We start from the raw sequence: 144,179 nt of genomic DNA on the forward strand, positions 1-144,179 counted from the left end.
TTGTGCTGCTTCTGCATGGGTTTTCATACACACATCCAAAGGGGGGCAACAATCTGCAGCCAGCAGAAATGTAGTAAACCCAAAATAACATGTGAACTTTTTCCCTCCTTAATTGTCTTCCAACTTTTCATGCTCACTAGGACCCTGAGGCAACCTCGGATCGGCCAAGTGTGGCTGGGCTGGATGGGAGGGTGGTTGTGTGGGTGGTTTTTTGGGGGGTGGGGGGGGGTAACGGAGGGGCTTGATGAGCAGAATACCCTTCTCAAGATCTTAAATAAGTGGCTGGGAGCTGGAAATTTCCGCACGTGACAAGCGACGCGCCGCTATATGAGGAAACCGGCTGAGAGCATCCAGACCATTCAGCCAGCTGCGCGCAAGACGCACACTCCAACTCCAGTAGAGTTTAAAGGGTAGCTGCACGCCGCGATCAGAGCAGACTGATAGAGAGTGAAAAGTCCAGGTTAAAGCGAGTCTAAGACATAAAGAGAACTGCAAGAAAAAAAAAGCAACCTTCCCCTCCCATTCACCACTTTTTTTTCATCCCTCCTTCTCGGACCTCCACTCTCAAGACGCCAGATCTTCCCAGTCACTCAGAGAGAGGGATGCTGCATACTGCTGAGCCGCACTTGCACTCAGACGGAACATAGAAGCGGGATTACACTTCATCTTTTCTGGAGAAGTGACCTAGAGCTGATTCTGGCTGCTTTTACGCACCGTTTCCTACTCAAGTGTTGAAAAAAAAGGGGGGGAAATCTGGACATTACCACACAGAAGAATCTCTTCTTTCTTCTTTTACGATCACAGGAAGGTGTTGATTTCGTTATTCTTATCACACCTTTGTTTTCTTCTCAAGCACGGACACTTTTTTCCCCTCTTAACTATTAACAGGAGAACCATCAGCGCGCTTTTTAAAGATGCTTCCACCCGAGGACGTGATACCGTATCGCGTCTTATCTGACGTTTGACACATTAAGGATCAGATAAAGGAAACTGGAGGAATTGGACAAAAGCAAAGTCAGAGAACTTCTTTTAAGCCAGGCTGTTTGGCTTTTTTTCTTCTTCTTTTTCTTTATTGGAATCCAAGCAAACCAGACCGCCGTCCAGATGCAGTTTCGACTATTCTCATTTGCCCTGATCGTCTTGAACTGTATGGAGTACAGCAACTGTCAGGCGCCGTCGCACCGCTGGAGGAGAAACAAGAGAGGTAATATGGAGTTCAAATCTTTGTGTTTTAGATCTATATAGAATAGAGTGACACCCTATAGATTGTCCCTGTAAAAAAGACAATTTCTGTCATAATCTGTCTGATGGAGGTTCTCCTGAGCGGTGCGCCAGCGGAAGGAAAACCAATCCAAAATGTTATAGGAGAACTCCCGATCTAGAACTCTCCAGAATTTCTCCCTCTTGGAAAACGAATGTAAAGTTCCAGGCTTCTAGCATCTCGTTAAAAATCAAAATTTTTTTTGTTTGTGTTGTCAAACGTTGACTTTTTCACGTCGCTTTACAATGTTTGAGCCAATTAATGGTGCGTAAAATTGCGCGCAGGTTTACGCGCGTTCTCCAAAATAAAGAAAACATGTTCAGTCTTTAATTGAGCAATTAAAAAAACACACCACTGGCTTAATTTATTTGATCAATATATGGTTTGGTTTCGTAATTTCCATATAAAACGTTAAATGTGTCGATCGGATGTATCCAAAATGGGTTGGAGAGGCTATAGAACCCAAAATCCAAGGTTTATGAATTGCGCATCTCCCATCCAGCTTTCCTCCTAAGCTGCTTTTAATTGATCTCATAACCACTTTGAACAGTTGGTCGAAAACCTGCATAACAATCGCTCAGCGGAGGCGCTGGAGTCGAGCCTGGGGGATCAGCCCCTCTGTAAACACCAGTCTTTACTCTGAATGAATGAGGAGACAGTCGGATTAGGAAAACTGGCCCCCTCCCCAAACTCATGTCCGTGACATAACCCATCACCGGGATCAGGGAAGCATACAGATTTGGGACAGAGGTAAAGTGACCGGATAGGGGAGGAGGAGGGGACCTGTAAATATTGAGACAATCACCAATTTAATCATATGCCAGAGGGGAACCTCCACACTCTGCGAGCCCTCCGCTGCCCATCTGCAAATAATCAGGGCAATCACTGCGGGGTACTGGCACACATGCGGTTCTCAGCTCTTCTGTGTGTTTCTTTCTCTGTGCGCTGTGTGATCTGGCGTGCAGGAGACGCCGTGTCACGGTCCGATCCGCTTTTCTTTTCTCCAAAGAGCTGTTCTGAAAGAAACCAAACGAAAAACAGTTTATGGTCAAGCCTATTTATGATTTGGAGAGTCTATCTGCGTGGGGTGTGTGAAGTAAAGGGCAGATGGAAGGAGTAGGGATGAGATCAAGAGGTTAACTTTCACAGTTGACCTCAAGAGCTTTACTTTGAGAGCAGCAATCTTAGAAAAAAAAGGGATGCTACACTTGTCAATTCACCAGTCAGGCCAAGCAGAAGGTCTCTCCAGTGAAGAAAACTAACCTACTATTTACTAAATGTGATGAATTTTTGTTGGTGTTGATCAAAAGCCAAATTCAAGCCTGACTTTAAATAACTTTGATTACACCAAATGTGTTGCTTTAATGTATAAGTATTTTTTTCTTGGATAAATGAAAAATACACCCTGGCCAACCTTGAATTTATGGTACAACATTTATTTACAGAACCGTTTCATGTTGTTGCTCAATAAAAAAAACTAAATAAACTTACTGCTGGTTAAAACACAGGCAACCTGAATAAAAGAAACTCAAAAGCAGCAACAGATCTATTGAATGTTGAGTGTTAGCTCCTGTTTAACTGGTCCTTTTGGAAGTTCTTTTGGGACACCCGGGCCAGCAGGGGGCTTTAAGGAGCAAAGTCCACAGAAATACAACCCAGATGTGTAGCTTTAGTCAAAGCAGGGACCTAGTGTGACCTCCGACCTCATTACAGAATACTATAACAGAAAGGGGGTTATTTAAATTGAGATGTTTCAACAGAATCTTGAAAGGTAGGAGTGTTGTTTAAGCCAGCAGACCAACAGTGTGCAGCAAAAGGAGGCAGAGTGCGTTGGTGCTCTATCTATATGGGTCTATGCAGCTGTCGCAGCACAGTATGATGACCTCCATTATTTTAAAGATAAAGTTTCATGTATGACATTGAATTACTTTTATTCCCAACATAAAATAAAAGCAAATATTCCAGCAATGATGACATCATTTTGGTTGCTGGTGAAGATTCTCAGTCATCCAGGTCATAGTCGTTCCAAAAAAGTAGAAAAACAAAACAAAACAATGCACTCGACTTTGTTTCCAAGCTATTAAGTTTCCAAGTCTTTAAACTTGGAAACCAAGTCCAGGGACTTGTTTTTTAACTTCTTGGAATAATTTTGGTTAAAACGATGTCGTCTAGAACATTAATCAATTCAAGTAAAAGTGTGAAAGAAAAGGGAGGGTGTAGTAGATCTCTTTCAGCCGGTTGACTGGCAGTGTGCAGCAGGGGTAATATGGAGCTACTTAATGCCGGGAACAGCTGTGTCTAAAAGGTCATTGTTTAGAAATGCTTGAATGTTCAGCCTCTAAGGTCTTCATATGCAGGATGTGTGTTGTGCACGGTGAACCGATGCAGCACGCCTCGCACTCAGGATGGGCACACTCCTCTCCCCAGGCTTGACTGTCTCAAGTTTGCAAATTACATCCTGCACAACTTATCAAATGTCTTCTTTCATTTGCATGGAGGAGAGCGTTTTGCCAGTGATATGCTTTGCTCGTGTCGCCACACTACTCTGATAGAGATGCCAGCGTAATTAGGCGGGAGGGGGGAGGTCGAGGCGTAAAATAGACAGTGTATGACTTCAGAGCAGACAAGATTGGGATCTTTCTGTGGTTTCTTGGCTGTCGTTGTCTTTCTCTCACACACACACATTGCATGGCATGACCCAACAACCCATTTGGCTGCGGTTACCATACACATTCATCTTTTTTAAATGTAAACCAGATGACGAAACATATTAAATTTACACCTCCTAAGCTCTTATCCTGCCCACTAGAAACAGGAAAGCGATGCCAATGAGCCTTACTATGATATCATAGCAAGACACAGGGGGATTACTTTTCATTTTTATTCTCAGGCTAATGATGCCACCTGCTGACTACATAAAATCAGGCTGAGTACCAGGCCGCCCTGCCTGAAGGAACAGAGGAACACAGCGGGGCCCTAAGAGGTTTAAACAGGTTATGAATAGGTAACAGCAGCAGTCATGTGTGATAAAAAAAGTTGCCATGTGAAAGAGTTAACCCTTACATGTCTACAAGGAAACCCAAGCAGGCTCTGGTGTGTTTACAGATCATATTCAGCTGTGTAATCTGTTACTCTGCTGCGTTTCCAGAGGTTTGTGAAGGACAAAAGAGACGGGATGAAACCAGGGGTTGAGGGATTGAGCCAAGAGAGACACGACAGCTTATCAGGCTGTGTGTGGTGCTTTTTGATGCAAAAAAAAAGAAGAAATGGGAGAAAGTTGTTTTCAATTAGAAGCTCACAAATCCTTACTGAGAAAAGCAAAAACATTTCCAATATTCGACTCTTAGTGATCTGATTTTGGCGAAGCGACTTGAATATGAAACAAAAAAGAAAGGCTATTGGAGTAATGCAAATATGCAGAGCAGCAGTTTATAGTACTGTTCTGGAGTTTTTATGAGAGACTTTTTAAATAATTATTGGAATGATCTCAAACAAAACAAAAATAAAGCTCAAAATATGAGAATTATATCTACAAACATTTCCAATAAAATATACACTTAATATAATAAAACAATCTGAGACATTGGCTATCTAAATTAATTAGTAAATAGCTACTAAAAAGTAGCTATTTGCCTTTGCTAAGCTGCTATATTGCTTAGTCATTAATGCAGTCATTAAGAATTGAATATCGTACCACAATAGGTGGTTTGTTCAGCATAAATCCAATAATTTTCCCTCAGATGTTGGAGCTATCTATCAGTATGAATCTTTAAACCACAGAGATCCTTTCATCAGGTGGCTCATTATGCAGAAGCCAATGATTTTTTAGTTGATGATATCTCGTAGCACATGTAAAGGACTTCAGACCCATTAGATGAGGTGATTCAAACATAATATTGAGTTAATGAATAAGGATTTTATAAGATTTTTCAAAAAAAAAATAACTACATATCTGTTTCTTTTTAGTTTTCAGGTTTTACAGACAAAGCTGAGTTTAAAGAATAACAGTGTACAACAGTTTGGTCAAGGTTAATTGACATCTGAATCCTGTACATTCCAGAGGTTTTTCTGTTTTAAACATTATTTAGATGATTGCAGTTCAGCAGCGTATGTTAATCAGCAATGCTTGTATATCAAATAGGAAAAAGCAGGGAACTTCTAAAACCCGCAGGACAGCAACCCTTGGGGACCAACTTTGGACTAACCTTACGCCACAAACTATATTGTCACAAGATCAGTTCTTAGTCTCACAACAAATCCATCTTGAAAGGACTCACCTGTCGATATTGCAATTGACTCGGTTTTAGCTAAAATAGCGACAATTTCTCATTTAAAATAGGAGCAAAGAAAAGCAATTTGTGCATATGTAGATGGGAAAGATGTCTGTGCTTTTCTTCTGACAGGAATTGGAAAAAGTTTGTTTTATCTGCTTACAAAACATTGAGATTCGCTACTACGATTGGCTGAAAGTGTATTATGGAAGGCTAGCTGGCACGTCACCCAATCACCAATGCTAACCTCAACTTTTAAACAAAGCATGCACGAGGAGAAATGGGCTCTCGCACGCGTTTAATAGTCGTTTTCTCTCTGGAGCGGGTACAGCGTTTGTGCATGTCCTTTTTTTTTTCAAAGTAGAGAGGGCAAGTCTTTTCAAAAATTCGCAAAAATCCTCAACCATACCTACTACTATAATATTACTATACTACTACTCTTCAAAACAAGAGTTGGAAACATCCATCCAGATTTTCAAGCTTTGAATCACTCACCTCCATAACAGCATCTGGGACTCAATCAGCAGCTGGATCCCACTTTGTGAGACAGACTTCCCTTGAAATATTGTAAAATGTTAATGTTATAAGATCTCGGGGTACAAAGTCTTGTGGCATCCATTACTTTCGGTTAGAGTGACAACCTGACAAAAAGTGAAGTGGTGTTTTTCACCATTTTAATATTAGCCGGTTACTTCTTTTTCAGTATCCTTTCAAGTAGACGATTTGTGGTGCACTCCCTCCAACACTAGCCTCGTCAGACCATCCTGATCTCGCCAGCTTTCAAGATTTCACTCGCTAATCAGTCTGGAGACTCTCTGTTAGAGAATATTTGGAGCCGTTCACCAAACGAACGTCCAATCAGCGTTGGCTTTGAGGCGGGTTGAGGTGTGACGCAACGAGAAGCGCGACAGTTCAGTCTAAAGAACATGGCAGCTTCGGCCGATGAAACTAGCGTTAGCGTGGCTATCGAGCAAGTTTTATCGGAATTACAGAGTATTTCTTCACTGAAAGAAGAGCAAAACACTGCTCTGGAGGCTTTTCTCAGAGGAAAAGATGTTTTTGCTCTTCTCCCGACTGGTTTCGGCAAGAGTTTGATCTTGTGGTTGTGTTTTCGTCGTCGCTCTGTTAGTACGTCATATGCTTCGTTGATCTGATTGGTTTATTTGGGCCATATATCACCAACATAGGCCAATCAGCTAACCAGTATTTTCGCCCCTTCCCAAAACTCCAACACCTCTCTCTTGTGAGAATTTGAGCATCCTGTGAAAATAATCATGCAACGGTTATGCTTACAGATTTAAAACTTGTGATTTTCATAACTCATCATCATGCTTTAAGGATTTAAGTTGCTTTAAGTCAGTAGAAGTCTGCTTTGGTCTGTTCCCTTCTCAGACTATGAGCAATAGCTTAACTGCTAATAACCTTTACCAGAACCTCACTGTAAAAACCCTGAGCTATCACTTTAGGTTACCCAGACACCTTGTCCTCTCTTTATTAGCCCAGGAAATCAGGTCTATGTGCTGAAAGCTTAAACCAACTCCCAGGTTTGTGGGAGTAAGTGTTAATGTTGGAACCCAACACTTCAACGCAATATTCTACGTTGATTAAGTGCCTGAGGTGGACGGAGAGGAAACGCTCCAAGAAGCTGCTGTGAGACGGACGTCGCCGTTTTTGCCTTTCGGAAAAAGTGAAAAAGTTTCACCAATGGCCCATTTCAAGAAAAATCCCCCCTTACATGATACACACTCTAATCCAGGTGTTTACAGCGCCTGTGTCCTGACAATTTGAGCTTCATCCAGCAATAAAACTGTGACACTGCTCCTTTTATTTATACAGAAATGTTGGATTTCTGACGGAGAAGGATGTTGGTCTTCTTTTTTTTTACTGTTTCTTTTTTAAAGGAATGACAAAGCATATTTAAGTAGATCAGCTGGTAATGGCTGAAAGCGAACAGCATCACCTGAGAGGGATTACAGTGAGCTGAACCTTGACCTGAGCTCAGGCATCAAAACAGAGCTCTGTCTTTTTTCTCCCAGGGCTCATCAGCCAAGCTTCCATGAGTGAATGTGTGTGGGAGGGGGGAGAAAAAGTTTAGGAACAGGTGGATTTTCTCAGGGAACCACAGAAAATAACCTTTAATGCTTTAAGGAACCATTAAAGGTCTCTGTAGTTGGGATCCTCACTGCCATTAAGAACAGTCAGTCATTTATGTATTTAGAAATGACACTTTACTTCCTCACCCTGTAAAAAAAAAAAAGGAAAACAAACAAATTTGAAAAAGACTAGCTCCTTGTTTGAGCTTTGTATCCAGCTCCTGGTCTGAGGCACGGTGGTATCAGATGAAGCCTGAGAAAGGCTCCTATGTGCAGCTGTGACACAGTAAAATGGTGAAAACAATAGATAACATAAAAATTTAAAAAATATGTCTCTGGATATAGTTCTAAAAAAAAAAGATAGAAAAATTTCTTTGCAATGATTAGTATCAGTGCCTGGTAAACAAATTTACACCTTATGAGCTCTTTCACATTCGTCAAGTCTCATCCCCTAACATATTTTATTTGTGATTTGTGTTATCTTTGTCCTAGCAAAGCTAGCACATAATTGTAAAGTGAAATTGAGATTTGCAGTTTTATATCATAATATTAACTGAAGCTGTACTATGTGTGGTGCCCATTAATAAGTACTCAATACCTTTCAGAAACACTTTCACTGCAAACTTTTTCGTCTACCAGTTTTGCACATCCAGGCTGTTTTTTTATTTGTTTATATCTTACGCACAGTCAGGTAGTATCAAAGTGTGTGCAAAAAACGCTAAAACATTTTCAGGTTATTCCTCAGTTGGACCTGAACGTCACAGTCCTGCTGCAAAGGCAATCAATCCTACTTACCATCTAAAATCAGCAGATCCAAAAGCATTTAAAGTCGTAAGGAAATCATATTTAAATGTCAAATCGTTCTGGCTTAAACGTGTATATAAATTTACTCTTTATCAGACTATATTGTTCCAGAACTTAGAAAATTTCTATTTAAAAAAAAAAAATCCTGTGTTAAAATCATAATAACATAAAACAAAATAAAATAATAAAAGGCCAGTTAGTTAAACATCAGCCTGAACACCTAAATTCGGCCAATCATATATCAACAATCATCTGTCAATCAAATTTTTTTCGGTCATAGGATCTGGATTCATATGTCGCAGCTAATATACGCAACGGTTGAAATAATAATCATTTCCTTTTCCATTGAGTTCCGTCCCAGTGTTCACGGGGATGGACGTGTCTTCAGCTAACAGAACTGGCAGCGTTGCGAGGCAAGGGCTCAAACATGTACGGCTGAAAGCCTTCTACACCAAACCAAGCTTCTGCCGCCCTGGCGTCCTCTTCCACAACATATCCGTCCCCACTTTTCTCCACTAAATAAAATATGTAAGAGAAAAGAGACTCTTCCATGACCTCCAACACAAAACTCTCCTCCTCTTGCATGTTTCCTCTGTCCATAGCGTTCCTGGACAGTGTCGTTTCTAAGTCACCAATATAGTGCTACTTGGTTCCGATGTAATTTCCCATGGGAACCTACTGTCACTAAATTGCTAACTGGTTAGCAAGATGCTCGCAAGACAACCAAACTTGCTTGCGAACCTTCCGCCACAACATTAACGCCCCCTTGATAAACGACCAATCACATTCACTTTATTCACTCATGTAAAGTCGGGCACTACTCCGGAGAATTCGGAAATGCAACGGTTGGAACAGCCGTTTCCCTACGACTTTAAGTTAACAATGGCTCTTCTCCTGCCACTTAAATAAAGGTCAGATTTATGAAATGGACTATTTGTGGATGTGGATCTTAGGAGCTCGTCCATGGGCATCCTGGCTTTTCTGATTAAAGTTTTCCTTTAAGTTCAAGTGGAAGACCATGTCTGTGCAAACTTGCTGTTTTGATGACAGATGTGTTCTGAATCCGTCAAATCTTGGGATATGGTTTCAAAGCTTACACAGATAGCCCTTTATTTACTAATTAAGCAACATTTTTATTGTTCTGTTACCTCACAATAATCACAATATAGTGAAATTTGTGGATTGAAGATGAGAAATTGTGAAGTTCAAACACTACAGAAAGGGCACTCTGTGCTGCTATATCATTTATCCTGATCTATCAAGTTGCTGGATTCTCCTAGTCCTGTTTTGGAGCCTTTTTTTATTTTTTTCAAAGGGGACTCTCTCTTCCACTCTCAGTCGCTGTCATCAGAGGAAACCCAACGCTGGCAAAGCCGAGTGCCAAACACATGTTCTTGATTCCAGACTACATTTTACCACGCAGTAAAAGCTCATTTTGTTCTGAAATGAGAAATGAAATGAAGTTATTGTATCAAATCCTATAACACATCCCATATTTCCTAACGGAGGCTTGGAAACTCCTCAGCAGCAGACAAAAACTGCAGTATTCTTCCACGAGTGTGAGGGTGATTTCGCTACCCTCACCTATGCCTATTTCCTAAGTTGCATACTCCCCCGCAGCAATAACACCTTAATACGTTTCCTTATAAAGCTTCTTAATATGACCAGCCAATTTGGGCTGATTCTCTCAAGTTTATTGCGCCATAAATGTTCTAATGTTGGGAATCATTTCTGAGTGCCACACATAAATGGGCAACACAAAGGGTGCCTTTTTTTTTCCTTTTTCTTTGAATGACTCATACAAGGGCTTCACAGGTAGGAGAGCTGCCCAGAGCCGGAGATGCCCTCAGGCTCGCAACGAAATGCACTTCCTCTCCAATTACTAATATAGCTCTCTTAAAGTATCCAGTGAAGACTGTTTAGACTTAATGGTGTGAACACAATAGGTACCCATTGTGCTGTTGTCCTGGAATAATCCAATTATAGGCGTTGTTAAAATAAACCATTTCCACTTTACCCATTATAAAAGGGAGCAACTGTATTAAGGCTAAAAGTTGGACAGTTTCAGGAAGGTGGATATTTTGGGGGACGTTAATGTGATCTTTTTCCACTCACAGTAGCTGTTAATGTTTCGAGTTAAGTCAATATGGTTGTGGATGGTGAATGTTGGATTTATAGGCTATGATTGGCTGTCAGCAACTATTGAAAACCTACTGATTAACTGCAACGGTCTGCAGAAGTACGTAAAAAATCTCATTTAGAAATGAAGTCAGCAAAATATCCAGATAACAAAAATATTTTGTGTAATTTTCTCCTCTAAGAAACAAAAAAAAAATTTTTTGGTTCCCGTTAATTAAATATGTTCCATAAAATGATAAAGAAATAAATGCATAAAACAAACCTAGAAAAAACCCCAATCAAATTACAGTGTAGTTGTTATTTAAAGGAGAGGTTAAAGGAAGTATTATGCTGGGCAGCAAAATGTCTCCCAGAGAGATCCAGGGTAGATTGCCATGGTTGAGTGCAGGTGATGGTTTTTAAGTTTTAGGTCTACAGATCCGGACCCACCTCCTGGCTAATCTGGACACAACCTAATTCAAAACATTTACAAATTACTGCATGTTGTCTAACGGCAGTGTCTAATTTCACTTGCGCCGCTTCTCCTGTTAATACGGTAAAGCCCTCCGGAGCTACACCAGGCTATGCGTGATACAAATTAGCCAATGAGCTGCTGTCAGTCTGGGTTGCTGCTGCTGCTACTTTTAGACACAGGAGGCAAACCTGTGGCAAGCCGGGCGATGGAAAAGACGGAGAAGATTATGAGAAAAAGTAAAAGAAAGTACAGACAGCTGGAAGAACTGCTGTGAACTGGTGACAGAAAAGTGAAATGGCACACTCAAAGATGACCCTGCACAATTTCAGTATGTTTGGCTCAACCTGCTGCTGTGAAGCAGGATTCTCCACCATAACCAGAATCAAAAATAAATATGGATCCAGGCTCAAAATGAGCATCTTAATGTGCTTGAGAATGGCTTTGTCTCCATTCAAACCCGGTTTTAAAGCCTTGCAGGGCAGCCTAAAGCCCACTGCTCTCATTAAGCCAGAAAAAAGAAGGAAAAAAAAAACAGTCAGTTCAGGTGTTTTGTAAAAAAAGGTAAGTCAAGCATTTGCCTATGTACCAAATTGAAAGATTTTTGTTCTCTACTTCAAAACCAATTTTGATTTTAATATGGAAAATGTTCTACTTTTTCTTAAAAAATTTAATGCATAACATGGATGCAAAAACACCTCATTTTACTTCAATGTTAAATGCTGTTTAAAGTTATGGAATATAACAAAAAATGTCTCCGGACCTTTACAAGGGGGGCAGTCTCCCGCCCCTGCCCCCCTCTAGATCTGCTCCTGATGTTCACCTTCAGGTGAGCTGCAGTCACTTCCCCCATTGATAGTTGGACTCAGAAGTGATCATTTTTATATTGGGATTTTAATAATATTTTTATCTTTATCATAGGCCTGCTTACTTTTTACTTTTTTTTCTCGAACATATACCTGCATAGGATAGTGATCCTAGACTATATATATATTTTATATAGATAACAGGAAAATATTTTCAAGCAAAAAAAAACTTCAAATAGTCAAATTCCTAATGCATTAAATGTGATTGTTCTGTTTTTGCACTTTTAATTTTACAGTTGCTCATAACATGTAGCTATATTGACATGAATGAACAATAATAAAAAAATCCGTCAACAAATGAATATCTTTAGCTGTTGGGTTTGTAGCTATTTTAAAATCGTCTTCCTCACAACATTGTGGCTGAATCGTCCCTTTTCCTTTGGAAGGTTCCAGACTGGCTAAAATAACCCGTCAGCATCTAAGCAGCTGTGTTTATTAGAAATCTTTGATTTCTCTTAATAATAAGCACGAGAACTTCAAAGTTTCCTTTGAAAGAGCAGACTATCCTTTATGAAGGGAAAGGACAAGATTCCATCCAACAATTTCTTGCGGCTGCAACACTTAGCCTCTGTGAAACAATGCGGTAGGAACCCATTAGGAAAAGTCCTTAATGAGATTTCTGTGGGATATTTCTTGAACAGCTGAAGTTTTACTTTTGCAGACCAACATTCCAAATTAGTGGAGATATGTCTGTATTCTTTATGCTCTACAATTTTCTTTTCCTAAGTCTGTATTAATTTACCATCTTTCCTTAAACTTCTAGGGCTTTCCCAAAAAGTTGGAGTTCTAAAGAAAAAAAGAAATGAAAAACAACAAAGCGGTCAAGTTTTAAACTTTTATATTAAACAGACAACTTGAAACATAAATCTCTTCATTATTATTTATATTGTGACTGATTGCACACCAGTTTAAGCTGCACTAATCCACTTATCAAAGAAACTCAGGGATAAATTGTCAAAGATTGGATGGAAAATTAGAAAAGAGCAGAAATTATAAAAAAAAAAAAACTGTTCATATTTTTGCAGACTAGTTTTTAAAGTGTATTATTTCACACTTCCCTTAATTGGTTTGTTCTTCTGCCCGCTTATTGAATACTAAAACTTTTAAAAGGGAAAATGCACAGGAACACTGCTTATCCAGCTCTTCAAACGGCTGTAGCAAGGAGAGGGTTGTAGATCACTGCCCTTGTGCTCACCCCTTAACACACGACAGATGGACAAGACTCCCTGTTCACCCTGGTCCTGATTTTATTGGATCTCTAATTATGCTTATGCCACATCAAATAGCTCAGCATGCTATGCCTTTGGAATAGAGAGGAAGTAAGTTGGCCAGATGCAATAAAGCATTTCTCTGGTCGGCTCAACTACAATTTACAGCCCTGAGTAAAGACATTCAAAAGGAAAGGTAAAAGTGCTGCCATCTCTCCTACTGAATGTTGACCAAGTGATGCACTCAGTCTGTCCACAAATATATTGCTGTGATAAAGTGTTAAATTAATTGCAAATAGGTAATCAAAGTATATTGTGTGTGTTCATATGCAAATATTTAACATTAAAGTCATTAGCGATATATCAAGGTCCAGATGTGTTTCTGTCTTTGGTAGATTTGGTCTCCAAAAGACAAGCAGCTGTAAAAGCATTATTATTTTTATAATTAAATTATACATCAAAACGTGTTGCCGTATGGCATGAAATCCCAAAGATGAATCTTCTGGTTCAAATGTAGCAGAAGTTGAAATTGTTGAATAACTATGACTAGTTTTGGAAGGCCCTGTGAGCTAAACCTGTTATGCTTTGGATCATTTTGGAGTTGACTCTGGCAATCAGGCGTCCTTTGAGAACGCAAGGGCTAAAAAAATACTTTGCATGAGAAAGTAGGTAAATATTTGTTAATGTGATTCATAGAGCTGGAGAAATGCAGAGGTTGGTCTCAGTCTCTCAGTTCTCTGGCCTTATGGCTTCCTGCGGAGCACAGAAGCACCCAGTGTGTTTCTAATCAGCAGCAAGGCTGGGAGTCATTAGTGGGCCTTGATGCTGAGCTCATTGTCTCCCTGACTCCTTCTGCAAAGGGAGGACACAGCAGAGAGGAGGGGAGAATAAAGTGAGGGCAACATAACATGTAAATTTCTGTGGTTAGAGAGAAAGGAGCTGGATGCCCAACGAGCTGTGTTTTATTAGAGAATCAGCTTAATAAGAAGGTCTTGTAATGGAAGGTGCGCTGTACATCTGGAATAACAAAGAAATGTATTCTCATGTGGGTTTTTCAGATTTATTCTGATTGGCCATTATTCAGCTTCATGTGGCTTGTAGCGTCCTCACAGATGATGCATCATATCTGTTGTTAATTTGCACCGAGCTAAATGGCTCACACTTGGGTTGTCAAGCTGTGAATCGTCTCACTTTGTTCTTCCTCTGCTTTTTCTTTTCCTCTGACTTGTAAAGTAGTTATTTACAATAAAAAAAAAATCATTTATGTGTTACCTGCTTTTTTTCTGATCACATTGAATAATCAATTTCTAATGTCAATGATGAAATGCCCTCCTGTTTTTGTATCCCATTGCTTTTTAGCCATGGTTGCCTTGACCTCTCACCCTGTATTCCCTTTGGCAACAGTCTGTTATTGTTTATTGACTTTTATTTGATGTTGTTTGCCACAGGGGGGCAGCACAACAAGCTGTTAAAATAGTGTGATTCTATACATGAGGGTAATTTGCTGAATCTAAAACATATGTTGGGATAAAAAAAAAAAATACCATTATTAAATCATATGGACCAAAGGTTCTTGGAATATGGGTTCTTGATTTCCATCTCTCCATCTGTTTACTGGTTTCTCCTTATGTTGTGGTAACAGCTTCCTTCAGGTGCTAATTGTATTTTTTCCTCTTGCTCAAACAAATTTAGATTGTAGTTTTGGTTCTAGGAAGGTTTAGATCTACGTTGTTGATGAAGGGTAAGAAAAAAAAAAAAAGTAGGGCTATTTAAATCTGCTGGTTTTTAAAAAGCTGATAAGGGCAGCGACAAAAAGAGGCTGCATGAGCACTGTAAAAAACAAACAAAAAAAACGATTGATTAATTTGCTGGCTATGGCCTAATCAAGATTTTTATTGCTTTAATGCATGTTTGATCAGTTTGACCTATGTGGAAAATAAAAAACCCTGCTTGATGCTTAAAAAAGAAAGAAATACAAAAGGAATTTATTGTTTTGCAAGGGGGACATTTTGGTGCAACAGCAGCAAGGTGACAAGACTCCTAAATAAGAAGATTCACATAAATATAAAGTGTGCAAGTGTTTAAGAACAGAATAAAGAATAAACTACTGTAAAATAAGGTAAAAAAATGATTAAAAGTGCTGTGCGGTTATTTAAAAGATTTACTGAATGTACACCTGGTGAAGATTAATTTATAAAGACTTAAAAAATAACTGACATTGAGCATTTATTGAGTTTATTAGAACAAATGTTTGTAATAAAATCTTGCAGCTGCTGGGAGGAAGGATCTGGGATAACGCTCGTTTGTGCATTTAAGATGCTGCAGGCTCTGTTCAAAACAACACTGTGCCAACTGTCTCCATAGCGCTCCATAGTGTTGTCTATAATTACGGTATTAGGGAATCTATCTCTATAAAATTTGACAAAATCACATTTGTATAAACTGGAATTGTTTCTATAGCTATGTATCATGCAATGACCCATTAAGAGGATAAAAAAGAAAGCAGGTGTAACTGATCTTTTCCAGTCTAAGTATATAGCATGTTTAGCACACTTTAGGCTAAAGTAGAGAACATATGCAAATCACAATGCTCTTCATGCAACATTTGTGTTTTGCTGGGACATATGCAAACTAAAGTTTAAGGATTTGTCTCATACACAAAGCATTTGCAAAGAATGATTTGTACCCTACACTGCTCTTCTAATTGCAGCCCTCTGAGCTTAGGCTTACTGTCCACATTAAAACTGACCTATCCATTCTCTATGTTAATTAGAACCAGAGTAAAGGAATGGCTGCAATAGTGCACATGTGGATTGAATTAAATGTTTAGTATCTATTGAAAGTCGTTTGTATTTGCTCTAAAGAAAAAAAAAAGAAGAAACAAATCAGCTGTCTGCCGGTTCAAGTCTTCTATTGTCACAAATGATGGCTGTAATCTGAAATCAAATTGTTTGGGCAGATCGACGGCTTGTTTTCTCTGCAGGATACAAACCTTGTGATTATTTAGCATTTCAGCATAATATTTCATATCCAGAGGTTAAAAAAGGAGAAACTAAATAAATTAACCCTGTAAATAAGACCTGTCCACATTGCGGTTTGTGGGTAGTTTTGCAGAACACTCTGTTCTCGCCAAGAGTTGTGCTGAGAACAAGAGGGAAAAGCATTATGAGAAAAAGAAACCAATAAACGTGCATGTTTATTAACTTAAAGTAATCTAGAAGGATTTAAATAATCATCTCACTACTTAAATATCTTTATTTACTACAAGCAATATAAGCATCATCAGATACATTTTTTTCTTAATTTTTATTTGTTTTTTTATTGTGAAAGGATCTATTGAAACGAATTAATCACTTCATTTCAAATAACAATCTGTACTTGTGCAACAACCATAATTCTTCTTTTAGTGGATTGAAAAAACCCTCAATTTGATTTTCTTTCTGATACAGCTAAAACATTTTCGAGGAACTTTAATAATAATTTAACTTTATTAATCTCACAATGGAGGAATTCATTCTCAGCAGTGTGGGGTTAAGGGCGTTGCTCAGGAACCTGGAGTGCAGGCTGTGGGGATCGAACGGGGTACTTGCAACCTTCTCAGAGCACAAAGGCACGGCTCTAACCACTAGGCCAACACTCCCCAATGAAGCTGTCAAGAGCGAAACAATATTTCATCTGTTTAGACGTGGAGCTCACTGCAACCAGTTTAATGCTGGCCTTACTTGAGGAGAGGATCATCTTTAGCGCCAATGAACCATGGACCATGGGGGCTGTGCTGGGCCCTGGTGGCCTCTATCTAGCAATACCAGGGGCTAGCTTAATGGGGGTGATGGTAATGTGTTCTCCCTACCTTGGTTCTTTCAAGTTGTGGATAGCATGGTGAGCTGGTGTCTGCTTGGGATGTTTGGGCCCCTGGAAGGCCTCCCCTGATTGGTGCTGGGAAGTCTTGCTGTTGGGGGTTGGTAAAGACCCTGAGCTGCTAGGGTGCCTGGTAGCCAGGCTTTGCCTACATGACTGAGGATGGCTGTTTGGACAGGAGGGGAGGGCTGGAGACCATGCGTCTCAATCTGGGGCTGTTTGGCTTGGAGGAGGCTGCTCCTGTGTCTCGCTGACAGTCTAAAACTGTGCTGGCTGCCTTGTCTCTGTCTGCCTGGGAAGGCTATGGCACTGGCAGACACACCATAACTTGAAACTATTCACACCAGAACTTAAAACTAGAAGTTTGAGTGATGTAATCTCTGCAGTGATAACATTTCGGTTTCTCCATTGTCCTAAATCTCTCAGATGGCCACCGTGGCTACTGATGCATCAATACCAATGACGGTGGGATTATGTTGCATTGTACTTTGTAATTATAGACAGGATTTAACATATTATCTTATAAACACTGAAAGTAGTTTGTGACCGACTGACCAAATATTATATAATAACTGCTAAGATGATCAAAGTAAGGAAGTTTAGTGATATGAGAGGGAACGATCTTGAATCGGAATTCCGGGTACAGAGGTCTTCCTGCCGCACTCTAAGAGAGCTAAGAGATGTGTAGATTGATGAATATTTGCTTTAGAAAGATTCAAGATGCACGATCCTGTTTTTTTCTAATCCAATCTGATACGATACCTGGGCTGAGAGTATTGACTGATATCCGATTCTGACCCGATTCATCAAAAGAATGAACCATATATCTTACCATACAAGTGAAGGCTTTTGCCTTGACATCCATCCATCCATCCATCCATCCATCCATCCATCCATCCATCCATCCATCCATCCATCCATCCATCCATCCATCCATCCATCCATCCATCCATCCATCCATCCATCCATCCATCCATCTTCCAACATGCTTAATCCAGAGTGGGTCGCGAGGGGGTGCTAGTGCCTATCTCGAGCTGTCAATGGGCGAGAGGCGGGGTACACCCTGGACAGGTCGCCAGTCCATCGCAGGACAAGCCTTGACATATATACTGTTAAAAAAGGGAACAAATTAACACAGGAGCAAAAGGAAAGAACTATTCCATGTTAAGTGCACTGGTATCCGATACCAAATATCAAATCACTGATATCCGATCCTGCTAATTAGTTTCATTGGAGGTAATATCCGCTGGTTATACTCCCGCAGCAGTGTGTCACAGTAGCTTGTTGCAGGTATGATGCAGATATTTTTAATTTATGCCCAATTTTAAAGTGTGGTCTGTGGTATGTTATTCCACGCAACAGTGCAAGAAGGACTATCATGATCTAGCTTTGGGTCTAGATACGGCTGAGGCGGTGAGGTAGTGGGAAGTTTGTGCGACAGCACAGGGATATGAGGGTGAAAAAGAGCGGGGATCCAGGTGGAAAAACGGTCCCAGCGTTCTCGCGCGCCTCTTTCTTCTAGCTGGTCCATCTTTATGAGTCGTTTTCCACAATGGCGGTCATACAAACAATACAAGCCGGTAATGTACAAAACAGGAAATATGCATAGTGTAGAGAGGGTGTAGAATTGACCAATCAGAGGCCTCCTTTCCCTCCTTCCAGCAAAGTTATCTGCGGCACTGTATTTTGGAGAATTTTTGAGAGTTTCACGAGAGTATCTGCGGAAGGGGGTGGGGGACCTGCATTAACTGCGACACACGCAGATGACCTGGTTTCTGAGTATAAACCAGGCTTAAGAAAGATAACAATGATTAATCTCTTGTAGAGATGGTTTAACCAAATATTTTGAGATTTAGTGTATCTCTGGTTATTGAAAAGTCCAACTAAAATGACTGCTTTAGGAAACAGAAATGTTAAAACAAGGACTGTATCATAGTCTTCTTCCCATGAACCATCTTGTATTACAGTTTCACCCAGATAAAAACAAAACAAAATGTGTAGATAATTTTGAGAGGCTTCTCCTAAACTGCATCAAGGAGGCCTTTCTCTGTGGGTGTAGACGCTCTGCACTTGATCTACATGAGGAATAGGTCAAATGAGAATGTGTTATAACTAAATCCATACACAGCCCTTTCCCGTTCAAATCCTGTGTAAGGTGCTGATTGTCGACTGCTTTTAACACTCTAATCCCTGACAAGATGGTACTGAAGCTTCTGAACCTTTTACTGGCCCCGTTCTGTGATAGTGAACCAGGGACTTTCTCACTAGCAGCCCCCAGGTGGTGAGAACAGAGAACTGTAGGTCATCTACCTGGACGCCCCCAGGATTTTCTGCTCGGTCTACTCCTCTTCACCCTATGCACTCAGGACTCTGCTACAAACCTGGTTGTGTACTTACAACACCCATGTCGGTTGGTCTGGGATTGTGGGATGTCCTGTCCCTGATCTGGATTCCATATAAACCAGACAGGTTTAGAAGAGGGCCAGAACCATTGTTGCTGACACCCCAACCCTGCCTTTAGGAAGGCTGAACAGAACCACGAGAACACGGAATTACAGACCTAAAAATAACTTCCCACTAAACCGCTGAGAAAGCCATCCCTTTCTTTTAGGTTCTCACTCTCAATATATGATGCACTTTATTTTTCTAGGTTGATATGAAAAACAACTTTGATTAGCTCTGTCCAGCTTTCTTCTGCTGAAAGTTTTCTTGCTTTGTTTCAGCCTGAAATAATCATGGACATGCCTCTAAATTTGTTTATACATACTGTAGCGCCTTACTGCTGATACATGGTAAACTACAGGCACTGAAATCAGAGAATTTCTTCCTTTAGTTACAGCTTCAACAGGGTAACTATTGTCTTACCCCGATACAGTCACATTTAGAAGAAGGTCTGTTTACTTTCCACATGTTTCATAGGTAAATCTTTTAGTCATTAAAAAAAGTGTTTATTCCAATGGCTTTATTAACCAGAAAAAAAGTGTTTAACAGAACTGATTTTTGCAATAGCAGATATTTACCAGATCTAATTTACAGCAGGGTAAAAGTAGTTGATAAAAAGCTATAAACATTTACATTGGTATTCTGAATACAACAATGCATTTAGGTAAGCTTTCTGTTTTATTTTCATGCAAGAAACAGACTCAAACCTCTCGAAACCACCTTCCCACTTCCACCACAACCAACAGCATCATTAACCCCCCTTACTCACTCACAGACACGTATACACAGACAGACTTGGGTGGCAAAGGAACAAAAAAAAAAAAATCGGCATAAAAACATAAAGACAAAGAGCCCCATTAACATTTCTGAAATTCTTCCTTCTTTTTTCGCCTCTGGTTACACACTTGTGTTACAACTTGGCTGGCTTCTTCTTAACTGGATATTATTTTATTTGGACTGGGGCCAAGTCTCAAGGGGAGCAACCTTGGCTGTGTAAACAGCTGTCACCAGCAGGATTCATTACTAATAGTTATCGGTGGACAGGGGTCACGTGTAGTTTACATGTTTACCAGCTAATGGTTTTAGAGATGGCACTGCCTCGGTGCTGTCATGAAAACTAGTAAAGTGTAACTGACAAAGGAGGGCTGGTTTGCATCAGCCGATTGGGATAAGCACATACACGAATCTGAGCAGCTGTGAAGTTTTCATTTCTTAAAAAAAGAGAAAATGCTCTTCCACTTTAGAGATTCTGTAGCTCTTCTCTAAGAGCCTTTTTTCAAATATTTTTGTTATGAAAAAATTCCCTTTCCTTACTGGCTCATTCAGCCTGTTGGAGCTTTACGGTAACAGCATCCAAGACCTGGGAACCCGATTTGCAACACATTAGTAGCAGTAAACAGTGCAGCATGTTGGTGCAAGACAGGTATGGCACCACCCATCTCGAACCATTGTGTCCATTTTACTGATACTCTTGAAGACTTCATGCCACCCTGACATTTTGAAACCAAAAACTTTAGCATTAAAAGTTCCCCTTTACAATCTCTGGCATTTTAATGTTCAATTCTGTTCCATTTATTTTCATAGAAAAGACTAATGTTACCCTAAAACCCCTTTACAGGATAAAAGGATCTAAATCTGTATCAACATATATGGAATAAAATTCACCCAAAGGGACTTTTAAATCAGGCTAGTTCATCCAATAATAAAGTCAATAACAGATCAACCAACAGTAGTTCAGTCTAAATCAAGTTAGCATACAATAAATATAACTTTGTTCGTCATAAAATGCCATGTTATAAAATGTCATTCACTGAAAGCTAAACTAATTTCACAAGTCAAAGAGAAAAAAGTGTCAACAGTTGAGAGGAAGCACTTCTTTAGACACGAAAGGAGACACAACAGCAGGAGGATCTGGATCAGGACAATCTTCTATTAAACTAAAATGAAGGGGTGTACTGAAAAATTAACAGCAGTAAAAGCTCAATTAATAGCAAGGCCAAAGAAACTGAAAAAGATTTTAAAAGAAAATAACTATAAAGAAAGGTCAAAGTTAATGGTAGCAATAATATATTTTGATTAAGCTCTATATTAGTCCAGTAGATTGTATAGATTCAGTAAAGATGTTAGCAACTGATTAAAACAGATGGTGCTGAAAGTTCAGACCGGTTTCCTGGTACTGTTACCTGCAAATGATCACATCATCAAACCACTTCTTCATCCCAACATTCTGGAAACTGCAGATACCCCAGTTCCTTTACAGCTTTAAGCATTTTGTCCAACCAAAGTTTTTGCACCACAGCGTTATATGCTATGGTTTATATGTCCTTTTCTGCGATGAAATCTTATTACTTTATTTGAATGTCTTAAAAGTTATTGACTGGAATGAATGAAAACAATAATTTTAAACAAACAAGTAAAAAAAAAGATCACATTTTTTACAAATTCACCATATAATTAAGATATTGCTTATATCTGAAAAGGGGGATAAAGAACTGAAACTTACCTAATCTGACCCCTTTCCTTTCCTACAGTCCATAACACCAACATTATTACCTATTCCTATTTATCTTACGGGTATAAACTGCTCCAAATGAACAAACAAATATGTGCATATAAATGTATACACATCACACATGCCTGTACACATCTCCATCTATACAGTTATTACTTATACCTCTCATAACCATCTACCTTTCAAGCAATATGACTTGTCTTGAGATTTGTGAATTCACAAACTACAGAAATTACATCTTGCCAGAAGCCAAAAGATGCATTAGCCTCCATAAAGAAATGTTTGGGACCAAAAAAATGCAGTAACGTGTATGACAGCACCATGTTAACTAATGGCGGAAGGCTGAAGACAAAACAAAAATGTACTGGTGTAGGCATAGATATCGATAGACCTTGCGTTATCAGGTGAGAGGTTGGCCGACAGAGCGTCCATCTTGGGCCAGAACATGCTGCTGTCAGAAATAATACACATCAACTGAGGCAAATGATACTTTATGACTTAAGAAACCCTGAATCCGGTGAACTCGCAACAGATTTCCAGATTAATTGGCAGACTGTGAATGTCTACGTTTCCTGGACTACATGAGACCAGCTGGGGGTTTTTCAAATTTAATACATAATTTCGATTTTGTATTGACAGCAAACATTTAAAGCTACCTCTCAGGATGCCCAACTTTTCTTCCGCCTATTGAGGCACACATAAGAGGAGACCACAAACCAGATCCCATGGAATTATCATCCTCATGTTTCACAGTTACTTGTCAACATAATATGAACTAATGCATCGCAGGGATGGAAGCAGAGAAAAGTACATTCGACACCCTTCTCTCTAAAAAGTGTGAAAGAGGGCATATAGTATATATAATAGTATATATATATATATATATATATATATATATACTATTATATATATATATATATATATATATATATATATATATATATATATAAAACACTATATAATTGAACATTGCCACAATGACATAAATTGTGTGGTCGCCCGGACAACCCATAATGCAGCCTCCATGGACCGAGTCGGGAGCATCTGTAGTGCAGTTTTACCTGAATAACAACAAAACTGAAAACATCTATTTTCAGACAGACCAATTGCAAACTTCCTTTTATTCTTGTTTTATTTTTATTTTATTCTTTTTTATTAATCCATTTTATTAATGGATTAATGGTACAACTGCCAAAGCTGTTGACCTTTGTGTGTCGTAATTAGCAGCTTTCCTGTAAGAATTGTCATAAACCACAAACACCTGCAGCTGGTCACTGAAATCATTAATAAATCCAATGTTATCTAAGAGGTTTGTAAATATATCATCTATTCGAGAGGCCGTATGAGTTGTGATCCTACTGGGTCCGACAGTTTTTTAGATAAAGGCTCAAACTGTACACTGTGTTTATAAACTCTTCAGTAAACCAATGCTTCTCTGAATTTGGCGGATCGTTATTAAAGTCCCCAAAGATGAAATACACCTTCAGGTTTACATTTATAAGTGTTTCTTCAAACTACACCCTAAATATTTCCATATTGGAACCTGGTGTTCTATAGAAATGTCTAAACAGAACATTTTGTCTCTTTTCCATACAAACTTCAGTCGTTCACCTATGCCCTCAATCAGTTTTGTCATTTCATCCATTATTCTATATCGCAGGTTTCTGTCCACACATACACACCCACTGCTCCACGATTCTTATCCATTGTATTCGTATTATTAAATTCATATCCCTCCTGCTCAAACTACATCCCCTTTTCTTGACTGATCAAGTTTTCTTATATTGTAACAATGCTAAATGGTTGTGTGAACTGGTCTATGTAGTCTTGGTTGTTGTTATAATTGCATGCAAACTTGAATTTAAGAAATAATTTATTTACTGCTTTCACTACCCCATTGTATTACTCTTCAGTATAGTAAATGCAGAGATGAATGATATCACTGTTAAAATTAGTGTCACTACTATTACCTTTTGTCCCTGCATGGTACCACTTAAAATTCTAAAGCTCCTCTGTTTTTCATAAAAACCTTGCATGCAGTATGCCGTCCACATTGTCTGGATTTTCCCTTGCTTTTTGTAAGAACCTGGAGGTGATTCAGCATTCCTGTTGGTCAGGTGTTCATTGATATACACGTCGATCCCCCTCAGCCTCGTGTGGAGGAGTTCTGCATAATACGCTGCAATTCGGGGGCTGAATTTCCCGCGCATTCAAACATATTCTAATTACTCTGCAGATACGCCCCTGAAAGCTTTGACACAGGAAGCCACGGTTGTTTCAATAGTATTAGAAGACTTTCTTGACATGCTGCTTGTTGTTGCATAAAGTATGTGCGTTGCTCTTGTTTTTAACCGTCATGTAGTAAATAGCATAACCAGTGCAGTGCTGGGAGTACGGCCTGTCTGGTGGCTGCAGTTACCCACAGTACCAGTCGTGTAATGCATGGGTCAAATTTCCTGTTTCATTACAGATATTTTTTTTACTGAAAAGTTTGCCCATTTCTTTGTAAAAAAAACAAACAAACAGATTTTAATGAACTCATAAAAAAGCAAACTGGATCCTATTTTGTTGGTGTTGGATCCATCTTGATTTTTTTTCCTTTTTGATGGTTATATGAGGGATCTTTAATGTTAAGAGGTTTTATCTGTGCACTTTAACTGATAATAACACTGGTCCCTCAGTCTGTAATGCACCCACTTTTGACCCTGGAGATCACCTTAGATCTGCCTGTTGGCTCCAGCAGGTCAAAGGGGGATGTGAGGCTGTGGTTTCTTGAAAGGTTAATGAGGATGAACTCAGTAACAAACAGCCAAATTGAGATCCCTGTAAAAAAAAAAAAAAAGGTATCAGATTAATGCTTTATTTGACTTTTGTCTTGTTTTTAAGCTCTTTGCGATTCCTATCGGCGAAACTTAACCTTGCTTGGATGTGACAAAAGTTGTTTTTTTTGTACTATTTGACCAGGAGCCAAGAATTATTTTGAGAGTGGGATTACTTTTTAAACGGCCAAGGTTAGTCAGCTTTTCCCATTATTTAATCACTTTTTTTATTTTAATAGCTCACCCCGAAATGAAAACATAACCCCAGGTACGTTTTGAAAGAATTAGGAATGCTACCTTAGTGTTGGGTGCAAAGAGACCTTGAGGGGCAGGGCTACATGTGTTAATAGGGTGGCCAGATGTCCGGCTTTAGGGCGGACAGTCCGGATTTTCATTGCACTGTCCGGCGTCCGGCGCTGCACCCAGCCGGACGTGTATTTGTCCTCCTTTACCCCCAGATTCCACATACTCCGTCAGCGCTCCGCCCCGCTCACGTACGGAGTACTTGTCTGTCATGTAAATCAATGAGAGCTGTTCCACATCCTCCGCTCGTCACCGCCCACGTACGTCTTCTCCGTCCTTCACCGTCAAAATATGGAGCTGAGCTACACTATATTGCCAAAAGTATTTGCTCACCTGCCTTGACTCACATATGAGCTTAAGTGACATCCCGTTCCTAATCCATAGGGTTCAATATGACGTCGGTCCACCCTTTGCAGCTAGAACAGCTTCAACTCTTCTGGGAAGGCTGTCCACAAGGTTTAGGAGTGTGTTTATGGGAATTTTTGACCATTCTTCCAGAAGCGCATTTGTGAGGTCGCACACTGATGTTGGACGAGAAGGCCTGGCTCTCAGTCTCCGCTCTAATTCATCCCAAAGGTGTTCTATCGGGTTGAGGTCAGGACTCTGTGCAGGCCAGTCAAGTTCATCCACACCAGACTCTGTCATCCATGTCTTTATGGACCTTGCTTTGTGCACTGGTGCACAGTCATGTTGGAAGAGGAAGGGGCCAGCTCCAAACTGTTCCCACAAAGTTGGGAGCATGGAATTGTCCAAAATGTCTTGGTATGCTGAAGCATTCAGAGTTCCTTTCACTGGAACTAAGGGGCCAAGCCCAGCTCCTGAAAAACAACCCCACACCATAATCCCCCCTCCACCAAACTTTACACTTGGCACAATGCAGTCAGACAAGTACCGTTCTCCTGGCAACCGCCAAACCCAGACCCGTCCATCAGATTGCCAGATGGAGAAGCGCGATTCGTCACTCCAGAGAACGCGTCTCCACTGCTCTAGAGTCCAGTGGCGGCGTGCTTTACACCACCGCATCCGACGCTTTGCATTGCACTTGGTGATGTATGGCTTGGATGCAGCTGCTCGCCCATGGAAACCCATTCCATGAAGCTCTCTGCGCACTGTTCTTGAGCTAATCTGAAGGCCACATGAAGTTTGGAGGTCTGTAGTGATTGACTCTGCAGAAAGTTGGCGACCTCTTCGCACTATGCGCGTCAGCATCCGCTGACCCCGCTCCGTCAGTTTACGTGGCCTACCACTTCGTGGCTGAGTTGCTGTCGTTCCCAAACACTTCCATTTTCTTATAATACAGCTGACAGTTGACTGTGGAATATTTAGGAGCGAGGAAATTTCACGACTGGATTTGTTGCACAGGTGGCATCCTATCACAGTTCCACGCTGGAATTCACTGAGCTCCTGAGAGCGACCCATTCTTTCACAAATGTTTGTAAAAACAGTCTGCATGCCTAGGTGCTTGAATTTATACACCTGTGGCCATGGAAGTGATTGGAACACCTGATTCCAATAATTTGGATGGGTGAGCAAATACTTTTGGCAATATAGTGTATTTTTTGCTCCCCTCCGGTCCGTCCAGATCAAGACCCGCTATTGCAATCGCACCAAACAGAAAAAAGAATGTAGAGAAGACCCGGTTTGTCAAATTAAATTATAGTAAAAACAGATCGGTATCTAGAAATTAGAGCATAGTTTGTATATATTCCCAAAAACTAAGAGCAATTAATTAAATAATTGGATGCAGACTATTGGTGCTTCAACAGACCAGGAAGAAGTTGTGAGATTCTAGAGTGAATCTCACAACTTTAAAAGAAAATTGTTATTGCAGGAATGGATGAAGAGATGATGAGTTTGGAAGCAGAGAATAAACAGAGTTCATACAAACTATGTATGATCCTAGTTATCCCTGTTACAAAAATCCACAACAGAAAGAAAATATTTGGGCAGAAACTGAACATCTGCTGGATGATGATGGGGATTTTTTTAATATGTCAGATTAAATTAAGCGTTCACAGGTTTTATACAGGAATGAGGAGCTCTAATTTAATGCTCTTTTAATGCTATTAGAAATAATTTTAATGCCATCAACAAGTATCATGTACACAAGTTATTAGTTTACATGAAATAAGGAGCTGTAAGCACAGTTCCATGACTCAAGTTTATATATATATATATATATATATATATATATATATATATATATATATATATATATATATATATATATATATATATATATAGATAGATAGATAGATAGATAGATATATAGATAGATATGGATAGATAGATATATAGATAGATATGGATAGATAGAGAACATGGTGAAATCATCTTTACTCTCGACAGGCTGCAGCCATGTCATGAATTCCTCTTTTCCAGCCACTTTTTGCAGTTTGCATCGTCCTATTCTCTAGCTCTTTCTCGAGCTTCTTTTCCAAACAACTGCTTTATGACCAATTGCAGCAGTTCTGCGCAAATTAATTGTGTTAAAAAAATGGTCACTTTTTAAACACCACAATGTATTAAATAAATACAAATGCTGGGAACCAATTCTTTTTTACATTTCTTTAATATTTTGTTCTATTCAGCTACACAAGCATCCTCTTTAAACTACTAAGAATTGTGCTATAAATGTGACTTTACCCGATTCTTATGTACACCTTAGTAATTTATTGATATGCCGCACAATGTCCTCCTTTTTGGTGCTATAGAAATGGCCACCCTATGTGTTAATGACCCGAGTTGGTTAAGTGGAGGTGTGATCAGGAACGTGGGGCTGGGTGGTTGTTAAGGAGGAGCGCTATCTGAGCCTAGTTTAGCCTTGTTGAAGCATGGAGAGTAAGTTAAGGGATGTTTTTAAATGCAGTATGGATAGAACTTTAGAGCTTTTTTTAGAGAGAGATTTTTTAACCCCCCATTGGCACCTGAGTTTGTGGTCCAGAGTCTTAGCAGTTCAAGCTGATTGCCTTAAATCTCTGACTTAACGATACCCAAAATCAATGCTGCTAAAAAAAACTAGGATCGATGCCAAAAAATAAAATAAAATTGAAAGAAAAAAAAATCCAGTACTGGCGCCGCCATTTTGTAGTTTTTTTCCTTGAAGCCTACACTATAATGCGAGTCAAAAAAACTACACGACCCAAAAACCGACAGTGCTTCCGCTCTGAGTTTTTCACCCGCGATCAAAAACAACAATGGAGGGACCAACAGTTACTACAGTTAGAAACAGGAACTTAACTGACCCTTCATAGAAATTCAGATTCAATGTATTGACAGAAATCTTATTGAAGACAACAAGAATGGGAGTGGTGCAGGAGCGGGAGTCATTCTGAATGGGAGCGGGATGGGATTAGATTTCTACTCTGGCCCGGGATTGGGACGGGACACAATTTTTTTCTGTGGGAGTGGGATGGGACAGGAGTGAAAATCCACTCCTGTGTCAGTCTCTACTGTAGAGACAATGAAATAATGCAGCCAAATGTTCACTGTCGCCACATGCTTCTCCAGCCCCAATAACTGGTTTATACAGTTTAACTTGGTTTTTGGCCTGAGTTATTTAAATTACATGTAATCTGACAAAAAAACAGAAAGGATATTCAAGGGAGCAAATGTTTTTAAAGAAGAAAGTAACTATGCAGTAATAAGTAATAAAAGCTGAAGTCATTTATATTTGAATTAGTAATACATTTCTAAACTGATTATCCAAAAATAATTCTGTGACTCAGATTTTTAGGATATATTATGCTCTCTGGCCTGCAGAAAGTCTTCACAGCCAGCTCTTTATCTTTTCATGATCTGAAAGTGAAGATGGGGTCAGTCAAGGTGATGACAAATGGAAGAGGGATCATGAGTTAGGGTGGGAGAGAGGGAGGAATGCTTCATGGGGTGCAAATATGCCAAGCATGACCATCAGTTTGATTGTTCCACCTCTAGGATGCCATTCGTCCCCTCCCACACTAAAGAACAAAAAAGAAACGGCTGCAAAGTCCCTTTTAAGTGCCTCAGCGAGTGAGTTACTAGACAGACAGAACATTAAGCTACAGGTGTGAGAATTAGGTGTTAGATTTATGTGTGATAAATTACCCGCATATGGGCTAATAGGAGCCATTCCACATTTTCCTACACCCTTCGTGCCATTTCTTCCTTCTTTTAAAAGGGCAAAAACATTTCTCCCACAGCTTGAGTGAATTTGAGGCAGTGTGAATAACAAAAATCTTCATATTCTGCATGGTTCCTTTTCTTTGGGGGCTTGTTTCTCACTTTGCTTTGCTTGGATTACTTTGCATGATCCTTTTCATTGCAAAAAGATGTTTTTCTTTTCTCTTATGAGAAAATACTCCCAAGTAAGCACTGTCTACATCTTAGAGAAACACATTTGTTATATTTAAAGTTTCTATGAGCACCATCATTTGCAAGTATTTTGATCAGCGCTGGAACACTGGAATGATTTTGAAATTTTTAAAAGAATAACTTCCTAAACTTTGCAAAACACCTCCAGGATAGTTGAACTAATCCTTTCCAAATGTGGCTAGAATCACCTCTAAACCTTCAGGAAGAGTAACTTTAGGATGATTTATTACACATACAGTTTTGCAGCTAAGGGCGGTGGGCTTTTGGCAACAGGTTATAAAGAGAAGAATGATTTATCCATATTTTGTCTTTGGATCCAATTTTTCAAGTGCATGATTGTTTACAACATAGATCCTGCCAGGTTATTTTCAGAGACCAGTCCTGTGGTCATCATAGGACTCATATTGTGGACTGACTGACACTTGCAATATGAGCTGGTGATGGGGTAGCTTGGACACTTCACTAGAATACCAGCATTTTTATGCAAAATAATTAATTGAGAGGAATGGCAAAATAAAGAACCTGGGAGAAACAGAAACCACATGCTTGTCTTCTGTTTCCTGTAGACAGCAATAAAGTCCATTCTTATGAGTCATAGAATAACTTCTTAGGTGCTTTCACACTTGGTCCTCTAGCATTGACCCTGACCAACAATAAGTTTACAAAACGAGGTAGTTCGGACCAAACATGAATAAAAAAAGATACTTGTGCAATGCAAAAGTATCCAAAACAGACCCACACCCTAACCATTACCGAACAGTAACATACACTGATATCAACACCTTAGACCTAAGTTTAACCCCAAACTGAGGAAGAGAAATTGTTCTTATTGGAACCACAACAACCAGTATGTCCTGATAAATAGCAATTTCCAGGAAGTTGGTCCCCACAAGGTAACAAAACCAGTAACGATTTCGATTAAAAAAAGGACCTTTGGAACTTGGTACTCGTAGAGCTAACAGAATTGACAGCGTTGCGATGCGAGGGCTCAAACATGTACAGCTGTAAGCCTTTTACACCAAACGAAGCTTCTGCCGCCCTGCCGTCCTCTTTCACAACATCTTCGTCCCCGCTTTCCTCCTCTAAATAAAAAATGTATAACAGAGGAGACTCAAACACAAACTCCCACAAAAAACTCTCCTCCTCTTGCATGTTTCCTCTGTCCATAGCGTTCCTTGAAAGTGTCGTTTCTAAGTCACCAATTTAGTGCTACTTGGGCCCAATGGAATTTCCCATTGGGAACATACTAGCATTAAGTTGCTAACTGGTTAGCAAGTTGCTTGTGAGACACCGGCCACAATTAAACTTACTTGTGAACCTTCCGCCTCAACAATCCCGTCCCCTTTATATTCAACCAATCACATTCACTTTATTCACTCGTGTATAGTTGTGCACCACTTGGGAGAATTCGGAAATACAACGGATGGAGCAGTCGCTACCCTACGACTTAAGTAATGTTTGTCTGAAACCACTTTTGGGAACAAAGTAATTCAGGAATATTTTTCAGGTCTAACATAAAACAGCTAGTGCTAAGTGCAAATAATGCCTGCCATCCTGGTTGGCATTCTTCATATAATTAGTCCATACATTCGGATGTGAACATGTTGCCAATCACAACACTTGCTTTTATTTCTTACACCTTTACTGCTGCTACCAAAGATATTACTTTGACTCTCTTCCTCATTACCAACACATCGGTAATGTAGCATTTTTATCACTTCTCAGCGATTTCCATTGTTAACCATGAAATACAACTGACCAGCTGACTCCTTTTAATACAGGGCCCTTGTCATTGACCTTTTATGGTTTAATGTGGGTGTTTAGAGGCATACTCTTCCACAGAAACCATTCGGCTGTAATTTATGAAGGCCTCGGTTAATTCCAGTTGTATATCCTTTTAGTGTGGATTTTACACAATGTTTTATTAAATGAGACCCCTGGTTTTTAAGGGAGAGTGGCAAGAGAAAAAGCAAGGAGTCAAAGCACAGCTTGCATTTTTCCATGAACACAGCAAACATATGGTAGAAGGTGCTCAGGACACTTGAAGCACACCATTGTGGTTTGGGCATCATGTTATGTGATCCTTTTTTTTCCCAGCACGGTCGGACTTAGCTTGAGCTAGTTTGCAGAGAAAATTGTAAAATGCAATCTTTAAAACTGAATATTTTACCAGCCTTCATCTGTTCAAATATTAATGATGTGCGAAGCTGTTAGAGACATACTCTACAACATGTTTTATTTAACATCTAATAACTGTTCATTTTTTTATGTAACACTGCATTATGGATCACATTAAATAATATTTTATCTATGCTAAAACTTTCATTAGGGATAAAAACCTTTTTTTTAGCTTGTGCGTTGTCATGGAAAATGGCCAAGGACACTTTATTCCAGAACAAATCTGAATATAAGGAGTCCCCTTTTCACTGGGAAGTCGTTGGGATTCACTTGTACTTCTATTCTGACAGTTTGCATTTTGAGTAAGATTGTCACATTAGCATGGCCTCTGTTAAAGATATAAATTCTGCCATATAACACATCTTATTCTGTTTGTAATGTTTTTCTCATTAAACTGTGTTGAGGCCATTTAATTAGCAGATTTTCTTTTACTGACACCACTTGAAAGCAATGCAGTAAACATATCAAATACACCACAAAAAATAAAATGAACCAATGAATGTAGAATGGATTTTTCTTCCCCTTTGCTGAAACAAAAGTTATGGAATTTTATTGTCAGAGTATTTTGTTTCAATTATGTTGACACTGAGCGAGACAATTTTCTGTTATTATTTAAGCTTGAATAAAGTAGGAAGAAATTTATGGGACCTCAGCTCGGAGTGAAAAAGCTAATCTGTTTCCTGACCACCACATCAAGGCTTCTTTTTTATTTTTATTTACCATGTTCATGGAGTTTCCCTTAGTACAGAGAAATGGGTTATGGAGAAAGTGCTACAGAATCAGTGTGACACATATTGCCATAAAACAAATGAAATTAGGTGGAAAACAATATTATAAAACGAAGACCTAAGTTTATAGGGCACCTTAAACTTCAGGTTTTGACATAAATCTTCAAACTCAAGTCACAGTCCCTCAAAAATATATTAATAAGGAGTTGAAGAAACCTAAGATGTAGGAGTAAACAAGACAATGAAGTTGGAAAGATAAAAAAAAAGAAGTCCTGTAAACGTTTGTAGTCAAACGAAGCGGCATGAAAAGAAAGAAAGAAATAAGTAACTTTTTATAACTTTTTGAACTTATATCCAATCTTTTCTATTCTCACACAGTAGAATTATAAATATGTATTATTTTTATCCAACAAATGAAAAAAACAAAACAAAGCAAAAAAAAACTAAGCTCACCTCAAAACTCCACAGATGTTGTTTGCTAATCGTAGTGAACCCCCCCCCAAATCATTATCTTGGTTTAAATGTGAAAATAAGTGGATTTTGTAAAATTTCCACACAAGAGCACAACTCATTTTGACCTGTTGATGTTTCCAAACCAAAGCCACTCTAGTGCTTTTTCCAAAGAATGTGACAGATAATATGGCCATAGTGAACAAAAAAATGCTAATGTTAATGGTCCAATGTGTTGCTCTACTAGCTTTGCTGTAAGAGCCAACAATAGACAGTGGGTTTTCTGGATAGTTGCTTTCACAGCCGGCATTATTAAATTTACATACCAGCGGTCCTTGGAGAAAGAGTTGCTGCTGTGTGAAAATGAACAGTTGTGTTTCACTCTTCCATCCTGTCATCCATACATCCATTCTCTATGGGAGTCAGCTAGTGAAAGCTGACAATAGACAGTGTCTGCCCTGCACCCTGGACAGTGGCTGCTCCACCACTAGGCCCTCAGTATTCATTTGTAGCTGTAGCGGTTTATAATATTGACAGTTATTAACTGGTCACCTTAGAAGTTAAACATAATAAACATGTTACCTTTGAACTGTGTCATTTCTAATTAGGCCTAAGTTACTACTTCAATTGACTATCTTGACTAAAATAAACACTAATCAGTAAGTTTCTGTTATAAACAATTGTTTCAAGAGCCAAACAGTCACAGCACATGCTAAAAATTGGTGAAAGAGACATGCAACAGACACAGCTGACAGCTTTATAACCTTTACATTGAGGGATACTAAAACAGTATCAATTTGAAATTTATGGAAAAGAAGATATAATGTAGTTCATTGTCCATCTCTGTTTTGTTTGTTTTTTTAGCTTTGGAGTCAAATTCATAAACAAAGAAACAAAAAAAAAAAAGACTGAGGGGCTTTTTTCAAAGGTAGCCTGTGAAAAGTTAAGTTCAGAGGTCTAAATAAAACAAAGTATCTGCAATTTAATTTGTTAGGGTTTTGGGTTAAAGGTATAGTGGAGGATATTCTTTATCAGGGTGGATCATCAAAATAAGTGGTCCTCCTAATTGTCAATCATTGTGGTGATATTCTTACACAAGGCCGTCCTATGTGTTCGTCTCCATTTTCACTTACCGGTGGTCAGTCTAATATCTTCTTTTGGAAAGTAAGACTGTATGATCAATGCAAATATCAACTTTGAAACAGAGCGTGCACGAGGAGAAATGGGCTTGTGCATGCTATTAATAGGCATTCCCTCTCAGGAGCGGGTACAGGGTTGTGCATGTGCAAGTGAAGAGGGTGGGTCTTTTAAAAAATTCAAATAAAGTTAAAGGCACACTATGCAACATTTTTCAGTTAATTAATGTGTTCCATAACGTTATGGATGATTAAATGAGTAATTTCAGGTTGAACAAAGGTATTCTCGGCCGCCCTGGTGGTCTGTGGGGGAAATACTGCACTTGCAACTGCAGGAGCACCGACCCGCACCCACAGGCTCAGAAGTCTCGTGAGAGTCGGTCTTGCTTTACGGCGAGAACTGCTACACGCCCCCAGTTAAAAGCATTCTCGTTGCTAGCACAGTGGCAATCTTTGTGCAGTTATGCTACGTTCACGCAGCAAAAGCAGCAAAATCGCGTCTGCTGCTTCCTTTTTGCTGCTTGTACCAGTTAGTTGTGACGCGCGGCTGAAGCAGCTTTGCTCCTCTGGCTGCGCGGTGCAAAAGTGTGTCTGAGGCGCATTGGGCGGAGCTTCACTATCCTTTCTCTGCCTTGCAGCTATATTTGCTGTGATCAGTGGGAATAAAGTAGTTTTAATATGTGTTTAAGTGAGAAAATACACCTGAAAACTTAATCATTGCAGTCAGTTCATTCAGATTATTATCCTGCCTTCAATATTTTTTCTGTCGGAGCCGCTCAGACCCCCACATACCAGGGATGCGCCGACAGTATGGATCCCTTCATCAGCAGCGGTTCACCGCGGCAGCTGGTAGGTGTTTTTCATCTAAATAATCCAAACTGCATATTCTGCCGGCAGATTTCTGCATTTTAAGTTAATTTAGGCGTCAATAAACTGTTTAAGAGGAGTGATCATCAGCGCTGTGTCTCTCTCCCTGCGTTAAACGCACCCGACCGCTGCTTCAGCTGCTCAGACGTGCTGCGCCTGCTGCTCAAAGCGCGCCGCGGGACCTTTTGCTGCGCCTTGACGCGCGTCAACCATTGACTTTGCATGTAAACTCGCTGCTTCGTTCGCGCCAGCTACGTCCAGTGTGAACGCAGCGTTAGTCATTCGCTGCTAAGCTCAAAACAACCGCGCCTGGCTTGACGGAGAAACCAGGAGAACAGCTGAGCATATTTACGACAGTGCACTTTTACGTTCGCCCTCTGGGGGGAGCCTCGCTGGAAAATCAACACCGGTTGCATAGTGTACCTTTAAAGTTCGTTATTATAGATAATATTATGGGTGCTGTGATTAAAGGGGAAGTTAGCTCGTCATTTACGTGGATTGATTCCTACGTGGTCATCTTGTCGGGGGTTTTCACAGCTGAAAGCGCAGTTTGTTGCGCTCACTCACTTAAGACTAGAGGAGAAACCTTCTAGATGCAGTTTTATTTTTTATTCTGATATCACCCATAGGTGCACTTGTCTAGCATTAAAAGCAAGCATCACAACATAATATGCACATGTCAAATGGTAACGTAATAGCTAGCAAATTGGCCACCTTAAACTTTGCTCTGTTTGAAACAAGGAGTGTAAACTCCTGACACAAACTATGAAATTAATTGTTATTATCTACAAAAAAGAAACCATTTATGAAAGTAAAAAAAAAATAACTAATGAAAAAATTCTGCTTATTGAAATTTTTTTCTTGGTACTTTTCTATTGTCAGCAACTGTTAGCTTACTGTGCTAACCCTGTGCTATCCTCACACTTTATAACATGACAGAATTTTCTATTAACGCATTTAAAATGCTGTTATGTTTTATAAAGGTGCTAGCACAAGGTTATCAAAGTTAGCTAAAAAGGGATTTATTTCCCTCATAAGATGGGGTAGGCTAACTTGTAGATTTAGGTGTTAGCTGACAACTTTAACTTTATAGAATCAAACCAGCATAATGTAATTAACTTCACATGGATTCACAACATGTTGACCACATTATTGACAGCCATTGTTTAGAGAGGGTTCTTCTTATGTTTTCCTTTACACAAACAACAGCTTTGTAGAAGCATTCTACCTATAGACATAACACACTCTGGCACCTATTTAGTCTTTGTTCTAAAAAAGTTGTGTAGCTTTCCGAGCGCATGATCATATACACCCTGTTTTTTTGTAAATACAATGCTTGAGGCCCACAGGGATCCTTCAGAAGTGGGAACTGTGGATTTGTTTTGTTTCATGTGCTATACACTCGGTGGTTAAACGTGTAAACAACATGAGTTTATCATGTGCAAGGGCTGGCACTTTTAATCATGTGTGCCTTCCTCTAAAGTCCTGAGAAGTATGTATGTTAAAGTGTTAAAGCTGGTACTCATAATCTCCCAGTGGTTGCTTTCTGTGCATCTTTTCTAAACGTCTGGGTCACTTTGGTTTTGAGGGACGTGCCAAAAAAGCATTACATGATTTGTGAGGGGGAAAAAATGCTGCAGTGGGCTGTTGGGCATGTGTCAGTCTGAATTCATTTGCACTGCGTTTTCACTGTGCAGAAATAAGGAGACAGGCCACATCAACAACTGCAAATCCATTCCTCAGCAAACTAAAAATGCATTTTTTTTACAAAATGTTGTTAAGATACATCAGGAAAAAAAGAAAGTTTTCACTTAGGTTAAAAAAAAAAATCTGATCCATACAGATGAGTTTTCCCAAAGAATGTCTGAAACCTGATGGCCGTAGACAGATTGATGTAAAGCTCGCTACACATTCTGCCTGTCGTGTGGGACGTGAGTTGGACAGCGCCGCTGCAGACACTGTGAATTGTGGCCTCTTTCCTGACATACCTGTGGCCTGAACCTCCAAACCTTTCCACAGACACACACAAAAGCTAATCTCCCAAGATCAGCACTAAGAGTTTCACTGTCTACACTGTGTGCAGCCATTCCTCCTCTACTTTTTTCCCCCTACTCATACGGTAATTCCAGGATGTGGGATATGCTTAGTTCAGACGGTGTGCGGTCACGTTATCCTCAATCAGTGTGAATTTTGAGATTAGCAACCAGCAAAACAAAGCTTTGAAAACAAAGATTGAGTATGGCTTTGCAAGCCTGGGTTATGATGAACCCTTACGCTGATTGACCGGCGAGTGATCTTACGACCACACACCCTTACAGTATTTTCTTGTTAGAGTGTAACACTGTCAGCAGTGACAGGAATGAACCCAGTTGAAATAAGCTGAAGAGAGAAGCTTTCCAGCCTCAGTTTCCTGCTTTTGCCAAGTTGGCTTACCCATTATGTCAGTGTTGCATACAAACTCGGAGAGGGCGGCCGCAGTGAATGCAACCATGTTAACGTGATTGTCAGTTCGCTGTAAACATATTCAGACTGTGTGTTATACAGAAATATAAAGTGAAGTTTTCAGTTGTGGTCTAATGGTCATATGGCACAGTTAGTTTAAAAGAAAAATCAAATATGAAACACTTTACGTTTGGGCTGTGTTTTACCAGCAGGGAAGATTTAATGCAGCTGCACTCATAGGGGTAAAGCAGCAGCTGTACTTTCTTATTAGGGCCAGATAACTTTTGGGATCCTGAATTAAATTAAAACAAAATCTGCGGGCGTGCCGGTGGGGCAGCGGTTAGCTTGCATGTACGGAGGATTTAGTCCTCGATGCAGCCGACCCGTTATCAAATCCGACCTGTGGTCCTTTGCTGCATGTCCCCCTCCCTCATACCCCCTTTCCTATCAGCCTACTGTCGATAAAAACGAGCTACTAGTGCTGTAAAAACTCAAAAACAAAATCTGCATTGATAAAACTCCTAACTATGAATAATGACACCTGTAACTCTAGACTGAGATTTTCATTTTGAGACTTGGAGGAGCCAAGAAGTTTACTGTACTTTCCTCCTTTAGGTCTTGTTGAGAGGGAGCTTTCGGGAGATGAACCATCATTAGTCTGTGTGATGAATAGCGCTGGAGTGTGTACCTCAGGACTACTATAGTTGATGGAGTGTCACCTTAAACCTCATCCCTACAGACCATCAGAGACATGTTCTGATTAGCACTTCATCTACTAAAGTCTTTGCGGCTTTGGTAGTATGGTATGAACGCAATTTGGTGGGGCCAACATACATCTCTAAGGAACAGTTCTCAGCTCTTAAGGTTTAAGATAAATGTAAAAAAGCCACAGACATTCACTAACTGATTTTCACCTGATTGCAAACTGTACCTTGCAGTAGACCCACTTAGCAGTAATGTTTGCTCTGGGTGTTTTGTTTTAAAGAGAAACCTAATATGCAGATTTATGGCATGCAGACATGCTCTGCTCTGCCTCTAAGGTTTTGTCCAGCCTGATCTGCTGTGTTTTATGAAGCGTTGTGGTAGGTTACGCTCAGTGTGAGCACTGCTGCTCCCAGGTCTTTGCATGTTATATTTAAAACTTGGCTGAGATCAGCTTAAGTGTCTTTCGTTTGGATTCGCCCAAGGACATTTTCCTGTAAATGGGACACTCAGTAGTTTACATTGAAAGTCACTTATTGTGGAATGGACTGTCTTTTTACTGGCTCCTTTGTCTTCCGCAGGCAAGTCAGTTGTGGCCAGAGCCGCAGCGGTTTTGAGGGCTTTCATCAGCTGGCTCAACGCAATCATTTAGGAGGCCAGCTCCGACCAGAATTAATACAATATTCACATCCATAACCAATCATCATTTGAATACTGAGAGGGGAACCAGAGTTTGCATGAATGACAAATTGTTGAGTTGGACGTGTTTACTTTCAGTTAGAGAATATCATACTGATGTATCTATTATGGGTCTGTTCATGTTATATTCTGCCGGTCAGCCCTCCCAGTTAAATCTTGCCTGTTTTAAAAAAAACAAAACAGAGAAAGGTTAATGTAGAAGTCCAGTAGGACAGTTTAGTCTAAGATTTTCACGTTTCTGTTCCCATTCTGGTACTACTGTTTAAATAAAGACAATAATATGTTTTATATAAGGATGTTATTAATTATCATAAATTCTTAGTTCCCAACACAGTTCCTTAAGAATTGGCAAATAGTGGTGTCAAATCTCTACCCAATACATTTCTTGGAAAACCAAGAGGCAACGCAATCCACTCAAGTTCTTGCAACAGATTTTCTCTCGATTGGCTTCATTTCTTCACTAGATGTAGAACAGTTCACTGCCAGGTAGCAGTTGTTCTCTCAACCCACTTGTATTCATTTATTTATGAATTTTCTGTTGTTTTAATTATCAAAGAACTTTTGACCTGATGAGAACCTCTGAGGAAGATCATCTGAGGGAAGAAAAAAAAAATTACAAAAGTTCTTCTGACTTAATAGTTGATGCTGCATTTTTAAGAAAGTGGCAAGATGTGTTTATTTTCCAAAATGGGAGAAAAAGCACAAATTAGAGTTAAAATGTATGACTGTAAAACATATAAGGATTTGATAAAGTTGGATGAATTTCGCCACCTTCTATGTTGGTCCTCCCCCCTCTGTCATGATCTTGGTGCTCATGACTAGCTTGATTGTTCATTCCATTCACCTGTCTAGCTCTGCCAAGTTCATCATCACTGTTCATCTGTGTCAACTGCTCCAGTCTTTGTTTAACCTGCCTGCTTCCACTCATCAGTGCCAGATTCCTCAAGCCTTTGTTGAGAGTTCTCTAGCATACCTGTTTGTGTTCTGATTGCCTGACCCTGACCCACACCTACCTCTGAGCCTGCCTGTTCCTGTTCTGATCTGTTTGCCTGACCTGTCTTCAGACTTCTGCTGGATTCTGCCTTTGGATACCTGGATCTGTTTACTGACACCGACCTGGTTTTCTTTTCGGTACCTCTTTGGATCTCTGACAATAACTCTGGCTCGAGACAGTAATTAGGTGCTGATGACTGGTTAGAGAGCTGGTTAAATAGAGGCAGGAGTATTTAGATCAGATAAACAGTTACGAGAAATGGGCAGAGTTAGACAGGTAAATGAAATGAATAATTAAGCAAGTCATTCATGCCAAGATCATGACACCCTCATCCTGGTCCCTCTCCTGACCCTCAGCACAACATCTAAGAGGGGCATTAATCATTAATCCCCACAAAGTATATATTATAGAAATCTTCTTTATAAACTTAATTTCTTTCAAATATGTTTATTAAACTTAGCGTGTGAACCCTGTATTGGAATATTACATACTCTTATTCTCTCCCTCCAGAAAATAAAAAGTGGTAAAATTAATTAAAGATTTATTTGACTATGATATTGTTAACAAAAATGTCTGGTATGCCTTACTTTAAGCCAGGACCAATTTGACCTTTTCCAACGTCCTTGAAGCCACAGCCACAAGTTTCCCTGCTCCATAATTAACACCAGTATGCTAATTTTAAATGTAGCCTGCAATCTACAATCTGCACAGCTTTGGTTTTAAGAATGCCAAGAAATGTCCCGTGGTTAAGATTTACCCAAATTAATGGAAATTTGATTTAAATGTGGCCTTGCAGCACAGAGAAATGATCGGTGAAGCTGCTTTAGAAATAGATTTGTTCCTGCATCTTGTTTCATAATTAAAAGCATTCACAAATCTCAGGTTTGGTTAAATGCGGCAACAGCCAAGAGTCACTCCATCAGGATAAATATTGATTTAAATTTTTTTGGGGGGGGACTTGGAAAATTGCATGTATTTTAATGTGGGAATTAATAAAATCGTTTTCTTTTAAAGACTGTCATGGCTTCACTACCAAGAGGTGATGGTTGATGTTTTCTTATTAATATTTTTTTCTCCTTTGTCCTGCAGCGAGCTATGGAGCATACCCCATCTGTAAAGGCTGCTCAGTGTGCTCCAGGGATAATGGCTGTGTGAACTGCCAGCCCAAACTCTTCCTGTTCCTGCGAAGGGAGAGGATGAGGCAGTACGGCGAGTGTCTTCACGACTGTCCAGCTGGATATTACGGCATGCGCAGCCCTGAAATCAACATGTGCTCCAGTAAGACCCCCTCCATCATCTTCCCACACTACTTGATCTACTGTCTTTTTTTCAGAGCAGACACATATGCCTCAAAATTTGAAAGGCTTGCCTGCTTGCACAGGTTGATGTTCTTAGTGAAGCCTCACCTTTGTATCATGTCCCTCAGGAACTAGACTAAGAATGAGCCGGCTGTTTCTCAACCGTAAACACCATAATAACACAAAACATGCTTAAGTTAAAGGTAACTAAAGGCACAACTGCAGTTGACACACAGTACCATGAAAAAAGTATTTGAACACTGACTGATTACTTCATTTTTTGCGTCTTCGTCACATAAATTATTCATAAAATCAAATGAACAACTGTCCAAATTAACTTTGTTTGACCCTCTTTTAATATCATAAAATAACTGTCAAACTTGTCATTGTGGACATACGTTTTTTTTTTTTAAAGCAGTAAACAGCAAACGTGATTTATGCCTCACCTTTAGGCTTAAAACCAAACAACCAAAAAACGATTCCACAGTCTGACAATATGGAAAACCTCGCAAACCAACACATCATAACCAGAAATACAGACATTTAAAGAAAAGATGAGAAATAAAAGTCTGTGTTGCTCTCAGACTAGAAAGGGGATCTCTAATGAATCACATTGAGAGCCATTATTCATAAACGGAGATAACATGGAAGAGTGGTGAATGTTTCTAAAGTGCATCAATGATTCACTTTAGAGGTCAGAATCCAAGACAACCCTGTACTGTGGGGGGGTACTTACCTCACTTAACATCAGTGCTTATGATCTAACAACAAATTCAAGGAAAAAGCTAAATGACAGCAGCATTCAGCTGAGATTTCTGACCGAAAATGAAGCAAATACCCATCTTTCATTTACCAAAACCTTTTTGATTATCCACAGGAACTCTGTGAAAATAATGCCCTCAACTGATGAAAAAAAAATAGTATAAACCAGGTAAAGGAAATCATCCGAAAAAAACAAGCTAATGGTTTTAATTGGTAAAATACTGGCGTAAAAGATTCAATGTCAACTCAGATTTATTTACTTTTTCAGACATTTATAGTATGTAACATATTTAGCCAATTTTCACCCCTTTGTTAAAGATTTTTATTGAAAGCAGTATTTTTAGTCTCTAGTTGTTGAAGAGACCAAAACCTTTGGTCTCCCAAGCTGTGGAACTCTGCTTTACAGCTAATGAAAAATCCAAACAATAACACTGACAAATCAAAATGTTCTTAGCCATACTTGTTAAAGAATAACACTCAAATCCAATTAATGAAAAGTACCTTTCTCCTCCTCATGTAGCACCCTGATCTCATAACCTTATGTTAACATTGAATATGCACTCAGAGATGGAGACGGACTTTGTAGGTTTATTCAGAGCCCGAGGCGTTGGCTGAGTGTTTCATATGAAAACAGTGAGAAACTTGAAGCTTTTTCGTTCCCTGTGCCAAACTTCTGACAGACACACTAAAATGTATCCCCAAAGGAGAGTATCTAAACCTTAAGGCTGAAATATATGAACATGTAGCAACTGCAAAGACAGAAAAGTACTGCTTTCTGCTTAACCTATCATGGCAGCCCTCGAAACAAATCTTTCATATTTTAGTATGAAAATGGCTAAGGATAAAAAAAACTACGATTTCATAATATTTAAAGAATAATGTTGCTGTTTATAAGAAAATATGATTAATCTGCGAAATGCCATTAATCTTTAACAAAGTTGTGAAAGGTATGTTTTACATAATTGTTCTTTCTCCTTCCCAATGATTACATTATATGATCATCTGGAATCTTAATGTAAGAATTCGGATGCTCCTTGACAATGCAAGGCATATCCGATCCGAAGTTGTAATGTGAGGTTGTTTTGGACCCAATCTGCAACTGGACTAAGTCAGACGGCTGAAATGGATTTATTTTAGTGAACATTTTAAGGAATCAGGGATGCGGGAATATACAACGGAAAAAGGAAACAAAAAATCAAAACTAGAAACCCAAATGCTATAGAGATGTGATGAGCTACGTGAAAACTAGGTGAGTATCGTCAACGGAGCGGAAATACAAGTCAAAGAGAGCTGTGGATATTTACAGAACCATCCCCTGCTAAACAAGCAGGGTTGGACTGCAAATGCCAAAATACGTCTATTAACATAAATAATGAACCTGAACTCAGGTGGAAAGAAAGGAGTCTTGGCGTGAGGGCAAGAAGCAAAACTGAAGCCAGGGTTAAGGGGTGGGACTGGGAGGATGAAGATTCACAGATTTCAGGAATCCTTTACCGGTTCTGGAACCTTTGAGTCTTCTGCTGGAGAACTTGTTCGCATGGAGAACACACTGGGAGCCTTCTCAAAGGACAAAAGGTGGTAAATCTGTAGAATCCGGCATAACAGGAACAGGAACACAGGATAGATCCATCTGGTCACTCTAGACAGAGAACTTGGCATCAGGAACTAGCGGTGACTGATCTGATGGTGTTTGAGGTTGAGGTGACAGCAGTACTGTAGCTTAAAGCCAAATGTGGCCTCTATGGCTTAGGGGTGACAGAAAGTGCGCTGTGCTACTTGGAGGTGAGGTGGAGCAGGCTCCATTGAGAGAGAGTCGAAGAGTTTGTGTCTGGGATAGTGATGCCGCCAGAGTTATTGGAACTGATGCTTTGGTGTGGCAAACAGCAAACCCACAAACCGATTGCATATTGAAATGGTTCAACCAAATGGAAACAGCCGTGTATCAATAAACCATAGAGCTTTGCACATGCAACCTCCGTCAACAAAACTCTTTTTTTAAGTGAGGGTCAATAGGAGACATAATACCGTAATTCTTGCCATTTTTTTTTCCAAAATATGGCAACTTATATACTTCTTTTAAACAACCCAAGATCAGTGCCTAATCCTGTGCCATCATGAATCACAACTTTTGCATTCCCTTCATAAAACAACCTTCAGTCCCACTGTTGTTCTGAGGTGATGGTTCTGCATGTTGCAAATGCTTTCTCTGCTTTACAACACATTATTTAAATCAATGGGTATTAAGGGATTTCTGTAAAACTTGTTGACAGTCTGAGGAGGCAATTCATTTATATCATGTGGGAGAGTAGTGACAGATTGAGGTCCCTGTTTGTACTGGTATGAATATGTTCTGCTACATTTATACTCTGAGTTTTTATCAGGTTAAAAATGCCCGACTTCTACACCAGTATCAGAGTTCCAGAATCCTCAGACATGATCAACTATTGTTGGTTTTTACTTAACTGAAAGAGAAAGACATGTTTTCCACCGGTAACACAAGTGACTTTATTAACATAAGCTAAAGCATCCAGACCACTAAATCCTGATCATGTTTTATTTTGGACTCTAACAGTTCCTGATGTTTTGCGGGTAAGTTTGGATCCCTCGCCTTACACAGCACTGTTAGAACAACATCTTGTATTGTCACGTAGCATGAGATCCCAGAATGAGGCCCGCTTTGAAGTGATCGCTGCTTCACTCATCCCTCTTTTATCCTTTTTTTTTTGGCCGTCTTTCTCTTCTACTTTACATGTGTTGTTTTTTGTTATACTATTCAAGTCCAGCCTTAGGCTGTGGATATTTTATTATTTTAGATTTAAACCTTTTGACTCTGATGTGCCATCAACAAATGACAGTGAGAATTTCCTCGCCATGGTGGTGAGAGCCTCCCTGTGCTTTTGGCTTGCACAGGGCCCTGGAGCTCGGTGTTACCGCTCTGTTGACATGAGCTTTTTAACATAGCCTCTGAAACATTTAAGCAGCAGCTGCTTGTTGTTACTCTAGAGTTTTTATGTATGATCTTATATTCTAGATTTTATTTTGAATCTTTGTGGACTGCCTTTGTAAAAGAAAACATATATACTTAGTAAGGATTCTGAAGAATACACCCGAATGTGACATAGATGAAAATTGACAAATAGAGGAAATGTATACAATCTAAGCTCTTTGGACCAACAGAGTGAGAGAGAGAAAAAATCCAAAAGTCTAACCTCATTGCTTAGGAAAGAGGAAATGATAACATCAAAAGGGTTGCTTCTCTTGTCTTTTTAATGGCCAATGAAAAGCAATATTTTTTAAATGGAGGCATATCCAACATCAGGAGCTAACTCCCTGGATAATTCATGAGTTTAATCATTGGGGTTTTTGAGAACATGTAGAACAATGCATGAACAGAGATCTCAAACTACCACAGATTATGATGAACCTTTATTTACCTTAAATATCATTGGAAAGCATCCGTCCATCCATCCATCCATCCATCCATCCATCCATCCATGAAGCCAATGAAGCTGGGTTGTGAACTTTAATTGTAAATAGAGAGCTTTTATGTTATGAAACAGTTTTTTATATGACATTTTTCTACGTGATATGTTATCTTTCTAGAGGCAAACATGGTTTTATTGTGTTGTTGCTGCTCCTTTCAGCAGCTTGTAGCTACCTTGGGATACACAAAGATTTTTTATCAGCTGTCCATATGAGGCCCCAGACTATTGTCTGTGGGTGTTACCCTGCTATTCTACCAGGAAGATTTATAGCAATTTCAGATTGTATTTTAGCTCAAACAGAATTGATGTGTTTGATGCGCAGTCGTGTTTAGCACAATTCTTCACAATAGTTCTAGTTTAACACAAATCACCAGGGCCGTCACTAGGTTTGAGAGACATGGGTGGCTTAGCCCCTAGGTAAGATATTGCGCGCGCGTAGCGCGCGCCGAAATTTTTTCAGTGCACTTTCTAAGGCGCTGTCTATAAATTCATTATTTTAAGAGCAACATACCTGGGAAACACTTCCCTCACTAATGCTACTTCACCAACTAAACTACACCAGTTAAAATGTGCTAAATTACAAAGAGTAAATGGTAGGTGCCATGCATTACTGCATAAATGGAAGAAGGCAAGTGGTTCGCCACTCATCATAATGGAAACCTTCTACAGAAGACAGTTGTCTAACCAACAGACTCCCAACATCTTCATAAACCCTTAACCTGGCCATTCATCTTTCCCCATCTCCCCTGCACCCACAACCTGTCAGGAACCCCTGTCTGCTTTGCAATAACCCTGTTTCTGTGTGTGTGCTTGGTGTGTGTGTGTGACCTGGACTTTGGCATGTCTTTCTCTACACCTGGCACAGAGAGAAACACATATATGTGAGGAACTTAACAATAAATGCAGCATTATCTTTGATAGATTTCTGCTTAATCTAAAGTTTAACCACAAAATACAAGTTGCATAAATGGACAGTAGGCAATAGGCAATAGCATCATTGCAAAGAAGGATATCCTTGAGACTTTTTCACATCAGTCTGACAAAGTTTTAATGCAAATAAAGGAAGTATTTTTAAGTACAATGTATTAATGAAAACACAAAATCAACAGTATATGAAACGTACAACTTAGAACTATAGTCAACCCAAGGAAGCACTACCATATCACACAGTGTCGCCCTATCAGACTGGTGGCACATAGATATGGGAGAATTATCCTGCCATAATGCAAGAGCACATAACTTCAATTAGAGAAAAGAATTTCATCTTCTTGCACTCAAAACTTATAATGCTCACACTCAAAACATGCGCTCTCTCTCAAATATTTTCTCTTCTCTCAAAAATCTTTGTTTCTTCTCTCAGATTTAAACAGATATTTTCTATATTATCACAGATATTTTTTCCTCTCGCTTGCCTCCATCTCCGCTCTGCACGGGTCTCAGTTACGCTCTGCTTGCGGATTTGTTTTGCTCTCTCAGACTGCAGTTGGATCGTTGCCTAGCAACCTTTCCAGCCAATAGAACGACAGCCTCGGAAAAGGTGCGCTTGTTTAACCCTACGGAGTGTGCCTGTGCTACTACGCCACTTATAAAGCGTCAGCTGAAACTGCTATTTACAGTAGTTTTGTGGCTGATTGTTGTTTAGAAATAGAAAACCTGGTTTCATTTCTTAGTTTTGCCCTGGATTTTGTAGCGTTTGTGGACGCTACGTCGCTACTTGATCAAAACAATAACGTCGCTACAGGAAAGTTACTTGATAAATAAAGCAGCGACGCTACGGTCAAGCTACTTGAAAATGTAGTTAAACTAATAGCTTCGCTACATGTAGCGGCGCTACTGCCCATCACTGCTCCTGTGACAAAACTATTATAATGATGCTAGTAGGCTACAACAACATCGTGTTTTCCCACACCACTGACTTTGTTCACCATGGTAACGTAATTCCTACTGAATCAGACAAGCTATTAGGCCTATATTGTCTCTTTCCTCACTCCAGGTAAAGTGAAGAAAATGTAAACCGCTGACATCAAATGGCAAACTCACCGTATGTATCTGCACGCAACCATAACTTTCCTAATCAAGCTCGATGACTGTGTGGAGATTCAAAGGGCGCGCTGTTGCTGCACTGCACAGCTGCTATGGTCCAGTTGATGGCCGTGTACCACGTGACGTGACGCTGGACGCGGAGCCAATGAAGGAAATGAATATCCTAACGATATTAATAATTGTATAAATAATTGTGTTTGTAAATAAACTAACAGGAACTTATCTTCAGATTAACTTGCCTTCTTGGTGGCTCGTTTTCAGTGCTTTACTGCAATTGTTTGGGGTTATATGGAAAAAAAATCAATAAATAAAAAAATAACAATAAAAATCGCAAAATAATTATGGGGTGGCTAATACCAACGAAGGGATGACTTCAGCCACCCTAAAATAGGTCTAGCCACGTCCCTGCAAATCACCAAGCCTCAGCATTTTCCATTATGGCGTATTAAAAGCAAAACCTTAGGGGGGAAGAGTTTTGAGCCAACAGATGGCTATGAGAACTGTCTTCTCCACATGAATTATCGTGTAGAGGGTTGAGAGTAAGACTAGTTTTAAAATTTTCTTTTTCAGACTGTATTAAGGACCCATAACAGCTGTTTAAACGCAAATGTTTCTCCAGTGTGAGAAACTGAATAATCTGCCTCGCCACACTATGGCAGATTTCAAAGCTTAGCTGCTCCAAGTACATACTTCTCTGATATCGATTGCCAATATGCCAATGAAGTGTATTAAGGTGAGTGCACCACAGGTGAGTGTCAGGGTATATTTTGATCAAAGGCCATAGCCTCACACTAAGCTGGTTGCAAGGACAGCAGGGATAAAAGAAGTGACTTGAAGAAGACTCAATTGGCTGTATACACTGACAGCTCTCTTCTCATCAACTCCTTCACTTTAAAGCTTCTTGTTTCTTGTTCTTAATCCAAACTAGAGTGTATTTCCACCACAGTCTGGCAAAGGGAAAGCACAGTTGCTTTTAGCAATTGAGCTTTGTCAAGGGACATCTAATCATCACAGCTTTTCTAACCGCTCTTTCCTTTGCCAGTCAGTAGAATGGCTTTGTAAAGCCAAGCCATACAGACGGTAGCATACACACTACCGCATGCATGCTAACAGTAGCCAGAAAGAGACTAACTGTTACTTTTATCTCACTTAAAAAAATGAAATGTTTAAACTGGAGCCTGTGTGCCTGAATGTCTATGTGAGCTTTAAACTGTGTAAGTATGCATGGGTGCTAGAGCTGGCTGAGCATAAATAAGTGGAGGTGGGTATAACACAGACTGTAGGGGGAGGCTAGAAGGACTGCCGACACATCTGTCATCCGTAATCTCCCTCTGGAAGGTCTTGATTGGCAGGAACACCACTTTGCCTCACCTATTGCTGTTTTAGGAAGAGGTGAAGCAACCAAGTGGAAATAAAAAAGAGTCGGGAAGAAAATGGCAGCTTTAACCTTTGCTGTGAACCTCTCCCAACTCCAATCTTACATGACATGGCTAGTTGGAAGACGGAAAGCCAGACAGCTTCCATGTCTTGCCAGACCTATAGCCCTTAGATTAGGTCAGGGCTGTTCAACTTAGGTTAGAGGTCACAGTTGGAATAATAGGCTTATTTGCAATGTAAGCCATCTTGCTGTAATGGTCTAAGACTGGTAAAGTCTTTATTGGGCAAAACAGTTTGAGTCGAAAACTGTTCAATAGCAAAATAGCTGAATTTAAAGAACTTTTAAAATCAAAATAAAAAAAATCATTCTTTATTTACAGAGTTTACAGATATGTTCCAATGAATACCCAACCTAATGCAGTGGTATAGGAGAAAAATAAGTGGACAAGTTATGTGAGCGCTCTCTCTTACAGAGCAAGCAATGAATATAAATGATAAATACAACTTTTTTGCAAGACTAAATAATTTATTGACAAAAATATTCAACTTTCATTTAACTTTTTCCAACAAATCTGTTTAGCTAAGCTATTAAAATTAGCTAAAAAACTCAGAAAAAGGCAATAATTAATCAAGTCAACTACACCTCAGAAAAAGGAAAAAAAATAAAAATACAGAAACCAATTTGTAAGTGTAAAGGGGTAAAGATTAAACTCTAAAAGTTCCATAATTTACTCTTAAAGTGTTTAAATGATATTATGATGATGAAATGATAAAATGCAAAGATTTATTTCCATCATATTTACATCCTGCTTTGTATTAGCAGGAAAGAATAGCGACTTTGTACATGCGTGATTCATTTATCATACTGATATGGAGTGGGTCTTCTCTCTGCCTTGATTGGCTTATGCTATGAGGTTACTATAAGGCTGGCCATTACTTAGAGCTTGGGAATAAGGTAAAGTTGAGTCGCCAAGTTACTCCAACAAGGCTGAAGGTTTCTTTCTGGAGGTGTAAGCGGCCATCTGCTGAGGGCGACTGGGGTTCAAGGAGAAAGAAGCAGAGATACAAAAAGGCAGCCCCATACAGGAGACACAGCCAGGCAGACAAGCTCCGAGCCAGCTCATGTCAGATCCAGGCAGTCACATTTAAAGAAACAGGACTACAGTGGAAAACAGGCTGATCTTGAACATCTATAAACAAAGGTGTTGATGGCAGCAGCACAGCTGATATTTCTCTCCAGGATGGTGTCACAGCCAAACAGGAACAGACGAGGCAAAGCTAGTATGAGAAAAAGCAGAGAGAGCAGAACGTTAGAGATTTAACTAACAGATTCTGCAGATTGGGAGAATAGAGATAGAATGAAGCAGAATGATGAAATAGGGGTCCCTATGTCATCCAGAAGTCTAAGCCTATAGCAGCATAACTATAGATAGATAGATAGATAGATAGATAGATAGATAGATAGATAGATAGATAGATAGATAGATAGATAGATAGATAGATAGATAGATGATTGAAGGACGGATAGATAGATAGATAGATAGATAGATAGATAGATAGATAGATAGATAGATAGATAGATAGATAGATAGATAGATAGATAGATAGATAGATAGATAGATAGATAGATAGATAGATAGATAGATAGATAGATAGATAGATAGATAGATAGATAGATAGATAGATAGATAGATAGATAGATAGACTGAGCCCCTCTAACTGTGAGCTATTTGGCCATTTAAGTCTTTACATGTGAAGCCTTAAATATATTACAGCACAGTTAACCTGGAACAAGGTTAATGCGTTGTACCAATTCAATATCTGTCTAAACACAGTGAATATTTATGTTAAATGATTAACTTATTGCTTATGGAGATCTGAGTCTGCTAAATAACATGAATTGGCCAAAGCTGAGAAATGTCTTTAAGTGTCCTTGATAGAACTAATGGGTTCTTGGTACAGACCACCCAGTGAGTCTTTTTATTAGCTTTAGATTCACTTGCAAGCTCAAGAAAGACACAAAAAGAAAAAGTAAAACCTGACACTCTGGACTTGCATTGCAACGGGTGAAAGCGTCACTGTCAACAGCTTCATTGACATCTTTTGCAGTTCTTCTAACTGGTCATAAGGCTTTTCCACTTGCGCCCATAATATAATAACTCATAGTAAGAACCGGGCTGAGAGATAATTAAGATAATAGATTTAAGTCTCAGGAACAGGAGCCCTTCACCGGGTGTAGTCACCTCATTATTTCTCATTAGTCATCCTATATTACCTAAAGGAAGATTTTATAGTTAAGGCCTGAGCTTAATCCCATCAGGGTAATTAACCTGCTTTCCTATATCTGTTTCTAGCACTACTTTACATGGAGCTTCAAGTGATTTGTGCAGGATCTTCGCTCTGTAATCAAAATAGTTCTTTAGCTAATAGGTGGACTCAGCTATCTACCAAACCATTCCCATAATCTCTGTTCATCCAATGTTCCTCTATCTTTGCTGTATCAGGTTGCCTTTGCATGTACTTTCATCAATCTTACAAGCATTTACAATGCTCTCCGTTTACATTGGAGATATAAAGGCAAAAGTCACCCTTCAATCAAAACTCTGATAAATGCTATAATTGTAGGAAGGATTAAACGTTTTACACAGCTCTGTTAGTGACGTTTGCCTACAATAACCAAGATCTGCACAACAAGCTCAAAGCATAAGAGCTCTGCCAGATGTTCTTTGTATCCTGCATTTTTTTTTTAGAATTTGCATTAGAGCTACTCTCTCAGGTGATGACAAGCCTGTGAAGTCTATGATATGTTGTAAATAGAAAAGAACACGTTGAGCTTTTCAGTTTGCAATGCATTAACTCAATCACTGTGTTGCAGTTAGGCTGTACCGACTACCAGTTTGGCACACTTGTGTAATCGGGATAAAGGTGCACTTTGTTCCTCACACAATTGAAAAAAATTCAGCTGCATTTCTTTCTAAACCACTTCTAAAATCTGTCTCATTCAGCTCAAATTAAGTCTTATTCAGTTGAGAAAATCTTACGAAATCTATTTAGTAAATCTTGTCACAGATTTTCCAATGGATTTAGGTCTGAAGACCATGATTTTATCTAAAAACTTGGCTAAATGGTTAGTTATTGTGCCTCCACTGTTTGTTCCAATAACTGCCTTGAATTTTGGCCCTTTTCAATTTCTTATCAACTTAAATCAGCTTCCAGGTAACTCCTGAGTAAAAGTATACACAGCATGATGCTGTCCCTGCCGTGTTTCAGAGTAAGGATAACATAGATCAAGTGATATTGAATGTTCCTTCCTTTCGCTTTCCCAATAATATTTCCTAATGGAGCTCATAACACTGGATTTTATTTAGAGGTTTTAGAGCAGAGGGGTTTCAAAACAGAAATGCTTGACAATTTTTACAAGGTAAAAAAAGCTGAACATGTTATGATCAATCATTAAGGCTCGTAGGGTTCTGAATTAAGATTACAGAACAAGAGAGAAGAAAAAAACACCTAAGAATTGTATTAGGTGTTTAAATTGGTAGTGTAGAATGTAAGGTAGGATGAAAACTACAGAAGGATGATTTATGGTCAGGGCAGCCATGTTTTCCAGAGCAAAGCTTTGCTGTAGCGTGGGCCTATCTCTAATCATACCTTATTGGTATGTGTGTGATTGTGAAACGTGCGTGTTCATAGTTTGTTTAGACTGGTCGGGAAAGCGTGAGACCAGAGTGAGTGGGCAGAGGCCATACTTTAGGGTTCAAAGTGAAGCGGGGAGGGACCCCCTCGTTTTGCAGGAATGTCGTGGAGGAGGCCTGATGGTTAGCTAGAGATGGTGTAATTAAGGGGTGTGATTGTGAGAACCTTCCCTTCCCCAAGGGTCACAGATAAAAGAGCAGCCGTTATTCTCTGTCTGTCTCATATCTGAAAAAAAAAATCACACAGTTTGAAGATTGTATTTTAAGGAGTGCACAGGTCTATGCGTTGTGAACAATCAGAACAAATTATGCCAATCTACCTGGAAGCCCCTGTGCAACAAGTGGAAGCTGGTTTTTTTAGGTTTGAGATTGTGAGTATTGGTCCACAGGGCTACACAGAGTTTCTGAGAAGAAACATAAATTAGACAGCTCTGGGAGGCTCCTTCTAATCATGTGGGGCTGTGCGTCGCCCTGTTGGTTTGGTTGTTGTAATTTGGCTCCGCTTGACGTGTCATTTGCAGGGACCTTGATGACACATTACCGTGCCTTTCTTCGCAAGAATTGCTCTGTGCGACATGCAAGTCGACAGGGCGTGGCGTGAGACACAGAGTTTGCAGTTGTGTTTGCCTTGAAACCCTTCTGTATTTACTTAGCAAGATGTTGTCTTCTGTCTTTGCTGCTCTTCAGTCACGAACCCACATTCTTCTTCTTCTTCAAAGCTTAAGCCAAAACCTGAGGGACCCCAAACCACCCCTGTGATCTCAACCCATCATTCAGAGTTTAATGAAAAGCTGACTCTCCAATAATCTTTTGGTTATGGAAAAAGATACAGATATGAACAGTTGGGAGACATAAGATAACATTACAGACACAGTCATTCCTTTTGCAGCACCCAGTAGTTAAAACATGTGAGCTGGTGCGTTTGCCAATGTAGTTTTGGATGAACCTGTAGGTAGAGTTTAGCTTCTCTCCGTTTCGCACCCTTTCTGCTGTTCTGCTCTTTTTTTGGTTTTACACTTTTGATTTACTATATTTGAGCAAAAACAGGAATGTATGGAACAAAGGAGCTGATGTCAAAAACACTACGGTGATTCTCCCAAGTAAAATTAATCAAAAATCATTGACTGTTTTATTTTTGAATTAGCGAGGCTACAATTCCTTCTACAATAGTTTTTTCCCCGAAGATATAGCTCTGAATCAACTCCACATGAGCGGATTGCTAAGACCCAAATTACTTTTCCTATTTTTTCTCTTTCTTCCTCCAGGGTGCAGGATAGACAACTGCGAGTCCTGCTTCAGCAAAGACTTCTGTACCAAGTGCAAATCTGGTTTTTACCTACACAAAGGGCGCTGTTTTGATAAGTGCCCCGAGGGTTTTGCCCCACTGGAAGACACAATGGAGTGTGGAGGTACGTAAAATAAAACAAAACAAAACAAAAAATGTTTTAAATTGATATTTACATTCATAAACATCATATAGAATAACTATTCATATTACGCATAGCTGCCATTTCTTGTGAATTAGGCTTACAGATAAGAAATCCTTCACAGAAAAACAGAATAGATTTATATCAAAATAATGTCTTTTACATGAGCAAACACAGCAATAGAAAAATGGCCGACTAAAGACTTGTCCAGTCATTGGGAAAGAAGTCTGTTTTAAAACTTGTTAATGGAAAATTGAATGAAAACAAAAAAGCATGGTGGGAAAAGATCTTCAGGCAGAATTGATAACCACAGCCCTGCTTGGAGAGAAAAGCTAATTTTAGAAAGCATGAACAGCAACTTTAGAGCCAATATGAAGAAACTTATCCAGGATCTGAGATAGAGGACTCACTTTCCTGCTTATATTTGGTGAAAATGTCCAGACTTACTTACCTTGTCTAAAATGAAACGGAGGATGAGCAGAGGACTCAAGTATTGTCAGGTCCAGTCTAAAATTTTCCCATGGATGATTTTAGAAACCATGCCATTTTTAAAACCATAGAACCTGTTTATGCTGATTTTATCTTGCAGCAGAAAGTAACACCTGGCCTGAACCCCACATAAAAATTTTTACACATTGTCAAAATGGAAGATAAGAGACATCAGATAAACGATGCAGAGGAGCCTGAGGCTGCAATTATAGCAACCTGGGCTTCCTGCCATATTGATTCAATATTTAAGCAAAAAGGAAGTACTAGTACTAAGTGCTAATACATGGATATGTATTTTAGTTGACTGACATTTTCACATAAAAAGTACTCAGCTTTTTGTTCTTGTGTACGATTCTAACTGTAGAGGAACATAATCTGGAGTTTCCATTACCTGTAGATTATAATCGCAAAAATGAGCATCTACTAACTGCTCTACAGCTAACATTCTATCTCTAAAAAATAAATTCTCTATATATAAATTTGTCATAGCATCCCAGTAAAGCTGCCCTAACCAGTGAGAAAGCTTGATCTATGAGCTGCCTCTGTAGAACAATTCTCTGATTTCATTGCACGTCGATGTTTCTGTTTAACCCGTGCAGAGGGCTGCGAGGTGGGGCAGTGGAGTGAGTGGGGAGCCTGCACCAGGAGAAACAAAACCTGTGGCTATAAGTGGGGTCTGGAGACCCGAACGAGGTACATCGTCAAGAAACCTCCCAAGGACACAATACCGTGTCCCACCATTGCTGAGTCCAGGATGTGCAAAATGGCCATGAGACACTGCAGGAGAGGTAAGGATGGTATAGGGACATCTGTCGATGAGAACACTTATTCTAGCAAAGCATCCCCATTCGACTATCAACTGTGTCATGTAACCCTCACACTCATGCTATGTTTTCTTTGTGTGACTGATTTAGTCTCACAGTGGTCCTACCCTGCATGAAATATCAGCATTTTTCCAAAGCACTCCTTGTTCTAGGCAGCTCTTTTGCCCGGGGCATATTTCCCACCACGCTCTTCCATCTCCCCTCATCTCCTTTGTGGAATCCTTGAAAGTACAAGCTGCAGGTTTTCTCAATGGTCGTGTCTGTTTCCTCCTGTCAGCTTGAGAGATTTCTGTGGTGTGCAGAGCATGTATGTCAGACCATTATATGAGAAGTTGATGGAATTTCGCCATGCACATACAGCTAAAGGGATTTTTTTTTTCTTCAAAGCATAAACCATTTCTCTTAGATGCTCCAGATAAACCATTTGGGGATGATGGTCCGAGTTAGCGGTGCTTTTAAAATAAATGTCTTTTTCCTTAATATACTTTACAATCTCTCATAAAATCGGAATTAGGAAGGGCCAAGTGTAAATATTTAATATACCAAATAAGGAAGCAATTATGGTGGCAGATATCCGCCAGTCTGTCAAAGAAGTAGAAAAAAAACATATTCTAACTTTCAGGAATTTTCTCCATTTTTGGAAGGAAGTGCCGAATGGGAGGGTTACTTAGTGAAGTGGTGAAAGAGTAAATAAACTTGAAATAAAGCCTGATAGTTTCTGAAATTGCAGTGCTGCAAGGGCTGCTGACGGGGTTGGAAACTGTGATCCCATGGCACATTTAGTACTTAATGTCCCATCTTGTTTGTCAGAGAATTTCTTGCCAAGCTCCATGCACCTCCTTATGATTCTGGCATGAGTACTTGACCTTTTTGGGGAAACTTTATGACCCTCCTAAATTAACATTTTACAATGTTATGCACAGAACGCAAGTTACTGTTTCATGTTGATGTAATTCCTGATTGCAAAAACTGCCTAGAAACCAACAGAATTCTTAAATTCATAGCTCCTATTCATTTTAATTGTATTTAAAACCTCACCTTGCAGTTCTTTATCCAGAGGCTGCATTCCATCTCGGAGATGGGCTGTGTGTAAAAGTGTCATTACATATGAATCTGAGGATTTTTCCGGTATGTGAAGTGCTGTGGTGGCCTGTTAAATAAAGGCAGCAGTTCATTCTTTGGCATGTGTTGATAATTCCACACTCCTGATGAAAAATCGCAACTTGGCAAAAGTCAGTTTAATACAACACTTCAAATAAATAGAAGGAGAAATTTGAGTTCTTGAGGTTGAACGGGTGGAGGAACACTTTGGCCCAATGGTGTTGTATTGGACATCTGATCGTACACCTTCACGTGATCACTTTGAGGTGGTGCTAATCAAGGATAATTAGGTAAAAGGGAGGCCACTGTGTATAATGTAGTTATTTCAAGGTTGAATGAAGAGAGGATACTAAGAAGGGGGACGTATTACGTGGTTTTTGCTTAAAGGTGCTTACACCCTTTGAATAATTTTGTATTTTGTCAGGTTAGAATCAAACATTTCAAATTAATACTTGGATTTATTTTGTAAAACATCATAAAACACGGAGTTGGAAGCATTATGCTGAGTTGAATGTAAGCAAAAAGAAGAGACCTGAGGCTGGGGTGGAGGATGAATTCACAAAAGTATTACTAACTTAAAGGTACAGTCAAGGAAATGCATTAAAGCATGGTTTGGAGTTAGAATTGCCAAGGTAAAATCCAAACCTTCTTCTCTCCCTACCCCATTTCAGTCAAATTAAGCTGTTTTGAATAGTAGAATAGGCCACTACTCTAGCATCTAAAGTCTTAAAGCTGTAACTGCAGCACATTTTGTTTTTTATTACCATTTTGATGTTGAGGCTGAAAACAAATGGAGGCCAAACTTTTTAGATTTGCATCTTTAAGCATTTAATAACAATGCATCACTTTTCTTTCACTACCACTCAAACACAGTGGGGGGTGTGGTTGTGACATCACAAAACGTAAGAAAGTTCAGCGTATTGAAAACATATTTGCTACGTACCATACAAGGCATAACACAGAGCGATTCTTTGGGTTGGAAAAAATAGGATAAATTAGGAGAAGCCATTTATTTGGAATAAAACAGATTCAAACCTTAAAGGAATAGTACACCCAAAACATGATTAGCCTTCATTTTCTACTCACCTCCATGCTGAACAACACTCTGGAGTACTTTTTTGATATCTCAAATGCATCTGGAGATCTGGGAGGCTTCTTGCTGTCTGCTGACATTCAAATAATGGAGGTCCATGGCGCCCGAGACAGAAAGGTCCATAAAAGTCCACAAAAACGTGTCAATATTCCTCCATACTGCTCGTCCAATGTAATCCAAGTGTCCTGAGTGGGTAGCATCCAGAATTTACTCGAAACGAAGTCATTTAGAATGTTTTTAGAGCATAAACAGTAGTGTATAGGATTTCCTAATAGCGCCCCCATGCGCGCTCACGATTCTACGGAAGCCGGCAGACCAAACCGGAAGGAAGTGCGCATTCAGCGTCTGGTCTGCCGATAATGCAAGCGTAGAAGAAGAAATGTGCTGTTTACCTGTGCAAAGAAAGAAACAACGAAAGAAAAATGTCTGAGGACTTCAGTGTTGAGGAAGAGCATGAGTTCTTTGCCGAGCTGAATGCGCTGGTTTGGTCTGCCGGCTTCCGTAGAATCGTGAGCGCGCATGGGGGCGCTATTAGGAAATCCTATACACTACTGTTTAGGCTCTAAAACGTTCTAAATGACTTCGTTTCGAGTAAATTCTGGATGCTACCCACTCAGGACACTTGGATTACATTGGACGAGCAGTATGGAGGAATATTGACAAGTTTTTGTGGACTTTTGTGGACCTTTCTGTCTCGGGCGCCATAGACCTCCATTATTTGAATGTCAGCAGACAGCAAGAAGCCTCCCAGATCTCCAGATGCATTTGAGATATCAAAAAAGTACTCCAGAGTGTTGTTCAGCATGGAGGTGAGTAGAAAATGAAGGCTAATCATGTTTTGGGTGTACTATTCCTTTAACATAAACTGTCAGAGCTAAATGAAATGTGTTATCATTTTTGGATCTCCCAAAATGATCAGAAGGACTTTTGATTATTGACTTTCTGATCAAGTTCGCTTTATATAGACCTTATAATAAGAGGAAACTCGAGAGGTGTAACTGAAGCCTAGATGATATCAGGACGAGAAGCCTTTTCACAGTTAGTATCATGTAAACCGTGTCTGATGTGATCCGTGCGTTCTGCAGCTCGGCGTACCCTCGCATATCACTCATGCTGCAGGGATTTATTTAATGCTTTCTGTCTGTGTTTGGCTGAACAACAGAAATACTTTAACCAAACTTGTCACGTTCAGCTTGAATAAACCCATACCTTTGGGTTGCTCAGTATTTCTAAACGGGTTTTATAGTCGTACAACTGACCTTTATGTTTGACACTTCAGATATTTAGTGCTTTTTTTACCCGCGCTGAAGCCAAATGAGTCTGGTCTTTTGGCCACACAGCCTGCCTGTCTGTTTAGCACTGTACCCTTGGGATACAGATTAAAAAGCTCATCTTTACTCTGGATCACTGCTAAACAAGTTGAAAACAATAGAGAGACTTTATTAATAGCTGCTCTCGTCCTATCAGCATTGATAGATTGGGTGCTTCACTCTCTCTCTCATGAGCTGAAGGAAAGAGGCCAATAACACTGCCACTCTCTTAGCTCCTCGTATGGACGGCTTCACAGAAATCCCCACAGACATTTCCAAGCAACTCAACTCATCTATATATATATATATATATATATATATATATATATATATATATATATATATATATATATATATATATATATATATATATATATATATATATATATATATATATATTTATATATACTTTTCATCTTGCCGACTGACAATTTCTGCCACGTTTTAGAATCAATGTAATCTTTAATTAAACAATTAAAATCTCTGATTTCAGATTTCAGCTATAAAAGTTGATCTGATTTCTGTCAGCTTCTAGTCCTGCCTGCGAAGTTTGTAGGTAAAAATTGGATTTGTTTTAGAGCCTTGCTTTTGCAGCAAGAACCACATACACACATACATATGCTCTCTTTCATCTTTATTGACATGAAGACTGTCTCAGATCTCACCTCCTTTCCTAGGCGGTTTACCATTACCTTCTCGGATGTAGAGAGTACTTAACGGATCAAGTGCACCCTTGCTCCTTTTTTAAAGGTATCGTGGAGGATTTTTGCGATTTTTTGAAAAGACCTGCCCTCTCCATTTAAATAAAATGCACATGCGCAACCCTGTACCTGTCCCCGAGGGGGAACGCCTATTAAATGCCTGAGAGAGCATACACAATGCCATTTCTCCTCTTGTACACTCTGTTTAAAAGTTGCTGTTTGCATCACTCATACAAGCTTACTTTCCAAAAGAAGATTTTCAATTTTTCCACTATGTCAGACTCACCACCGGTAAGTAAAAATGGGGACGAGCATGTAGGACGGCCTTACGTAAACATATCACTAAAACATATAACCAGAAGGATTCACAATTAGGAAGACCACTTATTTTGATGATCCCACTGGAAAAAGAACATCCTCCACTATACCTTTAAGTCTGTTTCTTTCTTCTTGAACACTAAGTTGGCCTTAGAAGATTGATCATACTAACTCTGGTACTGATGGAGGTTGACGTAAAAGTCAATGACGTAAAAGTAAATGTCTATTGCAACATCCTTATCCTGCAGGATCAAATAATAAGACCCAATGCAAGCAGCCATGTTTCCTCAGATAAAATTTTTTACCAATAGGTCTGTTGAAACTCATACAGTAACATAGGGTTCTTGTATTGTCTGCGTTTGAATTTCTTTGCAGCTTATTTTTAAGGCTTTCCCTAAAAAACTTGTAAGATGGTCGTCATTACACAAAAGATTTTAAAAAAATATGATGTATGTAGTCAAATGTTGACATCGAGTCCGTCTGATGAGACCAATTTCCTGTCTTACCTTAAGAGAATTAAAAATGGACATAGCTGTTAAAGCCTAAAGAACTTACCTTATTAATTTATGATTAGTTTTTAAACTAAAGGTACGTTGTTCTTTCAGGGACATAAATTACTTTAATCAGGAATATTGTGGTGTTTATTTATAGGCTGAAGCATAATAAACTTTGAGTTGTGGTCTGGGATTGATTGTAAATTCACACAATAATATATTTGTCATCAAACACAATAAAAATGACATTTCTGTTCACACAAGTCCCTTTTACCCAACACAAAAACAGAACTTTTACAGTATGCAGTTTGAAACCATATTTATAGCATTGTAAATTTTCGAATTGATAACCAAAACACACTAAAGACCTGACTTTCCAGAGCAGTGCAGTTCAATGCAATTTATACTTAAAAATCTGCCATTGACTGCAGGGCTAAACCCACAAAGACTCACAAACACTGTGCTGACCTCATGGAAAGAAATAGGCAATGAGGAAAGAGGAAAAGAGGCAAAGGATAAGAGGGGAGAAACATCTAGTGATTATCTCGGTCATTGGATCTCTGTATAGGTCTGTGAGTTGAGAGGGCTAACGGGCCTTTTGTGGAAGTATCGATCTCCCGTGTGTGTAACCAGAGATACTCCTGCTAGTGTAGGCCTTAGCCGAGGCCAATCCCTTCATCTCATCAGTCATCTGACTGTAAGAATTCAGTCAGAACTGATTCTCTAAGTCATAACTTCTGTGTGCAGTTTGTTTTTATACTGTAATTACCAGTGCCTCTTGTTTCTGTCCAACTACCATCAATTTGAAAACTCCACAGCTCTGCTGTGTGATCTGTAGCAGTGCTGTAGAATTACAGAAATCCCAGCTAGATTAACTGAACTGCCGAGGTACTACCCTTTAATGGGGCGATCAAAGATTAGCAGGACTTGGCATATATTTAAGGTCATTTGACATCAATGAGAGGTGAACCTCTTTTTAGCATTATTGGAGGAAAACCTACAGTCTTTTCCAATAAAGTTTAATGAACGAAGGGCTAAGTGACCCCAGATCAAGCTCACATATACACTTCTAAGAGAATCAGATTCAATTAAATATAACTAAAGTTTGAGGGGGTTCATTTTTTATATTCAATGACTAAGGGTTTCACAGAACCTGGACATTTTTGGTGTATTATAAATTTTATGTTTGGATCTCGTGCCAAAAGGTCTCCATTAATAAATCCAGGCTGGACCAGATAAGGATTTGGTAATTGGATTGTATTTTGACTACAACCGGTCTTGTTAGTCAGTGCGCTCACAGTGCAATTTACCTCCTAGATCTCACCGCATGCAGACCATCTGCCAGTGTCCCTGCTCTTGTAAAAGGATGCACAATCCACTCTGGAAGAAACTGAGCTGTTTCGGCTGTATTTGCAAGCAGCTTGCAACACCAGCAACCCCCTGCTTCTGGCCAGCCTAGCTCATGAGCGCACAGTGAATGTTCGTGCATGTGTTTGACCATGTGTTACAAAGTTTTGCTGTTTATTCTAACTATGCCAAGGGAGGTTAAGCCCTGACGAAACATGCCACTCACTTCTGAGGATTTTAATTACTCCCAGCATGATCACATCTGAGCGTGGCCTGTGTTTAGCTTGGAAACCTGACACCCGAACACATTTCTGCATTTCCTTTTGTCAGATGCAGCTTTCTTATGTTAGGCCTGCTTTTTTTATTTAACAAAACAGACACAGACCTTTAACTTGAGGCCAATTAATGGTGCATGTTCATTTGTCTGTCAAACTGAAAACAATGTTTTTAGTTGAGGAGCTAGCTTTTCTCCACATGGCAGAAGGACAAAAATTAATTTTCTGTCATTTTATCAGAAAACTGCACCCCCAAAAAGCACCCCATCAGAGCCAGCACTAAGATCCCTGGTGTTTCAGTGAATTTCTTACTTTTACAAATCATGTTTGGGTTCTGAATTAAGAACTTCTGAGTGAGAGAGCTGTTGCATGGAATAGCAGGTGGTTATTAACAGTGATCTCTGGCCTGGCTAATATCACAGACAATCCAGATCAGTTGTTCCCACCAGCGGGAGCGAAGCAAGAAGTGTTTTCCCAGGACAGAAGGAAAGCACTAATTGGCCGCCACCCTGTCACAGTGATTATTTGTGCCCCTCACTGCAACCTATTGGGACTGATGGAGCCACAGCTTAATCTTCATTTAATAAGGCCTCTCCGTAGGGGCCGACATAGTAGCTGGTAAGAAGGCTCTAAGAGGCACTCTGCCTCACTCAAACCACAATGATGGCTTGGCTGTGGGCACAAGGCCATTGCTGGTGTCTGATCAGTCACAGCTCACCTGACAGTGCCACCCACCATGAGAGCTTACATTACACAATCATTTAAAAAAAGATTTCCTAGATGTAGTTTCAAAATGAAAGCTGTGCGTCTAAAGGGATCTGGGACTGTGAAACTGCTAAGACAATATTTTGAAATCCTTGTTTTTGGTCAAGAAAAAAATATTAGTTAGGAAAAATGACCTATTATCCATTTGAATGTAAGGTTGCCAGTATCTTAATCTGTTTAAACAATGAACTGCAACTAATAATGCAATGGGAGTGTTTGTTAAACGATCATAGTTTTTGGTTTTGTGTCCCAGATAAGGGTCCAAAATGTGCATTCTAACTTCAAAACAAAGGAAGTGAAAGCTACATTTTAAAAACTAGTAAGGCAGGGTCAAAACAGACCACTAACACTTGTCCACTCATAGAGGAAGGGGTCAATACAATACTGCATAGGAATCCATTTTACAGTTTGTAAATGCACTCATGAGATCATAAGGCTTGGAGTGATGTTTTGTAAGCAATGAAAATTTAAAGCGTTTAGCTATAAAGACCATGGTTACTTTCATAGGTAAACAGGAACAGCTTTCAAGACAGACAGGAAATAGTTTTAGAGAGAATGGAAAGACATGCGGCAAAGGTCAACAGCTCGGGACTCGAATCTGCAACAGCCATGTCAAGAACCAAGACCTCTAAACATGGGCTGCGTCATTAACCCCTGCACCGCCGGCACAACCTAGAGTAACAACTTTGTTCTTTTTTTAAAGTTTTTTTTTTTTTTTTTAGCATTTCTAAATTTAGACCTTTGCCCCAATTTTTTTAGGGACTAATGTTTTAGAATTCCTCTTTACCTTTTTCATATATCTTTTATGGTCACATTGCGCAGACTGGAAGCTGCCGACCTTTGCACTCTTTGTCTATCACCACTTTTTCACCTTTTGTTTTTTGAAAATTAGTTTTGTTGAGAATTACTTGGCTAAGCAAAAAAAGGAAACTATTTTATTAATAGTAACTTTATTTTAAAGTCATACTTAGCAGAGATCTTAATTGAAATATATATTCAGTTTAGACTGCTATGCATATAAGTGAACAGGTCTTATGTTTCATAACTTCATCTGATCTAGGTTTTTATCTCATCTCAGTGTAGATGGCTTAATACCAAACATTTGGGTTTGTTCAACTTCTTGCCATGTGGTGGTGTTACATATTTCATCTCAGTAGAACACCACTGCAAATCTCTGCTGTGAGTTCATTTCTTTTTTTGGTGAACAGTAGGGTGGAGCTATGATGCTGAGTATCAGTAGAATGGAGGTGGGGTCTCTGATGAATTTCCCACAAAGTGAAACCCACTGTCTGACCAAAATAAATACGACTGCCCTCCTTTTGTCAGCAACTGTCTTCGTAGGACAATATTTGAAACACCCCATGATCCTGTTGGCTTTATCATGGAGAATCCATCGTCATACCACAGGCATGAGCCATAAACATGTGGAGGCCTTAAAAAGACTATGGGGTAGAGGGAGGTTAGAGAGGAGGGGTAAGCCACGCTCACCAGGACTCCATACTCTACATTATTGTCCAAGCAGGAAGAAAGAGGTGGGGCGCAAATGTAGGATGTTTTTAAACTCTGGGCCTGACTGAGCATTAACTTTCCTCAACTGCTTTTTGTAGGCACATCTTAACCTTTCAGCCAACTCAAACCTCTTTTGATATTGCTACTGGCTAAGCAGAAGACATCTTAAGATTACATCTGTGATTAAAGCCCTTTGGATATTATGCATCCACAATATGAAATAGAAAAAAAGACGTGGTAAATCAAGCTTTGCTCAGCTGGAAGAGAGACTTGACATGGGACACTGGAAGCATGATTGACTGTCCACTTTCTGGCAGATGTTTTAAAGGTGATCATCTACAATCTAAAGAAAGGACACAGTATAGAACACATAGAGGTGGCAAAAACAGACAGTCAAAGCAGAATTTTTTTTCGTCACGCTCCCTCCAACTGTGCAGTATACATGCTAATCTAGGCCCTGATATGTTCAAGTATGTCTAGCCAATGTTCACTTGATGTTTTCTTCATGAGCAAATTAATACATTTACACCCTGGGATCTAATTTACACTTTTTTAATACCATCTGTTTAACAATGGGCTGCAGAAGCTTGCAAGAAGATCTTTGAAATGTAGCTGTTAATAAAACTCCTGAATCCGCATTTCCAATTTTATTATTCTTGGATCTGGGCTAGATAGGTTGATGGTTGTGTCCTCTGTTATATACATTGTTTTTTTTTTTTTGTATAAAATAGAACCGTTTCAATTGTGGCAAATTGTTAAACTGGTAATATAACCTATTCAGGTCATTAAGACAAGATATTTTGTCTCGATGTAGGGAATGTATTGATGGTCTAGTTGGATTTTTCCTGGAATGAAATAGATTAAACTTGACAGTGAGTCAAGTTTCCTTATAAGACTAATTGTAGCTTGAAGCAGGCCCCTGTACCGGAAATCCTTGCATCATATTTAGATAAGCAGAGTTGGTTGGAGTGGCCTCATTGCGCCTCCTTTTCTGTCTGCCAGACCTCCAGTCCAGAGCTGCTGCCAGCTCTCCTGTGGGCCTGCAGATCCTTTCATCTCACATCCACAACACGCCTGAGAGATGAGGATGCACATGCACAAAGACATCCACAAAACCAGAATGTGAGAAACATGTAATAGACACCAAGAAATATTTGAAGAGGCCTCACAAGCAGAAGAAGTTGCCACATTATCTAATCTTTTCCTCATCCCAGTTTTCACTCTTTTTCCCCTGTCTCACAGTTAAATGACACGTGCTTACTTGTGTATCACATATCATTGTGCTTGGCTGGGAAAACAATATGCATGCCACAGGGAAGAATGAGTTGGGAAAGTAGAATACGTAGATGCTTTTCAGGCACTGCACTGCTCCCTCATCATCGGTCGGTCTGGGTAGAGGAGAAAAGAAGAAAGGCATGGAGTCAAACAGGGGAGTCTGAAAACATCTGGTGAACAGTTGGTCTGGCTGAGCCATCAGGAGCTCCTCTTCCCACATCCCTTCCCTCCTTTTTTCTATCTCTTGAGGCTGTCTTTGGAGACATCACAGCTTTTAATTACAGCTGGGCATTCCAAACAAGGGCTGTTGACCCACTCATGCCCATGAGCGTGGACCCACTGTGTAGACATGCAGACACAACAAAGATTCAAGTATAGGCCTGCTGGCCCTTGTCTGCTTTTGCTTTAGGGTATTTTCTGTGCACTGACAGTGACAAATACAGGGGGTGTTGACTCATACCACTGCCATTACAGTGGTAAGTAGAGGCCAGACCCAGCCAAAAGGTTCTGCAGGGCGCTGCACTATCATCAGTATAAAAAAATAAATAAATAAAAAAAGGAAAACACAACAGAAAGTGATATAACAAAGAGTTTGTACATTTCTGACTTTAACATGATTTTCACTGCATAAAACACAAGCAGCTTAAAGGGGGAAATGAAACCAAACAAAGTTCATTCACGTGTCTTACTATCAACAATAATTGTATTACAAATAGTGTTGCACCGATACCGATACCTGTATTGGACGGGGCCCCAATACTGCCCTAAAATGGTGGTATCGGTATCGGCGAGTACCAACAAATAGGGCAGCGATACCATTTTGAGAGCCATAAGTTTATTCAACTATTGTCACCCACTCCTGGTAGGCAATAAAAAGTTCTACTGGATTCACTTTGTATTAGATTTTTTCCTGCTTCACAAAGGTAGGCAGCAGCTTGACAAAGCCATGATGGCAATTATTTAACATTATTATGGTATCGGTATCGGCCGATACTGCACAGCCAGGTATCGGGTATCGGTAAATGGCATCGGCGCAACACTAATTACAAATGCGAAAAATATAAACTTTGTCTTATATTTTTTTGGTTTAGGGCGCCGCCATGTTGCAGTATCTGAAAAGGTGACATCACGGGGTTGATTAACACTAGCTCTAGCAATTGTATACATTGGATATACTTGCGATAGATCATAGCCATAAATCATTTAAAACATTTGATTCTTTGGAAGACCAAGCTGAAAGTGCAGTGAAGCGTCTAAATAACATTACTTATGCTTTGGAGCCCATTTACCGTGTGATTCGAGACGTAATGAGGAGAGAAGAGGCCGTTTTGGAGCCATGGTTCTGACTATCCCTGCTACCGACACAACACCACTGTGGAGATTAAGTAAAGTAAAAGACTTTTGAGTCTGGCAAGCTAGCCATCCATCGGACAGCCAGCTAAAGCATGAATCTGCTCCGAGTGTTTTTATTTTCACCACCAATAAGCTGGGCTCTACTAACCAGCCAAGACACTCTGAGAGCAGGTTAGCGACAATAATCAGCCATAACGATAGGGTACGAAAACACACTAAGCAGGCAGAGCACAGACATGTAAAGTTATGTTGGCAAGTATTAAATCATCAACTATGCCCCTAACTCCAAAACAAACATCCATAACTAGAGCTTAATTCTCCAACTTAACCCCTATTCAAGCTTCTTATTAAACAAACTATTTTATAACTCAAGTTGTAGCCATCAGGATGAACATCTATGCAGCACAGAGTCCCTTAGCCACAGGCGACCACAACGGGTCCAAACCTCCAAAGAAATGGTCTATTTCTAACCATGATTCCCTATCCTAAGGTCCCAGCTCTCTTTCACCATCCTGCGGGATTTATTCCTAAAATTTCTGGCCACTCCATGTCTCCGCTCATGGGTTGTCCTGGGACACCTCCACGCCTCCTGGTGTGGCTGCTGTTCACGGCTGCACACGGGTATGGAGTCAATCTACTGTCAGGAAGCTGACCTGGACTGTACTCCACTGCGAGTTGTGCGGACATTTAGATCAATGTGCGGAGAGGTTGAAGCTTTGGAGGCGGCCACGCTGTCCCTGAACTTCATGCCTCTAAATCTGTGTGACTGAAGAATTTGAAGTAAAGCTTGAAAACGCAGTAAAAAAATAGGTATAATGTAAATAAGGTAGATTAAAACTAAAGAGTAAAACTTACGACAATAAAAAAAACCTACTTAGAAGGTAAAACAGGCAAAGTCTGAAGCCATTCCATTGGTCTGGTGGGTTCGGGTCTCATATTAAGTTCTATAAATAAATCAAATATCTGGTAAAGAAGTCAGTGTGATGCTGCAAATGTGAGGACAGATAAAGTTGTGGATTTACAGTATGTAAATCTGTATGTATGTATGTATATGTATGATGGATTGTGAGGTGAACCGGTAGGGCTTATAAAGATAACTTTCTGAATATAAAAAGTACGAGTTCTAAGAACCCTCTCCCTATAAATATATAATTCCCTGCAAGTTAATGCTTATTATTCTTTAATTAGATCCTTGTCAAAAAGACATGCTATGTTTGTGTTTTTAATACCTAAAACGTCTAATGGATCTCGTGAATGATTTTCTTTTTTTTGTTCGCATGGAACTACGACAAAACTGTCTTGAAAAAATTAGGAAATGGAACAGCGTGATTATCCCTGACCAGATTAGTTCTTGGGAGAATGTTACTATGGTAACAGAAACAGAGGTTGAGTAATCTCCCTTTGTGAAACGGAAAAGTCAGGTAAAAAAAATTAGAGTTTTTAGTAAACCTGCTTCGTGTCCTCTGATCCAAGTTAAGGGGAAGATGGATGGAGCTAAACACCAGGCTACCTTTGAAAAAAAACCTGCAGAGGCTTCAAAAGAATAAAGATCAGGTTGGAGGTTAACTTTTCAGCAGGACAACCTTAGTTCAATGCATTGAGTGTAACAGAATCAACCTAAATCAACATTTCAGTTTCTCAATAAAAAAGCCATGTTTTCAGCAACTTCTAATCCGATTTTGTGGAAATTTGACTAGATGTATTTGATATGTATAATTTCTCCCCCTCCTTCATAGTTATGCACTACTTTGTGTTGGTATAGTATTTATCATGCAGTTCTCCAAATATACCTTAAACATTGGTTGTATAAATCAAAATGTGGAAAAAAGTTTTTCATGCATACTTTTATGAGGTACTCTGTTGTCTGAATAAGACACAGAGGGACTGGGTTCAAGAGCATGATCCCAACAGGCCTTGAGAAAATTATTTTGGATTAGCAGGATTTAGGTTAAACATCACTTTGATATAATTTTTTTGTACTACATTGTGGTATAATGCATAAAACCTCTCTTTGGAGAGGTGAGACCCTCAAACGACCATGGAAATTACACTGTAATCATACACAGATAAGCACAGCAACAAAATTCCTGCCAGATGTGTCAGGGCCGTCTGTTTGTATTCTTGTGGAATGAAAGCATATTTTTGACAAGAGTACAACTTGTGTCTTAATAGAAGAGCAGAACAGGCGGTGACTTTTAACTGCCCCTCTCTGTGATCATATCTGTCAGAGCCACTCAGCTGTCTGTCTGCGTTGTGTTTGACAATTGTTTGATACAGCACAGGCCTTAAGGAGGATCAGGTCCTTCCTGCACTGGCTTTTACCTTTGTCCAAGTGCAATAGGATCTCTATGAACATAACCCCCCACACCCGTTTTTCTTCCAATGTCAACAATGACACTATTTTTATCACATGATATATGCAATCTGCTAGATCATTACAGGAGACTAGACAAGATATGTTAGAGTTAGCCGAAGAATCAAAGAAAACAAAAAAACAAAAAGAGACAGGCAATTCTGATTCCTTCATCACTAGCCAATGCATGGGGATTGTGTAGTGATCCTGATGGCACCTGTCTTTGTTTTTGTGTCTAAGCTTGTCGGACTTAGCCTGGCTTCCAACTTGTTAAGTGCTGGTCTTGTTTCGGGACAGTTGTGATCCATGACCAGGAGGGATTTCCTTCCGAATTTCCCTGTTGTAGGTAGGGGGCATAAAAGGACTTGTGCATAGAAGATATATTAAAAGTAAATCATGCTGGTTAATTTCCTTTTATATCTTTTGTTCCTTTGCAGCCACACTGAGACCACTGGGATTCAGTAGGGGCAAAAAAACAAAAAAGAAATACAGACCGTTTGTTTGTCTTAACTGAAGGAAATGCACTAATGTAGGACATAGCTTTATCGAACTTGTAGACCACATATGGTCTAATGTTATGTCTTGATATTTCAATATAACTTTATTTAGTATTGTTAAGACTGTCAATCTCTCTTGCATCGTTTGTATACATGTACTAAATTGTAGATTTGGACAAAGACACTCAGATTTCTTCCATTGGTTTGTGAACTGCAGAAATGAATCTTTTGGTTTGGCATTATGCATCCTGATCTTTTACAAACTGAAAGTAAGTATGGTTGGATGAAGAGGTAGAGTTGAAGACAGATATTTGAAACACAGTAGCTTTTTTTTTTGGTCCCTAGTACACACCATAATACTGACTGTGGAAAAGGACCACCTTGTTACTGATTAGGAGTTTACTTGTTTAATATAGCCAGCTGGCATTTGCAAAGGGTGCTCAGGGAACTTTTGCCTTCAATATTCACAACTTCATCAAGAAACAGCACTTGCAACAAATATTTAAAAATTCTATTCAGTGGTTTTACATCCCAGGCTAGCATTTAGGCCTCTCACTTAAAATTGCACAGAGGCAAGGTCGGCTAGAGGCCACACATGACACCGTGTGTGTAGTTTATGAGAGCACACACTCAGAGACACACACGTTAATACATTCCAGAAAGAGCATAGCAAAGCAGCCGTAGAGATTCTCACACTAAGTCTCACTAAAACAAGTTGGCATTGCCTGCTTGACGCCATTAGCACACAGCTAATCATGTGTTCGTCTTCGGATCACTGCTTATTGAGCTCATATCTTTCTGGGATTCACACAAACACTGTTGCAAAACCAAATTAGCGCTAAGCTCTGTTGATCATTTGTTAGTCAAGCTAAATTACCTTGTTTTTTTTTTTTCTAAAAGGGTTCTAATGTGTTAGACTTTTTTACAAAACTTCTTAAGAGCAAAAGCTGTAAAAACATTTTTACCACCATATAGTCAAAAAATTTTGAAAACTTAACTACTTGCATAAGTGCAAAACAAATGATTTGGCAGTATATGTTTCTCAGTTTGACAGAGGAATGGCCTCCTGCGGGAAAGTATGAGACATGATTTATACTACACCACCACTTGGTGCTATGACAAAGATGCATTTTACCACACAAATTGTGATAAAACAGCAGGGACATTTACTTATGTGTCTATAAAGGCTGCTGTTCTCCCTGCTGCCCTCTGGAAAGAGGTTCCGCAGCATCCGCTGCAGATCCACCAGGTTGTGCAACAGCTTCTTCCCCACTGCCATCAGACTGTTGAACCTTTGATCCACAATCCGAACTCTGCACCTATTGCACATTATCGGGCATCAAATGCTGCTGAACTTTTAACTTTTAGCCCTTTAAATTGTTCATCTCATTGTATTTTTCAATAACGCATTTTTTGCACAAATGCCATTTTGCACTGAACCACTGCAACTTGCACACTGTCTCTTATCCTCTGCACTGTTCACACTTTGACCACTGCTGCACTTTTTGTATTTTTCTATAACTCGTGCCATTGTGAAATATCAATGCAACGTTCATAAGCTGTATGTAACGCAATTTCGTTCTGTATGCACCCTGTGCATACAAAATGACAAATAAAGAAGTCTAAGTCTAAGTCTAAGTCTAAGTCTGTATGTTCAGAAGTTCTTCAGTGTTTAGAGGTCATGTATATATTGCTAAAAAAAATGCTATCGAGAGCGTACCTTCACAAATATGCACATCATGTGCTATTGACCAAAGTATGCAAAAAAACTGGGAGGAGGATATGCAAATGTAAATACTTTTCAAATCTAAAACTGAATGTAAAAACAAATTTTTATGAAAAAAAAATCCCTCTTGCCACCAGTGTTGGGACAAACACATTATTAAGCAATGCCTTACAGTAACTAAGTTACTTTTGCAGTAACTGCCACTTTAACTAATTACTTTGTAAAAGCCAGTTATGCGTTGCTCATTACTCATTACAAGACAGTTTCCTAATCTTAGCATACGTGACAGCAATGTGCATGTGTAAACGCACATTAAAAGCAGGCCTAAATTGAACACAGACAATTGCACAGAGCCACTGATTCAATGACAGTGATTCTACAGAAAAAGCGCTCAGTAAAAGCTAAATGTTTCTGTGATTTGTTTATTATGTACAGAAACAAAGTTGTTGAGAAGCTGTAATTTAAAGAAGCTCCACACATCATCTTAACACTGACTGAGGGCTTGCGCGTTTAATCAACAATGTTCTTTACCTCCTCAGGGCTATAATGATTTTCATGATTTATGTTTATTCATACAAAAATCCTTGGATCATGTAGTCCTGCAGGGTTTGTATCAGTGTAACCCCTGTTTAATTCTATTGCTGTTTTATTTTTGTTAAATTCCTTGAAAATCATTATTTTTTAGCTTCATACCTATTTTATCGCCAGTTGAAGGCTGTCAATGTGCAAAGAGTATAACATTCTAAAACATCAGATCTGTAGAACTTTTATTTAATTCATTAATTTATAACAAACACCTTACACTCCATAATTGAACCTCTAGTTGTATTTTAAATTCCGATAGCAAGAAAGTTTTACAAATTCTTCAATGTTCAAAAAATTTTAAAGTAACTCCATAGTTACTTTGGCTAGTAAATGGTTACTTTTACTGAGCTGTGACTGAGTTAGGAACTCAGTTACTTTTTTGGTGGAGTAACTAGTAATTATAACTAGCTACTTCTTTTAAAGTAACGTGCCAAACACTAGTTTTTCGAAGAGGATGCTAATGGCTGTCCATTTTATAAAGAACTGTTCTTCAGAGTATAAATTGGAGTTCCTAGAACAGGGAAGGCCTTCTTTATCAGTTTGTTTAGTAATTTGCACTGATTTTGTTACGCCATGAGATGATGGCAGGATAGATCACATTTTCCACAAAAGACCTATAGAAGATCTGCAGTATCTTGCTGTGAACACTGAAGGATCTAAGCTTCCTTAAAAAGTACAGGCTGCTCTGTCCCTTCTTGATAACTTCACAATTGCATCTCTAGTCAAGTCTATTTTTCCTGTGAACACTGTGGTATTTATACCCCTTCACCACATACACTTTTTTCCCATGATATTAATTGCAAACATAAGGGATCTGTGGTCAAAAGGTCATCTCTATGCTTTGTATTAGTTATGACCAGCTACTGAATCAGGTGAGTCCAATCTGGTTTAACCTGTGCAGATTGGACTCACCTGGTTCAGTGGCTGGGCAGAACAAATACATGACATAGAGATGTTGACTCCAAATCTCCCATCTCTTCTTAATAGCATTCAATTTTCTCCGTCTCTTCTTAAATCTACAATCCACTCTGTTAATTTGGCACTCAGGATCAGATTGTTGTTTCTGCACAACGCAACAAAGTGGTTCACCACTTGACTTTAGGTTGTCTTTATACACACTCCAGGAATTCCCTGTCTCCCGTCCTGAAGGTTCTTGCGTTCTTGTTTAGTAGTTCTTGAGATCACTGGTGATCCAGGGTTTATTATTGGTGATATATCTCACTGTTCTGATGGGTATAGTGTTATCTACACAGAAGTTTATATTTTCATTTACACATTATGTCATTGCATCAATTTTGTCTTCATGTGGCTGACACGGTACATTCCAGTCTGTAGCCTCAAGACAACCTTGCAAGCTACTTGTGCTTCCTGTGATCATCTTCCTAAAGTTCCATTTATTGCAATGTGCCTCTTATAAAGGGTTCCAAAAAAAGTACAAAAACAACCCAAAACAAAAAACAATCCACAGGACTTTGTTTCCAAGTTTGAAGACGTTTCGCTTTGCATCCAGCAAGCTTTTTCAATTCAAAATGTCAGGAATGGCATTGAGTTCGAGGTTGACTATGACCTGGATGACCCGCATACTCGTATAAAGGGGATTATTCTCTGTGAAGATAAAAATTGTGATTTGTGATCAATTGTTTTAGGAGGGGGTCTTATTTTAGAGATATATGACTCTGTGACATGTGCATAGAACAAGTCCAAAATGTAGTTTTCTCTGGTACAGTACCTATTGGAATATTGGAAGTATAGCAGAGGGTGACTAACCGATTATTCCCACAAATGCATTAGGCCACTGTGTAGTAGTATGGACAAAAGCTAACTGCCAACAGTTAAATTTTTTTGCTTCACAGACAAAAGTTCACATTAACATATCCTAGATGACACCATCTATTGTTTACAACCACTTCCAAATAAGCTCCCTTGAGTTGCCTGCCTCCTTTACATCTGCTGGCTCGTATGGTTAGAAAACCACCACAGAGACACTACACTAGGGAATATGAACCTGCTGCCATGTGACAGTAAAACACATAACACTGTATCCTCAATATTCTGCCTTGTTTCTAACTAGGGAATCAAGTTCTTCTAAGTTTTTCCCTAAAGATCTCACATTACCCAAAATGATTGATGCAGAGAGATTTGAAATTCCTTCGCCTCTCTGTTCTCCTTGCTACCTCTGTGCATCCTTGTTGCCTCTCTTTCAGCATTTTTATCAGAACTTGTGGAAGAAGTTCATTTGAAATGTTAAAATATTAATGAGATATTGGCAAAGGTCCTTTTAGCTGCACAGTATCCAACACCAGAGGTATAAAAGATAAAATAAACTAAGTTAGGTAACTATGCTTCTTTTACAACAGCTACTCCATTGTATAGTCACTTTGAGAAGCACAAAATAGAACTAATATTCATCACTACGATTTTTAAACTTTTTTTTATTATTACCTTGAACTCCATGGCTTAGATGTTAATCTTTCTTTATTGTCCATTAGCACATCCAACTTGCTCCTTTGAATGGGGCAAACTAAAGCACTTTCGAGTCAATCACCCATTGTGCACAAAATATTTGTAGATTAGCAGCAAAACTTTTTGCAAACTTTTATCATTTATTTTGAGGAAGCAATCAAGTATTCCTTTTTCGGAATATTTGAAAATCAGGCCCTATATGTTCATATTTGTTCATACACAATTGACCTTTAGAATTGCTGCGGATGTAAAGGATTTTTGCCTACTATGCAACATCTACTATTTTTCACACCATCTAACCCTTTGCGTTGAACTAGTTTAGTTTGGGTTATGCTATTAAAGCAAAACAAGTCTATTCCTTTCAAAACAAAAGAATCATACATAATACTATAACATCCATCCATTTTCCATAACGCTTTTCCCAAGCGGGGTCACAAGGTGTGCTGGTGCCTATCTCCAGCTGTCTACAGGTGAGGGGCGGGGTACACCCTGGACAGGTCACCAGTCCATTGCAGGGCCAATACTATAACAGTTACATTCAAATTCAGGTGTATAAAGACCAGTTCATTATGACTGACATGCAATACAATTAAAGTCAGCTGATCATACTGTACATGGCTTAAAGTATGGTAGTTATGAACCGTAGGAATCCCAGGGAATTGTGTTGAATCATTTACTTTCCAACAATCCTGTCTCCTCAGCACTCTTACAGTGACAGTAAAAACTGCATGCAATGAGTTGTTGAGTTTGCAGCAATTCCTTAACTAATGCAAGCATGTAATCACAGACAAATGGACAACTCCCATTCAAAAACTCCTTTAACTAAGCAAAAGAGTGGTTTAAAACCCATGCTTATGTAAGACTGTCTTTAATCATTTTGAGATGGTGGCAGCTCCAGAGGTTGAATTGAGAAAGGCTATGGTAGCACAAAGAAGGTCTACTCTTTGTGCATTTTTTTGTGAAAGAGTTTTGTGAAAATGCCACATAGATTGCAAAGTAAGTGAAAAAGAAATGGAAAAGAAAATTAATCCAGAGCCATGTTTTATGTGGTTTCACACAAGTTATTCCTTGGTACACCTCTTTGCGTGTCTTTTCACAGCTGTTGACTACTGTTTCAATCCTCTCTAAACTGTGGGCTCAGGCTTACAGGCACATTGAAGGTGGCTGAGCCAGGTAAATCCCCATACTATAATCTTCCATTGGGGATGACCTACTGTTTCTCAAAGTCTAGAATAGCATTATTCCAGATAGATCCTGGTATTTTGTCCCCCCTACCTCTTGTCAAACAAATAATGAATGTTTCACATATTTGTTTAATGCCACTGGGGGGAATTCACCTTCATTGCAGGATTTGCAGTTCCTGCCTTGATCCATTGCCGGCAAGGGGGTACTTTTAAAATTGCACAAGTAATCCTGCTGAGGTGCCGGTTTATACAGATACAGGAAGATTGGTAAAGTCTCCTGGAGGGAGCATATGCTGTTCATTCGATTTCTCGGTTGGATTGGATTGCTATAAAAGTAAATGTACTCCAAACATCGGTAGAGCAATCATTGTCAATGGTAATGTGCCATTGTAAAGTGGTGAAAATTTAATGACAGTTATATCATAGACATGTGGCAGCTTTTTACAACAAAATATTAAACATAACAAATCTGTGCTTTATCTTGCTTCTGCAGAAAGGTTTAACATTTTTAGCTGAAGACAATACACTTATTTGTGGCTAAGATGGATGGCTATCATAAGTCTGCAAGACATTTCCTGCTTTATATCTCAGCATGTGGGAATTATAAGAGGGATCAAAGGCTGTATGGAGATCTCATCTTGCTATAAAGGACATGGAAATTAAACTTGAGTGCCATGGTTGTTATTATCGCTGAGAAAAAACAAACAAAGTTCACATCTGTAGTAACTTACAACCTCGGATGATGAATTTGCTACTGTATATCCCAGCAGGTTTCCTGATCTCTGGATCTGTGGTCGCATGTCGTGGCGCTCCCTGCTGCGCCTTTCCCCTCAGACACAAAAAGGACTACAGAAACAAGCAGACCCACGCTAGCAGCACACCCTCAGATCATCAGCACATGTCCGCCCTTTGATAAGTGCTTAGCTTTATATTTTTCTCATCAGAAATGAAACACAACATTAAGCCATTCATTAAAGTCAACTAAAGCTAATTATCCCTTATTTACCCAAGAGCCCGTGGGGCAGGAGAGCCCCAACGTACTTTTGCCCAGATGTGTCAATAAGTAGTTGGGAGATAGCAGACTGCAGAGGGGGCTGCTCACATCTCTTTTGAGTTTTGCGGTCTCAGAGTGCATCTCGCTTGGCCGCCTGCTTGTATGAATGTTGTTTGCTGCACAACACAGCAGGCCAAGTAAAGCCAGAGGATACTGCAAGGCTGAATTTGTTGGACAGTGATCAATAATGATTATGGTTTGATTCAAAACTGAAAAATGAGAGTTACATCTTCATTATTTTCCAAGATTTAAATTTTTTTTATTTTGTGTAGAGTGACTCATATAAACATCAGGCATCAATTCAGATTACCTCTCCTTGCTGTAGGGGGCACCGATCTGTATTCAGGTTTCTGCTTTAAAGCCAAACTATAAGTCTTTATATTTTGGCAGCTCCAAGTGGAAGTGGGAAAATTGTAGCAGTTGGCAGGAAGTCACAGACCAGAAACCATATTACGTCAGATGATCTAACTCTGCAGACCCAGTTTCTTCTTTTCTGTGTCTAGTACCCCCTCCAAACAATTTAGAATAGTAATTGAACTGCTTTACTGCTATGGATGAGGACATTTTGCCCCTGTATCCGTGTCCAGCTTTCTGCAGCCCAAACATCTGGGCTTCAAAGTTCCTTCATTAGCTAAAGTTATTCCCTATTTTAAGGTTGTTTTTCCTTCAAGTGCTATTTGCTACTCACAGTCAGTTCTCACAAACATTTCTTAAAACATCAGTAATTCTTGAAGTCATGCCATGTGGTCATGTACAAGCAACCCTAAAGACCACCAAAGATTATTTCATATTTCTCAAATAAATAAGGCTGATTTACAAGATTTTTTTATATTTATTTTTTAACACAAGGCAATTGATTTAAACATAAAATCTATGTTGGTGTCCAAACATCTCATCCTTAGGTAGGATTTGACATTGAAAAGTAGTGTTGACTCCAGCTACATTAGGGATAAATAGAAAAACAAGTCCAGACGTCTGCAAATTCACATAGGCGATAGTGGCGTCGGGTGACGGAGTTCGCCGTGCAACCGGAAGGTTGTCAGTTCAAGCCTCAGCTTCGGTTTTCAGTGTCGTAATGTCCTTGGGCAAGACAGTTGACCTGCATTGCCTGCTGATGGTGGTTGGGGCCTCGCTTTTGTCAGTGAGCCCCAGGGACGCTGTGGCTACATTGTAGCTTGCCACCATGTGTGTGAATGAGGGAATGACTGAATGTAGTTTAAAGTGCTGTGGTCAAGGCCTCTTACCATTAACCTTTGGCCAATATAAGGAGAAAAACCTTTAAAGTAAGAAAAAGATTTGTTTGCTGGAGACAAACAGTTGAAAAGAATAGATGCAAAGCTCATTTGTGGTGATTCTTTAAACACTTTGTTCATTCTGAACATTTCCTTTGGCTGTTTAGGTGAGCATGACTCAACTCATAAAAAAAAAAAAACACAACACACTGCTGTCTCTTGGAGTTTAGAGCTGTTATAATGTTTTTCTCACATCATTTTTAATGAATTTTTACAGTTTTGTTTGTAAATGTTTAGATCTCTAACTTTTTATTATGCAACCAGTGTAAAACCGATACATCTCTTATTTTACAGCACAAAAAAGAGAACCCCTTCTTCTTTTTGTTGTGCCTGAGAAAAACATGTAATTTTATCGTTGTAATTTCCCCAATTCATCCTAAACAAAGGAGAGGAAAGTATATATTGATTAGCCCTTTTGATGAAGTCTAGCAACTTTTCTGCCACATGTAGACATCAACAGTTGTTTTTAAATGGAGATCTTTTCACCACTCACTTTTCAACCACAACTTTATTTTCTTGAGATAGAATTTAAAAGTGTCCTTTTCTGAAGGGAATGTTTTTCAGAACTTTCAATCTTCTTGCCAAGCACCACCAGAGATGGATGAGCAGATATAGGCAAGGAAGGGACAGCGTTAGGATGGCCAGCCAGTCAAATTTACACAGTTTACACAGCAAATTATTCTGGAATGGAGTGGTTAGAGCCAGGTTTTAAAGGGAGGACTAACACAGTAACTGGATACAGTTTAAAACTAAAGCAGATAAATATGGATGTGATGCAAAAAGATCTTCTATTAAAAAGAAAAACTCTTAAAGAATACATAAACGGTTAGTTTAAGATATAACAAATGGCATCGTTAAAGGGAGGATCAGCACCTCCAAATCAGAGGCCACGATTCTCCACTGGAGAGAGGTAGGCTCAAGTGGACGACTTCAAGTATCTTGGGGTCTTGTTCACAAGTGTAGTGTCGGCAGTGATGCGGTCACTGTATCGGAGTGTCGTGGTGAAAAGGGAGCTGAGTCGGGGGGCAAAGCTCTCGGTTTACCTGTCGATCTACGTTTCCAACCCTTGCCTTTGGTCATGAGATGTGGGTAATGGCTGAAAGAACAAGATCGCAAATACAAGCGGCTGAGATGAGTTTCCCTCGCAGGGTGGCTGGGCGCACCCTTCGAGATGGAGTGAGGAGCTTAGTTACCAGGGAGGAGCTCAGAGTAGAGTTGAGATCATCCACATCAAAAGCAGCCAGCTGAGGTGGCTCGGGCATCTTTTCTGGATGCCTCCTGCTCACCTCCCTCAGGAGGTCCTATTGGGAGGAGGCCTCGTGGAAGGCCCAGGACTGGAGGGACTACGTCTCTGAGCTGGCCCAATGTCCCCTCTGGGTCCCCCAGAGCAGCTGGAGGAGGTGTGTGTGGATGTGGAGATCTGGGCCTCTCTGCTTAGATTGCTGCCTCCCTAAATCGGCTCCGGATAAAGCGGCAGAAAATGGATGGCATCGTTAAAACATTGCTCCTTTGCAGCTGCAATCTTGACTGTTATGGTTACAGAAGAGTGCTGTTGTATTATCCCTCCCTCTTCCCATGCTGTGATTGCTCCAGTTTGTTTCAGACTGGATAATATTGAGCCTTAGCAGGATAGAATATAACTTTATGGTCTTACCTTGGTTTTATGATTAAATTCAGCATTTTCCAAACATCATAAGACTGCATTTTTTTTTGGCTAATTTACATCCTACTCAGGTGACAATTGCATTGGATGGAGGAGTTTGCCCGGGCAGAGCCGGTGTCTGGCTTTCTCTGTTAATGTGTCCTTTGGCAAGGCACTCCATCTGCATTGCTTGCTTATGGTGGTCAAATAGCCCAATGCCTGTTTACCACAACCTCACATCTGTCAGCGAGCCCCAGGGCAACAGTGACTAAAATGTAGCTTGCCACCGTCAGAGTGTGTGGGTGTGTGTATGTGAGTGTGAGTAACTGAATATAAATGTAAAGGAGTCTCCTAACTTAAAAAGGTGCTATATACTGTAAGTAGAGACCATGTTTTCATAGCTTTTGTCCTTTCTACTTTTCACTAAGACAGATTAAGTGATGCAGGAAAGAGGTGTTTTTAAACACTTAAACACTCAGTTGATCATTGATCCTAAAGCCTCTTGCATTACCAAAACCAGTTGACCTATTATGCATGGTCCCAGTTTTATCAGCTACAGATATTTATTCTATGTTTGCATTGAAAAATTACCAAGAATAATTGAAGGTGGTTATAATTTCTTTTAGATACCAATATGCTAAATGGAGAATTTGGCAGCACTGTTTTAGTGTGTCCTTTAGCCTGCCTCTGGCTATTTATATATTTCAAATTAAACCTTCTGTTCCAAGCGCTTGGGTTTTTAACCTTGATTTTATCCCATTCCAAATCACAGTGTCAATTTGTAATCACTACATCCCAACTTCTAGTTGTGCAGACAACAAATCCTTGTGAGTTGATTGTTACCATAGCAGCCTCTCATTTAAAAAAATGATCAAAAGGGTAGGTAGGCTTTAACCCTCTACTATTAAGAACCAGAATAAAAAAAAAAATCTCACACTTTACATTTAAGCTAAGATATTAACTATTTTTTTGTCTACTTAAAGATCCGGATTATTTACAAGATAGCTTCAAGATTCTAAAGTCAAGCATAGATGATTGTGTGGAAGATTTTTCCAAAGAAAGGAAAATCAAAACAATGGTTTCTGTGGACTTCTTTTGATAGGTTACTGTGGAACATCCATTGCAGAAGACATTTCTCTGGAAAGTAAGAGCTCAAGTTCAAATATTTTAACAAGATCGGCCTACTTTGACATTTGTTATGGTTTGTTCCCACTTGATGATCTCTCTCTGAAGTGTTTGTGCCAGCAGTTGTAAGCTAAATGAGACAGGGGAACAGTTGAACACTTACTGTTTTGTGAAAATTGTGGAGTGTTACAGTAAACTCCCTGTTGACTAATGGAAAAGAATTTTACAACTACAGAGCATCAACTTAAACCATACCCATTCTAGACAGGCTGTGGAAGCCTGCTGCTGCTGATGAACCACCTCCAGAAGGAGAAGAATCGCCCTTTCAGCACTCACCGCTGGAACATCAATCACAGTGTCAGTCACGCATGTTTTGAAAGGACTTCTTCTCTTAGAGACATCAATCTCTTGGTTGGACTTTCACTTTTGCTTACAGTCAGTGCAACGAGGTGTCAAGTAGCCGAAGAGTGAGCTAACCTGCTTTTTTAAATCTTCTGGCAAATCCAGAAAGAGTTACAGATGAGAAAATAACGAGCAGTCCTCTCTCAACAGTAGGGTTTTAACTGGGAATGCGTATGTTTTAAATCATTCTCACCCAGTAGCACAATGATAGTAAGCAGAGCACAGGGAAACTGGAGGACGGACTGAAAACATTTGAGCGAAAATGTGTCATCCAGAGTAACCCTGTTAGTGCTAAGTGACGCTGTGCAGAGAACCTCCTGTCAGCTGGCTAGCAAGATGAGCTTCTTGTAATTATTGTTTTTCCTTGTCTGCACATCCTTTTAATGCGAAGCATCTTGTCCCATCCAAGCCCATATTTCCCAAACATTATTTATTGTTTATTATTTATGTTTTTTTACTATCAAGTTCTTCTTTATAACAAATGTCACATTGCCCTTCGAGAGCCTTTCCCTGCATGCCGACCACAGCACAAAGACCCACTTTACATTTATGGCTTACCCCTGTGGCCTATGCCTTAATGAACTATGGGTCAGATAAGGTCATATCACTCAGTCCCACGAATAAATCAGCTACAAACTGAGTTCAGCAGTAATACAGGGCAGTGTCAGTGTCCATAACCTTTTCCCAGACAGAAGGGTTGTCAGTGGGTGACTGAGGAGAGTACTGGCTGGCTGCAGATCTTTCCCCCTTCACAGCATTATAAATGTATGTGTGAGGAGGCCCTTAATGGCTGCTAATTCAATTTCTGCCGCTGAAATCAAATCTGGCTGGCGCCAGTAGTTTTCTCCTTCCCTCACAAATAATGGCCTCCGCTTTGGCCTGTTTATGAAAAAGACAAAATGCCAAAAAACTGGAGCCCTACCTTCCATAAGTCCACAGAATATTTTCTAAAACTGTTTGGATGTTGTTATTGTTGCTGCCTTGCCTCCCATGTCTCCTCCATGTCCTTAGAAAGGTATTAGTTGACTGTCTGCATTGGGTGGAGGGATCAAGTAACAGGAGAGCAAGGGCGCGTTTTCAGCAACATACGATCCCATTTACAGTACATCTTAATGCCTTCTCGAGGTCAGCCATTGATTTTCCTCAAGGCTCAAGGCTACAGAGATAAGATTAGGCTTTTCGATTCCTGCACTGTCCCCAGAGCTTTAGTGGATGACGGCACTCGTTTCATACCAATGGTTGACGCTTTGCTTTTTCTTGGAGTCTTGACGTTTGTGATTAGACAACTTTTTATGCAAGCAGTGATTAAAAAAAGGGAAAATGGTTTCATCTTTCAAACAGAAAATTCTCAAAAACACAGTTTGGTGACAATGTGAACACAAGCCACATTTTATGGGAATATAACACTTTCACATTTTCTTGAATTTCGTCCCTTTTTCCAAAACAAAGATATTAGTTTTGACGCTGTTGAAGGGAGCTTTGGCTTTGGCTTCCTTCCTTTTGGATATGAATTTGAATGATTATCTTTCAGTGCATCAGTTCGGGAAGTAGTCATACTGCCATTCTGCAAGGAGATATAATTCTAGAGTTCAAGCCTAATAATATGATGCATCTTTGACTGCTTAACTCTTCTGTGGGCTTGTCGAAGATAGAAGCACACATTTCACTTATCGAGTGCCTCAAATAACATCAGAGGAAGAGATGAAGGCGCAAATAAGAAATAAAATAAAACGTTTCTGTGGACTGCTTTTGAGAGGTTGCTGTCGAACGTCCATCACGCTGCGAACAGGGAGGTTTAGTATTTCTGTTCACATGGGTATTCCAACTGGAAAAATTGGAAATGACACTAAGTATTTCTCAAGCTCACATAGGTGATAGTAAGGATTACAGTCACTGACACGCAGGCTATGTGTCTCAGTCACACATGTACACTGATTCAGTCGCACACATACACTCAAATACAGGGCTGTGTGAAAGGTTTTGCCCCGTAAAAGATTCTTTGTAATTTTGCGTCTTAGTCACAGCTGTTTTTGATCATCTTTGTTTCTTATATCAAAGATAACCTGAGAGAGAGTGTTTCATTTTTCAGAGGGAAGAAAAGTTTTCAAAATAGCCCTGACCTGTGTGAAAAAAACGCTCTTTTAAAATTATGACTTAAAAGCTGATTTCAATTATGCTGCCACACCTCGGCCTAATCCAAACCAATAATAAAGAAAATGGCTGGAGAGAAATTAAGTAGGTAAAGATGTCAAAAGAAATATATATTGCTCCAATAAGAAACATCCATCCATCCATTTTTTTTACACGCTTAACCCCAAGTGGTGTCGAGAGGGGTGATGGTGCCTATCTCCCGCTGTCTACGGGCGGGAGATGGGGTACATCCTGGACAGATCGCCAGTCCATTGCAGGGAAACACAGAGACAAACAGGACAAACAACCATTCATGCACACATTCACAACTAAGGAGAATTTAGAGAAGCCAATTAACCTAACAGTCATGTTTTTTGGACTGTGGGAGGATTTTACCTGGAGAGAACCCACGCATGCTCAGGGAGAACATACAAACTCCACACAGAAAGACCCCGGGCCTGGAATCAATTAGAAACAAATCGAAAAATCGAAATCTAGATAAGTCATTTTTTCTTAAAATAAGTGCCTTTGTTTTTGGGTTGAGGAGGTAAATGAGACATTTTGCCAATGGAACAAGACAATTTAAATTTAAAATAAGAAAACATAATTGCATTGTCTTATTTCAAGTGCAATTTATCTAATTATCTTATTTTAAGAGTAAAAATACTCATTCAATTGGCAACCTACTTCGTTTACCAACTCAAATTGAGGGTAAATACACTTAATTTAAGAACATTTTTACTTATTTCTACATTTTTTCTTCCAGTGTAGAGCAGATAAGATAAGAAAAAGAGTAATTGAAACAAGGATTAAGGACTCCCATGATCCAGTGAACACAATAATAAATGGAAAAAAACATGGAAAAGTAGTGAACCCTCTCAGATCAACCTATCAAAACCATTTTAATGACTCATCCTTAACGTCATGGAGGAACCCATAAACAAAAACAAAGCTCTTTATGTCATGAAATGGTGAAAAGTTGGAACAACATGAAATAAAATGATCTCCATGGACCTAAAAAAAAACTGATGTCCTGGGGGATCCAAAATACCAACGGAACAAGGCAGGGAAACATGCTGGCGGGAATCTAGATCCAATTCATTTATAAAGGTCATTTAAAAACAGCAAGTTTGTAGAAGTGCCATTAATACTGAAATAAAAATGATAAAAAGAGACAACACACAGATATATAAAACACTCTAAATATATAAACATGTCAACACACAACTAGTCAAAAGCTATTAAATTTTTATTTTTATTTTTTATAGGGAGTTAAAAACAGGAAGCGGAGATGCCTGTCGAAGGTTTAAAGACAGTTTAAGAAATAAACAGGATGATCTGATTAACCAACAAGTATTTATACTGGGCCGGTTGATCACTGGTATGGCAGACAGATTCATTTACAAGCAGATGGAAGACAGCTTGGAATACAGTGATCTGAGTCACACAATGAGACTACTGGGTAGATCAGGGAACACAGGCACTAACAGAAGTAAGCTCAGAAATATATAAAAGCTTAAATACTACAGATTGTGTGCTAACAAAGAAACAGGGAATCAACTGTAGCTAAAGTTTAGACTAAATATGAAAAGTAAACACTGATTTCTGAAGCGAAGCAATACACAAGTCCAAAGAATCAAAGATGATCACATTTTTATTCAATGATCTGATACATCTAGTGAGACAAAAAGAAAAACAAGAGGAAATCTGTCAGGAGCTAAATGTTTTCATAGCTCTGCATATATACAGAATTTCCCACTAAAAACATTCTGTTACAACAGTGGTGAAAATCCATGCCCCCGCAGCCTTTTGCTCTGATTCAGAAATTAAAACAGAACAACATTTTGATTTGCTCCGGAGGTTTTTGTTTACCTCTTTGATTTATTTTTCATTTCCAAATCAGACAAACTTCTACACTGCAAAAACAATCTAGAAATAAGTAAAAAAAATCTTAAATTAAGTGTATTCACCCTTAATTTGAGTAGGTAAATGAGACAGTTTGCCAATGGAATGAGTAATTTTACTCTTAAAATAAGATAATTAGATAATATGCACTTGAAATAAGACAATGCAATTGTGTTTTCTTATTTTAAGTGTAAATTGTCTTGTTCCATTGGCAAAATGTCTCTTTTACCTCCTCAATTCAAGAACAAATGCACTTATTTTAAGAAAAAATTACTTATCTAGATTTAGATTTTTTGCAGTGTAGCAGGCAAAGGAAAGATCTATGGAGGACGACCAAACATTGGTAAAACTGTGGTTTGTTGGAGTGATAGTAAACGCAGGCAGAGCGGAAAGAAACTGTAAAGACGGATTGTGATTTATTTATAAAAGCTGCAGTCCTTTCATTCCATCCACTACAGTGCCAGTAACAGTACAAAACAAAGACAGACAAAGATTTGAAACCCACTGCGTCTTCCAAGACAAAATTATCTCTGCAAACTCACAATTTATGAATTTGTGTTTTGATTTTGAAAGCAATCGAGGGAAATTAAACTGTTTCTCCCATGAACTCTGGTAATCAGCTTAAGTGATTACATCGGTTGTAAATATGAGATGATGAAAGCTCAGTGTTCAGAGTGTGTGGTGCCCTGAGGAAAGGCTAAATGGGAGTTTTCAGGGTGGATATGATGGACAATCTAACCAAAACTGTATCTGATGCAAGAGGAAGGGGTTTATGTGGGGAATGGTTGCCCTCTAGCTGTCAACAATGAGAGCGGGTCATGAAATATGATTCTGCTGAGGTGAGTTTATGAAGTGACATCAGTTAATTTGCTGGAGCCTGACCTTAGGCTTGATTTATAATAACAAGACTGTTGAGGGAGGAATATAATTGGAAGACATCAGCCTCTACTGATGATGTGTTGGCTCATAAAAGTCGAAACTTGTCAACATCTTCTGAATAAGTGCAATAAGAAGCAGCTATAAATCTCCAAGCCGGGGGAGAGTTTAGTGCAAGTATAGAAAAAAACTGTGGAGCAAGGACTTTACACAGTGTGTAGAGGCCTCTAAAGAAGCACCGATGGAGGTTGCAAACACAATTTCAAGTTACGAAACTCTCTGGTAAAATGTTTAAACAGTAAGATTTGGGGTTTTTTATTTTTATTTTTTCAGGCTTAGACAAGTGTGGCAACGATATAAAACAAAACTCTTTTTAAATCAACGTTGACTTTTGTTATCAGTTAACCTGAGATCCATGTTTTGTTTGATTGGCCTTAACCTTAATATTTACCAGTCCTGCTATGTACAATTACACAGTTTAATCTGTAAGCTGGTAAGTTTTTTTTAGAGATCTTAAAGAGCTAACCACAGATCTTTAGTGGATGTAGGCTTCCTCAGATCCTTCTGCATCCTCGTCTAATCGCAGACAGATGTAGTAATGTTAAGATCTGAGCTCTATATGGGCCATACCATCACCTCCACGACTGCTCCAGATGGCTCTTAGTGACATTGGTGTTAGTTTTAAAGTTTTATATCTACATTTTCATGTCGATCTTCTCTGCAGTAGTTTCAGTTCTAAGAGATAGATAGGTTTTAATATAATTGTTAAATATTAAAGCATGCTTTGTAAAACTGGTTGATCACTAGCTTTTTGGAATGTACTAATAAGAGCTGATGCAGGTTTGAAGGAAACCATATTAACACTAAATAGGCATTTGACTTATCTTTTATTTGATACTATGGATTTTGTAGGTCAGGTAAAGAAAAAACAAATATTACTTCATATATTTCTAAGGGCATTGTTAGATTTCAGATCGTACTGTTTATACCACAAAGAATTCTGATAAGTTAGTCCTGAAAATGCATTAAAACAAGTATTGAAATTGTTTTTAATGCTAAGACTTCAGTAACGGCCAAAAAATTACAAATTACTGTGTTGAAACCAGGAGAGAAGAATACAGAGTTTTTGTTTCATCCAGTAATGTACTGACCATCATTTTGTGGTCAGTTTCTAACCCCTGTTTTTGTAAACTCGGACCTGCTGTCGCTGATTTGATTGATTTTTGTGGAACTTAGGATTTAAATCAAGCATTTCTATTGCATTTTAGAAATTTGCATTGAAACTGTGGGAAGCCTTACAAAAACAGCATTCTCTTGATATCATCAGGAATGTAGTTTATTACAACTTTCTAAAATACTGCCCTTATTTCCAAATACAGCTTCTTCCATTTTTAACAGAACAAATCTGTATTCTACTTATACCTTGTATTGTCTTCCTTAAGCCTTGGTCTCTCTTAGATCCTGAACAAACTGCAGAGATGTATCCGATTTCTGTAGACAGTGCAGTTGCCACACTTCCTTTGAGTTCTGACATTGAAATTAGCAAACAACACTAAACACCAGTATCCATTGCCAAATGTTATATTATTGTGACCCAGCAGTTCTTGGTGTGTTGTGCTCACAATTAGGAAAAAATACATTTTCAAGTTTAGAACTTGCTTGTCAGCTGTGAACCTAAATGTTAAACCCCAGTTTGTGTCTGAATATGTATTGTGTATAGATTGCTTTGGATATAAGAACTCCAGAAAGTTCCTGAAGAACTTGGAAAACCTCTTTCAGATTTCCCGTCACATACTGTATTCTGGGTGTTGTTATCGTTTACGGTAAATGCAGACCTTTTCTTTCTCAAATGAAGCCTTGCATCCAAAGAATGGCCCACATGGACTGAACCTGTTGGAGGGATTTCAATGCTGCAACATGCACATTATTGCCATCAAGTGTAATTCTTGTCAAGCTGATTGCATGGAAAGCCATGTTTATTTGGCACCTAGCAACGCTGTTTTGGATGAAATGTCCACACCATGGAGCAATTAGGAAAATTGACCTATAGGCCAGAATGCCTTAGAGCTTCAGACAGGCTACAGTAAACATTATTGTACAGTAATTCACACAGAAAATCTGAAGTGGAATCAACAAGTGTACGAAGTTCTCTAACTTTTTTTTTTTTTTTTTAGTTTAAGGGCATGAGAGTGATGGAGGAGATATGAAAAGATGGTTTTCAAAGGAAATTTTTTCCTAGAACTGCGTGCAGGAAAATTTACTGCCACAGTACAGATTAACAGTATACACACACACATACTGTATACAAAAAAACAAGATTAGCAAGATTAGATTAATTGCAGGAAATAGCTTGGAGACCCTATTTGCAAAGCAATATCTCGCTTTCTCATGTGTATCAGTTTAAAGAGTGATTTTTTTTAAATGTAGCTCATGGTGCTGCACTGAGAATGAGAAACAGGTCTTCTGTAGGAGTCGGCCTATTGGGTAAGCATGATGTTAGCACATGTAGGGAGGCAATTAAAGATAATGTCACATTTCACACACCGTTACCTACATTTTGTGTGAGAAATACTGCAACTTGAACAAGTGCAGTAATAAGGCCCAGAATGGGGTTTGCATGTTAGAACTTTAGTTCCTAAGCGCTGTCCTGTTCTTCCCCCTTCGGCGAACCATAGCGTGGCATGTTTCTTTGTGTTCCAGATCAAAATCCAGATACCGTCTCATCATCCAAGCCTTGCACTTCTCTCCCTGCGGCATTAGGTTTTCTTTCTTTTCCCTCAAATTCCCTCACACTCGCTACCCACCAACCCACCCCCCTCCATGCACACGTCCATCTCCCCACACACACCTCGTTATCTTATTTGTGGCCTTGGCAGCCAAATTGTTGCCTTGTGGTCCAGTAGCCAAAGTTTTTGCTGTCCCAGAGAGAGCCGTGGGTGCATAACCTCCAACACACAAGCAAACGGTTCCCAGGGTGCTTTGCCCTTTCCAATGAAACCTGGGATGGATTACCCTTGGGCAGTGGGACTTTTCCAACTTGAAAAAGGTTTATGCAATGCACCACACTTAAATCTTCCTTGTCTGTTTCTGTAGAACTCAAATCTGTGAGGCTTAACAGTCATTTCTTTAAATCTAAAGTTTTCTTCTCAGAGGGGAGGCAAACTAAGACCCAATGTAGTCGGTATGATACATCACAATTTGCTGGTAGTTCCTAAAAAAATCCAAAATTAGGCTAATTAAATAATTGGAACCACCAATTTTATCTGCATAAAGTAATAATTGATACAGTTTTATTAACAGGAAATTATTCTTTTAAACTTTTCCAGAGACCTACAAAGAAAAGATTAAACTTACCGGTAATATATAACTAAAGGGAAACTGGAACTCTTCTGTTTTTAAACTGGGTGCCGATATTTGTCTAAGCAGGACCCTAAAAAAAGTATAGAAGTATGTGTATCATGCTGTATGAGGTTAGGCATACATTTATGAACTTGTTTTGCTACAGATTTTCAGTAGATTTTTTATTTTTTCTTGACATTTCTATTAAGTACATTTGATGATCTCTACTCGACAGTCTAGGGGCAGTAAGGGCCTATGGTTAGAGCATAGAGCCTGCAATCCTGAATTTGTGAGTTCAAAACCCTCCATGTCTCTGAGCAAGACCCGTAACCCGCGGGTGCTGCACAGTTGCAGCCCACTGCTACCCAAAGGGAATGACTTAAATGCAGAAAGTTAATTTCTCCATTGTGAGATCAATTTATTTGTTTTTATTGAGGTCATTATCTTTAAAGCTTTATTTCTATGTTTCTTTTAACAGTAAAAATGCCCTGCATCTTCCCCATAGGTTTGACATCCTTCCCTCTCCATGCATCATTTTGCAAAATATTCCCACAACATGATGCTTTTGCTGTAAAGTTTCAAATTGGTTCCGGATGTTGTGCGGCAGCCAGGTCTCCATTGTTACAATGATACAACTATCTGTCTGGTAGTTCACATCTCATAATTACATTTAGCCAATCTTCCTAACCAAGAAGTGGACACTGGCAAGAATAACTCTTGAAACTGCTCATTTATAGCGAGAGACGAGCCAGTACTAGAGCTTAGCTCTAATACTGGCTCGTTTGCCCTACTTCTGGCATTTTATAAAATACATTAATTTTCTCCTTTCTGTACACCGTATCCTTCCTGGGAACTAGACAAAGCTTGTTTTGGGTTATAGCCCTTCTCAGTGCATAAAGAGAGCTAAAGGCTGCTGTGTCTAATTAATCTTGTTTTTATTTTTCTTTTATTTTACACAGGTAATTCAGGAAAGCACCGATCCAAAGAGCCAAAAAAGAATAAGAATAAGCAGAGGCTGCGGTTTCGGGCCCAGAACCAGCACACTGACCACTTGGCCTCTGCGCTCTCCAGCCAGTAAGGACAAAAAACTCCCAGTGAACACAGAAACCATCGCAAAGCTGCTAACCGCTGCTTCACCCATACTCCAGCTGACAACTACCACTTCCCCATCCGCCTCGCCACTTGCTTCCCAACCCTCCTCAAGCCTCCTCCGCCCTTCCCGCCAGGACACAATTCAACCATCTCCCTCCAGCACCAAACCCGCCACCCTGCCAAAAAAAATGATGTGCCGTATATGTCTGATATCATTACCAGTACATGCTCTGCCTCCCACAGCTTCCCCCTTTTGTTCCAGTGACCAGTTGAGGACTCAGCTGCTCCCAGCAACATCCCTTGCCTTGTGGACCTTCACACTTGACATAATTGAACTCATTTTACGTCATTAACGACTCCATGAACTAAACAGGGTGACAGAAGGTGAAGGGGAACCTGGAGGTACCGTGGAAGCAGGAGAGACTGGAAGAGGGAGGCAGAAAGTGGGAGTCAGGGAGTTGGCAAGCTGAACTGTAAAAGAGGGAAGAATGTGACAAATCCTCTAGGATGAAGAAGAGAAGGTTCAGTTGAAGCAAATGATGCTAATGGACAGTAAAAAAAAAAGGCATCTAGAAATAAGAGACTGTTTTTTGTTCATATATTTATGTCAAAGCTACCCTCGCCTTCCCTTTCTCCAAATGGAAACAGAGTTTTTTCCATCTGTGGCCTTTATGTTATGTATATTTTCCAGAGTAATATTAAAAGAAGATCCCTGCATAATTGCAAAATATTTTATTCTCAGCACAAACTGTTTACGTTCAGACCGCTATATGCTGTATCTGTATAATGTCAGTCACTTAAAAAAAACCAAGAAATTTAGTTCAACTAGCATGGCGACAGACTTGTACATAGTTGATCTAATTATAAAACCTTATTACTGTATTTTCAGTATTGAGTCATTCAGCATTCTAAATGTTTTAGAAATAAAAAAGTGGTTGTAATACAAGCTACAGATTAAAATAATGAAAAATATAATAAACTTAGCCACCTCATAGCTATTTCCTTCATATGGTATATATTTGATTTATTTATTAATTAAGTTTTGTACTTTTTTTTGTTAAGTGAAAAGTTTTGCCTCTGAGATATTCTTTCCTTATATCATTGCATATCTCTAACATGCAGCAAAGATTTTGTCTGTCATACAAGTGTTGTAGGCTGTTACATTCGTTTGACCTCATCTACTGATTTTGATGCTTTATAAAAGGAGAAAAAAATGAAACTCTGCTTTGTTGTATTCTAGGTTGAATAATTAGGCTCCAGCTAATGTATGGTCATAGGACTGCATATGTGTACATTGTGTTTTATTAAAACTGTGTTTCATGTGACTGTATGATAAGGCCTTTCATTAGAGTCTGTGGCTATAATATATGTGGCTAAACTCTGAAGCTCTTGTATTGTTGTCTCTAACTTCTGACTACAGTTACAGTAGGGGAAAGAAGTATTGAACATTTTCCTAGCTACACTGATATCAACCCGAAAATTCCTGACATCTTTTAGCCACAGAAGCTGATTACATCCTAAATAATTGCCGATATAAAGGTTTCTCACTACCAAGTATCACACAACACTAATTAAAATACTCCAGTGTTGAGATATTCAAATAATTTTGTGCAAATCCATTCAATGCAATTAGTTGGATATGCAGCAAAAAGGTTTTGGGTCTCTTGCCTTTGCACACATGAAGTTTATTTTATTCAATCTTATCAGAAAAAGCTTTAATATGGCTTTGGTTCACTATTTCTAGTTGCATTGCCTTCAGCTCTCAACAAGCTTTGGAAAAGAATGCTCAATATTGTACTATTAAGGGGAAATTCATGTTTGTCAATGTTGCAGCAAATACTGAAAAAAATGCAACTGCATTTACTTAATCATATTTAGTTATTTTAACACAATTGTTTCATGTTAGCAGGGTAGAACATAAAAAAATGTGTGTTAAAGTAACTAAATATGATTAAGTAAATGCCAAAAGTGGTTGCATTAAGGAAGCGGTTATGGACATTTTTCACAGTTCCTGCCGGAGGAGAGAATCACCAGGTTTTCATCCTCTGATATAAGCCTTGCAATCTGCTGTGCTTGACGTCAGTAACCATGGCTAGACACACCTGGATTAATCAGTTCATCCAGTAATGAAAGACAGGAAACAAAAGAGCTGCCTTAAAGGTATAGTGGAGAATGTTTGCTAATTTTTGAAAAGACCCGCCCTCTCCATTTAAAAGAAAATGCAAATGCATTTCCCTGTACCCTCTCCCGAGAGCGAACTCCTATTAAACGTGTGCATGAGCTCATTTCTTCTGGTGCACACTCATTTTAAAGGGTTCCTGTTTGCAACGCTCATACAAGTTTACTTTCCAAAAGAAAATTTGCAATTTTTTCACTATGTCAGACTCACCACCGGTAAGTGAAAACGGGGACAAGCGCGTAGGATTGCCTAACGTAAACATATCACCAGAATGATTGACAGTTAGGAGGACCACTTTTTTTGATGGTTCACCCAGAAAAAGAACATCCTACACTATACCTTTAAACTCAGGAAGTAGTGGAGTTTTGCATAGAACCCATTAAGTTCTAAGAGAGTCTAGACTGTTTAGATGGGACCAAAATGTTACTATTCAATTCCCATTGGACTCTGTATAGAATAAAGAAATGTTTTTGCCACAATCCAATCCAAAGAATTTCACACATTATGGTGTGGACCGTTTTTTTACAGCAGTGTAAAAAAAAGTTTTTCACCCTCCTAATTTCTTTTGTTTTGACATGTTTGTGACGCTTACCTTTTTCATATGATTAAACAAATATAGATTTCAGTTAAAAAAACAACACAGGTAAACTTAAATTGCTGTTTCAAATTCTGAAATGTATGGCCCTCATGCTCAAACATTACCTAATTCTGCTCTATTGCACTTGAATTCACTTTCTCTAGCCATTCATGATTACTGTCAAACTTGATCTTAATTAAGAAATTACTTAAAGTAAAGTGAGCAACTGTACAAAACAAAATCCTTAAAAGTTGTTAAATTATTCTGGTATCAAAAGGCATTCAGGAACAAATGATAGGATGAGTAAATAAGATCTATCAGTCTGGGAAAAGTCATGGGGCAATTCCTAAGACTTTGGGACGACCAAAGTAAGCGCCAAAATTTATGAAAACATGGAACAGTGGTGCAGCTTAAGTGGTTGGCCAATCAAATTTACCTAAAAAAGAGATAACAAATACCTTTACACAACATCTCAGGACTGTAGTCATTGCTTGCCTCACTAAAATTCAAAGTTCATGTCTGCATAAGACCGGGCAAAAATGGTCTTCAGGGCAGAGATCCCAGATTTGATCAGCAGCTGTGCAAAAAATAATTTTCAGGATCTTCTGAATTATGATCCCTAGATTTTTGAAAATGTATTCTGTGGACCTAACAAAAGAAATTTTTTTTAAGTTTTTAGAAGGTGTATGTTGCATTGCAATCTGATGTAAAATACACTGCATTTGTCAGGATCAGAACAGTAGAATCCAGTATTGGAGGCGTACAAACAGATTTCTCAAAAGAATTATTGGAAACGAAACTGCAGTGAACAATGTTGGAGTATAAGGCAGGAACCTCTGGTTTTATAGTTCAGTCCAAGCCCAGATGGTGAGGATGTTTCCAGCTGGTCAGCTGCCAACAAGATGCGGTGGCCGCCACCCAGAGACTCCCAGACACTGATGTATCGGAGGTCGGGGGACAGTCAGGGGCTCAAAACCAAGTAGAGGAAGGAAGGAAGGATAATCCATAGGATGAAGCCAAAGCCGATGTCAATGACATGCTTGGTAGTCAGAGCCAGGAGATCAGAGGTGGTAGAGGTGCCGAGGAGAGGGACAGGCAGAGATCTGACAGGATACTGAAGACAGTACAACAGATCAGAATGGGGACAGGCAGGCTCAGAGGTCCAGAGGCAGAACAGATCGGCATCAAGCAATAAGAAACAAAATTATTGGGCACTGATGACTGGTCTGAAGGCTGGTTAAATAAAGACTAAAGCAGGTGGATCAGATGAGCGGTAATGAGTAGTAGGCAGAGATAAGCAGGTGACTGAAATGAATAATCAGACCAGACATAAGCACCAAAATCATGACAGCAAATGAGAAAAATATGTATATATATATCTGCATCACGTCAACAGTAAAATATGCTGATGATAATCTGATGGATGAACCAAATGAACACTTTGGAGTGGCCAAGTCAAATTCCTGACCTGAATTCTATTAAGATACTTTGGTATGACCTCAAAGAGGCTGTTCATGCTCCCAAAAGTCTCCTATAGCTGAATTACCACAATGCTGAAAGAGACATGAAGGCCAAAATTGTTCCACCTCACTATAAAAGATTCATTACAAGTTAGTGTAAATGCTTAATTTTGCTGCTATTTACTCCTTACCTGGGGTGACATTGGCACCGGATGCAGGAGTTTACCTGGAAACCAGGAGGTAGTCGGTTCAAACTCCAGCTTTCTATTTCATTGTATCCTTGGACAAGACACTTCACCTGCTTTGTCTAAAACTGTGAGAGGGCCTGGTGGTGCTTGTGTCCTTCTGCCTTGCTTCTAAGAGTGAGCCCCTTGGGAACTGTGGCCGCAATGTAGATTTCCACCATAAATGGGTAAATGGTTTTAAAGGGCTATGGAATCATCTGTGTCTCTGATTAAATCTTTTTCAACATCATGCACTTCAATATGTCTGCTTAAAATTGTATTTAAATTATTCTGAAACACTTATGTGTAAAAATGCTAATTAAGAATCTGGAAGTCTTAGTTGGTAAACAATAAAATAAGAAACAAGAAACAAACACAGCCTCTAGACTGGATGTCAGTTATTCAATTTAGGTCAAGTTGATGGGAAGATCACAGTGCATGTAGAGGTTCCCATCAGGTGTCATAAAACCATGAGGTTTATGACAGCTTATGTTGAGGAATGGGTCAAGATCACACCTGTGAAAATTGGAAGAACAGCCGATTTGCTGATACTGATATTTGTTTTACAGCAACATCGAATCCTTCCATCTGTATTTTACAGTGGCATAATGTTTGGAATGTAGAGTCAGTTCTACTAATTTTGTTTTGAATAATTTCTGTGATGAGAGTAGACAGAGTTAACAGAGATAGACCTCTCTGATTTCTCTGCTTGGGATCCCAAAGAGACAGAAATGTTGAGAAAGTCTGAGAATTTTATTTCCGCTTTTCGACATCATCTCTGAAACTTAAAAGGAGGCTAAATCGAGCTTTTGTACATCTTTTTGCTCCAGGAAAAAAAAAAAGAAAAGAAATAAACCTTAGTCTCATTTTGGTGTCACGCATATCTAATATTTGTCTAGGAGAAGTACATGTAACATTATGGAGATCTCATTTCAGATTTTCCTTTCCTCTGGGAAGGCTTGGATTTGGTTGATTGGGCACCAGCAGCCCGATGGCATCGTTAACAATGACGCACTCGCTTGAGCGCCTGCCTGTGGTAGCTCATCCATCAAAGCTATCATGCTGTAATGCCTAACATGCATATGGGTGTGGAACTTGTCTTTCGTCACACAATACCTAATCAATCATCCTCTTATTAGAAGCCCACTTATTCAGTTTTTAAGCCCCTCTTTGCAAAGTCTGGTTTCACCACAAGGAGAAAAAGTTTTAATGGAAGCTATGGCTAATTTAGCCTAAGCTCAGCTCTGTATAATCATTGTCCTCAAAAAGGGAAAAATCCATATTGACCTGATAGCTTATAGATGTGCAGTGGCAGATGAATTCCACACTGGGAACATCAGACTAAAATCTTTTTGCTCTAGTTTAACCCTGAACCCCCTTAAGTAACAGATGAAATTTCCATAGGGCACATGTCAGTCTGGAAATCTCCCATGTCCATTTAGAGTGCTAACATTTTCCCCAGGTGGCTTTGCAATTCATTTCCAGAACTTCACACTTTAACCAAAAGACATTTTGGCAACAGAGTTAAAAGCTGACAAATGGTCGTGAAATGAGAAAAAACCCTGAGTGAACTGGAACCAAAATTCCCTGCCAAAAAATGCTAATTTTATTTACAACTGAAGCATAATAAACGTGTCTCTTAAGAATTGAATATTTCTCAACACGCAAGGCTTTTTAGGCCACACAGAGTAGAAAAGTGTCCCTTGGAGCACATAAGACAAAAAGACTAATAAACTGCATAAAAGAATAAATGTGAAATGCATGTATTGGAAGGTAGAATTTTGTTATCACACAACATAGAACTGAAGAGGCAATCCAGAATAAAAACATCCCCAAACCAAATTAAATATATTTTACAACATTAATTCTATTTTACTCACTGGTAAAAATAGTCAGTGTGTAATAAACTCACAAGGTAGGACCCGATATGCAAGGTGAGACAGACAGTGATTGTTTAAAAAGCGTTTATTGAAAAACATGAGATTTGCGGAACTGTGGATCTGCTGTGCCTGCGGGGGGAGGCAGGGCACTGTCCATCAGTGGCAACTATGGTTAGAGTGACTATGATAATCTGACGGAAGATTGTTAGATTATCCAAGTGAGTCGCTTACCTGGTTTAACCGTTCACTCCATCTCATTAGAGTGAGGTAGGATCCAGCCAATGGACATGACAACGAGATGCGGCGGGCCCTGCCCAGAGTGAAACAGATGCAGCAGCCCCAGGGAACAAGCAGGAATCCGAGCTAGGTCAGAGAAACGGTTCAGAACAGATAGGCTGAGAGATCCAGGAGTCTGTAGCGTGGTCAGGAGTACCAATCAGAACAGGAACTGCCTGGTCCATCGTTCAAAGAGTCCACAGAGAGGCAGAACAAGGCAGGATATCAGGAAAAATATGGTACGTTAAAACTCGCTCCCACCGCTGAGCCAAGATAGGAACAGGGCACGCTCAGTAAATAAGAGACAAGACATGATCAGGAGCTCTACGAAAAACTAAAAACTCTCTCACTAATGGCCTCCGAGAATATAAACATGGCATCCAAGTCAAATTCAGCAACACACTCTCCAAATCACTCTCAAAAACAATGATCTGGCCCCAATAGCTAAGAAAAAGCTGAATATAAAGCAGCAGGAGCAGGTGGATACTAATAATAACAATAATTGAATTTTGATCTCACATTGGAGAAATTTACCTATGCATTTTACCAATACCCTTGGGGAGCAGTGGGTTGCCATTGTGCGGCGCCCAGGGAGCAATGTGGGGTTAAGGGTCTTGCTCTGGGACCCAGAGTGCAGGCTGTGGGGGTCGAACTTGGTACTTGCAACCATCTCAGAGCACAAGCACGCTGCTCTGACCACTAGGCCAACACTCCCCATTATAAGATATAAGAGGATAAGATGAGCGATAATTGGTAACCGAGAAGAGTTAGGTAGGTGAGTGAAATGAGCAATTAGGCCAGCTCCTAGAGCCATGATCATAACAAAATGCTTCAAATCTAGCTTTGTTTTTGTGCTAAATAAAAGGGATGATAATTTTTTTATTTTTTTGAACACTGCTGAAAATATTTGCAGTTATTAATCATGTAAAATTTGTGAACATCTAATTACAGCAGCAAAACCCTTTAGGTCATGGCACCAACAAAAAGAAGGATCAATAGTGTCAATTACAGAAGCAGCCTTGAGGAACATGATGACTCTGGAAAAGATGCAAAAGTCTGCAAGCAAGGTAAGAAAATAAGATGACAGATATAAGGCTTATAATTCCTAAATCTGGCCAAAAACACAATGTTTGGCTAAAAGTCAAACCTATGCATAAAATGGAAGAATCATACAGTAGGGATTCAAACCACTCAGCAACTTGTTGGGTTTACAGTCCAGTCTGATATAGCTTTAAAGGGTGGTCAGTAGTGCTTTGTTATATCAGATGTAGAGTGTACATTTTAGGTATTCTCAGGTCTCAGGAAATAAGTTATCAGAGCTTAGTAAAATAGCTCTCAGGCCTCAGGTTTCACAAAAAATCTGTCAGATCTCAGAAATAAATGCCGTTACATCTAAAGTTCTAAAATTCTCACGTCTTACAAATAAACTTATCACTCATAGGCTTTACAATAAACATTTCAGTTATCAGGTCTTAGGAATGAACTAATGAGGTCTTGGTCTCAGGAAACCATGGCACTGTATTTTATGTTTATTTTTGACCAATCAAGCAGATTGTGCAGCAAAGGTTACATACACTTCAATTAAAGACATAAAAAAAAGTAAAGTAAGTGAAAAACTAAAAAAAAAACACAAAATAATAAAAAAAGGAAATCATGTCATTGATTTTGAATATATATATATATATATATATATATATATATATATATATATATATATATATATATATATATATATTTATATATATATATATATATATATATCCCTTTGGATCCTTTGGTTGTTCTGCGTTCTGTTCTGGCTGCTATTGGTCGCTGCTCCTCTTCTCTCCAGGATCTCTGGAATCGGCTTAGTTACACTGCTCTGGACTTTGCTCCTTCTTCTGGGCTCGGACTGAACTTTGCCAGGTTGGTGACTTTCATGCTCATTATCACTCCCCGTTTGAGTCCTGAAGTCACTGACCTGAGTCTATATTTATACAGTTTATACAGAGAATTCAGTGAGCACACCCCAGCTGACGAGCAGCCGCATGTTTATTTAAATAAATGCTTATTTCCAAATCTGATCCATCTTCTTGAAAAGAGAACTTTTAAATTTCAATGGAGCGCTCGATTGAAAGCTGCTGCTGCCGCAGTGCATGCTACTGTTTAATAGTTGTTGCCATCTTCCTTCTTGTGCTTAACTGTGTAATTTAGTCGGCTGTCGATAAAACGGCGAATATGTCCTTTTTTACAAATGAATGAGTGTAGAGCCTCTTCATGCTCACGTTTTAATAAAAACCCCAAGCCTAATCCTTCCAAAACTGATTCCAAAGCTGTGTGAAACGAGAACTGTTCAAGAGTTGTTGCCATCTTCCTTGTTGTTCTTTCTCCAGCATCGTGCAGCTTTGTTGTCCTGCCCTCAAAACCCAGCCTGCTTTGCATCCAAAAATTCAAAACACATCTCTGCGTTGTGATTGGCCCGCCAGATCTAGGGCCTGGGGCATTGATCGAGGCTAGACCAAACTCGCAGGCAAAAATTATTTTGACCGCTGGCGAGTGTGGCTAGTTTACTAGGCTGCTAGTCTGCACTAAATCACTGGAAATTAAGGAAGGTTGGAAGTTTTGAGGTGATAATTGTTTTTGTTAAACTTTGCTTGGTTGGTCAAGATTTCACTGAATATAAAAAAAGAGCTCCATCATTACCTGAGAGCTAATACCTGATAAGTTTATCTCTAAGACCAGAGAACTGATAGCTTTTTTTCTAACACCTGATCTTATTTCCTGAAACCTGAAGATGTCCTAACATGTATATTGTACTCGTGCAAGACATGGGGAAAGAAGGTAAAATGGGTCTTTAGTTAGATGTTTGAAAGCAGAGCTTCGAAGAAAAGAAAAATGTTTCTGGCTATAATTTGAAACCATAACAAATTCGATTAGCCTAACACCTGTTGTGGTTCCAAAAGACACAAGTTCAGAGCTGCCTACTTACTTGCAAGCTGAAAAGAATTAAAAAGCTAAACCACACATACGAAATCTCTACACTTTGTCTCTAGTTATAGTTAAAATAAATCAGTTATATATTATAGTCTTTACATTTTTTTGATTGTATTTGATGTAAATATTCAGGCCAGCCTTAAAATCTTAAATACTTATTTCAAGGAAATAGATGTATATATTTTTTTGATTTATGAACTGAGAATGCAAATCTTTCTGCCAAAACATCTCCACTTTCAACTTTTTAAACTTTATTATTTGATCAAGAGATCCTTGTGTCAATTTGCATCTTTTTAATACTTTGCAGCGGCATGTTCCCATTTTTATTGTAAGCAGCAGGCTGTAAGTGCCATGCCGATTCTGCCGATAGTAAACTCAAGCACGAAATGTCCCTCTGCAGTGCTCATTTGAAATAAAAGTAATGTGGCTGTTTAATGATCTCAAAGGGACTGATGGGGAAAGGCACATGACCTGATTGCACGAGACTTCTAGATTTCTAGTATTACAAAGTCATCAGTTCAAACCACGTTCATTTAATAAACATCTTACTGTTTCCAGCAAAATGTCCATCAAATAGAACCTAATTGTTTTGGGGAAGCATATAATTTGCAACAAAATATTTTCTGAGGACATCTGCTGCTGGTTACAAGTTAATGAACGATTCACAGATGTCATCCTCTGGCTCAGACTATCACTGCTCCAGACAGGGGGATTAAACTGAAGAGGAACTCCACTAAACTAGTTTTATTAAGCAGACGGCCACCAACTGTCAAGCAATTTCAAGGCTTAGAAATTCATTTCAAATGTAGGTGAACGGTTATCTACATTTCCCTTATTTTTCTTTTTTACTTTCTTCTTGATGTTTTTTTCATGAAACCATAAAGAACAGGACACTGACAGAATTTTTTTAGTACTGTGAACATAGTTAACTCATCATGCACACATCAGAAGGAGCGGTCCTCCCTGTGTAAACCACTTCTGTAAACTCGGTGTATGCCTGGCTCCGAGTGTGTTTTAATGTTTGTGCTGAATGTGGTTAGGTGGCTGAGATTGAAGCTCCCTTTTAATCTGACAGAGAGGATTTTCATTAGGTCTGTTTGGTCCTATTATTAGCGGCTGCTTCAAAGGCCCAAAAAGTGAAACCACCAACAGGAAATGATCCAGTGGGCTTCAAACTGTATAGATCAGTGATAGAAATGTGTGCTTTTAAGTAGCCCAGTGCATAATTCCATGCAATGGGAGTTGTGTATTCTGCAAAGCAATACAACATTGAAAGTTCTCCATGATGCCTTGAACAAGTAGTTCTAACCCTTCAACATTTTTGTCGTTATTTTCATTCTTTTTCAAACCACAAACTTAATTATATTTTATTGAGGCTTTATGTCATTAAACAGCATGAAGTAGTACATAGTTGTGCAAAGAAAACATCACACTCTAGAAAAGACAGTGGTGAATATTGCAAGTTCTGTTTACCATAATAGATAAAGTATATTATATGATATAATACAAGTAGGTGAATTGTTTCGTCGCAAATTAATGAAAGTACTGTAGTTTATTTAAATGGTTAGTAAGTCAGATATGTTGCAGGTAATGTTTGGTTTATTGAAAGGTTTTATCTGTCTCTGTACAAATGGGTTTGAATGACATTTAAGAACAGATTCCAATATCTATGCAGTAAGGGGAATATAAAGGCCAATTTATGCTTCTGATGCATAGCCTCTGCAACCCTCAAATCTGTCTCTGTGCGCGACCACGCCCTCCACGCAGAGATTCTTCAAACGTCGTTGCACACCTCAAAAAAATCCTTACTACGCGTCGAACCGTAGCAAGACCTCAAGTGGAAGTGTGCAGACAAAAAGCAGCTGGGATTGGTCCTTGGTATGCCTTTCCGGCTGTCTGTGTGGTCGTCCTTCTCGATTCTGTGCTGTGGCGCTCCATTTTTAAAAACCGAGGAACAATTACAATGGACAACTACGACGAAAGGTTAATCTTTTTGCCAACTCCATTAACAGAACCTGTTCCTCTTCAATGTTTAGCAACTCTAGATCCATCTCGGTGACCGTGATATCTTGCAGAGGCACCATTGTTGTTTTGGAAGATAAACACTGCCATCCTCGCTGCCGATCTCGTGACCATCCGCCGAAGTTCTCACGAGTTCTCCAATAGGCTCCCTGCTGTGCGTCCCTAGAGATACCAGACCAACATGCAGAAGCATACCAGCAAAACTGGTTCTCGACCAGACCCAAGCGACATTTGATGTGGATGTGTGCGGTTGCAGAAGTATAATCTGCCCTTAAATCTGTTACCTCCGACAGCAGTACTGCTGCTGAAGCTCCTCCAAATTAAATGAGCACACAGAACAATAGTGAGAATTTTGGCAGCAGAGCTTACTGACAGTTGGAGAATCTGGAGAACCTGTTTGAATCTATAGCTTAACTCTTCTGGCCTTGTCATTTTCATGGTCTCTGAAAGCCGAAATTGAACACAGCCAACGTGTCTTTTATTGACAAGACTAGTTAGGTGGTTTGGCTAACTAGCCACTTAGCTGTTATCATGAAAGCACACACATCAACAGCTTTTTTATTTCATCATTTGGGATTTACTGAATGATCTAATTAAACTAGTTCATAATTAATATGGGTGTTTGGTCAAGTTTACTTTGAGGTTCTTTATGGTGGGGTGGCGGCCTAGTGGGGGGTGGTGGGGAGGATTGTCAAGAACGGTGATCCGAACTGATGGAAAATGTAATGTAACTAAAATGGGGTAAATGTGGAAGAAAGTATGTTAGAAGCAGCAAAAAAGAAAACTAACTTAAAACAGGGGTTTAGTTGGACATCAAATATATAACCAGAGCTAGAATGGAGGGACTCTGTTTAAGTTTATTTTTAGTTTCTTTGTATTCATCGTTGTTTTCTAGCAGTGTTTTTTTTTTCTTAAGTTACTCTCCGTTCCCCCCTTGTGTTTGTTTCCTTTCCCCTTGTTTTCCTTCTAGATCAGGCATCCCCAAAGTCGGTCCTCGATGGCCTCTGTCCTGCAGGTTTTAGAGGTTTCCCTGCTCCAGCACAGCTAATTTACATTGATACTGTAGTTGATTAACAGGCTTTTGCTGAACTGCAGTAATCAGAATCAGCTGTGCTAAAGCAGATAAACCTCTAAAACCTGCAGGACAGCAGCCCTTGAGGACCGACTTTGGGGATGCCTGTTCTAGATGCTTCCATCCACACCTGTTCCTTGTTAGCTCATTAGTCCAGTCTTTGTTCTGTCTCCTTTATATACTCTGCCTGTGCAGTTCCTCAGTGCTGGTTCCTATTTGTTCCTGGCTCCCCACATTAGTTTTCCCTTTAAGTTTTTTGGTTTTTGTACCTTGTATTTTTGTACTTTGGATTTTGTATTTTTGCCTCAATTAACCTATTAAACCTTCAAGACTCACCTCTGCCTCCTGATCTCTGCATTTAGGTCCTTAAAACCTCAACCAAGCCATGACCGATTAGTAATGTTCATAATTTAAAGGAAGTCAGAAATGTTTTCTGAACTTAATCAAAATTATTCTAATTATTATCACTAGGGTGCAAATGAAAATAATTCGGAAAGTTTTTCTGCTTTCAAACCTACAGGCAGGAATAGGAACTTTGATACAATGTGTACCCCATGTTTACTTCCTGGTTCCTGAGCCAGTTATATTGGTGTTCCTCGGGTTCCAAAATAGAGCACACCATGATGTTTTTTATGTGACAAAAGATAAGCATCCTGCCAACATGGAGGTCAGCAAGAGAGGTGGACCAGAAGTAGTCTTAACAATCCCTTAGATGCCTCAGTAGCCTTCAAAGCACTGAAATGTCTTCACTCATCATGTCTAATGTAGCTGCGTTAAATAATTTTATCTCTTAACAAGGGAGTAGGTGGTTGGGGGTGCTATCTGTTTTATGTATAAAAAAGAACTGGTTAATAATGATAGTAATAATTAGAGCCTCTAGATGTCAAAAACTGTTAGAGACACGCTTCAGACAATTTGCTTCTACAATGGATGTAAAAAGTGATTCTAAAAAGTATTGAATCAGGAAGGGCTAAATAGAAAAATAAAATTAACAAAAAGTCAGAATACCTTTCCTGCAACCTCATTTATGCAGTACTTTTTGTGGGTCTGTCTTTTTTAAATGCTAAAAAAACACCCTAAGGTTTGTGGTTTTTACCATGATAAAAAAAATCTAAATGTACAAGGGCTTCTTCTGCAAGATGCTACGTACAAGATGCTAGTACGTCTGACTGCAGGAGTCTTCAAGTGGTATACATCTGTGGGACTTCCAGTATGACACACAGGTTCCAATGCAAATGGCAGAAATGGAACTTATGACATTGGCTGGGCATGATGATTGCTGTGAATGAAAATTATTGCAATAATGTTATTTTTAATAACTGTATAATAAGCCGTCACTTGCCCTTAGAGTTGATGGAAATGTGGAATCAATAACCTTTTTTATGGGTTAGCCATCGTATTTGCCATGACAGCTACAAGAAGTGGTGTCGGCAGAGCTGCAGATCTTAACATTTCCAACTGCTTTGCCATATGTAAGAAATCATGGTGTGTACAACCTTGTGAAATGGTGGCAATAATGGGTGACTGTTATTGCCAAAGTTGTTCCTAATTGCATGTGATCCAAACTGCCAGTTCAGGGTTTGGGGTTGTATTTAGAGTTGCTATGTAACAAGTTTAATTCCTTAAACAAACATGGTCTTCAATAAATTTTGATTGTGTGTGACAGGTATTTGCATTGCTGCAGAACTGTTTAAAAAAAGGAAATTGTAAAAGGATTGATGTCCAACAAAGCAGTGAAATGGTAAATCTGTTTAGCTGCTAACTGCATGCAAACAGCTCATGCACCTCTGCAACACCTGCAGTATAGAGTCTGCCAATTAAGGCTAACCTTTCATATCAATTCCAGCAGTCTGAATTTGACACATTGTGAGGCATATCTAAATGTGTATATGTACATGCAGTTTAAACATACAAAAATTATTTTAGTTATAAAATCGAAAATGAGAACTAGGGGAGCAGTGAAGGGTAGCTAATGAGTCACTGTATATAATTCAGTTGGGATCCATTTGAACAGGTGCAGAGGTGGGAAGTGGAAATTGTTGATTTTTTTTTAATTCTATTTTTGTTACCATCCATTCCATGGAACAGACGGCTTCCTCTATTTCAGCCTTGTGCGGCGTTTCCTAAGGGTGCAATTGGAACTTCTATTGGAGTTTATTTAGCTCCACGTTCCACTGGAATACCTGGCTTTTTCTTCTGCTTTGGGATCCAAAAAAAACACAAGCCCATTGTCCCTATTTGCTTGAGGGGAATACATGGAGGGTAGCTAGGTTCTTCCACTCAGGATGTGATATGAAGGGGCTTTACGACTCACACGGACTGAATCATACTGCCCACCTTAAACACATTACAGAGCGGGCAAACATATCCTCTTATGGCTGCTTTGAGAGCCATACGCTCAACAATTATATTGGACTGGGGTGCCAGCTGGTGAGGACAAATCCACAAGGATTCCTGTTTCCCTCTCATGACTCTCTGGCAGCCCCACTCCATTCATTCAGTTTTTATATGTGCTCACTGCCTAGTAGCTGTGCTACTACCGGTTTCAGGGGTGAATTAATCTAAACCAGATCTTATTAAAGTACATTAAGGCCAGTTGAAATGGATATTATGTGCTCAATAAGGGCCCAGAAGGACTGTATGTAAGCCATTGTTGACACTTGTGGCTTTCTGCTAGTCAGGTTATTGTTGCTGTGCTGTGGTACAATGTTGGATGCAGGGGACATTTTTACTTGAGCCAAATGTTGCATTGTGGGTAAGTAGATTTTAAGTGGGTATGAATACGGTAGGGGGTAAAGGAGGGTTTCATTGTCCAGGAATGTTTATCCCCTAACCAGCCTTCTTTCGGGGCTGGATTATGCAGCAGCATGCCTCCCAAGCAACCTTTGCCTCCATGTGGAGGGTCCGTGGAAGAAATATCCATTCATACACATCCACATGTACAAACAGTCTTTACCCCTGTAATGAGAAGTCAGGTCTGATTGCCCCCACAAGGCATGGTGAAAAGGTGGGAGTGCAGCGGCTGCAGAGGGGTGTTGTTACTAAGTATCCCCAAGAAGATTGGAGGATGTGATGCTGCAGCAAATATACATAGACATCATCTTCCTTCGCACTGTGGGTTGTAGAAATGTGTTTAACTCAGTTAAAGAGAAACTCTTTATGGTATGGTTTTATAATGAGTGTCTGCTTGTGCATCCATTGCTGTAAATGGCGTTTGCTGTGAAGAGTGGCCTGTGTTATAACCTTGGAAATAATATCCATCCTCAGCTGTAACTGGCTCAAGCAATTAAATGTAGAAAGTTATTTAAACGTAGAAGGTGAACCCTTGTCTCCTGGGTTTAGCAAATAGTGATTAAAACAAAATAAAATATTACCTAAAATATTATGCTTAAAGCTTTCTTTATCAAATGATTTTACCAACCCAGAAATTTGATGCTTAATTAAATAAAATAATCTGTTTCTTTAAATCATGACTGCCTCAATTTTATTCTGCCTTTCTAATACTGTAATACTTTCATTCCACAGTTGGGAGAAAAGCAGAAAATAGAGGGTAAGAATTTTCATGCAGAACTTGAGTTGTGTCTCTGTAAGAACGGCAGCAGTACATTGCTGTTATACCAAATCCTTGAAATACTTCAATCATGACAGAGTCTAGTTTCTGAAGCTTGCTATGGTGGTAGGAACACATCCTGGATAGTGAGTAGGTCAAGAGAACTGTACCCTTGCACGGCAACAATTGTTGGTCTTGACAATGTTTATCTGAATCCTGGAAAATGTTGGCTTGCAATGTGAAAACATGCCGAGTAGTGTACCAAAGAAATAGGAAAAGTGGTTGGGATGTAAGGACAGTGCATCATAATTGATCTTTCATTGATCTCACATTGGAAAAATTTACCTCGGCATTTTACCCATCCCCTTAGGGAGCAGTGGGCTGCTATCGTGGGGCGAACAGGGAGCAATCGGGGGTTAAGGGTCTTGCTCAGAGACCCACAGTAGCAGTCTGTGGGAGTGAGTTTTCAAACTTACAACCTCAGGATTCCAAGCTCTATCCCTTTACCTCTAGGTCGCCACTCCCCAATCAGAAGAAGAGGAGGAAACATTGAGCATGCTTGGGTGAATTCTCATTCATCCAGGTCATGTCAACCACCAAACATGCTTATATTGGAGGCAATTGGACTTTAGCTCAATTTTTCTAAACACCTTTTAACACATACTTAGGATTCTTTGTCACTCCTGTCAGCTTGCACTAGAATAGTGTGTAGATGAAGCTCTGATATACTTGGGCAGCATGAAGGTCCATCTTCCTACTGTAAGTACATTTCTAAGAAAGGAAGAAGCTGAAGAAAGAGTTTAAAAATGTCTTGTGGGGCTTCATAAAATAGTGAAAGACAAAGTAGGCAAAGTCACCCCAGCACAACCAAAATGGATGGCTGCTCACTCTGAGTCTGGTTCTGCTGGATGTTTCTTCCTATTAAAAAGGAGTTTTTCCTTTCTACAAGCATGCTTGGTGTGAGGGGAGTCAATGAGAGGATGCAATCAGCTGGTTTTCCTTAGATAGAAAACTTTGAACCAAAAGACTGTATGATCTGATTGAATTGTTTCTCTAAAGTGCTTTGACATTACGTGTTTTAAATGTATATGTATATGATGTATATTAATAAACTCAATTTCACAGTTTGTTGTGAATTGGATTGGGGAACAATGAAGATCTAGTTTTTATCCTGATCAGTTGGACTTTCTTCTTCATTCTTTAGCTTCTTCTTTGATCAGAGTAGTTCTGAAACAGTAATGCCCCATAACACACCTTTGTAACTGCATGATGTAATTTGTAATTATGGCCTGACCTAGGAATATAATTGTGAAAGCAAACAAAATAAAATGCAAACCAATCACTGTAAAAATGGACTGGGCCAGCAGCATGACCTCTACTTTGATGTGTGCCCCCAAAGCCATACCATCTGGATTACATTTGTGGTTACAGTAAGTGTATAAGCCCACTACCTGCTTGATCGCCCCCAACCCCAGTTCCTCCAATGAACCTACCCAACCTCCACTTCTGCCTATGCCACCTTAACAGAGATCATATAGAGACTCCCCAGAGACTCCTTGTGTCACCACATGGAGGATCCAACAGTTTGGCTTTACCAGTCACCAACCAGAGTCCTGGGAACCAGTGGGCCTCCACAGGTGCCCCGAACCACCCTGATGCCTGTTCTCTTGAAGGTTAAGCCTTCTATTCAAATACTAGAACAGACAAGCTTGCCATATTTGAATACTTATAGTTCTAAAGGTAGAATCATACTTTCTAAAAGATTTATAAACCTATTTAGATGAAAGAAACAATTAATAACAGTTGATTTTTCTTAAAATGGAATGATAATCCAAATCAATTTAAGAAATTACATGAGTTGTTCTAAGTGATTAGTACAAATACATTATCAACACATAAGTTTTTTTTTTTTTGAAATCAAACTAAACATAAATTGGCTTTATTGTTCTAACATGCCGACTTCCCAGATAAATACAGAAATATGGGCTCCTTCCATAAAGAATTCACTGTCATATTCTTTAACATCCTTAAATCCCATGAACAAATCTCCACAATGCCTCATTAACTCCCTCTTTCTCTTCCTGTCTGTTACTGACTGCCAACATCATCCATGTCTCTTTTTGCCATGAAGTCTGTATATTTCTACAGATTTTTAGCTGGAATTTACTCCTACAGCATCCTCCTCCACTTAAGTAAATGGCAATCTCTTTACTGTTACAATTTACTTTCATCAAGCTTTTTTTCCTGACATCCAAGATGCATTGCCTTTGTTTCTTGTACTTGTTTGCCATTCTTTCCCAGTAAATCTCTGTTTACCACTTAGGTATTTTAGTTTTTTTTATTTAACACACCAGTGTGGAGATTTATAGAGCTACTGTGTTGCAGTTCACTGATGAACAGGCCCCTAATTGCTGCCTGCCTGCTACTTTGCATGTCCTTCACATTCATGTGGGTATGAATGAGAAAAATAAACCACATGGTTAGTGTGTGAGAGAGGAAGCTGACTAGAACCTTCCGCATTCATTTACTATCTCCTTGTGTGGTTTGGCAGCAGTGATGTTGGTGAGGGGGTGTGCAACGGGCATCTATCTGGACGCGAGGCAGGTTTGGCACGGAATGCAGCCCCCTGCAAGGCTCCATGAGGGTGGTATCAGAGCAGAAGCCTGCTAGGCTCCAGACAGCCAGTCTGTGCATGTGTGTGGATGTGAGAAAACTTGTGTTTTTGCATGCATATGCACTGCTTTGAGAACAGGGGCAATTAAAGTGAAACCACACAAGTTTAAAAAGCAACCAAAGGTTGGCTATTGTTCTGCCTGTCACTTAAAGCGTGTTGACCTCTCTGTACAGAGTTTCGCTGTTCATCACTCTGTCACACAACTTGTCTGAGTCTGTGTGTTCCTTAATCATTTTTTTGTGCAAATTTAACACCAGGCTGTTTATTTGACCTCTGTGGTTGTTAGAACTGTGAGGCACGATCAAGCCAAGCTGCAAGTAACACAATAATATCCACACCGCCATGGCCACATGCCATACCTCCCTGTTCTCTGCTGGATAATAAGTGAACCGCCACGAAGCTGTGCTTGGTTTGAACTTGGACAGCACAACTCCCTTGGAAGATAATATTTTTGCTGGAAGTATTGTTTGTTGGAAGCTAGTACAGGATATTATCTCCTAAACAGTACCAGTGATGGAAATCATGTGATTGCACTTAAATCCTAAGGCCTTTACAGGCTCAATTTGCTGATGAATGTATTACATTTGTTGCAAATAATTTACAGAAACACACTTAATATACAGACATTTTTAATTTTATTCTACAGTAAGTGGTTTTTCAAGATTTAAACGTAAGTGGAAAAGTATTCTGGTGTCTAAACCATTGAACACATTCAGTGACATCACATATTGAATTGAAGACAACATGAACAAATATCAATGGTGGTTAAAAAAGAATATTCTCAGCACAGCAGAATTTCATTTGCAGCACAAGCCGCAGACACCCGTGACACAGCAGCCGCAGCAAAACCAGCATCTAATGGGGACAGGATAATTATTTTCCCTGATGTCAAACGGCATCTGTGTGGAAGAAGAGAAAGATGAGTTCAGGTACAGTATCATCTATACAAAAAACACTAGGGGGAGTTACAGGCTCTTTAACCAGAAGATCTTATAATAGAAAATATGCCAAGACATCAATTTAAAAGGTGAAATCTGTCCTGTGAAAGTTTACCTAGTTGTCATTAGCATTATATTTTGCTGTGGATGACTTCTGAAAGTATATCAATGTGCTACAAAACAACAGTAAAACTTTAAACAAATACTAAAAGATTCGCATGCAACAAAAACTATAATCTACACCACCTTCTGTGGGCTAATTAGAAGCTCCCTATAAGAGCGTCCAGAATGAATGGTGTGCCATGAAGGTATGGTATCAGCTTCAAGTTAAATAAATTGCTCTAATTGATAACATGTGATTTAATCGAATTGTCTTAACTTGTTTTTTTTCAAATTGGCAACTTATAAACTAAAGAAATTAAGTGGATCAGCTTGATTACATTAGTTGTTATTAACTGAATTTGGAGCTGCTGCATGTCATTTTTGAAACAATTATAAGCCTGCATTGCTGGATAGATTAGGGTGACCAGATTTGGGTTCCTGAAAAAGAGGACAGCGTGTGTTTTTGCAGGGGGGGGGGGGGATAACAAAAAATCTGCCGGCAGATTTCTGCATTTTAAGTAAATTTATGCGTCAATAAACTGTTTCAGAGGAGTGATCACAGCGCTCTGTGTCATCAGCGATGTGTCTGTCTCACGGCCAGCTCCCAGGTTTGATTAATACTTTGTAATAAATACATGAATAAAGCACAATCATACTCAGTTTTGCTCCTGCTCTATTTTTAAATACGCAGTAGAGGTACTTAAACGTAGTAGAGGACATGTACCTGTGTATAAAACCCGCGCCCTATAGTCCGGTGCGCCTTATATGTGTGTTAAATACAGTAATGGTACACATAACTGAGACTGCGCCTTTTAGTACGGTGCGCCTTATGGTTGGGAAAATACGATATATCATAGTTAGTTTGAGCAAAGTAAATGATAGTGACATGCACAGGTGTGGGGTGAAAAATCTGCAGTGTGTTGTTATGTGACAAAGCGAATACTGTTTTACAAACTTCTATAAATTTTGGCCTGATTTTAGAACAGTTTCAAGGTTTAGCCACTATACAGTTTGCTCCAAAATTTATATGTTTAAATATCTGACTCCATTCAAGCATTGCTTTTCCTTAATCATGCTGTTAGATTGTGGAACCTGCAAATTTATTGATATTTATTCTTTTTTTAATTTCAAAGTTAGAGGAGGCGTGTGTATCTTCATGAGCAGGGTCCTCATTATGCAGATTCACATCCGACAAAACCATTTCATTTCCTGTCGGGATCAATACCACGGTTTGAATCATATTTTAATGTGTATGTAGCCCTGGAAGAAGTTAATAGTTACACACTTTGGTGTAAACATTTGGTGTAAACATGTAGACATTTGGTAGTAGCTTGCTCTCCCTTTATATCCTAAAACCCACAGCAGTCCAGCGGATGTTTAATTGCTTTTGCTACATCTGTCTCACCTTGTCCGCACTATCTATGAATTTCAAGATGTAGTAATAATGTATTGTCTGAGATGGAAGATTAATTTTCAAAATAAATGCAACTATAATTTTGAAAGGATTTATAAAGAAACCTTTATCCTACCTCTCTGTTATCTACCATTTTAATATTTCATTAATATCGACATTATTGCCATCTACTGGTGCAGTACGGGCTTTGAAGAAATAGTGCAGATGCTGCTGATTTTTGTTTTAGTGAAACAGTGAGGTGGAGGTCTTATATTTTTCCGCTTTTACTGAAATATTAATCTTGTTGTAAATCAGATTGTGAACAATCTAATCTAGTGAACTGCATAATCCAGAAAACCTAGATGAACATACCATCCACAATTCTTCTGATGACTCTTGTGATTCATTTTTGTCACTTAATGCTTCCTCTATCTGGATTTTCATCACATTTGTCTAAAAAAAATAAAAAAATAGCTAAATGTGACAATGTTCTCATAATAGACATGCAAAAATAATTAGAACTCTTGACTCTTACCATTATAGTTGGTGAAGCAGAGATCTTCTGGGAGCAAATAAAAGTAAGTAGTAACAACATCGTAGTGGGTACAGCACTGGATGTCCTCATTTTCTAAACAGGTTACCCATTAACTATAATCTAAACAGTTACACTGTTTAAACTCTTTGGGTTGTGATAGCTTTTTATAGCATTAGTAAGAAAGCATGTATTTATATGTACCTGAGAAAATGCTCCATCCCAATGGCATGGGAATTTTGAAAATGAGCAATTATCACTCCTATCGTGTTGTTAATAGTTGTTGGAAATTCCTATAGCTTTTCTAGTAATTTCCTAGAATCTTTTACATCATCTTTTTAAATACCACCAATTACAGAGCTGTTTTGGAAAGGTTAGAGACAGCACAACTTTTTTCTTTATTTGAATTGTCCTAAAGGAACCGAGACATGAACACATTTTTAACTGCATTGCAAAGTTGTCTTAACCTCAGAGGTATAGTGGAGGATGTTCTTTTTTTGGGTGGGTCATCAAAATAAGTGGTCCTCCTAATTGTTAATCATTCTATAAGGCCATTCCACGTTACTGGTGGTGAATCTGACATAGTGGAAAAATTGCAAATCTTCTTTTGTAAAGTAAGCTTGTGTGGGCGATGCAAACAGCAACTTTTAAACAGAGCATGCACAAGGTGAAATGGGCTCATGCACGCTCTCACACAAGTTTAATAGTTGTTCCCTCTCAGGAGTGGGTACAGGGTTGTGCATGTGTATTTTTTTTTAAAAGTGGGTGGGTCTTTCAAACATTTTCAAAAATCCTCAACCATACCTTTAATAATGTTTGCGTTTGATTTCCCTCCCTAAGATAAGATTCACTTTTTTTTACCAACTGAGGATGCCAGTAAGCAGAGTCATTGGTCAAACATGGTTAAGAGGTTACCACCATTTAACAATTACATAAATTTGTCCACTGGAAAAAAGAAGAAGTTATCTATAGTTTTCCATAAAAAAGTTTGATATACCTGTTTTTCATTTCCTCTACTAACCAAAATCTTAAAGAAATATTTTCTCCATAACCCCCACATGAAGATGTGATTAAGATACATATGTTTGACTGATCTGAGGGTACAATCTCTGAATTCACAATCACAGTCAGAATCAACTTATATAGACAAGCTTGTTTGCATAAATAGGGACTTTGACTTTGTTTTGCCATCCCTCACATAATAATCATGTAACAACAGCTGCACTGTGGAAAAAGAATTCTTAACCATAATAAAAACATCAAAGTTAAATCAAATTATAGGATTTTAGTGTATGAGTGTGCAAGTGAAGTCCATTTCATTTTATTAAAATATAAATAAAAGAGGGAACACAGGTTTCTACACTCTAAAAAGAAAAAGTTACTGCAACTTATATCAGTTGCTTAAATTGGTAACAAGTAACTGAATTAAGATGATCCAACTTCACTCTTAAAGTTTATAAGTTGAAAACTGAAAAAAAATAAAAGAATTTTTAATTATTTGAAAAGGAAAATTTAACTTTAAAATTTCTGATATTTAGTGGACTTTTATTGTTTTTTAACATTTAGTGGATAATCACTAAATATAAATGTTAAATCTATATTTTTATTATTAATGTATACAGTACTGTATGTTACATCAAAGTTTGCATTATATATCTACGTATATTTTTATATGTTAAATTTTTATCTATATCGAAATCTATTTTCAATGTCTCAATCCTAAATATAAATATATATCTTAAAGCTTTAATGTATATTTAAATCTAAATTTGAACACATATCTTAAATTAATCCTAAAAAAAAAATATATATATATATATATATATATTTTTTCTAACATATATAACATATATGTTATATAATATGTTAGAAAAAAGCAGGAAATGTAAAAACAGTGTTTCAAATAAAAAATACAACAGTAAAAGTTGTTTCCCTACATTTGCCATATTCTCCCCATATATAACATAGTTGCAAATCCTAACAAACCACATCATCTTCTCTTTTGAAAATCTGCATTTTGAAAAGGTCAAAAAACAAGAAGAGTGTCAAAGATTTGTACAAAAATTCTAAACTTGTATCTATCTTTTTAAATTTTTCAAGAAAGGTATGCAAGGATTAAAAAGGAACCATACACCCATAAATTAAAGTGTTACTTATTTTTTTCCTAATCTTTCCATCTTTGTTGTGTCAAACAGGCTGTATAATACATCATGCTAATGTGTTATTTGTAAGACAGGGATTGCAGGAAATAATAATGGTGTCTATTATATTTTATCTGATGCAGTGTCTGAATCATAAAAATGTTTATCACCTAATAGTTTGCATGAAAGGGAAAAGTGTTTTTGTTGTATAGCTAAGTGTAAGAACTGATACCGCCTCTTACCTTTGTACTTGCCTCCGATGATCAAACAGTACAAAAACCAGTACAGCGGCTGTTGGGTTTCACAAACTTGAGTAACTTCTGTTAGTTGATCGTTGAACTATTATGTTCAGTTAAGCAACAAAGATTTCGCAACCAAGCAGTGAGAAATGTCCCTGTGTTTCACTGCAGAAATGTGATCACTTACTAAGGTCTTCCATTTCAAGGCTAAAGTTCTCTATCAGCACTTAACATTAAAACAAATTCTGCTTTAGGATTTTTCTCTTTGTGAAGTTAGGTATATTATTTTACAGTTCTTACAAAACCTGTGACCAACCTGTGATCGTGACATAGTTTACCAATTTCCTGGCTGCAACTCTCAATGTTTTTTTGGGAATCTATGACATCAGAGTGCATGCAGCAAAATCAGATTTACAGTCATGGTGTACTGTAAATAATGTCTGTGTGTGTGTAATTGTGTCTATCCTGGCTGGTCCTGTGTTGACTTAGGGTAACATATTCAGAGTGTATCTTATCTCTTTGTCATTGACCACTGGCGATAAGCACCAGCCCCCTGCAACATTGGAATAAGATTAGGCATGTGGAGAAAATTATTAGAAAAAGGATGATTACTGAAATACACTGCAAAATTTTTTTAAATATAAATAAGTAATTTATTCTTGAATTGGGGAGGTAGGTGGGACACTTTGACAATGGAACAAGCCAACTTATATTTAAAATAAGAAAAAATAATTGCATTGACTTATTGGAAGTGCATATTATCTAATCTTATTTTATGAGTAAAACTACTCATTCCATTGGTAAACCATCTTATTTACCTACTCAAATTAAGGGTAAAAACTCTTAATTTATGAAAATTGTACTTATTTCTAGATTGGTTTTTTTGCAGTGCATAGCTTAAATCAGACATTTACATAAAGGTACATACAGTACCCCATTTATAATGTGGATTACAAAACAAGACAATGTATTCATAGATATCAGTTCCTACACTGCAAAATTGTTTTGCTGTGAATTTGAAATGAATAACATAAGTTGTGCATCACAATCATAATAAGGATTACAAAAATATACTGTGCAAACTAATAAAAAATCCCCAAAGTGTTTAACATAGATTAAAAAAGAAATCAAACAGCTAAAAAAGAAATCAAAAAGAAATCAAGATCCTCTACCTAGACCCACCATTGCACATACACACACAGCAGTAGGGATGGATAGACTAAAAGGACAAATTAAATTTTATTACAAACTGATTTAAAATATTTCTATTCTAAGCAGTTGCTAATGTAGCATCCCGTTATTAGAGAGAGACTTTTTAAAGCATGAAATGGTAAATGGCTTGTATCCCTATAGTGCTTTTGAAGTCAGGAGGGTTGACCAAAGCACTTTACACTAAGTTCAGTTATTTATGTTATTTACACTGCTGCAAGCTACATAATAGCCACACCTGCCCTGGGGCCTATTGACAGGAGGGAGGCTGCTATGGACAGGCGCCATTATCAATAGGCAATGAGGGTGAAGTGTCTTGCCCAAGGACACAACAAAACTGAAAGCCAGGGAGCTAGGGTTCGATCCGACAACAACCGACAGAGCAAACTCCTGCAACTGATCCAATGCCTTTTGTTTAGAAGCTTCCCTCTAAAAACTTGTCTGTTCCTTAATTTCCTCCACCTGTACTGGGGGAGGAATTTCTTTTTGTGACAAAAATAAATTAAAAAATGCGCGGTGGAACTCTCCTGTGAATGCACAAACATAGGAAAACAGTTCTTATTAGGAATGATAATAATATAAACGCAAATCTAACAAACATTTTGACTTGTTGGTGACTTTTTGGTGACTCTAAATATTAGAATTTATTCTCAAACCCTATTGAAGACAAATCAAAGCTAACAGGATAATTACTGCTAACGAGATGTACATTAAATCGATACATATATGAGTAAATTGGTGGACCCTATATTGTTTATGATCAGGAATATTTTATCAATATTATTACTTACTTTGGTCTATAAAGCTGAGTTAGAGATTGTTCAATGTGCTTTTTGTAATGTACGAGAATCTGACCCAAGATTCAACCAAGACAGGTCGGTGACTTTAACTAGCTGTATTAAAGGAAAGAACAGGGGAAAAGTTTAATGTGCAGGGCACACTGCTGTGCTCAACTGAGAGCCATTGAAGTCCGCTTGCAGACAGAGTTTGCTGGGGCAAGAGCCCGTTGGCGGCCGTCAGGTAGACGGAAGTTTCCAGTGGGGCACTAGGGACGTAATTTAGAGGGGTCCAGGTTCAGCAACAGTATGACCAATCCAGCAGCAGTACAGAAAGGGAGAACCAAGAGGGAAGGTCCAGGTCCAGTCCAGGTTCATAATCTATTAGGTTTCCGAGATCCACAAAGGTTAGCCAAAATCCAGTACTCACAGACAGAGGGGGGTCAGGCTTACAGGAAAAACAGGGTCCAAAATCCAGAGACAGAGCCAATCAGGTTTCCAGGCAGGCAGACAGAGGCAAAAACAGGGACTAGCAGGCTCGGTAACAGAAAGCAGATCAGGTCGGGTAACAGACAGGTTTGCAAACAGAATAGCTGGAAGGTTCTCACCGGTAGGTTTGAGTTCATCTGGCACTGGTAGCTGATCTGAACGGGGCTTATAAGCAGGTGGAAACAGGTGAAACCAATTTAGAGCTGATTGCAGGTTAGGTGGAGCTGAGCAGGAGTGAAGAGTGGACAGATAGACCAGACCCAGTGCCACGATTAATACAGCTTTTATTTGATCTGGGCTTGACTATTGTAGAAGCCTTTTTATATGTAAAAGAAAGATCTTAACTGTCTGAATACAGTTAAAAATACTGCTGCAAGGCATTAAACTAATACAAGAAAAAGACAACACCTCATTACAGTTTTAATCTCTTTAAGTCCGTCCGTATCACATTTTAAGAGTTCATTTGAAAGTGTTTGTCTTTATTTTTACTGCTGCAGTTCAACCCCTAATTGTATTTGCTCTTTCAGCTTCTGACATGGTAACGGACATGGAGCTCGTCTGCATGGCTGTCTTTCCTGGATAGGTCCACCTGTGGTGCTAGTTAACAGTTACCTTTTGCATATCTGTTTATTTTAGTATATCTGCTTTGATCTCCTGGAACCCCAATTGGGTTCAGCTGAAGGCCACTCACTCTGAGCCTGCTTCTGCTGGAGGTTTCTTCCTGTTAAAAGGGAGTTTTTCCTCTCTACTCTATCTACAAACATGCCTGGTATGAGTGATTGCTATTAGGTCAATGAGTCGATGCAATCAGCTGGTTTTCCTTAGATAGAAAAGTTTGAACCAATCTGACTGTATGATCTGGTTGAATTGGCTCTGTAAAGTGCCTTGAGATGACAGGTGTTGTGAACTGGTGCTATGTGAATAAACAGACTTGAATTGAATTGTGTTAAATGCAGTTGAGTAATCAAATAAAAATGATTTTCACAGGGCTGCCTGCCTTGCACTAATGATAGTGGGTTTGTTGAAGCAGGTGTATGATGGCATCTCCAACTCCACTGAGATAAGCAAACTGCAGTTTTTTTGCTGAAGGGAATCATCAGAAGTCTCTCTAGGACCTTCAGGACAACAGGTGTATGGTCATTGAGGAAAGTTGGGTGAGTGTTCTTTGGTACTGAAACAAGACAGGAGGTCTTGTGCATCACTGGAACTGTCTCTCTGGTCAGGCTAAGGTAGAAGAGGTGTTGTATCCCACAGAGCTGTGCTGCACAGGCCTTCAGCACTCTGGGGCTGACACAATCAGGGCCTGCTGACTTCTTATGATTAAGTCTAGCTGCCTCTTCATTTAACTTCTAGAAACACACAGCTGGAGGGCAGAGTGAGAAACTGATGCCTTATTTTGGAACCCCTAATTTCCCATTGTGTGGCTTTTAGCAGCATCTTCAACTTTTCCTGAACTGTTTAACACTCTAAGGTTTTCAGCATGAAAGAGTCTAAACAAAATCACTTAATGGGAGAATTTTTTTTTTCTAAATGACCTTAATGTTGACCTATATATGATTCATTAGTTTTCTCATTGTTTGCTATCTGTATATCTTAAGATGTTTCCAATGAGATGCTGCAGATATTCTATATGTCTGTTCTGGAGATTGTGAACTCGTCTGCAATCACCTACTGGAGAAGCAGCACCATAGCAATTGCTTAAATAAGCTTAAATGCTTAAAGAAGCTCAACAAGCTGATAAAGAAGGCCGACTCTGTTTGAGGAATTCCTCTGAAATCTCTCTAGATGATTTCACAAAGAAGATGCACACATTTGCTTGTAAGAATTACTTTTATTGTGAAAAATTGTGTTGGACAGTATTACAAACTCCAATCAAAATAAGTATTTTTATTCAAATGATATAGCAGAACTACTTTATCTGTGAAATAAATACATCTCTGTAGTGTTTGTTTGCAGGCTGGTGCCAGGACTCCTCAGAATTTGCAGCAGGTTCCACAACCGATCATGTTTGGACAGCAGCCACAGCAGAAACGGCAGCGACGACGGCGGCGGCGCATCTGGACCGAGTCATACTGCGCCTGTGTGTGAAAAGAGTAATAGCTTTTTGTTAATAATCCTATTTTGACTCTGAAGTTATTTTCAAAGCAGTGGACTAAAAATCTTAACGTGCATTCCAGGATTCTTCTGGCATGTCGTGGTCTGCAGTGAGTGTTCCATCATCAGTCAGCACCTCCGTGAGTTCAGGAGCCTGAAAAGTTTTGAAAGTAATTTTTTCATTTTGTAAAGATATAGATAATAAATAGCAGCTTAAAGGGGACCTCTTACCTCAGTCGCAGTGACAGCTGAATTCTGCTGGATACAGATAAAAGTGAACACGAGGGCCACAGCGATGGCAACGGTGAACGTCTTCATGTTAGGAGAGCTGGACAGGTTGAAACAATTCAATCACAGATTTGCTCTGATCTGGTCAGTTTGATGACTGAATGTCTGAGATGTTCTGTATTTATACCCACTTAAGCAGCTTTTGCATAATTACTGACACTATGATATGAAGCAACTTTGTGTTTTCCCACTATGTGATGACAGGAATAGTGAATGATTTTTGGATGTTAGCTGTTCTTTGACATTTCATTTCTTTAACATATGTAACATTAAAATATAATTTCCAGGAAGTGTTATTTTTGTCAAGGGGGCAGAAAAATTTATGTATTCAATGTTATCCAGAAGTTTTTGCCCCAAACATTTCCTTGTTGTGTTGGATGATCAGTGTGTGAATGAGAAATTCCAAAAAGGAGAGAAGAGCAAACAGTTTGTTTTCTTTAACATACAGCTTGCATTACGTAGATGTTTTAGTTTTACTGTTTAGGACTAGAGTGAGCATCTTATTCAGAAAACTGTTAAACAACAGCATGTCTTCAATCAAACACCTCAATTTCCAGTGAAAGACAGACCACTACTGTCAGCAGCTATCTATGTCTACAAGAACTGGTTGAATTTCCCTATATATATATATATATATATATATATATATATATATATATATAGCATATATTAATTATATACAAACAGCAACCATTCTTTACTTGCTTTGTGAGTCAACATTCATGGTTGCTAGGCGACAGAGGTTAAGCTGAGCGAAGGGCAGCTGGGGAAAGCCGACCTGTTCGATTTTATACACATAACCATGCAACCACACTCACATCTAAGGACAATTTAGATAAGCCAATTAACCTAACATTCATATTTTTGGACTGTGGGAGGAAGCCGGAGTACTTGAAGATTAATAAATAATAATCCTTCTTAATGTTTGCTTGTGGTGTCCATTAGGGCTCAGTGTTCAGCCCTGTGTTGCTCATTTTTATATATAAATGATATCTAAAGTGAATAAATGTTCCCATCAAATCTGAAATACATTACTAAAAACCTAATGTGAATATAATGTTTTATGATTTTTAACAAATCAAAACTAGTTATTTGGAAAACCTCCAATTTCAAGTTAAATGACAAACATTTTTTTTGTTTAACTTACTTTAACTTAGCTTACATGAACTATGTAAAATCTAAAGAGTATTGTGGTTGTTGGGAAGTTAACGCACCTCCTAAATTCCTAAAATCACTGTCCAGGATTTATATTTATATTTTTTATTTTATATTTATTTAATAAACACCAAAAATATTGGTCATATTTGGTAAAGCCTGGCTTTTTAAAGCTTATTTTTAACAAATTTTGCAGGGCCTCCGTGTGTTAACATCCTCTGAGCATTGTAGAACAAGTTCATACAGACCACATAAACGCCTGTGCAGTCATGCACTCTTTGGAGGCAACTATTCTGAAACTATCAATCATTCTCAGTTACTGAGTCAAGCAACGTAAAACTAAAACATTTCATCTAAGCTGTGCTTTTGAAAAAACAAACTGTTTGGAATTTCTCATTCACAGACTTTGATCATCCAACACAACAAGGACACAGGAAATGTTTGGGACAAAACCTCTGGATAACATTGAATAAATAAATTTTACTGTCCCATTGACAAATATAAAAATTCCTGGAAATGTTACTTTCACTTTACATATGTTAAAGAAATGAAATGTCAAAGAACAAATAACATTAAATCATTATCCTACCTCCATTCCTGTCATCACATAGTGGGAAAACACAAAGTTGCTTCATATCATAGTGTCAGTAATTATGCAAAAGCTGCTTAAGTGGGTATAAATACAGAACATCTCAGACATTCAGTCATCAAACTGACCAGATCAAAGCAAATCTGTGATTGAATTGTTTCAACCTGTCCAGCTCTCCTAACATGAAGACGTTCACCGTTGCCATCGCTGTGGCCCTCGTGTTCACTTTTATCTGCATCCAGGAGAATTCAGCTGTCACTGCGACCGAGGTAAGAGGTCCCCTTTAAGCTGCTATTTATTATCTATATCTTTACAAAATGAAAAAAATTACTTTCAAAACTTTTAACAGGCTCCTGAACTCACGGAGGTGCTGACTGATGATGGAACACTCACTGCAGACCACGACATGCCAGAAGAATCCTGGAATGTACGTTAAGATTTTTAGTCCACTGCTTTGAAAATAACTTCAGAGTTAAAATAGGATTATTAACAAACAGTTATCACTCCTGTCCCACACAGGCGCAGTATGACTCGGTCCAGATGCGCCGCCGTCGTCGTCGCTGCCGTTTCTGCTGTGGCTGCTGTCCAAACATGATCGGCTGTGGAACCTGCTGCAAATTCTGAGGAGTCCTGCCACCAGCCTGCAAACACTTGAACCATTACAGAGATGTATTTATTTCACAGATAAAGTAGTTCTGCTGTTTAAACTGTTATATCATTTGAATACAAATAATTATTCTGATTTGACTTGTGAACAATTTTTCACAATAAAAGTAATTCTTACCAGCAAATGTGTGCAGTTTTTCTATATAAATCACCCAGGCCTCGTTGTTTATCACTAAAAGACAATTAAAATAAGTTGCTCCAAATTCTATCTTGTGAAATGTGCTATATAAATAAAATTTACCTTTACCAACAAATGTATATCATATCAGTCTTAGCTGCTACTATAGCTGTGGTTAAACTTCATACTTGGTGTAGCTGAAAAGCTGAATATTGTATGTGCAGTTATAATAGATAAAGTTTATAACATAATGAACTCTTTGAATAGTTTTGTTTGAAATGAATACAATAGTCCACTTATATATCAGATATGTTGCAGAAACTGTTTGTTTATTGAAATTTTTTATCCGTCTCTGTCCAAATGGGTTGGGCTGATATTTAAGCACAGATTCCAATATTCTATGCAGTGCCTTTTACCAAAGTGCCGCTCTTCTTTCCTGATTTTTATTTGGTCACATCAAGGGGTTTTTGAGTGTGGACGCTAAGTTTATGCTGCTACATACAGGTCCTTGTCAGTTCATTCTTTTCCATAATGTAATGATAAAACTTGACCATTCATATATTTTAGATTCATTGCACTCTTACTGAAATATTTCAGATCTTTTATTGTCTTAATACGGATGATTTTGGCATACAGCGCATGAAAACCCCAAATTCCTATCTCACAGAATTAGCATATTTCATCTGACCAATAAAAGAAAAGTGTCTTAATACAAAAAAGGTAAACCTTCAAATAATTATGTACAGTTATGCACTTAATACTTGGTCGGGAATCCTTTTGCTGAAATGATTTCTTCAATCACTGCATGAAAAGTGAGATTTTCGTCCCCGTAAACCCCCGTAAACTCCCGCAGATCTGCCTGATTTTCGTCAGTTCCCGACAATTTGCAACCCGCGCTTGTCCGCGTTTGTCGTGCCACAAATTGTCGGAAACGGACCATGACGTATGTGGAGAGCGATCAGCTGTACTAATGGACCTAATTAGCATATGAATGCAGCAAACCCACGCGGCTGGCCAGGTCTGGCTTCAATAACCTACTCAGTATTGGCTGAAACCACTATTCTCAAACAAGTGAAATCGCTCGTGATTGGCAGCAAAACCACACGTGGCCATGCCACGTGTGGCTTTAATTTTCTTACTGAGTATTGGACGGAACCACTTCTTTTTAAACAGGTAAAGTCGCTCGTGATTGGTTGGCATATATATATATTTACATATAAATTTACATATATATATATTTATGAATATATATTTATTCATTCATATATTTATTCATTCATATGCTGTGTATTTATGTTATCCCACACTACTACACAATTATTAGGCTACCATCAAGGACATGAATGAATTTATACAGGAAATGAACATTTGCCAGGAAGCTGTTTATGCAAAGAAAGAGCTTTATTAAAACACACACAACTATATACAACGCGTATCCAAACACATGCGTATCTAAAAATTACAAGTCCGTGAACGGTCCGTTTGCTTCCTCGGGGTTGGAGGTAACTGGCAGCATTCCTTCCGAGGCAGGTCCGATGTGCAGACGCCTACTGTGCGTGGCTCTCTACTTCGGCATCGCCTCTAACCGGGACTGCAGCTTAACACAGAGTTCAGTGAGATCCGGCCTACGAAATGGCGGCGACCGTACAATCCACCCAGAGAACACCGCCAACGACGCCATCTTCTTCGTCGGACATGAGGCAGACGGTGGCGGACTTCAAGAGTTCCACTTCCTCATCTGCTAGCACACTCTGCCTCGCTTTCAGCAGCTGAAAAAAAAACAATGAATCAGCGCACTGCGTATGGACACAACACATCTATCAATGCACCTGAAAAATAGTCACCAAATAAAGTCTTACCCTCTTTCTTCTGGCCCGACTCCGAGCAGATTGCCTCCGCACGCAGCGTGTTGGCTGGCTGCGTATATCTGAAGCTCCTGCGTATTTCCTGTAGCCTATTTCCTGCATGTTTCCTGGAGGTTTCTACTCCAGACTCAGTCCACTGCTTTCGCAGGTCCCCCAAGGTCTGGAATCGGCCCTTCTCCACAATCTTCCTCAGGGTCTGGTCACCTCTTCTCGTTGTGCAGCATTTTCTACCACACTTTTTCCTTCCCACAGACTTCCCACTGAGGTGCATTGATACAGCACTCTGGGAACAGCCTATTCGTGCAGAAATATCTTTCTGTGTCATACCCTCTTACTTGAGGGTGTCAATGATGGCCTTCTGGACAGCAGTCAGGTCGGCAGTCTTACCCATGATTGGGGTTTTGAGTGATGAACCAGGCTGGTAGTTTTAAAGACCTCTGGAATCTTTTGCAGGTGTTAAAGTTGATTTGTTAATTTGTTGAGTTAATTTGTTGATTCAGATGATTAGGTGCATAGCTCGTTTAGACACCTTTTTAATGATATGCTATTTTTTTGAGATCGGAATTTTGGGTTTTCATGAACTGTATGCCAAAATCATGCGGATTAAGACAATAAAAGACCTGAAATATTTCAGTTAGAGTGCAATTAATCTAAAATATATGAATGTTTAAGTTTTATCATTATATGATTGAAATAATAATAACTTTATAACAATATGCTAATATAATAAAATAGTCACCAAATAAAGTCTTACCCTCTTTCTTCTGGCCCGACTCCGAGCAGATTGCCTCCGCACGCAGCGTGTTGGCTGGCTGCGTATATCTGAAGCTCCTGCGTACCGTCTGAAAATACGTCTTACAGGCAGCTGGAAAACAATTAAATGAGAGTGGTATAAATAAAAAATCAAACGCAAGTCACAGTAACAAGGAAGGAGAAAACATTAAAACAAGTCACTTACACACAATGTCGTCTTTATCAACATCGTGCAAATCTGGACTTGCTGATATGGCTCCGAGCAAATAGGAGGTCTGTGAAAACAAAACGTAAAGCTATGATCGGTATCCATCCGTATCCATTTCCTTTTACCGCAGAATGAAAGCATATTCTTTAAATCTTACCCTTGCTCCGGTTCATAGCGCCTGCAATTAGTCTCCAAGTTGTGAAGACGGCGTACTGCTTCCTGTGAATCACAAAAAATACACTTTAATAAAGCTTGTTCTTGCAAGGCTACTATTAGCCGTAGCTTTAGGCTAGGCTGCTATTAGCCATAGCTTAGGCTAGGCTGCTTTTAGCCGTAGCTTAGGCTAGGCTGCTTTTAGCTTAGCAGGCAGTAATCGAACATATATTTACCGCTAGCATCTCTTCTTTGAGTTCGTCTTGTTTGATGCAGAGTCGCCATCGCGTCCAAGAGGAGTTTTACCCCGAAATCCCACATACTCTATGGCAAGCAAAGCATACATCCTCCACTGTGGCTGCAGACCCCTCCGCTCTGAGTTTCTTGGAGATCGTAAAGAGCATGCGCAAGTTGAACCAGGGTTTCCGCGGATCAATAAATATAATTAAAAAATCATTCTTTTTTTTTTTAAATCAAGGCCTTAATTGGCACTAAAATTATTTAAATATGTTTATCGAAGTATTTATAATTCTTTAATAAAAAATGCTTATAAAAACAATTTCGTCAGATATATTATATCGCTCCAGGCGGAGAAAAAGCTAGAGGATATATGTATACGTATATATGTGTGTGTGTGTGTTTACATACATACAGGAGTCATGGAACTCTGCTTACAGCTCCTTCATATTCCATGTACACTAATAACTTGTGTACATGGTTCTTGTTGATGACATTAAAATCATTTCAAATAGCATTAAAATAGCATTAAATTAGAGTCACTCATTCCTGTATGAACCCTGTGAGCGCTTAATTTAATATGACATATTAAAAAAATCCCACCATCATCCAGCATATGTTCAGTTTCTGCCCAAATATATATATATTTTTTTGTAGATTTTTGTAACGGGGATAAGGATAATTCAAAACTGCTTTTTTTTAATGAACTTGTTCATTACTCTCAAACTCAGCCTCTCTTTTCATTCCTGTAATAAGAAGTTTCTTTTGAATGGATTTGATTAAAGTTTAAGTCCCTCGGTATAAAATAAATATTTTGATGGAGATGAGAAATCTGCTTCCTCGTTGGTGAATAACCAATAGTTTGGATCCAATCATTTAAATAAACTGTGTTAGTTTTTTTTTTTTTTATATATAAGAATTGTGCTATAATTTCTAGTCACCGATCTGTTGCTGCTATATTTTAATTTGACGAACCGGAATTTGTCGATGTTCTTTTTCCTGTTTGGTGCGATTGCAATTGCGGATCTTGACCTGGCCGGACCTTATGACCACAGTGTACCAATCTTCTGATGGCTACTTCCAACAGGATAATGCGCCATGTTATAAAGTGAATCATCTTAGACTCATTTCTTGAAACTTTTCCACTTAAGTAATTGTGAATTGAGCATATTGACAGACAACATTTTATTTTTTTATCTTAAATGCAATTTTTTTTTTTTTATAATTACTGCTCTAAATGTATTGCTCTGTCAGCTAAAGATCTGTTTTGGTCTCTATACTTTAATTAAATAAATCAATTCAAGCTAAAATGTAAGAGGCTATACTGAGCCTGATCTCTTTGTATCAGAGATTTTCTTACCTTTTAGAAAAATGTCACTTGGAGTAAACCCCCCCCTGCAACCCTGATTTGCATTTGTATAGCTCACAGCATGTTCATTTACATGTTAAAGCCTCCCCTAGAATTCCATGGGGGGGAGGCATGGGGGGAACACTGCCTAAGAAAGTCCACATCAATTTCTGACAATTTACGGGAGTTTTCGGCGAAGCCTGCAAATTGTCGTAAACTGCCGCTAACCTGAAGTTCCACGACAACCTACAGTGCCGCATATTGACGAAAATCCCACTTTTCATGCAGTGAATGCGGCGAGGCATGGAGGCAATCAGGCTGTGGCACTGCTGAGGTGTTATAGAGGCCCAGGATGCTTTGATAGCTGCCTTTAGCTCATCCAGAGTGTTGGGTCTTGCTTCTCTCAACTTTCTCCTCACAGTATCCCACAGACTCTCTATGGGGTTCGGGTCAGGAGAGTTGGCACGCCAATTGAGCACAGTGATACCATGGTCAGTAAACCATTTACCAGTGGTTTTGGCACTGTGAGCAGGTGCCAGGTTGTGCTGAAAAATGAAATCTTCATCTCCAAAAAGCTTTTCAGCAGATAGAAGCATGAAGTGCTCCTCCAGATAGCTAGCTGCATTGACCCTGCCCTTGATAAAACACAGTAGACCAACACCAGCAGCTGACATTGCACCCCAGACTATCACTAGCTGTGGGTACTTGAAACTGGACTTCTGGCATTTTGGCATTTCCTTCTCCCCAGTCTTCCTCCAGACTCTGGCACCTTGATTTCCAAATGACATGCAAAAACTGAGCAACAGCCCAGTGCTGCTTCTCTGTAGCCCAGGTCAGGCTCCTCTACCATGTTTCTGGTTCATAAGAATGCTGGAATGCAGCACCTGTAGCCTATTTCCTGCATGTTTCCTGGAGGTTTCTACTCCAGACTCAGTCCACTGCTTTCGCAGGTCCCCCAAGGTCTGGAATCGGCCCTTCTCCACAATCTTCCTCAGGGTCTGGTCACCTCTTCTCGTTGTGCAGCATTTTCTACCACACTTTTTTCTTCCCACAGACTTCCCACTGAGGTGCATTGATACAGCACTCTGGGAACAGCCTATTCGTGCAGAAATATCTTTCTGTGTCATACCCTCTTACTTGAGGGTGTCAATGATGGCCTTCTGGACAGCAGTCAGGTCGGCAGTCTTACCCATGATTGGGGTTTTGAGTGATGAACCAGGCTGGTAGTTTTAAAGACCTCTGGAATCTTTTGCAGGTGTTAAAGTTGATTTGTTAATTTGTTGAGTTAATTTGTTGATTCAGATGATTAGGTGCATAGCTCGTTTAGACACCTTTTTAATGATATGCTATTTTTTTGAGATCGGAATTTTGGGTTTTCATGAACTGTATGCCAAAATCATGCGGATTAAGACAATAAAAGACCTGAAATATTTCAGTTAGAGTGCAATTAATCTAAAATATATGAATGTTTAAGTTTTATCATTATATGATTGAAATAATAATAACTTTATAACAATATGCTAATATTTTGAGAAAGACCTGTAATCCCAGTAAGATTCACATCCAGATTTTGATTTGGGAACTTGATTTAACTATATTTTGAAATCATTTAGAGGAAGACTTGCTGGTGTTCTTTAAACCCTTAAATGTAATTATCTAATTAATAAGACCACAGAAATTATAGGAAGAGATTCTTCTTTAAGATTGGCAAAATCCACTTACAGCAATTCAGCTACATACTGAAGAAGTATAGCAATCCTACACCATCATACCATCATCAGATTTTAATTGTCTATCAACAATAATAAACAACGAGGCCTAGATGTTTTATGCAGGAAAACTGCACATATTTGCTGGTTAGAATTATTTTATTTTTCAAAATGATTTGCTGGACAGTATTACAAAGTCAAATCAGATTACTTATTTGTATCGAAAGGATATACCATCCCCTTAAGACTGTTAAACAGTAATACTGCTTTATCTGGTAAATAAATACATCTCTGTAATTGGTAAGGGTTTGGCAATCAGTAAGAATGCAATTTAATACAGCTGTTGCTAAATATGCAACAGAAACATATGTTGCAATCTTTTTTTTTTATATTTCCATATATGTACCAAGTCATATAGAATCTGTATGAAAGGTCCTTATTTACTTTAACGTCTTTCTAGCTTTTAATTTCTTCCAGCATACAGCACAGTTTATGAAAGCAATCTACCTACTTTCACTTCTAAATGAACCACAGATTTAGATTTACCTCATACCTTACTTATATCTTATAACATATATTTCAAGAGTCAGCTGGCATATTTGAATACAGTTACTGAACTGTGGTCAGTCAGAACCTCTATCAGATCAGGATCCTATTTACCAGCTGTTCTATCAACACTGACAACTTATATAAGGTCAATTTGGCTTCCTAGATGTGATGTAGGGAAGATGGATATTTAGGGAATATATAAATTAATAAAATTGAAAACTGAAATTCCTCCTCCTCAGAAGCTGGTGATTCTGGCTAAACATCCTTTAATTTGTCTAATGCATCTGCTATGACTTATATCAAATATTTTTACATAACCCACTTCAGATAAAATCCTATTATCCATGAGCCTTTAGCCAGTATGAAGTTTAACCACAGCTACAGAAGCAGATAAGACTAAAATTATTTACATTTGCTCAGTAAGGTAAGGTACATTTTATTTATATAGCCCATTTACCAAGATATAATTTGCAGCAACTGATTTAAATAGTATATAACTATAATAAACAAGGAGGCCTAGGTGATATGTGTAGGGAAACTGCACACATTTGCTTGTAAGAATTACTTTTATTGTGAAAAATTGTGTTGGACAGTAATTACAAAGTCCTATCAAAATAAGTATTTTTATTAAAATGATATAACAGTTTAAACAGTAGAACTTCTTTATCTGTGAAATAAATACATCTCTGTAATGGTTTAAGTGTTTGCAGGCTGGTGCCAGGACTCCTCAGAATTTGCAGCAGGTTCCACAGCCGATCATGTTTGGACAGCAGCCACAGCAGAAACGGCAGCGGCGACGACGGCGGCGCATCTGGACCGAGTCATACTGCGTCTGTGTGGGACAGGAGTGATAACTGTTTGTTAATAATCCTATTTTAACTCTGAAGTTATTTTCAAAGCAGTGGACTAAAAATCTTAACGTGCATTCCAGGATTCTTCTGGCATGTCGTGGTCTGCAGTGAGTGTTCCATCATCAGTCAGCACCTCCGTCAGTTCAGGAGCCTGAAAAGTTTTGAAAGTATTTTTTTCATTTTGTAAAGATATAGATAATAAATAGCAGCTTAAAGGGGACCTCTTACCTCAGTTGCAGTGACAGCTGAATTCTCCTGGATACAGATAAAAGTGAACACAAGGGCCACAGCGATGGCAACGGTGAACGTCTTCATGTTAGGAGAGCTGGACAGGTTGAAACAATTCAATCACAGATTTACTCTGATCTGGTCAGTTTGATGACTGAATGTTTGAGATGTTCTGTATTTATACCCACTTAAGCAGCTTTTGCATAATTACTGACACTATGATATGAAGCAACTTTGTGTTTTCCCACTATGTTATTACAGGAATGGAGGTAGGGTAATGATTTTTGGATGTTATCTATTCTTTGACATTTCATTTCTTTAACATATGTGTCAAGAAATAACATTTCCAGGAATTGTTATTTTTGTTAATGGGACAGTAAAGTTGATTTATTTAATGTTATCCAGAGGTTTTTGACCAAAACATTTTCTTGTGTCCTTGTTGTGTTGGATGATGAGTGTGTGAGAAACAGAGAAGAGCAAACAGTTTGTTTTCTTAAACATACAGCTTACATTAGATGTTTTAGTTTTGCTGTCCTTGACTCAGTAACAAAGATGATTGATAGAACACATTTGCACAAAGACAGATAAAGCATTTCAATAAACCAAACATTACCTGCAACCTATATGACTCCCTAACCATTTAAATAAAAATATTTCCATTAATATAAAACAAAACTATTCACACACTGCACATACAGTATTCGCCACTAATTGTTTATATTTCTCTTTTTTCAGCCAGCTTGCTTAGAGTTAAAATGAATCATGGGATACTTTCGGCCACATAGGATACACCAGACCTGTCCTTCCAACTGAGGAAGAGTAAGGCTGCTTTTGTCAGCAGAACTGTCAGATTTATGGCAAATTGATTCAACCTTTCTCTAAACCATTGGTTTTGCCCTGCTTGTGTCTTAACGGTACCTGTGACCAAGGCAGCATACTCAGTGTTCAAAGACTGAGCACAATATAATCCTTACCCTCATCATAAATTAATAAGGAAGCAATTTACTAGAGTTGTTGAAGATTAATATGCTACCGAGGCATATGTGCAAATAGTTATAATATATCCATATATGTACCAAGTGGGGCAGTGGGTAGCACTCCTGTCTTGCAGCAAGAAGGTTCCCGGGGTCTTTCTGCATGGAGTTTGCATGTTCTCCCTGAGCATGTGTGGGTTTTCTCCATGTACTCCGGCTTCCTCCCACAGTCCAAAAACATCACTGTTAGGTTAATTGGTTTCTCTAAATTTGCCTTAGGTGTGATTGTGTGTGTGAATAGTTGTTTATCCTGTGTGTCTCTGTGTTGCCCTGCAATTGACTGGCGACCTGTTCAGGGTGTACTCCACCTCTCGCCCATAGACAGCTGGAGATAGGCACCAGCACCCCTCATGACCCCGCTTGGGATTAATCATGACAGAAATTGGATGGATGTACAAAGTCATATAGAATCTGTATGAAATTAATAAATGACAGCATTTGGGTCCACAGCTACATCCACAAAGTCTGACCAAATCAGCTTCATGTTTGAAGACCTGAAGCTGTTCCATCAACACTGACAACTTATACAAAGTCACAATGGCTTTGTAGATTAGATGTAGGGAAGATGGATATTTAGGGAAAAGATAAAATGAATAAAATTGAAATCTGAAATTCCTCCTCCTGAGAACCTAGTGATTCTAGCTAAATGTCCCTTCATTATTTAAAATGGATTTACATTACAGACTTAAAATAAGAGCCTATTCCATTGTTTTCAGCTTCAGCCAAGTATTACCACAGCTACAAATGCTGATATGATTTACATTTGTTGCTCAGTAAGGTAAGGTAAAGTTGATTTATATAGTGAATTCCCACGATATAATTTGTAGCAAGTGATTTTAAAAGCACAGCTTACTTGGGATGTTTTAGTTTTACATTGCTTGACTCAGTAACTGAGGATGATTGACAGAATATTAACCTCCAAATAGTGCATGATGCTCAGGTTTCTTTGTGGCCAGTGTGAAGCTATTCTAAAATCCTCTGAGGATATTAACACACTGAGGCCCTGCAAAATTCACAGTTATAGAATCAAAACAATTAAAAAACAATCATGGTGTTTCTCTGCTGATTTAAATCATGAGATGATTTTGCAATGTTCATGAGGAAATAAATCATTGGTGAAAGATAAGTTAATGATGCAGTACTGTGTAATGAGTATAACTTTTGATTATACTTTTAATAATTTTATGTCAGTTACATCCCAGTAAGCCACTGTTTTATTAATATAGTTATTTATTAGTATTAATTATTAGTTATCCTTATGGTCTGCTTTGAAATATGTTTACATGGATTTGCTGACTTTAAAGTCGATTATTGTAATATTTCCAATGAAGCCAAACATTGTTTCAAGTTATTCTTAATTTTGATGGAAAGCTAAAGTACAAAGTTGAGAAATGGTACACTATACTGTGGCATTTTTACATTCTTCTGGGAGTTTATTCCAGATAAATGGAGCATAGGAACTGAGTGCTGTTTCTCCATGTTAGATTTTAGTTCTGGCCTGTTAGGTTAATTGGCTCTCAAAATTCTCTTTATGTGTCATTGGTTTATCACGCATAAGGATTTGTTGCAATGTTCAGGAGGTTAATACTCTCCTGAACATTGCAAAAATTAAAGAAACTAGTCCATGCATTTGTTACTTCAAGGCTGGACTATTGTAATTCTTTACTATCAGAAAGTCCACAAACTGTAGTTAAAAGTGGTTAATAGAATTTGTAATATAACTCAAATCTTTTAGTTATCAGGCTCCTCTCCTGTGGAACCAACTACCAGGTTTAGTCTGTGAGGCAGACACCCTGTTTACTTTTAAGGGTAGGCCTAAAACATTTCTTTTTGATAAAGCTTATAGTTAGAGTGGCTCAGGTTATCCTGAGCTTTCTCTATAGTTATGCTGCTATAGGCTTAGACTGCTGGAGGACATAGGGTCCCCTTTTTCATCATTCTATCTCTATTCTCCCACTCTGCAGAATTTGTTAGTTCAATCTCTAACGTTATGCTCTCTCTACTTTTTCTCATCATAGTAGCTTCATCTGGTCTGTTCCTGTTTGGCAGTGGCACCATCCCAGAGAGAAATATCAGCTGTGCTTCTGCCATCAAGTTTGTAGATGTCAGAGCTTGGTCTGTTTTCAGTGTAGTCTTGTTTCTCTTACTGTGACTAACTGTATGTACTCTCTTTCATCGTCTGATGTGGGAGCTGGCTCTGAGCTTGTCTGCCTGACTGTGTGTTTCCTGGACAGGGCCTGGTTGACAGTTGCCTTTTGTATCTCTGCTTCTTTCTGTATGGCCGCTCATGCTGAGCGTGGTTCTGCTGGAGGTTTCTTACTGTTGATATGGAGTTTTCCTCTCCAATGTCGCTAAAAGCATGATTCGTGTGAGGGATTGCCTTGAGTCGGTGCAATTAACTGGTTTTCCTCAGATAGAAAACTTTGAATTAATTTGACTGTATGATGTGGATGAATTGTAAAGTGCTTTGAGATGGCATGTGTTGTGAATTGGTGCTATATAAATAAACTGAAGTGAATTCAATTGTCAAATGTTCTCCTTGTGTGAGTGGTCCGCTTGGTTGTGTCATTTAGTGGATAGAAGTTCTGTTCTCTCCAAAATGTTCTTCAGCTTGAGTGTGACATTTACAGTAACACAGTCAGCTGTTTGCTTAACTTAGCTTAGCATCTTTTTATTCAGGTACAACATTCAATCTGTTTTGAAGCAACATTAAATCTCCCTCAGAAGCCAGGTTAGCTAACTGCACTTTACAAAAGCTTTTTAATGCCCCCGTCACATCTTAAATATTTGGCCAGTGTATGCCTGATGCATGGAAAATCTGTGTTATCATGCATATAATCATACATGGGACAGTTACCAATTGGGGGTGTCTGATGTTACATAGGATGCTTTGCAGGACCCTTTTTATCTGTCTCTCCTAACTGGTTCTAATGAAAGCAGTACAGTTCATTTACAATGTTTAGAATAGTGTTCTTGTTTGGAATTATGCTAAGGCAAAATTAAACACAGGTGAACTCTAAAGGCATTTTCTGTCACATCAATTTATCTACAGTAAAGGTATCCAAATAAAAAAAGAAACTGAGTACTTTTGCAAAATCTCCTTTTATCGTTTTTCACTTTGTATTTGTGTGCTTTTTGTATTAGTCATTTGTACAAAATCCCATTAAAAAATAACAGTTTTTTTTTAGATTAGGCTGCTCAGTGACGCAGTAGGTAGCACTGCTGCCCTGCAGCAAGAAGGTTCTGGGTTCGATTCCTTGCCCGGGGTCTTACTGCATGGAGTTTGCATGTTCTCCCCTGAGCACTCTCTCTGGGTACTCCGGCTTCCTCCCACAGTCCAAACACATGACTGTTAGGTTAATTGGCTTCTCTAAATTCTCCTTAGGTGTGTGTGTGAATGGTTGTTTGTCGTGTGTCTCTGTGTTGCCCTGCGATGGACTGGCGACCTGTCCAGGGTGGACCCCGCCTCTTGCTTGTAGACAGCTGGAGATAGGCACCAGCACCCCTTGCGACACCGCTTGTGACGAAAAATGGATGGATGAATTGAGATTATAGAATTTAGTTACCAAGACATAATTTCCCACCCTTTGTGGTTGTCCTTATTACTTTTTTCCCCCCTTGCTTACATCTCCATGTAGCATAATCTTTTAACTCTTTACAAACTGTGTTTTTTGTAAATTGAAAGCAAACTACAAGCAAACACATAAGTCATGAAGTTTTCAAGAATATTTATTGAGGGGTAACATTTATCATGACACCAAAAATTACACCTCTGATCAAGTTATCCAAACACTGAGTCTAAACATAATAGTTATACTCATAAAGCATTAACAACAATGTTTAGTATGGTAACACCTTTTGGTTTGTATTTTTGATTATTTGTTAAATAATTTGGATGCCGTATTAAAGCACCATCCACATTGTTACAATGAAAGCATAAAAACTGTTTAGATCCATAAAAAGCAATGATTTATTGAACTGCATTTTTTTCCCTGTAGTTCATTTATCTTCATGATGTTTTTAGGCCTTTTCTAGAATCTGCAGCAGATGCCACAGCCTCTCATTCCAGGGCAGCAACCGCAGCAGAAGCGGCAGCGACGGCGGCGCAGCATAGCTCTCTCATATGGCATCTGTAAATAAAAAAATAGTATCATTTCAAATATGAAATGCTGTAAGACTGAAATATGTTCAGTAACCTTTAACTCCATGTATTAATTGAAAAAAGTAAACCCCACCTACTATCTAACTACGAAATATTCAGAAATATTTCTATATATGCGTAGTATTTTATTTATTCACTTGACTGACCTTCCAGGAGTCCGCTGGCATGTCTTCACCTTCAGCGATGGGGCTGCCATTGGCCAATCCATCCATCAGTTCAGCACCCTGTAAAAGATGTTGTTAATTTAGACCAAGTATGCTAATGTTGTGACTAATATGAACGTAAAAATTAAAGTTTCAATGCTCTTACTTCAATGATCATGTCAGCGGATCCCTCATGGATCCCGATGACTGTCACCATGATGGCCGCGGCAACCGCAAGAGTGAAAGCCTTCATTTTGGGAGTGTTGGTCCAGCTGGAGCTTTAAAATCAAGTGAAGTTGCTAAGATTTTGATGTCTGAATGTAAGAAAAGGGCTGGTATTTATACCTACTTTGGTTGGTGTTGCAATGAGGTATTTCCACTCTGTGATTGACAGAGCAGAAGTAAGATATTTCAAAAGCATTGCAAGCATGAAGAGTTCAGCTGCATAATCTCACTTTTGCAAAAGTAGCACATTTGGCAATCCAACTTTTTTCTTAATACCCTCTTTACAGTAGCATGCAATGGATTAAAACAAAAATGCATACACCTGTTAAAATAATGCCTTGAGTACAGTTTATGTAATTTAAGATCTTATTTTATTTTTGTTTTTAAAGAAGTATAATAAGACATGTAATTCAAACAGTACCCTGCACATTGGCCCATAATGGTCACTGCAGCGGACAGCTGTTTAAGAGTTTTTTCTATTAAAAGGTATGGTGTACATTTTAACACACATTCAGTCTTAAACTTTGCAAGGTATCTGGCAAAAAAGTTGTAAAATATCACAAAAATAACGCTTTGGAACTCTGGTCTGAAGTAGAAAGTTGTGAGTTCTCAGGTGAAATGGTGTCAGGAATAAACCTATAAGTTCTCAGGGTTTTATAATTAAACTTATCAAGTTTTATTGGTCAGCAAATTTAGTTAAATTTTGAAAAAATTAACTGAATTTTCATTTTAATTAAGCAACATTTTCAGCTAAAACACAAAGTGTATGTCACAGAAAGCATATTAGCTGAATTCATTAAAGCTGTCTAAGCTTTCTGCAATGAGTCATAGATAATAGGCCAGGAAGGATATATGGACCGATCCTTTAAATCCAGAAAAGAAGGACTCATATTAGCATTTTCGCTTTTAAGAGGCTCTTTCTATGAGCATTCCTATGACCTGAAACCTGATTTTATTTATTGGTCACAAGTGGATTATATTGTAAATGTAAAAAAATGAAAATAAAAGAAAGTACCGGGATTATATTTAAAATATATAGAAATGTTAAAGCAATAATGTAATTTCGGCTTTTTTATTTTAAAGACGTAGTTTATGTATTAACAAGAGATGGGAAGTAACGAAGTACAAATACTTTGCTACTGTACTCAAGTAGATTTTTCTGATACCGGTACTTTTACTTTACTTTACTACTTATTTTTATGGCGACTTTTTACTTCTACTCCTTACATTTTTACACAAATATCTGTACTTTCTACTTCTTACATTTTAAAAAATTGGCTTGTTACTTTAGTTTTGAATCATTTCAATGGAGTTACCGTTATTATTTTTCACGTCATCAATACCAAATTCAATCTAATTGGATGGGAATCTACGTTGCATTTGATGCACTACTAAAAGATGAATTGACAGATTCGGCGGTATTCATTCGCGACAAATCATTGCAGCTTGGTGGCGGTGGCGTTAGCATAATAGTATGGACGACGAGATGATTGAAAATGAACACAACGGAGATCCCAGAGATTCGGCAGAAAAGCAGCAAGACATTCCCGATCACCCTTGGCCTTATCTGAAAGAGATGTTTGACATGGTAGGCATCAAGAATGACTCCTGGCGAATGTGCTGCAAATTGTGCCAACCAAAACACCATGAACTGCTGGCTTTCAAGAATTCACCACCGAATTTGAAAAAGCATATAGAGGTAAATGCATATTTTTGTTGTTATCAAAAGCTATTTGTTGTTTGTTGTGTTTATTAAGTGTACGTTAATGGTCAGTTATATTTGTCCTCCTGCTAGCTAACAATTACCATGAATTGTTTCTCTAACATTTTGCTAGCAAGTAACTCAAGTGATGTTAGGTTAGCAAGCGTTCACTTTATTTGAAATTCTAATACTAGCTGGTTGATACAATATCTGCATGTATAACTTATCTTTATATTACAAATGAATTCAGTAATTTTGTTTAGTATAATAGTGCTGTAGTAACGCTTCAACGGCGTAATATACGTTAAAAAGCAACTCCATACCGATTTTGACAAAACTTCAACGATATCTCCTCACAAAAGTCCGAGTTAAGCTAGTTGCTTCTTTACAACCTTACTGTACATTTGATCACATGTCCCTTAAATTTTTCTTTAACTTTGAGCTGCTGCTCTCAATGAAAAGCCTTTTGTTCCAGACTTTTCACCAATGTAATATAGATTTTATGTTTAGTTTGATGAAGGTGGTTGGCCAGCTATTTTAGAAAGAAAATTGTGTTATTTGTGTGCAAATATACAGGATCTAAAAACTACTTTTTAAAACCCACTGTCCTACACACAATTAAGTTATGACACGTTAAGCATTACAGAAGGTCTGAATACCCTTGTTGCTCCCAAGTTCTTGAAGGGATTCAGGACAAATCTATGTACAGAAACGTATTTGTAGGCATCCATCACTTGTCATTTTTCTTTGGCTAGATGTCTATTGTCTATTTTTCATATTAATAAAAAAAGTTATACAATGCACATTGAATTTGTAATTTCTCCAACTTTTATAGCACTTAAATTGTAAAAATGGACATTATCCTTTATTAGCACTCTATGTTCAAAGCTTTACTAGCTGTCAGTTCATTTCGAATATGCTGCTGCCATCTGTTAGTTGCAACTCTAAAAGCATGGGGAACTTCATTAATATCTGTTAAGTAAGTCAGATATTATCCTTGTTTTTTCTTGTTCTTGTTGCCATGTTTTAGCACACACACATACATGCAGATTCCAAATGTTAATGGCAAGATTAAAAAAGCGAAACTGGGTCTGTGAATTCTCACAAAGTAACAATTGAATTTATATTTCGCTAATGAGTCAGAGTCTTATTAACCTGGAGTCCCAGTCTCTGTCAGATATATACATATATATATATATATATATATATATATATATATATATATATATATATACATATATATATATATATAGACATCCATTTAAAATGTAGGCAACGGCATGAAAAAAGTGGTTTCTACTTTTACTTTTATACTTTAAGTTAATTTACAAGCCTGTACTTTGTTACTTTTACTTGAGTAAAGAAGTTTAATCAGTACTTCCACTTTTACCAGAGTATTTTTTAACACAAGTATCAGTACTTTTACTCAAGTACGGAAAGTGAATACTTTTGCCGTGTCTGATATTAACATGGTAATAGAAGTCCCACATTCTTAAAGCAATAAAAACTCTTGCAAACATATTTTATCCCTTTATAGATATTTTATGAAGTATTAATTTAACCATTATGGGAGATTTACAGTTGTGAGCTCAGGTTTTCTAATGTAGGCCTAAAAAATAAGGCTTTAGATCATTCAACTGTTTAAAAGTATGCCGAGCCGTGTTTGGCAGCATACAATGAAAAACAAATGTTCTGGACTTATACAACCCAGTTTGTTTTATTGAGTTTAAGTTTAAGTTTATGCTGTTGTATGTTTAGTGCTTAAGTGAATGAAAGTTGTTTTTAATCCACCCTAGGAAGAAAAGTCTTAGGTTATGACAAATCAGTTCATCAGAAGGATCAGGTTTTTTTCAGAATTTGCAAAAAGAGTCACAATTTAAAGGAAATTGATTATTATTTAGATTAGAAATTTGGAAGACAACAACATTGCATATGCTAAAATGTCAGGTGCCATTGTGCCATTCAGGTCAATCAGTTGGTTTCATAAGCACAACCATGAAAACATGAAACAACGAAAACCTCACTCCAGCACTTTTATATAGAGTTACAACATTCAGTCTCCTTTGAAGGAATTCAGCAGGCTTATTAGCCAACTCTACTTTGCAAAACCTTTCTAAAGCTGTTAGACTGTGGGGACATCTCTTGCCCTATTGCCTCTTAAGGTGAAACCACAGAGTTTTATTTACGTTTAGATTGAGACACTGGCCTGGTTATTACAACTGTTATGTTTAGTTAATCTGTCTTCTATTATGAATTAAATGCTTGCTAAAAATAAGGGTTTTTCTACACTTATGATAATTGCCAGCATTCTTTTGAACCTAATATAACTTCTGGATCTGGGTTCCTCATATTATAAAACATTGTCCTTGCAAGGCTTTGTAAAATGTGAGCGAGGTTTTGTATGTGCAGATAAGATAAGGGGCATTTATATTGTAACCTTAACTTTAAGTTTACATGGGATTGTGATATGTAAACAACCAGTATTTGAAACATGCTCTAGTTCTACCTATACTTTTAATATATACATCATGGTTTGGGGGTTTTCTTCCTTTTTTTACACATTTTATATTTTTGTAATGAAATCCATTCCAGAGTTTTGTTTAAGCCGTGCCTGCTATTGATTTTGCTCAAGGATGGAAATGAGAACCAGTACTAGGACAGTTGAATCAGCTAGATGCAATGTAGTCAACGTTCCCCTAAATTTGAAGTCATGAAGCTTATATTTAGCAAAACTTAACGTAAAAAAATAAAATAAATTTGCATTAGCTAAAGCTGTTTGCATTTATGAATTTTATAATCTTCATATTTTTTCACAAAACATAAATTTCCTTTAAATGTATGTAAATTGCACCTCGATGGATGGTTGACAAAGCTTTGAACTTGTCACCTATGGCAGTCAAATTCTTTTTTGCATTAAATAGACATGACTTTAACAGAAATGTGTGGACTTTACTGTCAAACACTTATAAACTCGTTATTAGACACCAACTCAATGTGCAAATAAAATACAGACACAAAAAATTTATAATACCGATCAAAGTCAAAAAATAACCTCAATATGCGAATAATTTCAGCTTTCTTTACCTTTAGCCTTTTTATGTCAACATATACATCAACACAAAAGCTATAAAAAACTTGATTACTTCTTGCACTGGAAAAAATCGAAATCTATATAAGTAATTTTTTTCTTTAAAAAAAGTTCATTTGTTCTTGGATTGAGGAGGAAAAAGAGACATTTTGCCAGTGGAACACGACAATTTACATTTAAAATAAGAAAACACAGCTGCATTGCCTTATTTCAAGTTTATTTTATACTCATTCCATTGGCAAACTATCTAATTTACCTACTCAAATTAAGGGTAAATACACTTAAAGGAAAATTCCGGTTTTTAACACTTTTAGCCCATTTTCTGTAGTGTCCAGGATGAAATCGAATGATCGACACCAAAATTTTGACGATTGGTCCTGTCTCGGCTATGTGGCTCATGCAGAATCCCCCCCTGGCTGCTTCAGAATGGCTTCCATAGTGCATGTCCGATAATGTCCTTAAAACAACCTTAAACGTTCTGTTTTTAAAATATGCTACTCACCGGGTCGTCAGCGCTGTTCAATGACGTTCCAAAAAAAGTTTCGTAAAGAAAAAACGTTCCTGTAGTGTTTTATTTAGCATTTTGTAAATCCCATTGAGTTCTGTTGGAATAGTCAATATCCCTCCGCCACCGGAAACGGAAATGGGGCCTGTTTACGCTTAGTTGTAGTCTTTTCGCTTCACTCTGTGTACTCCGACGTCGAGGTGCTAACGTCTCTGTTAAACACTTTAAAAAACTCTGAAAATGGAATACGAAAGGTGGATTCTTGAGGAGGACATATTGGACTTTGAGTTTGACGGTAGAGGATACCGTCGCCAACTAGTGGTCTGGAGTGTGCAACGCTTCAGATTCGAACGGGAAGCGGAAGTTTATAAGCGGTTGTGATGTATCGGAAAAAATAGTTCTGGGATTTACAAAATGCTAAATAAAACAAGACAGGAACGGTTTTTCTTCACGAAACTTTTTTTGGAACGTCATTGAACAGCGCTGACGACCCGGTGAGTAGCATATTTAAGGTTGGAACGTTTAAGGTTGTTTTAAGGACATTATCGGACATGCACTATGGAAGCCATTCTGAAGCAGCCAGGGGGGGATTCTGCATGAGCCAAATAGCAGAGACAGGACCAATCGTCAAAATTTTGGTGTCGATCATTCGATTTCATCCTGGACACTACAGAAAATGGGCTAAAAGTGTTAAAAACCGGAATTTTCCTTTAATTTAGAAAATTTTAACTTATTTCTAGATCGTTTTTCCAGTGAGGGGGACTCAGGTCTAAGGCTGTCTTAAATTAAGTGTATTTACCCTTAATTCGAGTAGAAATATAATATGATTTGCCAAAGGAATCAGTATTTTTATTTTTTAAATAATTAGATAAGAAGCAATTGAAATAAGACAATACAATTGCTTTTTCTTATTTTAAATATAAATGTTTTGTTTTATTGGCAGAATTTCTCACTGACCACAATATAAAAAAAATGCACTGTAAGAAAAATTATCGTATTTAGATTTCAGTTTTCTGCATTGCAGGATCTTTTTTGGCAAGACTGCTGCAAGTGTCACAAATTGCTCCACCATGCATGCCAATTTTCTAAAGCAAAAACCTTAATTTTCAATCAATAATGTGGGATTTTAGCTGTGGAAAGAGAAATGTTCTCATAAATGTTGAAACAGTTCACAGTTATCTCTGACCTCACCATTCGGCATGCAGCTGTCAATGTGGGTCTTAATGCATGATTAGATTATTTTAAAAAGTTTTTTCTTCCTTGGTTTTAATGTCCATTATCACACCCCAGTGTGAACGGTCTATGAACCTAAATGTACGGCTTCACATCTCCTTGGGTGCAAAGTTGTGAAACTCGAACTTCAATATTACAACTAAAATTTAGAGGAAATTCAGTAATGAACAAGGCTGGCATGGTTTTTGCCACTCTAAATTCAATTAAATCAAAAAATAATGTATGTATGAATCAAATATTAATGTTGAAGAATCTCATCTGACTTTCTTTTCATGAGTTGTGATTCAGGGTGAATAGGAAGTAGATGTGAATAGGAAGTATCTCTGGTAGCAGTCTGTCTTGCACTAGATCTAGAGAAGCCTAATATTGAAAACAATGTGTTAAACAATCTTCTGAAGATGTTGATTGCTGTTGTCTATAATTGCTCTTCATTTCATGAGGAATTCCTCTTTGTAAAATCATCTTATGAGGTCCCAGAGGATTTCTTAGAAAAGAGCTTTCTTTATTAGCTTGTTGAATTTCTCTGTCCTTTGCGCTGATGCTGTTACTCTAGTAGATGATGGTAGAGGAGATTACACTCTGCAACAGACAGGATATGCAGCACCTTGTTGCAAAGGCTAAAGGAACTAAGCTTCCTGTCTGCTTTGTCCTTTTTTGTGAACAGTTTAACAGTTTCGTCTCCACTGAAGTTTGTTGTCCAGGTAAACACCAAGGCATTTATCCTCCTCCATTACTTTCCCTTCTTCTCCCATTCATTTAACAGAATTCAACTTTTTCCTTACTTATGCCTCATTGCAGTATATTTTAATTATTGTGAATGGCAAGCCTCAATATTATATTTACAAACTGTTGTTGTTGTTTTATGCATCAAAGCAAACTATAATCAAAGCAAAACTCAAAGTTCACATGAATATTTATTGGTGGGTATGATTTATTAAGACAACAAAACTTATTCCTCGGATCAAGTTAACACATTTATTATCCAAACACTGAGTCCAAACATCATTGTTATACTTTTAAAGCATTAACAATACAGTTTACTCTTGTAACACCTTTTGGTGTGTACTTTTTGGATATTTGCAAATAATTTGAATGCCAAAGTAAAACAAAATACACAAGCATCACACTGAAAGCGTCAAAACAACTTCGATTCTTAAAAAGCAATGATATATTCAACTACATTTAATGTTCCTGTAGTTGATGTATCTTCTTGCTGTTTTCAGATTTTTTTTTTTAGAATCTGCAGCAGATGCCACAGCCTCTCATTCCAGGGCAGCAACGACAGCACAAACGGCAGCGACGGCGTTGTGCCTGAGCTCTCTCATATGGCATCTGAAGAAATAAAAATATTTTGTGTCAATTTCAGATACAGAATATTTCACAGCTAGAATTTAAGAAACTTTTCATTCCACATTCTGTTTGACAAAATATACCCCACCTGCTATATAACAGAAAAATATCCAGAAATATATGAATTATACATTTATATATAGATAGTTGTTTATTTATTCACTTGACTGACCTTCCAGGAGTCCGCTGGCATGTCTTCACCTTCAGCGATTGGGCTGCCATTGGCCAGTCCATCCATCAGTTCAGCACCCTGTAAAAGATGTTTTGTATTTTAGAGCAAGCATGAAAATATTGTGACTAATATAAACATAAAAATTAAAGTTTCAATGCTCTTACTTCAATGATCAGGTCAGCGGATCCCTCATGGATCCCGATGACAGTCACCATGATGGCCACAGCAACCGCAAGAGTGAAAGCCTTCATTTTGGGAGTGTTGGTCCAGCTGGAGCTTCAAAATCAAGTGAAGTTGCTTAGATTTTGATGTCTGAATGTGAGAAAGGGGCTGCTATTTATACCTACTTAGGTTGGTGTTGTAATGAGGTATTTCCACTCTGTGATTGACAGAGCAGAAGTAAGATATTTCTAAAGCATTGCAAGCATGAAGAGTTCAGCAGCATAATTTCACTTTTGCAAAAGCAGCACATTTGGAAATACAACTTTTTCATTACTGCCCTGTTTAAAATAACGTACAGTGGATCAAACAAGTATGCATACATCTTTTAAATAATACATAGGATAACTGTTTATGTAGTTTACTATATGTTCTTTTTAAAAGTGTTATCTAAAGAGTACCTAGCACTTTGGCATGTAATATTCATTAGGGTTGAAAGCTGTTAAAGAGCTAATTTTCTATTTAATGCAAATGGACAGTGTACATTTTAGCACACCCTCGGGTCTCAGGCAGAAACATTGTCAGATCTCATGATGGTGTGTCTGATCTTTTAGGGATAAACCTATCAGGTCTTAGGTCTCAGGATAACCGGCTCTTTTTAAAATTAAGTTAAATATTTACAAAATCAGAAGATCTTTTACTTTATC

General features: G+C 38.6%; 5 protein-coding genes across 7 annotated transcripts; 2 read left to right on the forward strand and 3 right to left on the reverse strand.

Moving 5' to 3' along the window:
• Nucleotides 1–263: 263 nt before the first annotated feature.
• Nucleotides 264–91,567, forward strand: rspo2 (R-spondin 2). The gene is made up of 5 exons (XM_038288825.1): nt 264–1,204; nt 40,666–40,854; nt 53,502–53,645; nt 54,752–54,940; nt 90,050–91,567. Exons 1-5 carry the CDS (start codon nt 1,105–1,107, stop codon nt 90,166–90,168), a joined length of 741 nt encoding a protein of 246 aa, XP_038144753.1. The 5' UTR covers nt 264–1,104; the 3' UTR covers nt 90,169–91,567.
• Nucleotides 91,568–118,705: 27,138 nt separating this feature from the next.
• LOC119785917 (hepcidin-like) lies at nt 118,706–119,376 on the reverse strand. Its single transcript, XM_038288866.1, has 3 exons — nt 119,214–119,376; nt 119,059–119,136; nt 118,706–118,966 (listed from the first exon to the last, which is right to left on the reverse strand). The coding sequence occupies exons 1-3, from the start codon at nt 119,298–119,300 to the stop codon at nt 118,862–118,864; spliced, it is 270 nt and encodes an 89-aa protein (XP_038144794.1). The 5' UTR covers nt 119,301–119,376; the 3' UTR covers nt 118,706–118,861.
• A 1,745-nt stretch (nt 119,377–121,121) lies between these two features.
• On the forward strand, nt 121,122–121,832 carry LOC119785909 (hepcidin-like). The gene is made up of 3 exons (XM_038288854.1): nt 121,122–121,283; nt 121,364–121,441; nt 121,534–121,832. The coding sequence occupies exons 1-3, from the start codon at nt 121,197–121,199 to the stop codon at nt 121,636–121,638; spliced, it is 270 nt and encodes an 89-aa protein (XP_038144782.1). The 5' UTR covers nt 121,122–121,196; the 3' UTR covers nt 121,639–121,832.
• Nucleotides 121,833–129,173: 7,341 nt separating this feature from the next.
• LOC119785904 (hepcidin-like) lies at nt 129,174–129,861 on the reverse strand. Its single transcript, XM_038288841.1, has 3 exons — nt 129,700–129,861; nt 129,545–129,622; nt 129,174–129,452 (listed from the first exon to the last, which is right to left on the reverse strand). Exons 1-3 carry the CDS (start codon nt 129,784–129,786, stop codon nt 129,348–129,350), a joined length of 270 nt encoding a protein of 89 aa, XP_038144769.1. The 5' UTR covers nt 129,787–129,861; the 3' UTR covers nt 129,174–129,347.
• Nucleotides 129,862–134,444: 4,583 nt separating this feature from the next.
• On the reverse strand, nt 134,445–143,639 carry LOC119785919 (hepcidin-like). Of its 3 annotated transcripts, none has more exons than XM_038288900.1 (3): nt 135,205–135,364; nt 135,042–135,119; nt 134,445–134,863 (listed from the first exon to the last, which is right to left on the reverse strand). In XM_038288900.1, the coding sequence occupies exons 1-3, from the start codon at nt 135,289–135,291 to the stop codon at nt 134,765–134,767; spliced, it is 264 nt and encodes an 87-aa protein (XP_038144828.1). In that variant the 5' UTR covers nt 135,292–135,364; the 3' UTR covers nt 134,445–134,764. The 3 variants fall into 3 exon arrangements, with proteins under 3 accessions (XP_038144828.1, XP_038144819.1, XP_038144811.1); XM_038288891.1 differs by lacking the exons at nt 135,042–135,119; nt 135,205–135,364 and adding exons at nt 143,314–143,391; nt 143,478–143,639 and having other exon boundaries at nt 134,450–134,863; XM_038288883.1 differs by lacking the exons at nt 134,445–134,863; nt 135,042–135,119; nt 135,205–135,364 and adding exons at nt 142,687–143,123; nt 143,314–143,391; nt 143,478–143,639.
• Nucleotides 143,640–144,179: the final 540 nt, after the last annotated feature.

The sequence above is a fragment of the Cyprinodon tularosa genome, unplaced genomic scaffold (assembly GCF_016077235.1).
Source record: "Cyprinodon tularosa strain WSP-4 unplaced genomic scaffold, ASM1607723v1 ctg107, whole genome shotgun sequence".
Lineage (NCBI taxonomy): Eukaryota > Metazoa > Chordata > Actinopteri > Cyprinodontiformes > Cyprinodontidae > Cyprinodon > Cyprinodon tularosa.

Excerpts from the sequence above, each read along its gene's own strand:
- LOC119785919 (XM_038288900.1), bottom strand. The coding sequence starts at position 135,291 with ATGAAGGCTTTCACTCTTGCGGTTGCCGCGGCCATCATGGTGACAGTC. Across the intron at positions 135,120-135,204 it reads CCGCTGACATGATCATTGAA|GGTGCTGAACTGATGGATGG; the intron begins GTAAGAGCATTG and ends CATCTTTTACAG. Across the intron at positions 134,864-135,041 it reads TGCCAGCGGACTCCTGGAAG|ATGCCATATGAGAGAGCTAT; the intron begins GTCAGTCAAGTG and ends TTTTATTTACAG.
- LOC119785909 (XM_038288854.1), top strand. The coding sequence starts at position 121,197 with ATGAAGACGTTCACCGTTGCCATCGCTGTGGCCCTCGTGTTCACTTTT. Across the intron at positions 121,284-121,363 it reads CAGCTGTCACTGCGACCGAG|GCTCCTGAACTCACGGAGGT; the intron begins GTAAGAGGTCCC and ends AACTTTTAACAG. Across the intron at positions 121,442-121,533 it reads TGCCAGAAGAATCCTGGAAT|GCGCAGTATGACTCGGTCCA; the intron begins GTACGTTAAGAT and ends TGTCCCACACAG.
- rspo2 (XM_038288825.1), top strand. The coding sequence starts at position 1,105 with ATGCAGTTTCGACTATTCTCATTTGCCCTGATCGTCTTGAACTGTATG. Across the intron at positions 1,205-40,665 it reads CTGGAGGAGAAACAAGAGAG|CGAGCTATGGAGCATACCCC; the intron begins GTAATATGGAGT and ends TTTGTCCTGCAG. Across the intron at positions 53,646-54,751 it reads AGACACAATGGAGTGTGGAG|AGGGCTGCGAGGTGGGGCAG; the intron begins GTACGTAAAATA and ends TAACCCGTGCAG.
- LOC119785917 (XM_038288866.1), bottom strand. The coding sequence starts at position 119,300 with ATGAAGACGTTCACCGTTGCCATCGCTGTGGCCCTCGTGTTCACTTTT. Across the intron at positions 119,137-119,213 it reads CAGCTGTCACTGCGACTGAG|GCTCCTGAACTCACGGAGGT; the intron begins GTAAGAGGTCCC and ends AAAACTTTTCAG. Across the intron at positions 118,967-119,058 it reads TGCCAGAAGAATCCTGGAAT|GCGCAGTATGACTCGGTCCA; the intron begins GCACGTTAAGAT and ends TTTCACACACAG.
- LOC119785904 (XM_038288841.1), bottom strand. The coding sequence starts at position 129,786 with ATGAAGACGTTCACCGTTGCCATCGCTGTGGCCCTTGTGTTCACTTTT. Across the intron at positions 129,623-129,699 it reads CAGCTGTCACTGCAACTGAG|GCTCCTGAACTGACGGAGGT; the intron begins GTAAGAGGTCCC and ends AAAACTTTTCAG. Across the intron at positions 129,453-129,544 it reads TGCCAGAAGAATCCTGGAAT|ACGCAGTATGACTCGGTCCA; the intron begins GCACGTTAAGAT and ends TGTCCCACACAG.